The sequence below is a fragment of the Hibiscus syriacus genome, unplaced genomic scaffold, assembly GCF_006381635.1.
Source record: "Hibiscus syriacus cultivar Baekdansim isolate YM2019G1 unplaced genomic scaffold, ASM638163v2 tig00112159_pilon, whole genome shotgun sequence".
In the NCBI taxonomy this organism is placed as follows: Eukaryota; Viridiplantae; Streptophyta; class Magnoliopsida; order Malvales; family Malvaceae; genus Hibiscus; species Hibiscus syriacus.
Genome location: NW_024063263.1, coordinates 2,619,202 through 2,763,380, shown reverse-complemented (window position 1 = coordinate 2,763,380; position 144,179 = coordinate 2,619,202). Strand labels below are relative to the sequence as shown.

General features: G+C 35.0%; 12 protein-coding genes and 8 pseudogenes across 14 annotated transcripts; 8 read left to right on the top strand and 12 right to left on the bottom strand.

Moving 5' to 3' along the window:
• Positions 1-2,115: 2,115 nt before the first annotated feature.
• On the bottom strand, positions 2,116-3,453 carry LOC120175225 (auxin-responsive protein IAA13-like; the record flags this gene model as incomplete). The annotated part of the gene is made up of 5 exons (XM_039181893.1): positions 2,116-2,311; positions 2,389-2,450; positions 2,554-2,663; positions 2,728-3,034; positions 3,329-3,453. Coding segments are annotated over 5 exons (654 nt in total), but the record flags the coding sequence as incomplete, so codon positions are not given.
• A 719-nt stretch (positions 3,454-4,172) lies between these two features.
• LOC120175224 lies at positions 4,173-5,747 on the bottom strand. The gene has a single exon (XM_039181892.1). The coding sequence runs from the start codon at positions 5,745-5,747 to the stop codon at positions 4,173-4,175; it is 1,575 nt and encodes a 524-aa protein (XP_039037823.1).
• Positions 5,748-6,991: 1,244 nt separating this feature from the next.
• LOC120175099 (plasmodesmata-located protein 2-like) lies at positions 6,992-8,164 on the bottom strand. The gene has a single exon (XM_039181803.1). The coding sequence runs from the start codon at positions 8,162-8,164 to the stop codon at positions 7,163-7,165; it is 1,002 nt and encodes a 333-aa protein (XP_039037734.1). The 3' UTR covers positions 6,992-7,162.
• A 207-nt stretch (positions 8,165-8,371) lies between these two features.
• Positions 8,372-10,866, top strand: LOC120175223 (annotated as a pseudogene).
• Positions 10,867-13,169: 2,303 nt separating this feature from the next.
• On the top strand, positions 13,170-16,429 carry LOC120175233. 2 transcript variants are annotated; one of them, XM_039181903.1, is made up of 4 exons: positions 13,170-13,270; positions 13,448-13,558; positions 14,147-15,991; positions 16,097-16,429. In XM_039181903.1, exons 3-4 carry the CDS (start codon positions 14,273-14,275, stop codon positions 16,244-16,246), a joined length of 1,869 nt encoding a protein of 622 aa, XP_039037834.1. In that variant the 5' UTR covers positions 13,170-13,270; positions 13,448-13,558; positions 14,147-14,272; the 3' UTR covers positions 16,247-16,429. The 2 variants fall into 2 exon arrangements, with proteins under 2 accessions (XP_039037834.1, XP_039037832.1); XM_039181901.1 differs by lacking the exons at positions 13,170-13,270; positions 13,448-13,558 and having other exon boundaries at positions 14,022-15,991.
• Positions 16,430-17,946: 1,517 nt separating this feature from the next.
• Positions 17,947-19,060, top strand: LOC120175237 (annotated as a pseudogene).
• Positions 19,061-19,134: 74 nt separating this feature from the next.
• Positions 19,135-19,884, bottom strand: LOC120175235 (protein PROTON GRADIENT REGULATION 5, chloroplastic-like). Its single transcript, XM_039181905.1, has 2 exons — positions 19,486-19,884; positions 19,135-19,332 (listed from the first exon to the last, which is right to left on the bottom strand). The coding sequence occupies exons 1-2, from the start codon at positions 19,858-19,860 to the stop codon at positions 19,228-19,230; spliced, it is 480 nt and encodes a 159-aa protein (XP_039037836.1). The 5' UTR covers positions 19,861-19,884; the 3' UTR covers positions 19,135-19,227.
• Positions 19,885-21,925: 2,041 nt separating this feature from the next.
• Positions 21,926-31,979, bottom strand: LOC120175236 (peroxisomal membrane protein PMP22-like). Its single transcript, XM_039181906.1, has 8 exons — positions 31,964-31,979; positions 23,586-23,664; positions 23,342-23,440; positions 23,115-23,216; positions 22,933-23,008; positions 22,588-22,658; positions 22,331-22,416; positions 21,926-22,143 (listed from the first exon to the last, which is right to left on the bottom strand). The coding sequence occupies exons 2-8, from the start codon at positions 23,655-23,657 to the stop codon at positions 22,092-22,094; spliced, it is 558 nt and encodes a 185-aa protein (XP_039037837.1). The 5' UTR covers positions 23,658-23,664; positions 31,964-31,979; the 3' UTR covers positions 21,926-22,091.
• Positions 26,291-27,467, bottom strand: LOC120175234 (probable LRR receptor-like serine/threonine-protein kinase At3g47570). The gene is made up of 2 exons (XM_039181904.1): positions 26,753-27,467; positions 26,291-26,663 (listed from the first exon to the last, which is right to left on the bottom strand). The coding sequence occupies exons 1-2, from the start codon at positions 27,387-27,389 to the stop codon at positions 26,311-26,313; spliced, it is 990 nt and encodes a 329-aa protein (XP_039037835.1). The 5' UTR covers positions 27,390-27,467; the 3' UTR covers positions 26,291-26,310.
• Positions 27,542-28,928, bottom strand: LOC120175222 (putative receptor-like protein kinase At3g47110). The gene is made up of 2 exons (XM_039181890.1): positions 27,666-28,928; positions 27,542-27,619 (listed from the first exon to the last, which is right to left on the bottom strand). Exons 1-2 carry the CDS (start codon positions 28,926-28,928, stop codon positions 27,542-27,544), a joined length of 1,341 nt encoding a protein of 446 aa, XP_039037821.1.
• Positions 31,980-39,520: 7,541 nt separating the features above from the next.
• On the bottom strand, positions 39,521-42,914 carry LOC120175226 (putative receptor-like protein kinase At3g47110). 2 transcript variants are annotated; one of them, XM_039181895.1, is made up of 3 exons: positions 40,359-42,914; positions 40,095-40,160; positions 39,521-40,006 (listed from the first exon to the last, which is right to left on the bottom strand). In XM_039181895.1, the coding sequence occupies exons 1-3, from the start codon at positions 42,793-42,795 to the stop codon at positions 39,654-39,656; spliced, it is 2,856 nt and encodes a 951-aa protein (XP_039037826.1). In that variant the 5' UTR covers positions 42,796-42,914; the 3' UTR covers positions 39,521-39,653. The 2 variants fall into 2 exon arrangements, with proteins under 2 accessions (XP_039037826.1, XP_039037825.1); XM_039181894.1 differs by having other exon boundaries at positions 40,095-42,914.
• A 29,345-nt stretch (positions 42,915-72,259) lies between these two features.
• On the top strand, positions 72,260-76,791 carry LOC120175050 (plastid-lipid-associated protein 6, chloroplastic-like). The gene is made up of 4 exons (XM_039181760.1): positions 72,260-72,595; positions 75,775-76,011; positions 76,147-76,273; positions 76,421-76,791. The coding sequence occupies exons 1-4, from the start codon at positions 72,347-72,349 to the stop codon at positions 76,633-76,635; spliced, it is 828 nt and encodes a 275-aa protein (XP_039037691.1). The 5' UTR covers positions 72,260-72,346; the 3' UTR covers positions 76,636-76,791.
• Positions 76,792-82,390: 5,599 nt separating this feature from the next.
• On the bottom strand, positions 82,391-83,307 carry LOC120175158 (protein LIGHT-DEPENDENT SHORT HYPOCOTYLS 4-like). The gene has a single exon (XM_039181851.1). It carries the CDS (start codon positions 83,037-83,039, stop codon positions 82,416-82,418), a length of 624 nt encoding a protein of 207 aa, XP_039037782.1. The 5' UTR covers positions 83,040-83,307; the 3' UTR covers positions 82,391-82,415.
• Positions 83,308-89,914: 6,607 nt separating this feature from the next.
• Positions 89,915-96,734, top strand: LOC120175126 (annotated as a pseudogene).
• A 6,530-nt stretch (positions 96,735-103,264) lies between these two features.
• On the top strand, positions 103,265-104,726 carry LOC120175093 (annotated as a pseudogene).
• A 2,268-nt stretch (positions 104,727-106,994) lies between these two features.
• On the bottom strand, positions 106,995-108,521 carry LOC120175262 (40S ribosomal protein S15-4-like). Its single transcript, XM_039181930.1, has 4 exons — positions 108,457-108,521; positions 108,204-108,352; positions 108,035-108,092; positions 106,995-107,346 (listed from the first exon to the last, which is right to left on the bottom strand). Exons 1-4 carry the CDS (start codon positions 108,457-108,459, stop codon positions 107,107-107,109), a joined length of 450 nt encoding a protein of 149 aa, XP_039037861.1. The 5' UTR covers positions 108,460-108,521; the 3' UTR covers positions 106,995-107,106.
• Positions 108,522-109,238: 717 nt separating this feature from the next.
• LOC120175157 lies at positions 109,239-115,574 on the bottom strand (annotated as a pseudogene).
• A 4,741-nt stretch (positions 115,575-120,315) lies between these two features.
• LOC120175156 lies at positions 120,316-128,402 on the bottom strand (annotated as a pseudogene).
• A 1,225-nt stretch (positions 128,403-129,627) lies between these two features.
• On the top strand, positions 129,628-132,514 carry LOC120175220 (annotated as a pseudogene).
• Positions 132,515-136,802: 4,288 nt separating this feature from the next.
• On the top strand, positions 136,803-141,763 carry LOC120175249 (annotated as a pseudogene).
• Positions 141,764-144,179: the final 2,416 nt, after the last annotated feature.

The following is a 144,179-nucleotide window of genomic DNA, read 5'->3' as shown; positions in this document are numbered from 1 at the left end:
AAAATTTAACATTAAATTTTTAACAGAGGTACTAAAATGAAAAAAAATTTAGGTATGCTTTTGAAAAAAAATAAAAGTTTAGGTATTAAAATAAATTAAAAATGATAGTTTATGTATTAAACCCGTAATGCACTATTTTTTATTAATATGGGTAAAAATTATGAGGGTGATAAACATGAATTTAAATAATTATCTGTTATCAGAATAATGACCATTAAATAACGATAAAAATATCAAATGAAATCGTTATTGTGCAATGTGATATCCGCAACGGTATAAGTTATTGTCGTAATCACGATAAACGTAATATAATTAAAAAGAGTATAATAACCGTAATTGCCACACCTGAAAACATATGAACCCTACAGCACGACAGACTCTTTTGGCTCTTTGAAATGTGTGACTAGTCAATTGAACATGCATAATTGCCAAACCTATCTTGTTCCCTATTACAGCCCATCAACAGCTGTTGGGGTTTCGAAATTGTATCATTCCTTGTTTTGCATGAGCCTACCTGAATGAGAGGCATAGTATAGAACAGATGGACCTAAATGAATTAAAAAAGAAATTAATAATGATAAATGGGGAGACCCACCATTGTCCATCAATGGCTTGTAATCTGCACTGTCTAAATCAAAATGATTGCATATTACCTTTATGTCTTCCGTTCTTCATCACTATCTCTCATGCCTCACATTACATTTGATTGATTTAAGCAACCCCAATATATATATATATATATATAATTAAAAAAATGACACTTAAAAAATTGACACAGTATATATTAAGGGTCTTCATTCTATTAATTCAGTCACCAATCGAATCAAATTTTTATTAATCGAATTAATTGATTTTTTTTCTTTAACCATTAACCGAATCGAATTGAATAAAGTTTGATTAATTCTATCGATGACCGAGTTATCAAAATTTTTAATATATTTCTTAGTTATATTCATTTAAATTTAAGATAGATATTTTTTTTTATTTGGGTCAAAATTTAATTAGTTCTTGATAATTTAATGGATCTAGTGTGATTAAAAAAAAGTGGGTCTTAATTCAGTTAATTAATTGATTTTAAATAGAATTAACCGTTAAATATTGAAAAAAATAATTGTTTCCCACCGAACTAATTTAGTGGTCGGGCGTTTTCACCGAGTTAATTTAATTCGGTCGATAAATTCGATTAAAATAAAAAAATGAACACCCCTAGTATGTATGTATATTTTTCAATTATTATTTTAATAGCTTTGTAATAGTCTTAACTCTTAGATTAGTTTAACTATATTTTACATTAATTTATCGAATTTAAATGTATGTATTAATTTATATGACTTGTTTAAATACCATAATTTAAAAATATGACACCATATTATAAAATTCCTAGCTCCGTCCCTGGACTATTTTTTCACAATCCCGATAGATTTAATGATAATTTTATAATTTTAAAAATTTTAATAACTAAAAAACATTTTAATATGATTAATGATATTTTAACTGGATAGGGTTGACGGTAGAGAAATGGAAAACATTACCCAGATGTGATCAGAGTTGAGGTTCAAGTCCGACTCAAATTATAAAATGTAATCCATTGCTGCTGTTGGTTCAAACTGCGGCACTTGTAGAGAATGATGCTTCTAAAGAATAAGCCAACATGATCATATATCCACCCATCCAAGTTCTGATCAAGATTTAATCTGACTATGATGCATTTTGATTTGACCTAATTCTATATTTCTTTTTAAAAAATCGAATTCAGATCCAGATTCGGAGTGAAAAATAATCGGTCTAACTCGAAAATAATAGTACAATTGATTTTTATATATTTAACGATATATATATATTGTGTAAAGTCAGGCAAAAGTCTTTTACAATAAAATTCAAGTGGAATTTTAGGTCATTTAGAACTTCCCTATCGGATGATAGATAGAGGAGTACCATATTCGCATTAAACATAGACTACAAATCTTATCCAACTCGACTCATGATGGATGATTCGACTCATTCAGATTTTATAACGTTTTTCTTTTATCCGTATGAACACACATCAACATCATCAAAAGCAAAACACCCTGAACCTTGGATTAAAATTAAAGCATAAAACAGAAGAGAAGGGGAACACTTTGAATGTCAGAATCACACACGAAGGAAAAACATTTCAAACAGAAGAGAAGAGAAGAGAAGGGAAACACCTTGGATTACAATGTTGCCTTTTTCATGTTGTTTATATGGAATTTAAATGATGGATCGTGTTGCCAATGACGCTATATTGGCTTGCTTCTTTGCCGTTCTGTCCTGTCTTCAAATCTCGGAGCTGCAACGGATGAATGACTGGAACCATAAATCGAGAAACCGAACAAAAAAACCGGAGACGGAATAGTAAAATTTCACCGAGTCCATTGGCATCGGAGGTCTTCATGATTCGGAGCCTCCGGACCGAGGTGAGAAGCATCCTGTAATACGAAAAACATATCAAAAACATGGAAAGATCAAACAGTACTTTTGATTTTTTTTTCCTGATTAGGTTGATTTCGGATTAAAAACATAGAAGCATACACCCATGGTACATCTCCTACAAGCATCCAATCTCCCTCTTTGTCTGCATAAGTCAAAACAAATTCAGACGATCCATCCAAAAGCTTAGAGGCCATTGTTTGTTGTTCCTTCTTAGCACTCACGAAAGGGTAATGTTCAATAAATCGAACCTTAAAGTTACTGAATAAACCTAGCCTCTGTTTCGACACTACCTCCGGAGTTAGCGGATCGGAGGAACATGTCTTCGAGTGCTCGAGCCAAACTCTCATAAGAAGAATCAGCATTCAAATCAACTTTTCTTCCTATACGAATACCATCCATGTTGACCTTGATGTACCCAATATGCACTAATTTTTCGTCACTTTTTTTCCAGTTTAGAACCATCTTCTTTTGGGTTATTTCTTCATTAGTCCCTTTGTTTTCTTCAGCTCTCGGTACTTTAGCTTGGTTAACCAAGCTGTTCATCCTATAAGACCTTATGGGTGACCATCCCACAACTTGACTGATTCAAAACAACATGGAACATCAAAAGAGGTTAAATTATTGAACTTAAAAATCTAAGGGTTTATTAAGTATTTAAACTCGAAATTTGAGGGGATAAGGCCTAATTTATCTAAATACTTAAACTTATAAGGACTTAAATTGTTATTAGACCAACACTCTCAGAGCCACAGTGTTTTAGGGTATTGGTGGCGTTTTCAGATGTCCCAATAACCTAGAGGCACTAACAAAACGTCGGGAAAAGAAACGTCGCTAAAAGTAGTTAGCGTTTTTGGAAAAACAATCCCATTTATACCTGATAGCAGTAGGAGAGCCACCGTCGGCGGCGGCTCTTTTAGTCCCGGAAACGGAAACCGAAGGAGTAGGGCCGACGTTGATGGAAGGTCGATGGGGAAAAACCACTGAAGGGAAGTAGTTTAAGAAAAAAAATAGTTTAGGATAGCAGTCGGGATTTATTTTGATAAAAAGTAGTTTAGGTACTAAAAAATATAGTTTAAGAAACAAAAATTAGTTTAAGCCTAAAATTATTAATAATTATCATCAATTTTTTTTATTTTTTAGATCAAATTAAAAAACTAAAAAATAAAAATGCATAGATCAAAATGAACTATATAATAAAATAAAATGAATACTAATTTTAATAACATAAGACAAAAGCAACGTGGACAAACAGGCAAGAGCACGTGCTTTTCAGTCGCAGTTGAAACGCCACGTCATCCGACAGGGTACGCGGCTCAAAGGAATTTCCAAACCTCCTTTTATTACAGAACCGATAACCTTAAAGTTGTCTTTCGTGTCTTGGTACAGCTTGGCACCTTTTGCGAACTAAAGTACTAAACTAAATGAAAGAAAAAGGCATATTGGTAATCCTAGTCCTCTTATTTTTAACTAAATTGAACTTTCAACTTCCTGATATTATTTAATAAATATTTTAAAAAATAATTATAATAATATATTGTTTAGTAAATTTAATAAATAAATATTACGAATAATTAAACTTAAATCAGGAAAAGAGCTCACGGACTGGATAAAAAGTTTGTTAATATATCCAAACCTTTATAGTTCCAGGTATTTGCATCAATGGCCACTCAAAATTTACTTCCTTTTCAATTAAGTCCCTGACTATCTTTTTGTCTATTTCAAAGGTAACTCATGTCATCTGCAATGGAGCTATCGGGTGCTCGATGCCTTCTATTACCGGTGGGTTCCTCACCGCCTCCGCCGCAAGTAATGTAAATCTGGCACCCACAAATGTTACCAAAGCATGCAAACGATCCGCCACCGTCGGAGTGTCTTCTAGCATGTCTTCTCCGTTCGGAGGACGGAATGCTAGACCCCGACCAGGTACTAGAACCGTCGCTGCTCCAGTCGCGATCCGGCGTTAGTTCATTTTTCCACCGTTCCAGCTTGGATCGAAGCCCTTCGATGCTGTCGTCGTCTTCTATACTCCACCCTAATATGGAACTCTCGCAGTCATCGAATCTGTTATGCTGCATGTTTTTCGCCATATTCGCCGCCACTTCCGACGGCGACGGACCTATTTCTGAATCGGTCCAAGCTTTCTCCCCACCCGCTTTTCTTGGAGCCCCGACGTATGAACCGCTCGGTGACTTTCTTTGCGGTGTTTTCAAACCCGATCTTGATTTTCCCTTTCTCCCTCCTTTTTCCGGATCCTCCGACCCGTTAACAACCGAACTTGAATTTGAGTTTCCCTTTCTTGATTTTCTTTCCGGATCCTCCACCCCGTCAACAACTGAACCTGATTTTCCCTTTCTTCGATTAAGTTTCCTGACGGTGTAATTTACCATTGAGCTCCCCCTGGATGCTACCCTTTTATAAGTAATCTTTGAAACCGGGAAATTTACCATGGAACTTCCCTTTTGATTAACCTCCTCCGATGATCCGTTAACAACAGAACCCGATTTACCCTTCCCCGGATTAACATTCCCGACGGAGTAATTTACCATGGAGCCTCCCCTCTTTACGGGTTCAAAGCCGTCAACCATGGAGCCTCCCTTCTTTATGGGTTCAAACCCGTTAACCATGGAACCGCCGCCGCCACCGGGTATCTTAGGCTGCAAATCGCAAGGGAAAACTGAACTCGAATCGCTCTTGGTTCGTCGGAGCTTCGGTTTAGGCAAAGGACTTGGGTTTTCATCGTCGTTGCTTTTCGAAGCGGTGGAAACCGGGTACTCTTCTTCGCCCATTAAATGCTTGTACCCAATCGCCGATGACCCCATTTGAAGATACAATGGCATGCTCCTCTTCGAGCTATCGATTAACGTCACCCCGATGTTCAATATCCCTTGCGGCCGTCCCGATGGCCTCCAAACCTGAAGCGCGACGAACGTAGTCCCTAATTGAACTTCGTCGCGCCTATTCGGCCTGGAAGTGATGAGAGGAATGAGATTTCCGACGATGGCTCGAACGGTTCCCACGTGGACGTCACGGAACCAATGGACGGCGTAGATCTCGATCATGATCGCAGATGTTTCGCGGTAAAGGAACTCTTCGTCCACCTTGAAAATAAACTTGTCGTTCCACGTCGGGTTGACGTGACCTCGGTTGTCGATTCGGGTGGAGAGTTTTCGCTCCGAATGGACCCAAGCCACCGCGTAGGTTCGCATCTTGCGACGGCGACATATCGGCTCCAAATCTTGTGCCGAGATCACGTTGAGTTCCAAGAGCTGGAATGGCGTTTTCAAATCGCTCATAATTTAGCTTTTAAAAGGAAAAGACAAAAGAAAATTTTGTTTCCTTTTAGTTTAGGTATATTAATGTTCTTCTTGTTATAACGACGGAAATGGACCCGATTCTCGTCGTCGAAATTATCTCCGACGACGATCAGGGTGAGAGATTATTATCAAAAGGAAGATACAGAAAGGAAGTTAGTATTTCTTCCGTGAAATTAAGGAGTTTTGACCCGTAGAAGCCCTTGTTTTAATTGATTAATTATTTTATTTTATTTCTTGATAATTTTTAATTAAAATTATTATTCTAAATTTAGTTCATATATTTTCAATCCTTATATTTTTTATATTTTAAAATTTCATTGACAAATCAAACAATAGTAGTTGAATATGTTTAGTTAAATTTTTTTATTAGTTCATATACTATGATTAAGTTGTAAATTTAGTCGCTCTTCCTCAATTTGATCATTTTTAGTATTAAATTTTAATAATTATTATTTGAGTTAAAAAATGAAATTTTAAAATTTGAAGGGTAAACTACACATTTAGTACATAAACTATCAGTTTTAATCCATTTTAGTAGTTAAACTTTCAATTTTTCAAAACCATATATAATAGTTAGTTTTTATTTCATTTTAGTACTCACCATTAAAAACTTAACGCGTTTAATATCTAAACTATCAACTTTGGTTTGTTTTATTACCTAAACTTTATTTTCTTTTCAAACTTAATGTTAATTTTTTGAACAGAATACTAAAACGAAACAAAAACTAAATTTTAGTATGATTTAAAAAATTAAAAATTTAGATACTAAGACGGACCAAATATAATACACACGAAATGAAAGATACATGGACGATAAATGAATATAGAGTTTATATTAGATAAGAAGGGCTAAATTTGCATGTGGTTGGTACATGGACTAATCAATAAAACTCGGAGTTCTCTATCTCCATGTATAGCCTTTCCACGATAACTTTTATTACTATATTTTATTTTTATTTAACATCAAAATTAAAATAAGTTTTGATCTCTTCGAAAAATATAAGATCAAAATTTATTAAGTTTGAAGAGTTTAACTCGCTCTTTAATCTTTAATATATCAATTGATATTAATTTTTAATACTTAATAATGATATTAAATTTTGATTATATTTACAATCGAATGATATTATTAAGATGAGTTAGTTCAAGTGTTAAACAATTTAATGTCACTCAAGTAATATCTAAAATTCGAGTCTATGTATATAAATAAAATCCCTATTAAAAGACTCACCAATTATCAAAGGTGAAGTCTTGGAATAAAAACACCTAAATGAAAGAAACTTTTTTTGGCATTGTGTTACGATTTCATTGCTTCCCCCTAATGCCTAAGTCTTTGTTAAAAAATTCAACACAAAAGGGAAGTCATATCAAATCAACAAAGAGAAGAAAAGTCTCTACACTCTACACCAAGGAATGGGCTCTGAAAACCCTTCAAGAATCTGCAACCAAAAAAAAGAAAATTCAAAAACATTAATGGAGAAATCTTGCAGATCACTAAAAAGAAATGGCATACCATCGTGTTGTTTCATCGCATTTCTGACAAACATCAACAAAATAACAACAAATCCAACTCCAGCTGCCCCTCCCAGTATTATCGCCACTGTTTCCCCTGTATCTTGGCCTGACGAAGAAGACGAAAGATGCGAAGACGACGGTTGTTTAGGGGCACCATTGGCGTAGTATGCGTACATAATGAAACATTTGTGCAGATAAATTTGACCCGAACTCGATTCTCCGCATTCGACTTGAGCTCTTTGAGCTGCAATTCGAACGCAATCACCGCAATCCGAATCCCCCACGTCACTTTCACACTCTCCCAAAGCGTAAACAGATTGGTAATTCGTGGTAAAGAATCCATGGTTGCTGATAACACCATTCTCCAGAAACGAAAAGGCAGTGTCCCTTTTCTCTTGAAATCCAATTCCGCCGCCGCCGCCGCCACAAGCTTTGAACAGCATTTGCATGCCAGATATTTGGGGGAATCCGGCAACCTCGTACAAGATGTAGCAGCCGTGAAGTTGGATCCTTGAAGCAATGGATTTGCCACAGAGTTTGTCGGATAAAGTTGGGAGCTGACTCACGCAGTTGTAGCAGTCGTTGTTCGTTAGGTCCCCCCTACATTGGAAAAGACCGTTAATGGTGGTTTGAGCTGTCCCTGTCGTTGTCTTGTAAAACCTTAGTTTCATGGATTGTGAAACCAATGTTTGGAACAAAGCCAAAAGAGCCTGGGAGAATAACCCTGCTGGATCTGTGAACGCCTGCTTTGCACATCCTTTGTAGACCAGAGCTGTGATGTCTGAACCGGATTCCACCATCGGATAAAGCTTAGGATCTGGAAACAAAACAAGGAATGAAATGAAAAGGAACAAGGGTCTTGAAGATAAACAAAAACCCATTTTTTCTGGGTGGATTTTTTGGATCAAATCATTTGTTTTTGTAGGAAAGATTAGTGGGTTTTAGCTAAAACAAGATATAATATTTTAATGCACTTGGATAAGTGTGCAAAGCAGAGAGAGTTTTGATAACGGAGAAACATAATTCATGGGAATGATGAAACTTTATTAAAGTAAGCTTTTTGATTTTTCAAGAGAATAAGAAGAAAAATGGGGTTTGTTCGAAGTAAAAGAATACAGATATTTTATGTAAATATATATATATTTAATCATCTAAATCCTCCTCCTCATCCCAACAGGGGCAGCTGAATTTTGTGTTTTTTCTTTGTTTATTAAATATTCTTTCTTTATTTCAAGTTGTTTTTTCTTCTTTGTTTTGATTATTTTATGTTTCATTTGATTTGTATGTGTTTGAAGTTATAATTTATTTGTGAATTGTAGTTTTCAGCGATCTGATGATGCGAAGTTTTTGAATATTTAGGCCAGATTTTATTCCCAAGGATCAAGCACTTGGTCTTCGATTCATTCTTACATTACCCCTGCTGTAAGCTTAGGTGGGTCTAAATCGAATGATCATGGAAGTCATCCTGTTAGATGGAAATGTAGGACATTTGAGTTGCAAGATGAATCCTTGGAAAACTTACAAAAGGCTCATGAGGTTAAGAAGAAAATTTCAAAACATAATGACAACAAGTGGACTCTTAATCCTCGGTGCAAGAATAAGGATCGTACCTCTGAAAGGTGTAGCAGTGATTCCGATGAATATCAAGACGCACAAGTTCAGCGGAGTCCAGTAAAGCCTCCACTGAACCTTTCAGATGAATCAGTGTTTATTACACCTGATTTGTATGCATTCTTGGTGTCTTCCCTTCCCAATATTGTTAAAGGGTGTCGATGGATGGATGTTGTTGTATAGGTAAGTTTTGCAATAAGCTTTTAAGTTCTTTTGGCGAAAGCTTCATTTGTATTTTTGATTTGGTATTGACTCTTTGAAATGAGGGGCAGTACGTTGAAACACGGTATATCATTTATTCGAAGGAGTGCTGAGCTCCCTGGCCCTTGTTTGCTGGTATGTTCATGGTTATATGTTAATAGATATATTCTCTTTAGAGGCTTTCTATCTGAACCTTGAATTTTTTTTCATGGAATCGTACGGATTCTAGATTTCTGGAGATAGGAAAGGAGCGGTCTTCGGTGCAATGCTAGAATGCACCTTGAAGCCTACTCCAAAAAGAAAACATCAAGTATGATGACATGCCTCTTTAATTTAGGAATATGGTTTTCAGCATGACGTCCCTTGGCTTTTAGCTTTATTTCTCTTGTTCTATGACAGGGAACACATCAGACATTTGTATTCACAACCATACATGGTGAACCTATGCTATTTAGACCAACTGGTAAGCAATTTTGTCAAATAAAGATTAGTATTTTTGAACAGATTATTTGTTTCTTTCCTGCAATGATTGACCTTGATGGATGGCATAAGCAATCCATGTTTCTTGGGCTCGGGTTTGTTGGGTACAGGTATGTGTCTGGCGCATGTATGTTCAATTTGTTTGAGTTTTTCCGCGGAGGCTCCATTGAGGGTCATATCTCCATACTTGTGTCCATACATGCATTGGACCGATGTTGAATGTATTTCTGTGCTATTATAGGCTTTGATCTTGTGTCGTACCGATCTAAACAGGTGCCAATCGTTATTATTATATATGTTTGAATGACTTGTTAGCACTTGGTGGCGGCAACAACTTTGCTCTGTGCTTGGATGCAGATCTGTAAGTTGCAGTTTTGGGGTTTTCTCTTTTACAATTCTTCCAACTAATACTTTTATTAACAATGTTGTCTCTTTTTCATGTTCTGTGATTTCCTTAGTTTGAGTGGAAGTAGCGGACCTTGTGAAACATTCGGGAGCTTGTGTTTGGCTCACGACCGGGACTTTGAGCTTAACAATGTTGAGGTAATATTTGGTTGTGTTCCTCGACGTCGAGTGCAAAATAAGAACTTTAGTGATCATCTGATAGGGCTGGTGGTGAATCTCAAATATGGTAAAGGATCGGTGCATTTTCAACTCGATAGCTAAAAATTGGAGGGTAATTTACTCGTAGCATACCAACGAGCCCTGAAATGCCACCTACAAGTAATTGATATGTGAGAACTCGGCATGATCATTCTCTGTTACATGTACAATTTGCTAACCAGGAACATAGCCTCTTGTTCCGCCTCCCCTGCAGCAGCCCTTTGCTGCAACAGTAGGTGATGAATATTGGGATGTATCCACTGAGTTTAGCTCAGTTGGTTCATATAATCTTCCATGAGAGGTGACGATTGGAATTCGAGGTCCGGCATCTCTAGACCTTCCCCTTACTGTCTACATTTTACAACAAAAGGAAAACTCCGAGAAATCTCATGATTTTGGTCAGGGACGTAACTAGGATCAAAATTGGAAGGATTAAGGATCTATTAAGTATTTAAATCTAAAAAGTGGGAGGGACAAATACCTGAGTAACAAGGGCTTAATGTTGTTCTACCAAAAACTTAGGGGGCCCTTTGGTCCTTCACTTAAGAGGAACTGACGTGCATTGCTCATGCATGATATTTGTCCTTTGATTTTGAGCCCATCATGTGTCTACTTGAAACTTTTGCAGCTATGGGGTTTCACACATGCATCACCATACGTCAATCGAAAGCAACCAAAAGAGTTCTGACATACTAATACCTCATTCGCATAAGGTGTTTTCAAAGATCGACTTGAAGACGACATTCAAGACTCCTAAGGATTTATATGAGTGGTTAGTTATGCCGTTCGAATACATGAATAAGATTGTGTTGTACTCGTAATATGTTTTAATGAAAGATATATAAAATTTCATATTAATTACATAATAATTTAATTGGGAAAATTATTAAAATATCTTTGGAAAAATAAGGAAATGAGGGTACCCACTTTGACCATTGCCCACAAATCTTCCATTATTCTCTCTCCTTCACATGTCTTAATTCATATATTGTAATTTTTTTTTTAAATTTACTATAGTTTAAATTGATATGATTCATATATATATATATATATATATATATATATATAAAGGTAAATATAAGTTTAATGCTATATTTTTAATTTACAACGTATGGTTTGTACTTCGTAATGAACATTTTATATTTTCAAATCCATTTTTGTATAACACTTTTAAAAATTCGTTTCTACAATACTTTTAAAAGTTATTTTTCAAAAACTATACTGATCTGGTCTTAAAACTCATGAATTAAAAAAATACTAGAAAATAAAAATGAATAAATTCGTCAACCCACCAACTATACTTACTTATCAAATGTTACTGACAGAAGACGATAAAATAATCTATTCTCTTGTCGATAGATACTTGTAATCATTTTAGATATATCGAGTTTAAGTTAGAATAAAATGAATTATTTATATATCATTGTTGATTTATTTTAGATTAATTTCAATGATATTTGGCTTGTCTATTAAATCCATAGATATACTTCCTTATTAGCAAGTCTACGCACTGCGTTTCCAGCTCATTCTATGTTCTTTTTCTTAATGCAATCCTTAATGGTTTCTTTATCAAGATTTCCCCTTTCCTTATGTGTCCTTTTCCATTTCTAATTATTATCCTCAAATTTGACTAAAATAAAATAAAAATATAAAAGGTAATTTACATTCAACGTCACTTAATTATGGGTTTAATAACAGAGATATCATTTTTCTTTTAAAAGTTATAACCTTGTCTCTAAATTAAAATATTATTACAAACATGTCACTCGACTAAAATTGAAGTAAATATCTAATGTGACATAATATAATAACAATTTGTCTCGAAAACTTATATATCTTATCAATTTTATCGTAATTTGAAATAACTTAATAAATTTAAAGTTTTATATTTAAAATTTTTATTTATTTAATATTTTTATAATATTATCAGATCAAGTGTCCATCAAAGCAAAGTAGCAATTGAATAATTATAGCACATTATAAAATAATAACAAATTACTGTTAAACTGTTATTATACAAAAATAATAAAAAGGTAATGTAACATTTCTAAGAGAAGAACGGGTAAATTAATTGAAGAATAAATATAAAAAAATATTTGTTTAATATGAAGGATTAAATTTATTAATTTATCTCAAATGATGACTCATGCTATATAAATTTCAGGTAAAAGGGTAAGTTTTACCCCTGTAGCGGACTCAATTTATCACTTTCGTATTAATTTGACCCTCGAAGTTATTCAATTGCATCATTCTATACCCTATAATCTAAACCCTAAATTATAAACCTAAACCCTAAACCCTATAACTTCTAAACCCTAAACCATAACACCATAATATCTAAACCCTAAACTCTATCCCTATAACATATAAACCCTAAACCTTAACTTAGGGTTTAAGTTAGAGCTAAGGTATAGAATGATACAATTAAACAACTTTGAGGGATAAATTTATATGAAAATATGATAGAGACGAAAATCATAAATTGGATCTACTACAGAGGCAAATGTGACCCTTAAGCCTAAAATTTAAGAACTAAACCTGATATTATATCATATCAATATTCATGTCTGATATGAATGGCCTATTTGTAACTTTTAGAAGAAAATTAACTTATATATTTATCAAACATAATTAAGTGACTTTGAGTGTAATATTTCCATATAGCAAAGTGGGGTCTACTCCTAGAGAGTTGAAAACCATGGAGGAGACATGAACATGGAAACCAAAAATTCAACAACAAAACGTGCCTCACAACACCATTTCTTTCTCCCGTCTTAATCCGCATTCATATATTTATGTCGTCTTTACATTATTAATTTTGGTATTTATATTAATATCATAACGGTTAACAGCAAATCAAACCAAAACAGTGTTTTTTGGAACCTAGTACAACACTTGGCTTCTTCTGACAAAAAAACAAACTCGTCTCTGTTCATTCTTTCATTATATTAGTCAATGCTCGTTTCTTCACTCGGATTAAACACGGGGTTAACAGGTGATGACTGTGTTTTCCCCCTTTACTGGAAATCTTATTTCTTGTGTAGTGGAATTGGGGTGGTTGATATTTTTTTCTTGGATCCTTTTCTCTGGAGGTAAGAGAAAAAAAGTGAATCTTTTCACATATTCTATTCATAAAAGTCTGCAACTTTCCTCTTTATTTTCTATTTTTGATGTTGGTTTTCTCTAGTTCTTTAACTTTGTGTTCGATACTGAAATTTTCTGGGGTTCAGTGTTTGATTTTCTTTGATTCAACGTGTTTTTATGTGCAGCTGAGTTACTGGTCTAAAGGCTCCAACCTTTTCTGCAAATCAAGGTAATCGAGTTCATAAGAATTCTTCTCATCAATCTGGTTTGGGATTCATCTCCTTGCTGCTTTGAGGGTAAGGTCTTTTCGTGGCTTGAATTTCCAGCCAACTTTCTGGGGTCTTTTATGGTGAAACTGATGAGATGTGATCTTCAATTTGATTTCTTTGTGTTTGTACTGTGAGATTCATGGACATGAGAATTAAAAATCAAGCCTTTTGATTTTGGTTATGTATGTTGATTAATTGTTCTGTGTGTGTTCTATGCGAGTATGTTTCGTTTTTCGTGTATATTCGAATGTTAGAGTGTGTAGGGTGCGGATGGTTTAGGAATAAGGAAGAGTCGGAGTAACATAGATTATTTTGGAGCAAAAATGTTCTGTATGCCACTGATTTTGATTGCTAACTAACTTACCTTTGATTGGCATTTGCTTGGAACGTAGGATATTTGTTATTGTATCTCTTGTTCATTATTTCATACAGTTTATGTACATATACAAACACGATTCGTGTTCGATACGCTATGTTTCGATCTGTAGGATATTTGTTCTTGTACTTCTAGTTGCAGTAAGAATTGGTCATGCATGAGTCATGACTTTGTTTACGTTTGTATTTTCTTCCTGTTTTCGGTTCTGTATCGATGTAATCATTTGTGTTTTTCTTCAGATTTCTTGTGAGTTACGAATCCGAATAGTTGGAGCCTCATATAGCACGGAATCACCCACATCGAGACAGAAAAATGGTGATCAGTCATGCCCGTCGCTAGGCACCGTATTTGATTGGAGGAAGAAGATGGAGAAAGCCTTTGTTACCGGCCTGAAAGATAACAAGGGGAACGAGGATTCATCACGAAACAAGGATATCTCGGGAGATAATGGAATGGGATATTCCGAACTGAAGTTGAAGAAGCTGGTGAGAAAGGTAAATCCATGGCATGCTTCGATATCGAGTGTTAAAAGCTTACAAGGTGGAAAGAGTCTTATAAAGGATTCATTCCGACGGAGTATTTCCGGCATAAGTAGTAAGATTCCGAGGCATGTCGTCACTCTAGACGAGAAATATCTTTGTCGTTGCCTGGATTTGATTCAGATCAATGCAGCAAAAGCAGCTCAATGCAACATCTCTGTGAATTTGAGCTCTCTAAACACTGGTATTTTAGCCGATGGACTGAATCCAACTAAAATCCCAGATGAAGATGCAAGCGATTTTGGCAGGTTTGTTTTCGACTGTCCACTCGATGCTGAGACCAGTAATGTCGTCATTGGTCCGGTGGATCCATGGGTCGTAGGTTCTATAATGGGCAGCAGGAGTATGGCAACTATATTGAAGAGCCCGTTGTTAAAGAAGTTTGGTGCATTGGATGTTGATCCGAGTTCGAATGATGTTAAAGGATCAACAATAAGTTACGATTTCACAAGCTCTCCTGGTGTTTTCATGAATTATTCCTCCAATAAGCTCGGAAGTGAAGCACCGGTATCAAATACTCGTAAATATGGATCTGAAACTGTGCAGAAAAGGCTTGTTTCGGTGTCAAGTTCGAACTCGACATGCTCCGATCAGTCCTTTTCTTCTACTTCTTCAACGATTTCGCAGGGAATGCTTCAATGCACATGGAAGGGTGGGATTCCGTATTTTGTTTTCTCCTTGGATAATCAGGGAGAGGTATATGTAGCTAACCTCTCGAAGGAGGGGTCAGTTCGGAATAAAGGTCCGGGCTATACGTACTTGTTCCGTTCCAGCAAGGGTAGCCGTATGGAACATGGGACTAGTGATAACGAGCTACATCTTGTTGGTAAGATGAAGGTATCTACTTCTTTCTCCATCGGCCCCCAAGATTCTAACATCATGGAGACGGAGTTTGTTTTGTTCGGTGGCAACAGAACTTTTAGTCCGGATCTGCAAACTTCGAGCCATAACCACAGGAAGAATAAGGGTCTAACGAGAAAGGTGTCACAAATATTCAAGAGTGGTCCTTTGTCCAAGCAGGGAACAATGTCTAGATTTCGTCGATCAGTTTCCTTGATCGAAGGCTCTTCTTCGGATCCATGCCATGATACGCTCAACAATTCTGATGCACTAGATGACACAGATCTTTTAGAGGAACAACTTCCATCGAATTCTGAATTGCTTGCTATTGTCTCGAACCATCATTTCCCCGAAAATCCTCATTCGGAACTCGGAGGTTGGGGCTTAAACTTTCTCAGGAAAACAGGGATTAAGCAAAAGGTTGACCCTACGGAAACCCTTGTTCGTTCTGCTTGTTCTCGTGATACCGGTGGTTGCTCAACAAGTATGGGCATTATAGTTCCAGCAGGTATTCATGGTGGTCCAAGAATCCGAAACTGCGGCCCCTCGAGCCTTATCGAAAGATGGAGGTCTGGTGGACATTGCGACTGTGGTGGCTGGGACTTGGGATGTCCGCTGACGGTACTTAAAGGCAGATCAAATAAAGGAGTCTCGTCTCCAAGTGAAACATCCGTGGCCTGCAAGTCATTCGATTTTTTCATTCAGGTACAAACCAGTGTCCCTGCTTCCCCTTAGATCATGGTATTGTAAACACAAACTATATGGTATCATAATCACAGCGATGACCGTTTCCGGACTTCCATGTTTCAGGGTTCCCAGCAAAGTTGGCCGACATTGAGCATATCAAATGTTCATGATGGCCTGTATTTCATTCATTTTCAACCTACACTCTCAGCTCTACAGTCCTTGTCGATAGCAGTGGCATACATCCATACGAAAAATGTACAGCAGTCGAGGTAGCGCGATTGTAGTCGTAACCGGCCCCTTACAATATTGAGATTTAGGTAGAACTCGAGATTGTTATTTTTTCATGTTTTGTTGACTGTTGTTGAAGATTGTTACGTTACCTAGGCTTTGATTCCTCATAAACAATGGTACAATGTATTTTGCACATTTTGATCCAATGCATAAATTTTGGATGGAGTGATTGTATATTTGTATACCGTATACATTGTTCGTATTAATTTGTATATTTTTATCATATCGTATCGTGTCAGACTAAAATTACAGGGTCTTTATGCTCGAATCAAATTACTGTAGGTATGAATATTTTGCCTCTATCCTGTCATTTTTCTTCAAAGGTTTAATGTATACAAACTATATCTTTTGTGTCAAAAAAGTGTTTATATTTTTTGGATCATCCAGGCGCTTAACATTATAAACGTTAGTATTTTATGTGACTAAGCCATCAACATCATTAGTTTTTCCAATTAAGTGACATGTATCGTAACTTCATAATTTTAAAATTATTCTTTTAAAAAATATTAAAAATATTATTATACACCCTAACTTTTCTTATATTGCCAAACTCTAACCTTAATTCGCTGTCGCCGTCCTCTTTGACCATGACCGCCTCCACCGCCATAGTCATTGTCATCATCCTAGTTATATGTCGTCGATTCACTGTCGGAATCACGATTTTCATCCTAGGGTTCGCGGGATTTAAAACGTCGATTTATCGTCAATCGGTAGTCAATCAATCCGGATTTCATAGGATTTTGGTTGCCGAGGGGAGGGGAGGTCGAGTGGAACTTCTTCGACGGCAAATGACAGCGGTTGACGTGGGTTTAGGAGTTAAAATGAAGGTTTTCAAAGTGTAGGGTTATTTCAAAATTTATGTGTTCTCTTTTTTAAAAATATATAATTTTATTTTTTAAAATTTTATATAAAATTTTTATTATTAGGTTGTGATAAAGGTCACTTAACAAAAAAAACTAACATCATTGATGGATCAAACAACTAAAATGCTACGTTTATAACGTTATACACATTAAACACTTGGATGACTTAAAAAAATATAGACACTTAGGGGATGTTTGTTTACCTCTTAATGGAACCATTCAGTACTGAATGCTGAACCATTCAGTATTCAACGCGTTTGTTTTGTACCTCTGAATGATTCAGTGCTGATTGATTCAGCAAAACAGTGCTGAATGGTTCAGCACAGAAGTACATTCTGAATGATTTAGAGCAAGTAAACAAACATCATGTCACATTAAATGCTAATTCATCCAGACTTTGAATCATTCAACATTTAAATCATCCAGCACTTAATCATTCTGAAGTAAATAAACAACTTCTTACTCGATAAAAAAACATTGTTTAGCACTTGGCCATTAAGCTTCTTGAAATAATCGTCAAATTCATTCTGGAAGCTCAATTCCCAGGCCCCAACTAGCAAAGTAGGGGAAGGTCTAGAGCTTGAAGCTCATCATCATCATCTTCAACAATTACGTAGAAAAGCCGTATATATTCCTCGGAAAACCCTACCTTTCACTCATTGTTTCTCTTCGGCCGTCGAAAATGTAGAAGCGAGGTGAGTTTAGACCATTCTCGGAACCCATGCGTTTGTTTCCCGAGAAAAATGGGTTGTTTTTTATTTTTCATAAGCTGTTTGATACCTGAAAAAGTTTTGATCTTTACTTCTCTTTCCATTTTCCGACTAGGACGCGGAAGATCAGCTGGAAACAAGTTTAGGATGTCACTGGGTTTACCGGTGGCAGCCACCGTGAACTGTGCCGATAATACCGGTGCTAAATACATCTACATCATATCGGTGAAAGGAATCAAGGGCCGCCTTAACCGCTTGCCATCGGCTTGTGTTGGAGACACGGTGATGGCTACTGTCAAGAAAGTGAAGCCTGATCTGAGGAAGAAGGTTTTGCCTGCCGTCATCTTGAGGCAGCGCAAGCCCTGGCGCCGAAAGGATGGTATGGAATTGACGAGTGGTATTTAGACTGTTTGCTGAAGATAGATGTTTGTCATTAAAGGGTGTCACGATGTATATGTTTCTCTCGTTTGATGGAGCAGCATAACTATCAATTTATGTTGGTCGAGATCGGTCTTAAGCATCTGAAATTTGAATGTTCATAGCTAGTCTAGGACTGAGGTCTAGTAAAATTGTAGACGCTATAGGTATGGAATTGATGAGTGACGTTTGGACTGTTTGCTGAAGATAAGAGGTTTTTCGTTAAAGGGTGTTGAGATGTAGATGTTAATCTCGTCTCGTGTGATGCTTCCTATGAGCAGCATAACTATATTATTCCGGGAATTTCCCGTCTATCTTATTCCAGACAATAGTTGTGTATCGACTGCAATCTCCAATAGTTGATACAGTTACTAGTCTGGAAAATCAAGTGTGTTCATCGTTGCAGATGCATTGAGCTTTTGACGCTTGCATCTGCTCCATTTGAGCCCTACCTACATACTAGTTTGGAAAACCGAGTGCCACTGTTATCGTATATGCATTGCGTTCTTGGAGCATTCAGCTGTTCCATTCGAGCCCTGTGTTTGCTTTCAAGTATATGTTCAATAGATGCAGCTTTTCTGATGCTCTGCCGTTCTAAGTTTGTGTTTCGAATCTTGTTTCAATTGCAGATAATGCCGATGTCATTGTGAATCCAAAGGGAGAAATGAAAGGCTCTGCCATAACCGGTCTGATCCGATCGGAAAGGAGTGCGCTGATCTATGGCCAAGGATTGCAAGTGCAGCCAATGCCATTGTTTAGAGATTTTGCTTCTCTGAATCATAGTTTGAAATCTAAAAATTCCTTAACTGAACCGAATTCGGATAACTTGTTACCTTCATCGATGAATTTGTTCGATTGTCTGGAATACTATAATACAAACTAGAGTGAAGGATGTTCTTGACATAAAACTACATGAACTTGAAACATCTGTAATAATAATCAAAGACAAAAGTACACGTGTACGGTCATATAATCATGCGAGGAATCCAAGCCTTTCTCCATTCTTCTTAGCCAGACGAATCAAGCCTTGCCTTTGTTTACCGTCAGCTCCTATTGCTTTGCAGAACTCATTAATTACCTGAAAATCATTAAAAAAAATGAATAATTTAATAAAATTATCACAATTCTTAAGTCGAATCTCACAGTTCATGCATGCGTTTCAATGTTAAAATTTAATTTTTCTATTTTATCCAAAAATTTCATGTAACAGGAACGTAAGTGTAAACCGTACCTGAGAATGCAAGGCAATGGCTTTTCCTCTAAGCTGATTGAACCTCTTCTTGCCAACAATCTGGCGGGTAACCACCACGAGCGGCGCGAACAACCCTTTCCCTTCGTTAACGTTCTTCATCACCGGCTGAGCTCTAACCGCCTTTCCCACGCGAACAACGTTGGGAACCGATTTAGCCAACATGGCGTGGTCTTTACCTCCATTAAACGAACTCCCCAAACCTCCCTTAAACCCGACTGTGGAGACCGCCATAGACGACATAGTCGAAGCTCTCTTGTAGCTCTGATATGAAACACTGGTTTTCTTCTTTTCTTTGTTGCTCAGCAGCTTGTGAGTGGTATTTTCTTGTTTATTCGAAGCGATAGATATATTCATTTTTAGGGTTTGGCGGTGTGTGGAGGAAAGAGAGCCATTGAAGCATTTGGTGGCCACACATATACTAGTGGCTTTGGAAGGTGAGATTGGCGTATGTGTTTTGGTTACTGCTTTTGTGATTAACCGTCCACCATTTTCCGGGAAAATCCGGATCTCGAATTCTAGTGGTTCTTCTTTGGATGACATAATGGTATCCGTTGGATTGTTCATACGACGATCCTCACCGTCAAACTTAGATTCCACTCCACCATATTTATTTTAAGGTAAAATAATTTTTAGGAGATTTGATTATTAATTGGGTTACAAATGAATCACTATTTTTCTCTTAAAAAATTATAATTTAATTACTCAATTAAATATTATAACATCTAATATTCAAGTATTTTTCTATTTTTTGTATATTTAGAGGATCATGTAGGGTGTGTGTTAACATATATCGATATGTACTATGAACCCTAATTATAGATCGACATTTTTTAAAAGTGTTCATGTCCGGATATGTAGGTGTCTGATGGTTATACGTATGCAGTATGATCATGAACCGAGCTCAATACCTGAACCAAACTGTCCATTCGCCTTCTCGTCCTTCTTTGAATGAAGCCTCTGGTGCACTGTGGAACAAAATTGCCAGGAGGAGGACATTTAAAGCTCCAGTTCTTAAAATTCCAAATATGAAAACAATAATTTAAGAAAGTTGTTTACCTTTACATGGTGTGAGTGTCGCATGTAATTTAAGATTATGCCATGTTACTCAGACCAGCATGTTAATATGCAATACCGAGTGTTTCAACAAAGAAAAACGAAGATACCAAAAGAGACAAATCCTCCATTAGTGCTGAAATCTTCAAAAGGTTTCCCTTATCATTTGCAGGGTATATGGCGATAGCCCATGTGATAGAAACACTCCTTGGGACAGCAGAGGAGTCGATATTGACAGGTAGGTAAACGGTTTGGATGCTGACGACTGTTGAAACAAAAACCAGAAAGATGAATTGTTCAAACATTTTGTTCAGGTATAGCATACATTGTGAAATGACCTCAAATTCTTTCATACGCATAAACACATACATAAACCTATACATATATGATATATTCAAATTTAGGATGGCAGCAGAGTCGGTTTAGGATTGGTCATAGTTGATCTCGAAATAAGGTAATAGCAGACAATGTTGGAAGATTACCTTAATGTAGTATTCAACAGAGCCGAATTCATACAAGTGATGATCAACCTTGAACATGATAATATGAGTTTATCCTACCGGCAATCTCAACTGTCTATTTTCACTCATCCAACGATTTGCATATTCTATATATATATATAGATAGATATATAACACGGGCACTTATACGAACACATGGATTGCAGTGGAGTGATTCATAATTCTTTCGACATAAAAGAAACAATGGCTTACTTGTATATTCTGAGAAGTATCTCCTACAAATCTGGTGAAGCTCTCTCGAAACTCGACAGTTTGGATCAAAACGAAAACCACCCAATTCTTCTCCCTCGATTATATCCTCAAAACTCAAGCATCCAGAGTGTTTAAAGCTTCAACAATGGCGGTTCTGAACTGAAATACAAAATGTATTTGAAAAGAGAGAGAGAGAGAATGATTTGTTTGTTTTTGGAGTGAAATGCAAGTTCAATGTTGAAATCATGGTTAGCAACCTCTTAAGCAATCACCCACTATCCTCTCTTTCTCTCTGTTTTTATAAGATTTGCTTTACAAATTATCACATTTGTAGAGTAAGCCAAATTGATGATTTGTCAGATATTCCTATCATCATGTTCCTCCTCCATTGATCAGTGTCCACCATGAAAAGATGAGTCCTCACATGATGTTTCGCAATCATTGATTTTAAATTTTGATTTGTTTTCTTTAATTTGGTGCTAAAACCACACATTGGATTCAATTGAATTTTTTTAAACAAACTAATTAAATCAAGGTGGGATTTCACTTTAGAATCTCATTACAGATTTGTTGGAAGATTGCAATTTTTTCGTATACCGAACGATGATCTTGTTTATATAAAAACCCGAAATCATCCTTCTAATCAAATAGACTAAAACAACCACAACATCAAACCTAGTTTAGAATTGGACAATGTCGAAAACCTCGACAGAAAAGTGTTGCAAGCCAAATCTTTAACAATGGGAGAATTTTCCCTCCAAACAAACAAGAAAGTTCTTGAGATGGGTAGGAGAGATTTGCATAAGGAGAAGCCTTTCGCTACGCCGCCTTAATTGCACTGGATCTTGCTTTCAGGTTGAGGAAGATGGCCCTGAAAGTTAGCATACAACAAAAGCATTAGCAACATGTCTATGTATGCTATACGAACATCGATACGAGGACAAATCCCTTAATCATACAGAAATATACATATGTCGAACACAAATCTGTCTCCGAAATTCACTTCAACGCAACAAACGAAAGGAATAGAATACGGGAACGACGGATGAAGGGCTCACCAGCAGGAGGCTACAAAACTGTGGAACAGAACTCGGAACTGCAGAGGCATGTACTGGTAGTTTATCCAGCCAACTATAGGCCAAAACTGCAAGTTGTAGACATATAGCTATGTTACCGGACTCTATTTTAACATGGGGTACAACAGTATGATCTTTCAAACCTATGGAAAACATCGGGAAAAATCGAATATACTCGTCCCGAGTTTGAGTACAATAGCTACATAACCGTATATCGTGCATCGTTTCTGTTGACATACCTTCCATGCAGTCAATTGAATATTCGGGTAATCCTTTCTAACTTTACTTCTGACTAAACCCAATGGCCTTCCTGAAAAACAACAGCACAATGTTATTTACAAAAACAGAATTGCATTCATTCAGCATTCCACTTATGTAGTATGTTTATATCTATGAATGTTAATCTGATTCGGATTACTGCAATTCAATATTAAACTTGGATCAAAGGCCAAACCCGAAGCATTTCGACATTGCTGATACAACAAGAACAACAACGGAAATCATAATACCAATAATATCACAACTCTATGTTACTTGGAGATCAGCGTCGAATACAAGTACTTCAAGAAGACGAACATGCATACCTTCAACCACTAGTCCATAATACATCATGAAGAAGAAGTTGTTCCAAGGAGAAGAAGTCAATTGTTCCAACAACACCTTGAACAATCAAAAATCAAAATTCAAATTTTCCAAGAACTAAACAGTGAAAGAAAACCTGGGAATTGGAAGTGAAAGCCAATATGAAAATCATGTGTTTTCTTACCTTCTTTGCAACAGTTTTATTGCCTTTCTTTCCCCTGAAGATGATATCCATCACTTTATGAAGGAAGTGCCCAAATGGTCCTGAATATGCAAACCCATAAAGCTGCAAAGGGAATCCAATTTTTCTTTCAATTTTCTTGGCATCCAAACAGGAAACTTGAGAGTATGATCCAAAGTTCAAACACAGAGAGAGCAATAAATGCAAAAAAAAAAATAGTCAACCCATACCATGATCAGAAGCAATCTTCTCAACTGAAGCCTTTTGACCCCAGAAATCTTTTGAGCTATCAAATCACTGCAACCAGCTAAACACCCGGCTGTGATTGCCTGCACAATCAATGAACAAATCAAACAAGATCCCATTGATGGGAAGCACAAATCGAAGCGAGAATTCAATAAAGTAATCATTTTGAAAACATGGGTATTGATCAAAATGAGAGAATATAAAAAAAAAACATGTTGATTTTATTACCTTGGTTCTGAGAGGGTGAGCTTGAAGTTGAATAAGATATTTTCTCCATGCTTCTTGGACAATATCAGACATGGTGAATTCCAGAGGGTGACAAGAAAGTTGACGAGTGACTGTTTGATCTTTTAGTGTTAATGGAGTTTCTGGGATTATAGGAAAGGACAGACGATGTACGAGGATGGAAGGGGATCTGTTCTAAAAACGACCGCTTGGGTGTTTTTGGTTGTTAAGAGTATTTGGAGTCTGGTTTTCACTTGCCGATGTCTACCAATCCTCTTTGGTCAAAGTCCCTGATGTACACGTTCCTCCCTCCCTCATTGTTTTCTTAGGATATAATGCAACACATGCCACTCAATTATTAGTAAGTTTATAAATAGATCATAAAAATTTAAAACGTTTCAAATAGATCATTCAATTGATCAATTGTAACAAATAAATCCCCATGTTGTTAAAATTGAAACGGATTACTATTGAGTAATATGATTATTATAATCGATTAGGGATGAACACGAGACGAGTTTTTAGTCGACCTAACCTGAACATCATATTCTTTTCATCTGTCACTCGACTCAACTCGGGTTTTAGAAGACTCTACTCGACCTAAAGCGAATTCAACTTTTAAGGTACAAACCTGCACATACACCCGCACTAGACTCAACACACTAATTTATATAAAAATTCTCATTTCATTAGATAAAATAAGGATCTAATTGGAAAAAATATATAGAAAGAAGAGTATTATTACAATTATCCCTAATTATATAAAAAATATTCCCGAATCAAATCAGGTCGAGATTTTTCTTCCTAAACTCAAACTAGACCCGATTTAAACTTACATTTTATAAGAAAACTCTGATCAAATAGAATCAAATCAGAATAAAACTCGTTTTAAGTCTAAATCTCATATTCATCTACATGTAAAATGACTCAACTGTTACAAAATACAAATAAAATAACATAATCGTAATTAAAAAATTAACGTTTATTTCAATTTTTCTTTTGCAACAAAATGACATGGCTACCAGTTCTCTTTGGTCAAAGTCTTTCAAGTACACGTTTTTCTTACTTTTAGGAAAAAGTACATAGTAGGTCACTCAATTATTAGTAAGATTATAATCGAATCATTAAATTTCAAGAAATTACAAACAAACTGTTTAATTAAACATGTCAATATTTACTGTTATGGGCAAAGGAGAATGGTAATGGGTCAGACAGAGCCCTGGTCCCTAAAACTTCAGAAAAGTAGCATTTGATCCCATTAACCTATTTTTAAAATTTTAATTTGATCCCTTTAAAAGTTTAAAAATTCTTATTAAGTTTTAATTTCTTCAAATATTTTTAAAAGTCTCCTTTTTCTTGAAAGATCTCATTAAATCTCAATATTTTTAAAAAATTTAATTTCAACTTTTAATTGTTTTTTGAAAATTTAAGTAGACCCCTAAATTATTTTACCAAGATCCTCCACTGGTAACGGGTTTCTTGTCTTGGAGATGATCTCAATAAATAGGACGACAGATGATTTGTTGGATGATGCGATAAGGCTTCACAGTTCATGTAAGATGGCATTGTCAGAGCAAATGGAGGAGATTTTTAGATTCTGGATTGCTTGAACAAATCAATGAGCAAAGTCAGAACATGTTGGGCTGTTTGGTTTGGTTCACTAATGTGGGTGTTGCATGCATGTTCTGTTGAAGTTCCTGTCGAGAGAATTGAAGATTGATGATGTTGTCACTGTTGCATACAATTAAGGCAAAGACTGCATCAAATTTATATATATGCACAACAATGGATAAACGAACTCGAGCATCAACTCAATGAAGTCAACCCAGTCTACTAGTCCAAGTGAAGTAAAGCATGAATATGTTGCTAAACCTTCAAACAAAAATCCCCAGCTAATAATGGAGAAATCTATGTTGAAAATCAATTGTATTGTTCACATTAGCTTTGCTTGCTTTGAAGGATCAGCTTGTTGGTGGATCTCATGGCGATCTACTTTCATGGAAGGATTCGTGTTCCATGTGGTTGGGAGCATCAAAGGGTCATCAGTTTGAGACTGCCTGCAGGAAGATTTTATGTTACAACAGCTTTCTAAGGGAGGCTAACCTATTCACTAACAGTTTGAAAGGCAATATCCCGAGTGAATTCGGACAATTGAGACGGCTTCGTTCACTAAATTTAAGCCAGAATAATCTCGAAGGTAACATCTCCATGCGAGGTTTTAAGAAATGTTCAACATCGAAATCTAGTCAAGCTGATAACTTACCTTTGTATTAACTTACCAAAATAGGAGCAAATCAAAAGTTCAATGAGTAAATTAAAAAATTTTAAACTTTAGTAACCAAAATAGGAGTGATGAAATTCATACTTTATTCTATTTTTAAAGGGGTCATTCTGAAATATTACCATTTTTGAAGAGGGCAAGACCTTGAGTAAGTCCTGAACATAAAATTTAGAGAAATTGAGTGGTAAGTTGGTGCTCTCTCGTGTTAGTGGTCTTAAATAATATATGTTGAAGGTTGCTTATTAAACTTAGTTTGATGGATCATATTTGAATTAAATGTTAAAGATTCTCAATGAAAAAAGATAATAACAAATATTGGTAGTGAATTTGTAATTATAGATGTTAATTATGGTAAAACGATATTGCACCATACGTAAGATTAGTCTAATAATTGAGTTTTACAAACACAGACATATTGGTGCTTTATTTCACTCGGACAACTCTAAATTAAACATGGATTCCATGCAGTCTTGCCTTGATTGCAACCAATTCAGCGACAACATCCTCAATCTTCATTCTCTTGTCAGGAACTTCGACAGAGCATGCAACTCCCACATTGGTGAACCAAACCAAACAGTCCAACATGTTCTGATCTCCTCGCTCATTGATTTCTTCAAGCAATCGAGAATCTAAGATCTCCTCCACTTGTTCCGGTAATGCCATCTTACATAAACTATGAAGGCTTATCCCATCCTCGAACATATCATCTGTCGGCCTCTTTCCGGTGATCATCTCCAAGATGATAATTCCATAGCTGTAAATGTCCCCTTCAGGGGATGTTGGATCACCCATGCCGCATTCTGAAACGATACGGTTACATAATACGAATACATCACAAGAAAAAGTATATCTAAGGCAAAAATAAGAGCACAAAAGATATGAAATTGACCTGGGGCGAGATACCCGATCGTTCCTTTGATGATCGAGGAAGTTGTTTGCTCGTTGTCCAGATCACTTGCAGTACAAAAAAGGAGCTTAGCCATGCCGAAGTCACTGACATGTGCAACCATGTCATCATCGAGAAGGACATTGGATGGCTTTAGATCCCGATGAACAATCGGTGTTCGGCAATGGCGGTGAAGGTAATCTATTGCATTTGCCATATCTATAGCAATGTTTAACATTTCAGCAAAGTCGAGTTGACGTGAGTGACCTTCACCGTGATCATGATGAAGCCAACTCTCTAAACTTCCATTTGCCATGAATTCCAAAACTATAGCCTTGAAATCATTGCCTTGGAAGTTTATGCTTGAACAACAAGTTATCAGCTTGACTAAATTCCGATGTCGAATATTTCTTAAAACCTCGCATTCAGCTATGAAACTCTTGACAGCCCCGAGGTTTTCAAGGTTCAGTATTTTGACCGCGACAGGGTTTTCTTGTTGATTAAGAAACCCTTTATAGACAGACCCAAAACTTCCCTTACCAAGGAAGTTCAAGGCTGAGAACCCGTTAGTGGCTTCAACAAGTTCCTTGTACGAAACTTGAAAGAGGCTAACTTGCTGCCGCAAAGACAGAGGAATCATTTCTTTTTGCGATTGTTTTCGCCAGCAAAGGATGACAATGAATGCAACCGAAACCAAGGCAAGCGAAAGGCTAATGATAATAACGACAATCGATTTCTTCGAGAAACCATTTCGTTTTTCGGTTTCCTTCTTACTGAAGCATTTCGAAAGCTCTATTTCAGGAATTCCCCCACAAAGATCCTTATTCCCAATAATAGAGAATCCACTGATATTCTTGAAAACCCCTTCTTCTGGAACTTCACTCTCCAATTGATTGAAAGAAAGGTTTAAATTCACCAAAAATGGAAGCTTTTGAAGTTCAAGCGGTATTGGTCCAGACAAGTTATTACCAGAGAGATCTAAGATTTCGAGACCTCGTAAAGAGCCGAGAGATCGAGGAATGCTACCTTGAAAGTAGTTTCCCTGCATGTGCAAGATTTTTAGTTCCGAAATCTCACCAAACTGCTCTGGAATTTCTCCTGAGAAACTGTTGTTATCAACATATAACTCTACGAGATTCTTTGAATTCCTAATATCTGATGGAAAGGTACCATTGAAAGAGTTGTAAGACAAATTCAGAGTAATCAAACTTTGAAAAGCAGCAACCAGCTGATCCGGTATCGTACCACCGAGTTTATTTAGCGAAAGATCCATCTTCTCCATATCTTTGCATCCCCTGAGAGTCGATGGAATCCTTCCCCCAAAATCGTTACCGTTTAAGTAAAGGTACAACAATCGAGAAAGATTGCCAATGGAGGATGGAATTTCACCTGATAAATGATTCAAAGAGATGTCTAACTGGCCAAGATTCTGAAGCTGTCCAATGGAAACAGGAAGTTTCCCTGTAAGCAAGCTTTCCCCGAAATAAAAAACCTCAAGCCCGTAAAGATTACCAATTCCTTGAGGAATGCTTCCAGAAATCGGATTCCCTCCCATTTTAAGAGCTTCAAGCTGTGCTGATAAATTTGCCACGGTGTCTGGCAACCTCCCTCCTAATCTATTCCCATGGATGAACAAATACTGCAATCCACTGCAATTTCTTAGAGAAGCAAGAAAATCCAAGTCTCCTGCTGTCCCGAGTCCAAGGTCGTTATCGTGAACATCGAACAGCAGAAGATTTCGAAGCTTTCCAAGATCATCAGGAACTAATCCACTGAAGCCATTTGAGCTGATGTCAAGCTGGTTTAGACCAGAGACATTAGAGACTGATCTCGGAAGTCTTCCATTGAATTGGTTTTCTGCAAGATACAGTGTTACAAGGTTCGGAAAAACGAAACCGAGCTGAGGTGCAAGACCACCAGATAAGTTATTTCGACCCATACTAACATGTGTCAAAGAGGAAAGATTGTAGATGGAACTAGGCATGATACCGGACAGGTTATTTTCAGCAATGGAAAATATTTTCAAGCTCGATAATCTGCCTAAAGCATAGGGTATACCTCCTTCCAAATGGTTATGTTGAAGTCTGAGATAGTCCAATGATGACAAGTTTCCCAAAGAAGATGGAATTCCCCCAACTAAATCATTTCTAGCAACGGAGAGTTTGATCAGATTCTTCATATTATCCCCCAAACCAAAGGGAATTTCTCCAGAAAGGCTGTTGTAACTTAAATTAAGAAAACAAGGCTTGAGCAGTTGCCAAGTTCCATAGGGATGTTACCATGGAGATTATTCTGGCTTAAATTCAGAGAACGAAGCCGTCTCAATTGTCCGAATTCACTCGGGATATTGCCTTTCAAACTGTTATTGAATAGGTTAACCTCCCTTAGGAAGCTCAAATTCCCAACGGATGGAGATATGGAGCCGCCAAGGTTCATAGCAGGCAGGCTCATGCTGATGACCCTTTGATGCCGCCGACCACATCGAACGCCTTGCCACTCGCAAAAATGGAGCGAAGCATTCCATGAAAGTAGACCACCAACAAGCTGATCCTTCAAAGCAAGCAAAGCTAGTCTGTCAGTTTCGTTCCCCATGGCCGCCATGCCAAGTTTGAAGGAAGTAGATACCAAGGTGATCACTGCAACAATGCAAAGCAAGAAGCTGAAGTGAACAATACAAATGATTTTCAAGCTTGATTTCTCCATTATATGCTGTGATTTTTTTTCTTGAAGGTTTAGCAACAAGTCTGATTACAAGCAAGATTCTGAGGGACAGGGAAAAGAAAGAGCAGAGCGGAGGAAAAATTTCGTCAGAGGTTCACATATATTCAACGTCAGATTACTCGAAAGCAAATAATCAACGCTCATCTTATATAAATTTATAACCGTTGATGGAACAAGATTACATCGACCATTAGCAGTTCATTTTTTCTTATTTTTTTATCAATATTTGAAATCTATGTTGAAAATCAATTGTATTGTTCACATCAGCTTTGCTAGATTTGAAGGATCACCTTGTTGGTGGATCCAATGGCGATCTACTTTCATGGAAGGCTTCGCATTCCATGTGGTTGGGAGCATCAAAGGGTCATCAGTTTGAGACTGCCTGCAGGAAGATTTTATGTTACAACAGCTTTCTAAGGGAGGCTAACCTATTCAATGACAGTTTGAAAGGCAATATCCCAAGTGAATTCGGACAATTGAGACGGCTTCGTTCACGAAATTTAAGCCAGAATAATCTCCAAGGTAACATCTACATGCGTGGTTTTAAGAAATGTTCAACATCGAAATCTAGTCAAGCTGCTAACTTGCCTTTGTATTAACTTATACCAAAATAGGAGCAAATCAAAAGTTCAATTAGTAAATTAAATTTTTTTAAACTTTAGTAACCAAAATAGGAGTGATGAAATTCATACTTTATTCTAATTTTTAAAGGGATCATTCTGAAATATTACCATTTTTGAAGAGGGCAAGACCTTGACTAAGTCCTGAATATAAAATTTAGAGAAATTGAGTGGTAAGTTGGTGATCCAACAGCTTGGAAATTTGTATATAAACGAATGCCAATTTCTTCAATCATCGTCGCCAATTCCTCTCATTAGAACTCTCCGACAATGAAAACCGCTATGTTCCTTATTGCCAAACCAGTTGCTGTGGCTTTGATCCTAACTTTTATGATGATCATGTTCATGCCTCTTGAAGCTCATCGGAAACTAGGGGATGGATGTCATCCTGGTCGCTTGGTTCCTGGGTCTCGATGCCCTTTTCCTCCAGCAGGAGATGGTAGACCCTGACTTGCGCCGCCATACTTCGCTGCCGAGGTTCTTACTCTATATGTATCGTGTCGATTTCTATTAGTATCTATATTCTAGGTATGGTATCGGTACCAACCAAATGTATCAACATAGTTTTGGATTTCCAAGTTTATGAAAAACCATTGAGCCCTTAAGTTCCTTGAATGCACTTTTACAACTTTAAGACTAGGTTTCAAAAATACAATTATAATGGGACGAGGCACCCCTTAAGCGAGGTCAAAGATTCGAACTCTGATGATTACGAATGAGCAAATTGAGTTGGGAGGGTCGTCATTGGCTCTACTGTACTCGATCTAAATTAGTCAATTAATAGATTAGACACCAATGATTAATTTAAAAAAATTACAATTCTAATCACTTGAATACAATTCAATTTACCTTTTTAAGAACCATTAATCTAACATTCTATTGTTTTCAAAAATAAATTTTGAGTCATTGATATTATTATAAGTTGATATAATACGAATTCAAATAAATATAATTATGGAGTTTAAATTTTACATATGCATGAAACAATTTTCTTAATAGATAATACAATTGTTATAAATTTTATCGTTAAAATGTTAAAATTTATGTAAGTTGTTAATAAGTATTTATACATTTATAAATAACATTATTTCATCATCAATTTAGATATAATTTTATATCAACTTTACAAGTTAAATAATTAAATTTAAGTTTCTAAAATTATTGGGTTAATTGGATTGTTTTAGTTGTAGTAGTTCTCTGCTTTCTTTGTTATAACGAAATTCAATATTCATCCAAAAAAAACAAGAGAATGTTGTTATTTTCAAAGGATCCCGTTAGATAAAAATCTATAATTGTGGGAATACATGTATAGTGTACAATGTTATTATCATAAAGTATGATACAAAATTAAGTGACCAATTATGTTACATGTGTCATATATAGATATTAAAATATAATGAAATTATAAGTATATATACCTTAAGTTGTATTTATAATTTAATGAGGGACATAATTATAAATGCTTAGTAAATTGACCTAATTTTATTCTATATGAAGAGATAGTAGTCCCCAATAAATGGGATGGTATGGTTTCAAGGGCTTCTTCTTCATGGAAAGGGAAGTCTCTCCTTATCACCATTTTGAAAATTTCTTGGACTGCTTGCATCTATTTTCTATGGCAGGAAAGAAATCAGAGGGTCTTCCTAGGACGTCATAGAACGGTTGAAGGTTTGCTCAAAGATGTCAAAGAAGTCGTTGGAATTAGACTAAGGGGAACTAACATAAATAGACTTGATAGTACTAATCTAAAGCTTTGTAATGCTTGGGATATTGTCTAACCAATCTCTTTTGTATTGATTTTCCTTTTGTCGTTTCCCTTGATTGGTTGATTGGTTGTATCTTTTTGACATTGGGTAATAAAATCTGAATTATCCAAAAAATAAATAAATAAATAAATAAGTCAACTTGTATTACTCTTATCTCATCATAGAGTTTTCACAGCAAGAGAAAACTTATCTTCTTAGAAGATCACAACAACAACAAAAATGCAAGAACTTCAACCTATCAATTAATTATTTAGATAAGCTTTCGCATCTAGTATTTTATTCTTAATAATTTGACATACATATCCTGCCTAGGTTTTATGTTTATTATGATTTGGTTATGACATATCCAAGTTTGAGCGGTTATTTCTCTAGAATGTGAGTGCGTGGTCATTAAGTTAAGGTATTAGTTATATAAAAAAAAAAGAACAAAAATAACTTTTAGTTAATGAATTTAACAACTTTCTATCACAGTTCTTTTGATCTCAGACTACATGTCATTGGAAAAACTAGAATGGAAAATCTGTCAAGTTTAGGTATGAAAAGATATAAGAAAAAAAAACTCGATTAAAACCTTGCCAGCTTAGTCAAGCTGATATATAAAGCTTGAGACTCGGGACTTAGTCTTAGAGGAATCGACCCCGTCAAAAAGGGTAAAATTGCAATAAGATCCCTATAAAAGAATACTATATACAAATTAATAAAATGGTAAATATTTAATTTGACCTTTAAAAAGCGTATAATTAAAATCTGTATTAAAGTACCATTTTGGTTTGGTTACCAATCCTTACCGATCATACTAATCCATGTGCCTATATAAAGGACGAAGTCAAGCCCGTTGGTGGGATGGGATAAAACTAAATTTTGGAGGAGCCAAAACTATAAAATTATTTTTAAATGGCTTAAATTAAATACTATAATTTTAGGAGGGACTAGAAGTGTAATGTTTTCACTTGATTAAAGACTTAAGAGACTTGATATGACATTTAAAATTAAAGAGGAACTAAAATGCAAAATCCCATTATTCAAAGGGGAAGTTAAGATTTCTTTTTCATTTATGAGCCATTTTCTTGGGTGGGGACTTAGAATTAATGCTTGTGTTTTTGGCAATGACAACATGTTAAAAGGAAGACTTATCCCATTAACTATAATTTGATCTAACGGGATAATATGTTAGGCTTCTTAAATAATATTTAGAATTTGAATTCTAGGGATGTGAATGTACATGATTTTAATTAATTAATTAATTAATTAAATACGAATGATTAAATATATATATATATATATATATATATATAATTTTTGTTTCAATCAATTTTAATATCCAATATAAATCAGTTTTATCCATATATAAACATATTTTTGGGGGGGGGGGGGAATCACGTAACGGATTAAGTCGTCTGTGAGTCTAGAGACGAGTCAGCCCGACCCACTCCATTGATACAAAACACATTTTTTTCTTTGTTTCATCTTTTCTCAAACTAAAAAAAAAAATTGACTCCTTTTTTAGGCAAACCAAAATGTTACCGGTCATTGTCGCATTAGGCGTTGTTCATCAATGTCAACCATCACCATTAATGATGATTGAAATTCTAAAAAAAAAAATCCTAAATTCACACCTAACCATACACGAGTAGATCTAAATAAGTTTTCAAATTTTTTTAAGGGAACAACAATCGAAATATAATTTTTTTAAAGGGTCAAATTGAAAATTTACCTTAACATTAATTTATGATCTTATACTTTTGAAGGGAATCTTTATGTAATTTTACCATTTTGAAGAGACCAATACCTTGACTAAGTCCTGAATATCAAATTTAGAGAAATTGTGGTGGTAAGTTCGTGTCAACACCTTCTTCTTCTTTTTTTAAAAAATGGGTACTTTGTATTAGATATCACAAAGTATTCCATCCCAATGACCTCATTAAAAAACTTCCCTATACGTAAATGGAGGAAAAAGAATGAACCTTGGTAATGAGAAGTAGAGAGAATAGGTGATTACACAGGAAAAGCATTTCTCTTATTATCAACATGAGCAGCAATTTATAAGTGTACAATGGCTCAATAACGGCTCAACAAACTCTCTCTAACTGCTTAACAGCCTTAGCTAACTTTTAACAAACTAACCACCTGTTTAAAGCACATACACGTGAATGCACAGCACATGCATAGACCAGAACCATACGCATATCAACAGTCTAACATTCCCCCTACTATTTCCTTCTTCTCTTTCTGCAACTAGACTAAAGACACCACACACACGTTTTTGCGAAATTCTTCGAAGGCAGTCTTAGACAAAGCTTTGGTGAACCCGTCTGCAACCTGATGTGCGGCTGGAACGTAGTTTACTTTCAGCAGGCCAGCAGCAACTTTTTCCCGAACGAAATGGACATCCATGTCGATGTGTTTGGACTAAGCGTGATAAACAGGGTTTGCACTCATTGCTACTGCCCCTGTGTTATCACACCATATTACTGGTTCTTGTCGCTGTGGAAGACCAAGTTCAACAAGTAGAGCATTTATCCAAGTCACTTCTGCTGCAGTGTCTGCTATGCATTTGTACTCAGCCTCCATGATTGATCTTGACACAGTTTTTTGCTTTTTAGAACACCAGGTAACCAGACATTTGCCTGCAAACACTCCAAAACCAGATATGGACCTTCGATCATCAACATTCGCGCCCCAATCTGCGTAAGCAAATGCGGCAATCATCAAGGAGTCATCCACTGGTCGAAACAACAACCCATAGTTAACAGTACCAGCCAAGTATCTCAATATTCGTTTGATTGCAATCGTGTGCGCTTCACGTGGCGCCTGCATGTATTGAGCTACTTTTCCAACACTATAAGCTAGGTCAGGTCGTGTATGGAATGCATACAACAACGAGCCTACTATACTGCGATACTCTGTAGCATCCGTCAATAACTCTCCCTCGTTTGCTGACAACTTCGAAGCCAAGATCATCGGCGTACCACAACCAGCAGCTCCCTTCATTCATGCCTTCTCTAGAAGTTCAAGTATAAATTTTTTTTTGACTTAGCATAACAGTGCCATTTGAACGATGTACTTCTATTCCCAAGAAGTAACTAAGCATTCCTAAATCTTTGAGAGAGAACCGTTCTCCAAGCAAGTGCACTACCTCTTGAATTTTGCATGGTGACTGCCCAGTAATAACGATGTCATCAACATACACTAATATATAAATGTCACTGCCATGCCCCTTGCTGATGAACAATGAATGATCTGCTCGGGATGCAGTAAATCCCATTTCAACAAGGTTGTCTCTAAGTTTGGTATGCCAGTTCCTGGGCGCTTGGCGAAGACCATAGAGGGCCTTGTGCAGCTTGCAGACAAGAGGAGTTCCATCCTCAGCCATTTGCTCAAACCCCGGTGGTTGTTTCATGAAAACATCTTCCTCTAAGTCCCCATTAAGAAACGCATTATTGATGTCCACATGTCTCAATTCCCACCCATTTGTTACAGCTAGAGCTAGCACAATATTGAAGGTGGAAAACTTCACAACCGGGCTAAAGGTATCAGTGAAGTCATAACCAGGCACTTGTGAAAAGCCCTTCGCAACTAACCGTGCTTTATACCTATGAACAGATCCATCAGGGTTTCGCTTGATTTTGAATAACCACTTGCAGCCCACTGGAACTCGCCCTGCTGGAAGTTTTACAACTGACCATGTATTATTTTTTATAAGAGCATCCAGTTCAGCTTGAATTGCTGCTCTCCAGTTATCAGATTGCAATGCATCATGAACTGAGGCGGGAATTTCATCTTCAAAGTAGGTGGCGTACGACTTGGGTTTGAATACCCCACGCTTGCTGCGAGTCACCATGGGGTGACAGTTTTGCCTTAGCAAGCCTACAACATTGTTTCCAGACCCACTGGGCAGATTATCACATGCATTTATTCCAGTGCCAGTATGTTCATCAGCATCAGTCATATTAATATCGGAACTGGTAGTCGTGGTAATTTCTAAAACCGGCACAACCTCTTCAACGGTGTCTAAGACAGGTACGATTTCAGCCACAACTTCAGGCGGCGCTTGTTGTTGAACTTGATCTGCAGTAGTTACAACTGTATGTTTTTGCATTTGATCTGCAGCAGTTTCAACTGTGTGTTGTTGCATTTGATTTGCAGCAGTTTCAACCTCCTCCTCATTCACACTATCTTCAGCATCGACTGGAACAGCTACTTGATGCCATCTTTTGATATTAGAAACAACTGGAATTTTTGGAGCCTGCCACGTTGGTGTCCTGTGAAGCACCTTTCCAGTGTCTTTACCTGCAAATGGAAACACTAACTCATTAAATATGACATGGCGTGATATATAAACCCGTCCATTGCTTGCAAGGCACTGATAACCCTTATGCTTAGGGCTGAAGCCAAGACATGTGTAAGCCTGCGAACGAAACTCCAACTTATGATTTTGAAATGGCCTTAAGTGAGGGAAACATTGACACCCAAACACTTTCAGCTGAGAATAATCAGGTTTCTTGTTGTATAACTTCTCAAAAGGTGACATTCCATCAAGAACCTTAGTAGGCAATCGGTTAATAAGGTGGGCAGAAGCTACCATGGCATATGACCAATACCTTGACTAAGTCCTGAATATCAAATTTAGAGAAATTGTGGTGGTAAGTTCGTGTCAACACCTTCTTCTTCTTTTTTTAAAAATGGGTACTTTGTATTAGATATCACAAAGTATTCTATCCCAATGGCCTCATTAAAAAACCTCCCTATACGTAAATGGAGGAAAAAGAATGAACCTTGGGATGGAAAATAAGATATAAACATGATCCCTATTACAACATAGCCAAAGCCGAAAACTTCGTTGCTAACCCAGTCCATAACTAGCTACAAAGATTAGATACATACAGTATCCTATATGAAATACAAACATTAACTACACACCTCCAAACGAGCAGAAATCCCTGCTTCATCCATCAACCCAAAAGAGCTTTAACATAAACCTATCGATGAACACTGGACACAAGATCACTGCACCCAAGAAACTAGGCACCAGCATGGACACTAGAATAGCAGGAGAGAAGAATGAGCCAAGAAAGGAACGAAAAGCATAAAAATAACGGTGATATCATGTAATAGTTTAGGTTTTAGGTCAGATCTTATCATGTCAGGTTAAATTGCATACAAATAATGTCAGGTTAAATTGGATACAAATAATGTCAGGTTAATGTAACAGTTCGACTCAGATCAAGTTAGGTTCAAGTCGAATCAGATCAGGTCATTTTTAAGTTGATCTGAAATTGGATTCAGTTCGAATCGATATCAGTTCAAGTCAAAATGGTTCGGATCCTAACCAACGAAATATCAGGTTAATTCCAGATGGAGTTCAGGCCGGATCTTGTTCAGATCAGGTCACATCATTAATAAATAAAATTCAGGTTAGATCTTACTAGGTACAATTGAGTGACAACATCCTCAATCTTCATTCTCTTGCCCTAATTCCATGCTGAGTGTTTTGTTTTTTTTATTGTAGATTAGGTTGTTTGGGGGGTCTCTCTGCTTTTGGAGATCTCCACTGATTAGTGCTCAAATTATGCATTATTTTGTGATTAATTACTCCTTGATTAGTTATTTTAAGTTGCTAACTTGGTCTTTTTCGTTCATTTTCAATGCAAGAGAGTATATTCCAGAAATGTTAATAAAACTGATGAAATGTGTAATTTTTGATTTTCTGGAATCATGACTGGATTAACGGGCATGATTTCGTTGATGTGACATCCAGTCAATAGCTTCTAGAAGGTCCAGTCAGTAGATTACGTGGAACAGGAGACTTAGCAACATTTTTCAAATTTAAATTAGGATTTATTTTTAATTTTAGGAATTATCTTTCATAATTATCTTTTAGTTTTAATGTAATCTTTTAGGAATTTTGAGGACTATAAATACCCTATTGTGGTAAGCCTCAATTCATCATTAGGATCATTGAGATCATTCACTCTTGAATTCTCTTGTTTCTTTCTTTAGTTTTATAAAGTTTTACTTTTTCTTTTATTTTTCTTTAAAAGTTTTCTTTTTAAAAATGCTAAGTATGATTTCTATCATACTTAGCTAAGTTTTCCATAGCCAAAGGCTAAAGCGATGACTCGATTCTGAATTGAGAGAATCCAAAAGCACTCAAACCAATGGACAATCGCACGATCCAAAAATTAGTCGCGACACCTGCCATACAACAACCCTTTTGTATCGTCTTTCCTCAAGGCTAAACTCTGTTTCAACTAAAGACAATGCTTATTCATCTTCTTCTTACCTTCAACGGGCTTCCTGATGAAAGTCCACAAAAACATTTGGCCGAATTCCACTTGGTTTATTAAAGCATGAAACCACAGAGAGTTTTCGATAACTAAATAAAATTACGAGCTTTCCTTTTTTCTTCATCTGGTTTAGCTAAAGAGTGGTTATTTTACTTACAGCCAAATTTTATCCATACATGGGTTGGTTTAAATCGAATCGTTCTTGACAGGTTTTTCCCAGCGGTAAAGGCAAGCGAATTGAGTAGAAACATATTGGGAATTAAACAAAAAGAAGGAGAGCCGCTTTACGACTATTGGGAGATATTCAAGAAGCTTTGCGCAAGTTGTCTGCAACACGGATTAACCGAGCAAATGCTTCTCCAGTATTTCTATGAAGGAATGATTCCCTTAGAGATGAAAATGGTCGATGTTTCTAGCATGTTGGGCTGTTTGGTTTGGTTCACTAATGTGGGTGTTGCATGCATGTTCTGTTGAAGTTCCTGTCGAGAGATTTGAAGATTGACGATGTTGTCACTGTTGCATACAATTAAGGCAAAGACTGCATCAAATTTATATATATGCACAACAATGGACAAACGAACTCGAGCATCAACTCAATGAAGTCAACTCAGTCTACTAGTCCAAGTGAAGTAAAGCATGAATATGTTGCTAAACCTTCAAACAAAAATCCCCAGCTAATAATGGAGAAATCTATGTTGAAAATCAATTGTATTGTTCACATTAGCTTTGCTTTCTTTGAAGGATCAGCTTGTTGGTGGATCTCATGGCGATCTACTTTCATGGAAGGATTCGTGTTCCATGTGGTTGGGAGCATCAAAGGGTCATCAGTTCCAGACTGCCTGCAGGAAGATTTTATGTTACAACAGCTTTATAAGGGAGGCTAACCTATTCAATCACAGTTTGAAAGGCAATATCCCTAGTGAATTTGGACAATTGAGACGGCTTCGTACTAAATTTAAGCCAGAATAATCTCCAAGGTAACATCTCCATGCGAGGTTTTAAGAAATGTTCAACATCGAAATCTAGTCAAGCTGATAACTTACCTTTGTATTAACTTATACCAAAATAGGGGCATATCAAAAGTTCAATGAGTAAATTAAAAAAATTTAAACTTTAGTAACCAAAATAGGAGTGATGAAATTTATAATTTATTCTATTTTTTAAAGGTCATTCTGAAATATTACCATTTTTGAAGAGGGCAATACCTTGACTAAGTCCTGAATATAAAATTTAGAGAAATTGAGTGGTAAGTTGGTGCTCTCTCGTGTTAGTTGTCTTAAATAATATATGTTGAAGGTTGCTTATTAAAGTTAGTTTGATGGATCATATTTGAATTAAATGTTAAAGATTCCCAATGAAAAAAGACAATAACAAAGATTGGTAGTGAATCTGTAATTATGGATGTTAATTATGGTAAAACGATATTGCACCAAACGTAAGATTAGTCTAAATAATCGAGTTTTACAAACACAGACATATTGCTGGTTTATTTCACTCGGACAACTCTAAATTAAACATGGATTCCATGCAGCCTTGCCTTGATTGCAACCAATTCAGCGACAACATCCTCAATCTTCATTCTCTTGTCAGGAACTTCGACAGAGCATGCAACTCCCACATTGGTGAACCAAACCAAACAGTCCAACATGTTCTGATCTCCTCGCTCATTGATTTCTCCAAGCAATCGAGAATCTAAGATCTCCTCCACTTGTTCCGGCAATGCCATCTTACATAAACTATGAAGACTTATCCCATCCTTGAACATATCATCCGTCGGCCTTTTTCCGGTGATCATCTCCAAGATGATAATTCCATAGCTGTAAATGTCCCCTTCGGGGGATGTCGGATCACCCATGCCGCATTCTGAAACGATACGGTTACATAATACGAATACATCACAAGAAAAGTATATCTAAGGCAAAAATAAGATCACAAAAGATATGAAATTGACCTGGGGCGAGATACCCGATCGTTCCTTTGATGACCAAGGAAGTTGTTTGCTCGTTGTCCAGATCACCTGCAGTACAAAAAAGGAGCTTAGCCATGCCGAAGTCACTGACATGTGCAACCATGTCATCATCAAGAAGGACATTGGATGGCTTTAGATCCCGATGAACAATCGGTGTTCGGCAATGGCGATGAAGGTAATCTATTGCATTTGCCATATCTATTGCAATGTTTAACATTTCAGCAAAGTCGAGTTGACGTGAGTGACCTTCACCGTGATCATGATGAAGCCAACTCTCTAAACTTCCATTTGCCATGAATTCCAAAACTATAGCCTTGAAATCATTGCCTTGGAAGTTTATGCTTGAACAACAAGTTATCAGCTTGACTAGATTCCGATGTCGAATATTTCTTAAAACCTCGCATTCAGCTATGAAACTCTTGACAGCCCCGAGGTTTTCAAGGTTCAGTACTTTGACCGCGACAGGGTTTTCTTGTTGATTAAGAAACCCTTTATAGACAGACCCAAAACTTCCCTTACCAAGGAAGTTCAAGGCTGAGAACCCGTTAGTGGCTTCAACAAGTTCCTTGTACGAAACTTGAAAGAGGCTAACTTGCTGCCGCAAAGACAGAGGAATCATTTCTTTTTGCGATTGTTTTCGCCAGCAAAGGATGACAATGAATGCAACCGAAATCAAGGCAAGCGAAAGGCTAATGATGATAACGACAATCGATTTCTTCGAGAAACCATTTCGTTTTTCAGTTGCCTTCTTACCGAAGCATTTCGGAAGCTCTATTTCAGGGATTCCCCCACAAAGATCCTTATTCCCAATAATAGCGAATCCACTGATATTCTTGAAAACCCCTTCTTCTGGAACTTCACCCTCCAATTGATTGAAAGAAAGGTTTAAACTCACCAAAAATGGAAGCTTTTGAAGTTCAAGTGGTATCGGTCCAGACAAGTTATTACCAGAGAGATCTAAGATTTCGAGACCTCGTAAAGAGCCGAGAGATCGAGGAATACTACCTTGAAAGTAGTTTCCCTGCATGTGCAAGATTTTTAGTTCTGAAATCTCACCAAACTGCTCTGAAATTTCTCCTGAGAAATTGTTGTTATCAACATATAACTCTACGAGATTCTTTGAATTCCTAATATCTGATGGAAAGGTACCATTGAAAGAGTTGTGAGACAAATTCAGAGTAATCAAACTTTGAAAAGCAGCAACCAGCTGATCCGGTATCGTACCACCGAGTTTATTTAGCGAAAGATCCATCTCCTCCATATCTTTGCATCCCCTGAGAGTCGATGGAATCGTTCCCCGAAAATCGTTACCGTTTAAGTAAAGGTACAACAATCGAGAAAGATTGCCAATGGAGGATGGAATTTCACCAGATAAATGATTCAAAGAGATGTCTAACTGGCCAAGATTCTGGAGCTGTCCAATGGAAACAGGAAGTTTCCCTGTAAGCAAGCTTTCCCCAAAATAAACATTCGTAAGCCCGTAAAGATTACCAATTCCTTGAGGAATGCTTCCAGAAATCGGATTCCCTCCCATATAAAGATCTTCAAGCTGCGCTGATAAATTTGCCGCGGTGTCTGGCAACATCCCTCCTAATCTATTCGCATGGATGTACAAATACTGCAATCGACTGCAATTTCTTAGAGAAGAAAGAAAATCCAAGTCTCCTTCTGTCCCGAGTCCAAGGTCGTTATCGTGAACATCGAACAGCAGAAGATTTCGAAGCTTTCCAAGATCATCAGGAACTAATCCACTGAAGCCATTTGAGCTGATGTCAAGCTGGTTTAGACCAGAGACATTAGAGACTGATCTCGGAATTCTTCCATTGAATTGGTTTTCTGTAAGATACAGTGTTACAAGGTTCGGAAAAGCGAAACCGAGCTGAGGTGCAAGACCACCAGATAAGTTATTTCGACCCATACTAACATGTGTCAAAGAGGAAAGATTGTAGATGGAACTAGGTATGATACCGGACAGGTTATTTTCCTGGATGGAAAATATTTTCAAGTTCGGTAATCTACCTAAAGAATCGGGTACAACTCCTTCAAAATGGTTATGTTCAAGTCTGAGATTCTCCAATGATGACAAGTTTCCCAAAGAAGATGGAATTCCCCCAACTAAATCATTTCCAGCAACAGAGAGTGTTATCAGATTCTTCATATCATCCCCCAATCCAGAAGGAAGTTCCCCAGAAAGGCTGTTGTAACTTAAATTAAGAAATACAAAGCTTGAGCAATTGCCAAGTTCCATAGGGATGTTGCCATAGAGATTATTGCGATTTAAATTTAGAGAACGAAGCCGTCTCAGTTGTCCGAATTCACTCGGGATGTTGCCTTTCAAACTGTTATTGAATAGATTAGCCTCCCTTAGGAAGCTCAAATTACCGACGGATGGAGATATGGAGCCGCCAAGGTTCATAGCAGGCAGGCTCAAGCTGATGACCCTTTGATGCCGCCTACCACATCGAACGCCTTGCCACTCGCAAAAATGGAGCGAAGCATTCCATGAAAGTAGACCACCAACAAGCTGATCCTTGAAAGCAAGCAAAGCTAGTCTGTCAGTTTCGTTCCCCATGGCCGCCATGCCAAGTTTGAAGGAAGTAGATACCAAGGTGATCACTGCAACAATGCAAAGCAAGAAGCTGAAGTGAACAATACAATCGATTTTCAAGCTTGATTTCTCCATTATTAGCTGTAATTTGTTTTTCTTGAAGGTTTAGCAACAAGTCTGATTACAAGCAAGATTGTGAGGGGCAGGGAAAAGAAAGAGTTGAGCGGAGGAAAATTTCGTCAGAGGTTCACATATATTCAACGTCAGATAATCAACGCTTATCTTATTTAAATTTATAACCGTTGATGGAACAAGATTACATCGACCATTAGCAGTTCATTTTTTTTCTTATTTTTTTTTATCAATATTTGAATGATAAGAAAAAGGGATAAGAAGGATTGTAAGATGGAAAGTCCCAATCCAAAGAAGAAGAAACCTCCTCCTCTCGCTTAGTATAGTGTTTACATACTGACTTCTTAAACGTTTTTTTTTTTGCTCAGCAAGGATTGATTTTATTGATAATTCACTATGAAAGAATGCCTCGTTAAAAACCTCCCTAGACCTAAATGGAAGAAAAAATATATTCGAAACAAAAACACAACCGTTAAAAACCTCCCTAGACCTAAATGGAAGAAAAAAATATATTCGAAACAAAAACACAACAGAAGCAACTAACAGAAACAAACAACAAACTCCTAGAACCTACTGAAACCACTAAACAAGCCCCGACCTTAAAAGACTAGAACGCCCAGACAACCATATCAAGACATCAAATTCCTTACACAAAATCTTGCACAAAAGTAAAGAAACATTAGGACTGCGGCCAACGCCCAACTCCTTTTCAATTGCAAATAATCAAACTCTTTAATTCAGCGATGAAGATCCACCAACGCCAAGGATTTCTTATAAGTATTTATATCAAACTTAGACTCATTATTATTATTATTAGATTAATAAAACATATAGATGTAGCCATTAGTTAGTAAGTAGCTAGACAGAAGAGTTGTATATCCAAAGGTATAATGATAAGTTTGTATTAAGATACCTCTTTCTGGTAAGAAGCATTGCGGGATACAGGTATAACGATAAAAAGAGCCAAAACTGTAAAATATGGACTGCAACGGACGGTGTCAAGATACTATTTCAAGGGGACAAAATATAATGAACCATAAAAAATGAGGTAACATCTCCATGCGAGATTTAAGCCAGAATAATCTCCAAGGTAACATCTCCATCAAAGGGTCATCGGTTTGAGCCTGCCTGGGCTGCAACTTGGCGGCTCCATATCTCCATCAGCGGGAATTTGAGCTTCCTAAGGGAGGCTAACCTATTCAATAACAGTTTGAAAGGCAATATCCCGAGTGAATTCGGACAATTGAGATGGCTTCGTTCACTAAATTTAAGCCAGAATAATCTCCAAGGTAACATCTCCATGCGAGGTTTTAAGAAATGTTCAACATCGAAATCTAGTCAAGCTGATAACTTACCTTTGTATTAACTTATACCAAAATAGGAGCAAATCAAAAGTTCAATGAGTAAATTAAAAATTTTTAAACTTTAGTAACTAAAATAGGAGTGATGAAATTCATACTTTATTCTATTTTTTAAAATGATCATTCTGAAATATTACCATTTTTGAAGAGGTCAAGACCTTGACTAAGTCCTGAATATAAAATTTAGAGAAATTGAGTGGTAAGTTGGTGATCCAACAGCTTGGAAATTTGTATATAAACGGATGCCAATTTTTTCAATCATCGTCGCCAATTCCTCTCATTAGAACTCTCCGACAATGAAAACCGATATGTTCCTTATTGCCAAACCAGTTGGTGTGGCTTTGATCCTAACTTTTATGATGATCAAGTTCATGCCTCTTGAAGCTTATCGGGGACGAGGAGGTGGATGTGCTCCTACCTATGGTCAATGCCCTTTTCCTCCAGCAGGAGGACATGGTAGACCCTGACTTGCGCCGCTCATACTTCGCTGCCGAGGTTCTTACTCTATATGTATCGTGTCGATTTCTATTAGTATCTATATTCTAGGTATGGTATCGGTACCAACCGAATGTATCAACATAGTTTTGAGTTTCCAAGTTTATTAAAAACCATTGAGCCCTTAAGTTCCTTGAATGCACTTTTACAACTTTAAGACTAGGTTTCAAAAATACAATTATAATGAGATGAGACACTAGATCCCTTAAGCAAGATCAATGGTTCGAACTCTGATGTTTAAGAATGGAGCAAATTGGGTTGGAAGAGTCGTCATTGTCTCTATTGTACTCGTTCTAGATTAGTCAATCCCATTATTTAAAGGGGACGTTAAGATTTATTTTTCATATATGAGCCATTTTCTTGGGTGGGGACTTATAATTAATGCATGTATTTTTGGCAATGACAACATGTTAAAAGGAAGACTTATCCCATTAACTATAATTTGATCTAACGGGATAAAATGTTAGGCTTCTTAAATAATATTTAGAATTTGAATTCTAGGGATATGAATGTAGATGATTTTAATTAATTACTTAATAAACCAAATACGAATGATTAACTATATATATATATATATAATATTTGTTTCAATGAATTTTAGTATCCAATATAAATCAGTTTTTTATCCATACATATTGATTTACATCTTTTTAAGATCGTTAGATGAGTAAAAATTAACCAAAGTCAGAAGTTTTCTTAACATAAGATAACAAATGATAGGCTGCCATGAGATGAGGTTGCCGTGGAGCTGAAACGAATTGACTTAAAATATGAACTCAATAAGTGATATCAGGCCTAGTGTGTGTAAGATACAGCAATCGACCAACCAATCTTCTGTGCAGTTGAAGTTCTTGTAAGAGATCACCTTCATGTATGCTTAATTTGTGATAAGATGGAGTGGTGGTAGCAGGGTTTTTGACTTGAAACTAATCGCGGAGTTTTGTACGACGATATGCGTAGTTTCACGGTGGGAGACTGGGTTTTGGTTGCAACAGTGAGACGATTCTGTTAATAGATTGGGTTTATGTTTAATGTCGTATGTATTTGCATTTTTAGAGTTAAACATATAAGAATAAATTGGTCGAACTCATCGACCGGCCTCAATGATAAAAGAGAATGTTTTTCTTTTTAGAGGATTCGAGTATTTGTCACTATAGGGTGTGGATCCAAATAAAAGAGGTAAGATCCCCTATTTTCTTTTCCAGATCGATTCAACCAATTAAAAAGGAGAATAGAAAATTCAACAGAGTAAAGGTACCTGGATCCAAATACAAACGACTTAAGCACCTTCTTTTTCTATAGGAAGAACTTTCCTCCTTTCTACTACCTCCAAGAGTCGTTGAAGCGTTCAATACTAGCGACTAATAGCCTCCACCATTCATTCTACATCGAGGTCGATGTCTAGGAGATGAAGCAAAGATATTTAACTGATGAGACATTATTTCGGGTCCTAATTTTTTAAGGAATATTTTGACATCTAATATTTTATATTGGAGTAAAAAGTTTCTCCATATTGAAAACCGTTGGTCAACAAACGATCAATACTCTAAAATAGAGATTTTTTAATCCTAAAATGAAATATTAAGACCGAAATACTCTAGAAAAAGAATACGAGCCAAAGAGACTAATTAATAGAGTGTTAGAGACGTATTTTGATATTAGTCATGTTATTGTAGATGCTCATTTTGTCCGGGACGTCTTATGTGTATCCTTATGATTAATTTCTGGTTATTACTAAGTTCGTAGGACACGTTAGTTAGGGTTATCATTAATGATATGTTGGATTTCATAGTGGTTACGTGTTCTATATTAGTGATGCATACGAGTATATACATTGGGTACTTATAAATATTATAGTATTTATATATATAAATAAGTAAGTAACTAAATACTGATTAATGTTTTATTTTGGTCTTTTACAAATTCTAATTAAACTAAGATTACAACAGGTTGGACCAAACGAGCCCAGTTCCCAACAACCCAGTTCTTCAGCCCAACTGAAGAAACCCTAACCCATTAGGGTTTCCTTGTCACCAGCCTCTAGCGCCGCAGCAGGAAGGCCGTTGGATCTGGCTCCACGATCCAACGGTTCCCAGCCCTCTGTGATTCCCGAGCCGACTGCAGACTCACGTGAAGCCACCACTGCATTTCCAGATCGCGCACGACCAACCGAGCAATGGCTCAGCTACCCACAGCTGCCGCCCGTGATCTGCTCTCGCCAGTGCCCTGCAAACACACGAAACAAGAAGCAGAACAGAAGGCACAAAAAACAGAAAAAAAATCAACTAGAAATAGCAGTGAAAACGAAACCAGAAGGGAGATTTTGGGTTCTGGGAGTTATCAGTCATCATCCAAGCAAAAAAAAACGCTCAACCCATCAGCTATCATCGAAGGAAAAAAGCACAAAACCAAAAAAACACAATCACCAAACCAGTGATCATCGAGGGAACCAGTCATCACGAAGCAGAGAACCAACCATCAAAAGGACCACGAAACAGAAGAAATCCATAACCAGAGTCCAAAAACCCATTAGCATATCAGTCAACAAAAAACAAAGCAAACAAAAAAACCCTTCACCTTCCTTAGTCGAAGAGCAGAACGTCGCCATCGCCCAAGACCGAGCCACGTTGGGTCATCAAGGGTAAGATTCGCGTGACTCTTGGTTCCTGTTTCGAGTGGTGGGTATGTAGGGTTTTGTTTTCGTGTTTATTCGTGGGTCGTAGGTCTCTAAAAGGCTAGATCTAGTTGGGGTTTCTGAGTCAGGACATGGGGGTTCTCGTCGGAGTGTTTAAGTGGTGGAGGCCTGGGTTTTGAGTAAACAGACGAGTGAGAAAGGGGGAACCCATGGTGGTCGTGTGGTGTGGCAGTGAGGTTAGGGTTGTTTTAGCCCTTTGGTTTTGGGTTTGGTCGGCAAAGGGTCAGGTGACGTCTAGGCTCCTCATCGGAGCCCTTAGGCGGCGGAGGCCACGGCGGTTGGGGGCTTCGGTGAGGGTTGAAGAAGAAGAGGAAAGAGGTTGAGAGAAAACGGTTGGTGGGGGTGAGGTTTCAGCTGTTTAGAGATAGGATGAGAATGAGGATTAGGGTTAAAACTTACCCTTTGTTTCCATATATCCAAAACGCCAAAACGGTGTCGTTTGTGTAGTTTCAAAACGGCAGCGCATTGAGTCTGGGAGTGGTACGTCGCGTTTTGGGATAGTTGGGTTAATCTGGTACGAGATCCTTCAGTTTTGAAACTGTTTTGTTTTGGTCCTTGAATGTAATCTGTTTATTAGTAACTTGGTCTTCTTATTTTCCGAGCATTCTGTTTTAGTCCTAAATTTCTGTGTTTGTATTTTGGTCTGTGTATTGTAAACATGTTATGTTTTAGTCCTCAGCCTATGTTATTTTCCCTTTTTATTTGTTTTCACATTTAGCTTGTAATTTCTGTTATTTGGTAATTTAATCCTAGTTGTTTTGATTAATTTACTGATCAGTTTGTATTTTGGTTGCCTAGCTTTAGTGTTTGTCATTTTAGTCCTATATGGTAGCATTAAATTTAGAATTGGGTTTTTAGCAGTAGATTTAATTTTTGTCCATAAGTAATGACATTCATATTACTATTTTATGTATGGTATGTACATTTTTATGTATGTATGTTATGCAATTTTTATTTTATTTTCAACCTTAAGTAAATGAGATAAATATTATTTGCAGTTATTAAATGATTAGACATAAGAAATATTTGTTGCATATTAACATAGTAGGTTTATTTGTTTAATATATAATTATATGTGCATTTTTAGATTTAAATATTTATTCGAATGAGTTGTATTATTTAACTAGTTTATGTATGATATCCTCATAAGCATGACTCGACATTATTACATAATTTGATTAAGGGTAATATCCTTTTAATTTAAAATTGTTTTAAGTGGGTTGTCTTAACTGATTAGATATCCACTTTCGACGATTTTAAATTAAAAGTGTATCCCATCAGTGACACCTAGAAATTGATTTATCACCTTAAAATTTGGGAACGGAAGAAAAAGAAATATTCGGTTATTTAAATTTATCGAGAAAAGATAGTTAGAACTTATCTAAGATCTGGTCTCGATACTTGTAAATGATCGAATATTCTTTATCTTTCTAAAGGCCTGGTAATTTTAATTTAATCTATTTTGGTGCTTTTGATTGTTGTAAAATTAATGTGTTGTTTTATTGGGGATCATAAACCAAACTAAAATCGAATTTGTAAATTTCATTGCAAAGACATTAATTAATCGACGAGGTACCGATTTAGGGCGTTGTGGGGGTGCTTATCCTTCCCACGCGTAACCGACTCCCGAACTCATTTCTGGTAACGCAAACCTAAATTTGTTGTTTTAATTAAAATTAATTTTTTAAAATGACAAAACATTTTTGGGTGTCCAATCACACCCTAATCAAAGATTGGTGGCGACTCTTCAAACCTGTGCTTTTATCGTGAATGAATTCCCAAATTTTCGGAACGAGAGGTTTTCTAAAATCACATTGTTTTTAATTAAAAATCAACCATAAATAGAATAATTAAAAATGACGTGGCTTTTCAAAATCTCGCTCCCCCCACTCGTTTAAAAATCGTTTCGACAGCTGGCGACTCCGCTGGGGACTTTTTTTAGAGAGTCAGGCCTATAGTCGATTAATTAATTGTCTTTGCAAATGAAAGTTATAAATTCGTTTTAATTTGGTTTTTGATCCCGTGTTTGGTTTCAGTACCTTTCTGTTCATATTTTGTCTAACGAATAAATAGTTGTACTGATATGTTTGTTGTTGGTTTCAGATTATTTATGTGTTTAAAGAGGATTGATTTTGGAATGTTTTGTGATTCTGTGTTGTTTTTGCTTTTCCTCACACACGGCACAGTTGCATTTGCATAACATGAGCTAAAACCCCGCTCTGTCCTATTTAAGTAGGAGTGAGAGACTACTCCCTCGTGTGGTTTTCACCTCCGCATGGGATAGTGGATCACTTCTGGAGCTCACGCCTTATGGTCCTCGTGATGGTATTCACCTCCGCATGGACATAAGGAGGTGTGTTCTCTCGAAATTGAACTCGATCCACTAAAGCCTGTGATGGGCCAGGATTGAGGGTTCGGCAGCCCAAGGGGGCACCGACAAAGACAATTCGAGAACCTATTACTTTACAACCTAACCCGTCATGTAGTGAATATAGAGCCCGAACTTAGGTTGAGCCTAACCCGAACCTTAAGAATCCCGTGAGGAGTGTACACAAGGAAAAGCTTTTTGGGTCATTTATTTTCTTTCTGTGAATAAATGCATGCGAACTAGAGATCATGTGGTTAGGTTAAATTAGATATCATGCGGCTAGGGTTGTGATGTTCAGGTAAAGCATGGGGGTAGATATCATGTTGGGTAGGAAATGATAAAGAATGATTGGGTAGCCAGCATGTGAGGGTAGGATTCTTTAACAAATTATCCCTGATTAATTGACTAATGTTTACTAACTGATTTTCTTTTGTCTTTGTTTTATTCCTTTTGCTTTGCATTGCATTATCCATTTCATGGTGTTGATTTGGGGATCGATGTCCATTAGAAGGCCAGAATATGGAACGAAAGGTTCACAAAGAGGTTGAAGACAATGCAGAGGTTTTGAGATGGTCGGAGCAATCCCAGTTGACTAACGGAGATAGTTTGAAGCCTGGTTACGTGTCGGAGTTGTTTAGCTACACTCACGTCAATGTGCGTCAGAATGATTTGAATGAGCTCCAGGAGATTTGGGAGAGATGTGAAGCAGCCGATCAAGAGATGTTCTATCAGTTGTATGGCGACATATCTTACCTTCTGGATGTTCCAATCGATCGAAATCTGTTTAGGGCCCTGGCGTAGTTCTGGAATCCCGGTTACAGCTGTTTTACGTTTGGAAGAGTGGATGTGACGCTAACAATAGAAGAGTATCAAGCTTTGCTCCGGTGTCCGAGAGCTCAAGCGGATAGGGTCTATACCAAGCCCCCGGTCACTCATTCGTTCAAGAAGAAATTGCTATCGATCACTGGAATGAGTGAGGATTGGGTTGTAAAAAATATTAAAAAGAAAGGGGACAGTGAATGCTTTCCTTGGTCCGCTCTGATGGAAATAATCAATCGTCATCCTGATCAAAGAAAGAAGCTTGACCTACTTGCTTTAGGGATTTATGGGCTTGTTATCTTCCCAAAGGTGTTAGGATACATAGACGTATCAGTGGTCGACCTGTTCGAAAGATTGGACAAGCATGTGGATCATGTTCCCGCTATCCTAGCAGAGACATTTCGTTCTTTGAGTTCTTGCAGACGAGAGGGAGAAGGACGTTTTATAGGATATGCACCCCTACTGCTAGTGTGGATCCTCAATCATTTCAAGCACGTCGAGAGGGCGCCAGGTCGAGTGTTTCTAGACGGGTTTTCACCTTTGAAAGATTTCCTTTCAAAAGATTGGCCTGGAGGTTTTACCGAAGAAAAATGGATGGTAATCTTCAAAGATATCAGAGACGGTGATGTTCTATGGCGAGCTTTTTGGAATGTTACTTCGGACATACTTTATCGGTGTGGAGAGCGGGATTGGGTCCCTTTTCCAGGTATATGGGTTCTGTTGGATATGCACCTCTGTTGGTTTCCAGACAATATGGGTCAAGGCAGTTCATTCCAGCTACGAGGGACTTGTTAGGGTCAGATTTTGCATTCAAGGGAGATCAATACAAGAACAAAGTTAGAGGGGTTGCTGAAGCTTGGAAGCAGACTCGTCGTGTGAATTTGTTCACCTACGATCTCGAGCCATCACAAGATTACGAGCAGTGGAGAAGCAATCGAGTAAACGACAACATCCCCGTGGTGAATCCTGAAAACATTCAACCTGTGGAAGAACATTTGAGGATAGTACCATCTCCATTAGAGCTAGCTAAGCGCGATTTTGAGGCAGAGAGAAGGCAGTGGAGAATTACTATGCAAAAACTAGAATATGAGGTGTATCAAAAAGGGTTAGAGATCGATATTCAAAAAAGTAGAGCGGATCGAGTTGAAAAAGCAGAGAAGAAACTTCGGTTATTTTTGACGATCTTCAATCAACTTACCAGCGAATGATGAAAGATCAGACAGCTTCCAGTTCAAGCAATCATCTGTTGAGTGGAGACGGGAAGTGGCAAGCTTGAAGAGGGCAGCCGAGGAGAGTCAGGAAGAGCTCAAGCAAAGCAGACATCAGGTAAGGATTTTGTCGAAGGAAAAAAGTTGTTTAGAGCAGCGATTGCAAGAAAGTCAAGCCCAGAGTGAGAATTTGAAAGGGAAGATCTCAAGTTTAGAGGCTGCATTACAACGGTACCGGAACCAGGAGGGTAGCTCGAGTCGTGGAGAAGTCGAAAGTTTGAAGAAGCAAGTAAGTGAGCTCGAAGTCATGGTTCAGGAGTTCCAGAGGCAATCAAGTGAGCTATCGATAGTTCCTTATGAGCGGGGTACTCAGTGGCGTTTTCGATGGGAGCGAGCGCAGGCGAGAGCCAAGCGAGGAGAAGACCTTATCGCTTGTTACCTGGGGCATGCTAGGGGAATCGCACAGTATTTGGTCGACATGTCTCAAGAAGCTGCCGCTATAGGCGAAGAGCTGGATCCTGAGGCTGAAGAGAACCAGAAGATCTTGGAACTGCTAGCACATATACTACAAATAGGCGAAACAGTGCAGATTTATCTGTGATATGTTTCAACTTTGTAATTGAACGTCGTTTCTAATATAAAAAGTTGTTCTAGGGAATCGCCCCGGGATCAACACCTTGCATTTTACATATGTATCATTTTTCGCAATGCATCTTCATTTTTCCTACATCGCACTTTGTTCATTCATAATCATATACTTCATATTCATTAAATAAGATACAAACATTAACAAAAGGAACTGTGTGACAGAGAAATACTGGGAAATTCCAAGCATCACTATAACACAAGGAAGGCCATGGATGATAAGATTGCTCAAATTGAAAGAACACAACTGCAGTTACAAGATGATATAAGGAAAATGCAAGAAGATATGCTTAAGGCTCAAGAGGATATGCTGTCTAAGTTGGCAAGTATGCTGGGAGGGAGAAATCCAGAGCACGGAAAGGCCCATGAGCAAACAAGTGAAGAACCACTTTACCCTCCAGGGTTTACCCCGGTACAGTCTACGAATATCCAAGGAACATCTATCCATACCAAAGTACACATAAATCCTGACGGCATTGCAGTTAATCCGCAACCTGGATCTTGTTCGCATCCCAAAGAAAGCCCATATCACCAGGTCCCGGACCTTGATGAAGAAGCAAAGAAGAGCGAAAACAAGTTGTTGCAGGAGCAATATAAGCAGCTAGCAAATGAAGTACAAGCTATGAAAGAAGATACCAGCTTGTATGGTCTCGACGCTAAGGAACTGAGTTTAGTTCCTGATCTGGTCCTACCTCCCAAGTTCAAAACCCCTGACTTCGAGAAATACGACGGTACCCAATGCCCTTCTGCCCATATCACAATGTTCTGCAGGAAAATGACTGGTTACGTAGGGGACGACCAGCTGTTGATCCACTGTTTCCAGGAAAGCTTAGTAGGCTCAGCATTGCGATGGTATAGTCAACTAAGGAGAGTTGATGTCAGGACATGGAAAGACCTGGCCAAATCTTTTCTCGACCAGTATAAGCATGTGAAGGACGTCAGGCCTAACAGAATGGTGCTACAAACAATGGAGAAGAAGCATAATGAAAGTTTCAGACAATATGCTCGGAGGTGGAGAGAGGTAGCAGTACAAGTCCACCCACCGTTGGTAGAGGAGGAAACGAACCTACTTTTTTTTAATACCTTGAAGGCTCTATTTTTCTCACATTTTTTTGGTAATCCTTCTCGAAGTTTTGCTGATATAGTTACGGCGGGAGAAATGATTGAAATGGCGATTAAAAGCGGGAAGCTTGAGGGAGGAGATTCCAGCAAGAAACAGTCGATGAGGAAGAAGGAAAACGAAGTCAGCAACATAAGGCAGTATGATTCCCATAATATCACAGTGTCCCGACCACAGGGAACGGTAGCATCACCCCAAATTGACAATAGGCAAGGGGCAAGAGATCTAAGGAGAGAGAGGCCTCAATTTGATCCGATTCCTATGACTTATAAGGAGTTATTCCACGAATTATATGATCGACATGTAGTCTCACCTTATCATGTGGACCCTATACAACCCCCGTATCCCAAGTGGTATGATGCTAGTGCTAAGTGTGAATACCATGCAGGGGTTTCCGGACATTCTATTGAAAATTGTCCCGCTTTCAAAAAGGTCGTCCAAGCTCTGAGAATAAGAAACATCATCAATTTTGGTGACAGTGAACAGCCAAACATAGCCCAGAATCCATTGCCAAACCATGCAGGAGCCGGGATTAATGCAGTCGCTGAAGAGAAAGGAAGAACGACTGTAAAAAATGTTAGGGAGGTGATGTCACCCATGTCTTGGGTGTGGTGCCAAATGGTCAAGGTAGGACTATTAAAGACTAATCTGCCATTTGAACAGTTCAACAATGAAGAGATGTGCCACTACCATAACTGCACAAGACACAGTATACAACAGTGTTCTGATTTCTTAGGGCTGGTGCAAGAGATGATGGATAGTAAGGAAATCGAGTTCTTCAAAAAAGTGGCTGAGAAAGAAGAAGCGGAAGTTTACGCCTCTGAGGGATCATCCAAAGGGGTCTATAGTGCTAGTTGTCCCCTTGTCATTACTCCCAAGAATCGAGTGGCTGAGAAGGTAGCTCCAAAGGTGATTATTACACCTCCCTCTCCGTTCCTGTACAAAGACAATAAACAGGTACCCTGGAGATATACTTGTCAAATAGGAGTGGTGGCAAAGCAACAGGAAGAAGTAGATGAAGTGGGACACATGACCAGGAGTGGTAGATGTTATCACAAAGAGCCTGAAAAGAAGATTGTTGTCGAGAAAGAAAAAAGTATTGACGTGCAGATAAAAGAAGATGAGCCCATCGTCAATGAGCCAGTAACGGAGAATGAAGCGGTGGAATTTTTAAAATTTTTGAAACATAGTGAATACAGTATTGTTGAGCAACTGCACAAGCTGCCTGCCCGTATTTCTGTCCTATCACTTCTTCTAAGTTCAGAGGCTCATCGCAATGCCCTGTTAAAAGTTTTAAACCAAACCTTTGTCCCGAAGGAGATACCCATAGAAAAGCTGGACCGACTGGTTGCCAACATCCAGGCCGATAATTTTTTATCTTTTTCTGAGGACGAGATCCCTTCTGGGATGATTGGCAATTATAAGGCTCTGCACATCACAGTTAGGTGCAAAGGGCATGTTTTATCCAGAGTACTAATAGATAACGGTTCGGCATTAAATGTGATGCCCTTGGTGACCCTGAAAAAACTGCCAGTGGACAGTACCCTGATGAGAAGCTGTCAGAGTGTGGTTCGAGCTTTTGATGGAACGAAGAGAGAAGTTCTAGGCAAGATTGATATCCCTTTGACTATTGGCCCGACGATATACGAAGTGGAGTTTCTTGTGATGGACATCATGCCTACATACAACTGCTTATTGGGAAGACCCTGGATTCATCAGGCCGGTGCGGTTCCGTCAACGTTGCACCAAAGGATAAAATTTGCAATTGATGGGAGGCTTATATGCATTCATGCTGAAGAAGACATTATTGCTTCGGTTTCTACTACTGCTCCATACGTTGAAGTGGAAGAGCAAGCTGTTGAATGTTCTTTCAGATCATTGGAATATGTCAATGCCATGTTTGTGGCAGAAGGAAAGAAGATCTCGAAGCCTAGATTGTCAAACTGCACCAAAATGGGGCTTAAGCTGACTCTTGGAAGATGAGCAAAAACTGGCAAAGGGTTTGGAATTCGGTTGCAAGGACTGGTGGGCCCAATCTACCCTGTAACTAAAAGAGACAGATTCGGTTTAGGGTATCAGCCGACTTTAAAAGAAAAACTGAGAAGCATCAAGAAGATTCAGGAATTGAGAAAGGTAAGATTGACTGGTGAGAACCCGAGCTGGGAGCCCATGACATTCCCGCCATTGAGCAGCATTTTCGTATCAGGAGGATATATGTTTCAAGGGACTTTGGAAAGCAGTAAAGTGATAGTTGAGAATGCCTTGGAGGACTTGGGCATTAATGTCCTAACCGATGAGGAGTTCAAAGAAATGAGAGCTACAGGCATTTACCCTGCGCCACCGGGCTTTTTGTGTTGAACAACTGGACTGCGGAGGAATTGCTTGTAGTTTACAAATCTTTTGCAGAGTAATACACTAGAACTCTTCCCTATTGTTCATACCCTGGGACAATAGGTGATTTGGTGTAAAGGGTTAAGTTGTGTGTTTTTACTTGTTTTCAATAAAAGATGTGTTTTGTTAATTCCCAAACGGCAAACATTTTCTCATGCATTTTTGTTTGAATGTATGTATGTATTATTCCTTTATATTTGTTTATATGGGAAAAGATTCTCCCATATGTATATATGTATATATATCTTCTTTTTCGTTATCCTTTCAGGAACTCAGATATCAATAATACGAATGCTAATGACTCTGACCCGGAGATTGATTTCGAGATGCCCCATATGTCAAGGGGAAATAGAAGGTTGTGATGATGACGAGGGATGTGAACTACCTTCAGAATTACTAAAGATGGTGGAACAGGAAGATGAGCAGATTCTGCCTCACGAAGAGCTTACAGAGACCTTGAATTTGGGTACGAATGGGGATAGAAAAGAAGTTAAGATTGGTACCACCCTATCCGCTGAAGGAAGGCAGAGCTTGATAGAATTACTTCAAGAATTCAAGGATGTATTTGCTTGGTCGTACGAAGATATGTCAGGTCTGGATACAGAATTGGTTGTCCATAAACTACCGATAAAGCCTGATTGTAAGCCCGTACAACAGAAACTGAGAAGAATGAGACCCGAGATGCTGCTCAAGATTAAAGAAGAAGTGAAGAAACAATTTGATGCTGGGTTTCTCACAGTGGCCAATATCCTGAGTGGGTAGCAAATATTGTCCCAGTACCAAAGAAGGATGGGAAAGTACGAATGTGTGTCGACTATAGAGATCTTAATAGAGCTAGTCCAAAGGATAACTTTCCTTTGCCACATATAGATACGTTAGTGGACAATACTGCTGGAAATTCCTTATTCTCATTTATGGATGGTTTCTCCGGCTATAATCAAATTAAAATGTACCCTGAAGATATGGAGAAAACAACGTTTGTCACTATGTGGGGGACGTTCTGTTATAAAGTCATGCCGTTGGATTAAAGAATGCAGGGGCACCTATCAGAGGGCCATGGTGACGTTGTTTCATGACATGATGCATAAAGAAATTGAAGTCTATGTCGATATGATTGTCAAAGCCAAGATGGAGGAGGAACATATCAAGAATTTGAGGAAGCTCTTTCAAAGATTAAAGAAGTGCCAACTAAAACTTAACCCAAATAAGTGTACTTTTGGGGTGATATCGGGAAAACTGTTGGGATTCGTAGTAAGCCGAAAGGGAATTGAAATAGATCCCGATAAAGTAAAATCCATTCGAGATTTGCCAGCCCCAAGAACACAGAAGGAGGTTCGAGGATTTTTTGGGAGATTAAATTACATCGCTCGGTTTATCTCGCAGCTGACCGAAAAATGTGATCCCATATTCCGCCTTCTTCGTAAGAATGATTCAGGAGAATGGAGTGAGGATTGTCAAGAGGCTTTTGAGGCAGTAAAGAGATATCTTCGAATACTCCGACCCTAGCGCCACCTATCCCAGGAAAGCCTTTAATTCTTTACTTGTCCGTTTATGACAATTCAATGGGATGTGTGTTGGGGCAACATGATCAAACTGAGAAGAGGGAGAGGGCTATCTATTATCTCAGTAAGAAGTTCAATGAGTGTGAGGCCAGATACTCACCAATTGAAAAATTGTGTTGTGCTTTAGTGTGGGCTACCAGAAGACTTAGACAATATATGTTGTATCATACTACCTGGCTCATATCTAAGCTGGACCCTTTAAAGTATCTAATGGGGGTACCTGCATTGTTGATATAGCCCGTTGGAATCCTGTTGTCCGAATTTGTTAAGCCAGAAGGCAGTTTAGCAGAATTCATTGCGAGTAGGGCTTCAGAAGAATATGAACAGTTGAATTTCGATTTCCCGGATGAGGATTTAATGGCTATCTCGGAGGAAGAAACAATTGCTCTCACTGGTAAATACTAGAAGATGAACTTTGATGGTGCTTCAAACGCCTTGGGGCATGGGATTGGGGCAATCTTGGTCTCACCAAGTGAAGAGCATTATCCTTTTACCAGTCGGCTCAATTTTGATTGTACAAACAATATGGCTGAATATGAGGCTTGTGTTATGGGTCTTAGAGCAGCTATTGAACTCAAAGCAAAAATGCTGAGGGTATATGGGGATTCAGCTTTGGTAATTTACCAGCTCAGAGGTGAATGGGAAACCAAGGATCCCAAACTTGTGGAATATCGTAAATTAGTTCTGGGACTTATTGAAGAATTTGAAGAAGTGACTTTCAATTACCTCCCCAGAGAAGAAAATCAAATGGCAGACGCCTTGGCTACTTTGGCAGCGGCCTTTAAGATGAACGAGCATTCAAGTATGATGCCTATTGAGATGAAGGCTTACGAGTATCCAGCCCACTGCTTTAACATTGAAGAAGAAGATGATGGAGGACCTTGGTACTATGATATCTTTCAATATAGAAGATATCAAAGTTACCCCGAACAGGCAACTGAGAATGACAAAAGAACCATTAGAAGAATGGCAGCAGGGTATGTGCTTAATGATGAAACCTTATATAAGAAAAGCATGGATCAGGTCTTATTAAGGTGTGTGGACACTAAAGAAGCGAAAATGATTCTGGAAGAAGTACATGAAGGAATATGTGGCACCCATGCTAGTGGGCATGTAATGGCCAGACAGATTATGAGATTTGGGTATTATTGGTCAACCATGGAAACTGATTGCATCAATTATACCCGAAAGTGTCACAAGTGTCAGATTTATGGGGATAGAATGCACACCCTCCTCATCCGTTGCATGTGATGACAGCTCCGTGGCCGTTTTCTATGTGGGGCATGGACGTTATTGGGCAAATTTTTCCGAAAGCGTCAAATGGTCATCGCTTCATTCTGGTAGCAATAGATTACTTCACCAAGTGGGTAGAAGCAGCTTCCTATGCAAGTGTTACCCAGTCAACGATATGTAGGTTCTTGAAGAAAGAAATCATCTGCAGATATGGCTTACCAGAGAATTATCTCTGACAATGCGTTGAACTTAAACAACAAGATGATGAAATCTGTATGTGAGCAATTCAAAATAAAGCATCATAATTCCACGGTTTATCGCCCAAAGATGAATGGGGCAGTGGAGGCGGCTAATAAGAACATTAAGAGGCTTATAGAGAAGATGACTGAAACTTATAAAGATTGGCATGAGAAGTTGCCATTTGCTCTGTTTGCCTATCGGACTTCTGTACGGACGTCTACTAGGGTAACTCCGTTTTCTCTAGTTTATGGGATGGAAGCTGTCTTCCCTATTGAAGTGGAAATTCCCTCGCTCCGGGTTTTATCAGAGGTGAAGCTAAATGAGGCAGAATGGGTACAGGCCAGATATGACCAATTGAATTTGATTGAAGAAAAGAGATTGAAGGCCATTTGTCACGGTCAGATGTACCAGAAGCGGATGATACGAGCACATGATAAGAAAGTTCGCCCTCGAGAAATCCATGAAGGATATTTGGTGCTCAGGAGGATATTGCCCATTCAAAAAGATTTCCGAGGGAAATGGATGCCCAAGTGGGAAGGACCCTATGTTGTCAAGAAAGCCTTCTCTGGGGGAGCTCTAGTCTTAACTGAGATGGATGGGTCTGAATTACCTTATCCAGTAAATTCTGACGCAGTTAAGAGGTATTTTGCTTGAAGAAAAGAGAAAAAGGAAAAATGAATGGAAAAAAATGAAAAGAATAATAAAAAAAAGAAACAAAAAAGGAGGGTTCGGGATGAAAACTCGAAAAAGGCGTCTTGAAACCAAATGAGGTCTCGAGTCGAAAACCCGCAAAGGGCGACTTGAGTTTTAAATTCAGAGTTCGTGCATGGTGGAGGATCTGAATTGTTCTTAGAAGCAGGAAGGGCTCCTGACATGGGTAACGACAATGGCAGTTGGGGTTGAGACCAAAGATTAATAAGTCTCGGTGGAGACAACCAGAGGAGAAATTGAATGCACATGAGATTCAACACTGGTTTACGGCATCCAATAATGGGAGATTTTGAGGTTCAAAAAGAGCTTCGCACTCTTAGGTGTCATCATAATTTTGGAGATCTTTTTGACAAAAGCTACACTCGAGTCATTCTGACGGCGTGCCAGTTCAAAGGCATTTGTGTTATTGATATTTGAAGACGCCTATCCTTTTGTTCTTATTTTCCAATTAAAAGTTTGCCATGTAGTTGCCTAAAAATTCTCTGCATTTATATAAATAAAGAGACATTTTCCCTTTTCAATTGCCCTTTTACAAGCATCTAATTTTGAAAGAGTTAAAACGCATAGCTTAACTCGTGGTACATGAGATCATTTTGTATTATTACGCAAAAGGTTTTGGAAATACAGGTATTTTGAAGCTAAAAATTGGTTTTAGCATGTATGTTTGTATGGTTATGGGAAGCAGAAACCTTGGGATTCATAGAAAGTTCCAGTCATTAATTGATGACCCAAAGAGGCTGTTATTCATCAAGAAGTTGGTCATGGGTACTGGCGGGTTTGAAGAAAGAAAGAAGTCAAAGTCCTGTCAAACCAAGAGATATGGTATTGGGATTGTTAACTGGGGTGAACTGGTCAAATGTTCAGTGCCCAAGACAAAACCAAGATCCATCGAGAGATAGTGTTCCTTTGAAGAAGAAAGTGCATTAAATTGCATAATTGCATACATCGTAGGCATGAATAGGAGCATAGCATTGCATGATGATTTAAAACATCTACAGGTTCCCCACGTTTGATGGAGATTGTTCGAGTCTTATACTCTATGAAGAAATAGGGGGCATACGCGATTTATGAAGATTGTGGGTCTTATACTCTCTGAAGAAATAGGGGGCAGACGCGATCGTTGAAGATTGTTCGAGTCTTATACTCTCTGAAGAAATAGGGGTCAGACGCGATCGTTGAAGATTGTTCGAGTCTTATACTCTCTGAAGAAATAGGGGACAGACGCGATTGTTGAAGATTGTTCGAGTCTTATACTCTCTGAAGAAATAGGGGGCAGACACGATTGTTGAAGATTGCTCGAGTTTTATACTCTCTGAAGAAATAGGGGGCATACGCGATTTATGAAGATTGTGGGTCTTATACTCTCTGAAGAAATAGGGGGCAGACGCGATCGTTGAAGATTGTTCGAGTCTTATACTCTTTGAAGAAATAGGGGGCAGACGCGATCGTTGAAGATTGTTCGAGTCTTATACTCTCTGAAGAAATAGGGGGCAGACGCGATCGTTGAAGATTGTTCGAGTCTTATACTCTCTGAAGAAATAGGGGACAGACACGATTGTTGAAGATTGTTCGAGTCTTATACTCTCTGAAGAAATAGGGGGCAGACACGATTGTTGAAGATTGCTCGAGTCTTATACTCTCTGAAGAAATAGGGGGCATACGCGATTTATGAAGATTGTGGGTCTTATACTCTCTGAAGAAATAGGGGGCAGACGCGATCATTGAAGATTGTTCGAGTCTTATACTCTCTGAAGAAATAGGGGACAGACGCGATGGTTGAAGATTGTTCGAGTCTTATACTCTCTGAAGAAATAGGGGGCAGACACGATTGTTGAAGATTGCTCGAGTCTTATACTCTCTGAAGAAATAGGGGGCAGACGCGATTGATGAAGATTGTGGGTCTTATACTCTCTGAAGAAATAGGGAGCAGACACGATTATTGAAGATTGTCCGAGTTCTATACTCTCTAAAGAAAGAGGGAGCGAACCCGTGGGCAGAAGATTTTCCAAGTCTCACTCTACTCTGAAGGAAAAGTGGAGCGGATTAATGTGTCAAAGTTATTATGACCGGACAAATTTGACCATCTTTTGATCTTTGCTCTATTCTCGTTACACGACAATGAGCAAAGAGGGGCAGCTGTAGATGCTCATTTTGTCCGGGACGTCTTATGTGTATCCTTATGATTAATTTCTGGTTATTACTAAGTTCGTAGGACACGTTAGTTAGGGTTATCATTAATGATATGTTGGATTTCATAGTGGTTACGTGTTCTATATTAGTGATGCATACGAGTATATACATTGGGTACTTATAAATATTATAGTATTTATATATATAAATAAGTAAGTAACTAAATACTGATTAATGTTTATTTTGGTCTTTTACAAATTCTAATTAAACTAAGATTACAACAGGCTGGACCAAACGAGCCCAGTTCCCAACAACCCAGTTCTTCAGCCCAACTGAAGAAACCCTAACCCATTAGGGTTTCCTTGTCACCAGCCTCTAGCGCCGCAGCAGGAAGGCCGTTGGATCTGGCTCCACGATCCAACGGTTCCCAGCCCTCTGTGATTCCCGAGCCGACTGCAGACTCACGTGAAGCCACCACCGCATTTCCAGATCGCGCACGACCAATCGAGCAATGGCTCAGCTACCCACAGCTGCCGCCCGTGATCTGCTCTCGCCAGTGCCCTGCAAACACACGAAACAAGAAGCAGAACAGAAGGCACAAAAAACAGAAAAAAAAATCAACTAGAAATAGCAGTGAAAACGAAACCAGAAGGGAGATTTTGGGTTCTGGGAGTTATCAGTCATCATCCAAGCAAAAAAAAAACGCTCAACCCATCAGCTATCATCGAAGGAAAAAAGCACAAAACCAAAAAAACACAATCACCAAACCAGTGATCATCGAGGGAACCAGTCATCACGAAGCAGAGAACCAACCATCAAAAGGACCACGAAACAGAAGAAATCCATAACCAAAGTCCAAAAACCCATTAGCATATCAGTCAACAAAAAACGAAGCAAACAAAAAAACCATTCACCTTCCTTAGTCGAAGAGCAGAACGTCGCCATCGCCCAAGACCGAGCCACGTTGGGTCATCAAGGGTAAGATTCGCGTGACTCTTGGTTCCTGTTTCGAGTGGTGGGTATGTAGGGTTTTGTTTTCGTGTTTATTCGTGGGTCGTAGGTCTCTAAAAGGCTAGATCTAGTTGGGGTTTCTGAGTCAGGACATGGGGGTTCTCGTCGGAGTGTTTAAGTGGTGGAGGCCTGGGTTTTGAGTAAACAGACGAGTGAGAAAGGGGGAACCCACGGTGGTCGTGTGGTGTGGCAGTGAGGTTAGGGTTGTTTTTAGCCCTTTTGGTTTTGGGTTTGGTCGGCAAAGGGTCAAGTGACGTCTAGGCTCCTCATCGGAGCCCTTAGGCGGCGGAGGCCACGGCGGTTGGGGGCTTCGGTGAGGGTTGAAGAAGAAGAGGAAAGAGGTTGAGAGAAAACGGTTGGTGGGGGTGAGGTTTCAGCTGTTTAGAGATAGGATGAGAATGAGGATTAGGGTTAAAACTTACCCTTTGTTTCCATATATCCAAAACGCCAAAACGGCGTCGTTTGTGTAGTTCCAAAACGGCAGCGCATTGAGTCTGGGAGTGATACGTCGCGTTTTGGGATAGTTGGGTTAATCTGGTACGAGATCCTTCAGTTTTGAAACTGTTTTGTTTTGGTCCTTGAATGTAATCTGTTTATTAGTAACTTGGTCTTCTTATTTTCCGAGCATTCTGTTTTAGTCCTAAATTTCTGTGTTTGTATTTTGGTCTGTGTATTGTAAACATGTTATGTTTTAGTCCTCAGCCTATGTTATTTCCCTTTTTATTTGTTTTCACATTTAGCTTGTAATTTCTGTTATTTGGTAATTTAATCCTAGTTGTTTTGATTAATTTACTGATCAGTTTGTATTTTGGTTGCCTAGCTTTAGTGTTTGTCATTTTAGTCCTATATGGTAGCATTAAATTTAGAATTGGGTTTTTAGCAGTAGATTTAATTTTTGTCCATAAGTAATGACATTCATATTACTATTTTATGTATGGTATGTACATTTTTATGTATGTATGTTATGCAATTTTTATTTTATTTTCAACCTTAAGTAAATGAGATAAATATTATATTTGTAGTTATTAAATGATTAGACATAAGAAAATATTTGTTGCATATTAACATAGTAGGTTTATTTGTTTAATATATAATTATATGTGCATTTTTAGATTTAAATATTTATTCGAATGAGTTGTATTATTTAACTAGTTTATGTATGATATCCTCATAAGCATGACTCGACATTATTACATAATTTGATTAAGGGTAATATCCTTTCAATTAAAATTGTTTTAAGTGGGTTGTCTTAACTGATTAGATATCCACTTTCGACGATTTTAAATTAAAAGTGTATCCCATCAGTGACACCTAAGAAATTGATTTATCACCTTAAAATTTGGGAACGGAAGAAAAAGAAATATTCGGTTATTTAAATTTATCGAGAAAAGATAGTTAGAACTTATCTAAGATCTGGTCTCGATACTTGTAAATGATCGAATATTCTTTATCTTTCTAAAGGCCTGGTAATTTTAATTTAATCTATTTTGGTGCTTTTGATTGTTGTAAAATTCATGTGTTGTTTTATTGGGGATCATAAACCAAACTAAAATCGAATTTGTAAATTTCATTGCAAAGACATTAATTAATCGACGAGGTACCGATTTAGGGCGTTGTGGGGGTGTTAATCTTTCCCCACGCGTAACTGACTCCCGAACTCATTTTCTGGTAACGCAAACCTAAATTTGTTGTTTTAATTAAAATTAATTTTTTAAAATGACAAAACATTTTTGGGTGTTCAATCACACCCTAATCAAAGATTGGTGGCGACTCTTCAAACCTGTGCTTTTATCGTGAATGAATTCCCAAATTTTCGGAACGAGAGGTTTTCTAAAATCACATTGTTTTTAATTAAAAATCAACCATAAATAGAATAATTAAAAATGACGTGGCTTTTCAAAATCTCGCTCCCCCACTCGTTTAAAAATCGTTTCGACAGTTATACCTATAGGAGTGTTGCAGATATTAAACTGTTTCACACTACTTATCGCTTGGGTGAATTGGATCTTTCATACTTTTTTTATTTTTGTTATTAATATAATTTTTCCTTATTTTTTTTGTTTTTCCAGATCGAGTCAACCAATTAAAAAAGGAATCTAAAAGTCGACAGAGTAAGGCTACTTGGATACAATTACAAACGACTTATGCACCCTTTCTTTTTCTATAGGAAGAAGTTTCCTACTACCTCCAAGAGTCGTCGAAACGTTCAAGACTTCTATTTTTGGTAATTGAAAGAATGGGGAAACGACATGACTGCTTTTTCCCAGTAATTTCGTCTCTAAGATTTGAATCTAAATTCTCTTTGAATCTAATATATATATATGACTAGCAGTGAGCTTTGTTTGTACATTATGGCCATGTCCTGTGTACCTGATGCTTTCTTTTCTTTTCTTTTGCGTATTAAGAGAAAACTTGATTTGAATAATAATAATAATAATAATAATAATAATAATAAATTTTAATACAAAAATAAATATCTAAATTATATCTAAAGTTGATATTTGATGTTTATTTTTTTGTTAAAAATAAGTGTTTAACGTCATTTCCATTATATTTTTAAGTGTCTAAGTTAAAAAAAACTATTAAGTAACACGTTTCATGTATATATATATATATATATATATATATATATATTAATTTTTTAATATTTTCAAAAATCTAAATATGATATATGTTACTTAATGGGTTTTTTTAACGGTGGACTCTTAAAAGTACGTTAGACATATATTTTTTAATGAAAATTATTTAAATAATAAATTTTAATTATAATTTGGACATTTATTTTTATATTAACTTTAATAATAATAAAAAAGACAAAGGGTTTGTCTTTATCTAATTGTTATTAAAATTTCTCTCATGTTCATCATCCTTTGAATACAATTCAATTTACTTTTTTAAAAACCATTAATATAACATTCTATTGTTTTCAAAAATAATTTTTGAGTCATTGATATTATAAATTTATATAATACGAATTCAAATAAATATAATTATGGAGTTTAAATTTTACATATGTATGAAACAATTTTCTTAATAGATAATACAATTGTTATAAATTTTATCGTTAAAATGTTAAGATTTATGTAAGTTGTTAAAAAAGTATTTATATATTTAAAAATACTTAATAGATTGACCTAATATTTATTCTATATGAAGAGATAGTGGTCTCCAAGAAATAGGTCCACTTGTATTACTCTTATCTCGTCATAGAGTTTTCACGGCAAGAGAAAACTTATCTTCTTAGAAGATCACAACAATAAAGAAATTCAAAGACTTCAACTTATCAATTAATTATTCAGGTAAGCTTTCACATCTAGTATTTTGTTCTTAATGACTTGACATATAGATCCCGATTAGGTTTTATGTTTAATGACTAATCCATATGTGTCTATATAAGGGACGAAGTCAAACCCGTGGGTGGGATGGGATAAAACTAAATTTTGGAGGAGCCAAAACTATAAAATTATTTTTAAATGGTTTAAATTAAATACTAAAATTTTAGGAAGGAAGACTTATCCCATTAACTATAATTTGATCTAACGGGATAATATGTTAGGCTTCTTAAATAATATTTAGAATTTGAATTCTAGGGATGTGAATGTACACGATTTTAATTAATTACTTAATAAATCAAATAGGAATGATTAAATATATATATATATAATATTTGTGTCAATGAATTTTAGTATCAAATATAAGTCAGTTTTTTATCCATACATATTGATTTACATCTTTTTAAGATCGTTAGATGAGTAAAACTTAACCAAAGTCAAAAGTTTTCTTAACATAAGATAAAAAATTAACGAATTGAATTAAAATATGAACTCAATAAGTGATATCAGGCCTAGTGTGTGTAAGTACAACAATCGACCAACCAATCTTCTGTGCAGTTAAAGTTCTTGTAAGATATCACCTTCATGTATGCTTAAATTGTGACAAGATGGAGGAGTGGTGGCAGGTTTTTTGACTTGAAACTAATCGCGGAGTTTTTTACGACGATCGGCGTAGTTTCACGGTGGGAGGACTGGGTTTTGGTTGCAAGGGTGAGACGATTCTGTTAATAGATTGGGTTTATGTTTAATGTTGTATGTATTTGCATTTTTAGAGTTAACATATAAGAATAAATTGGTCAAACTCATCGACCGGCCTCAATGATAAAAGAGAATGTTTTTCTTTTTTAGAGGACTCGAGTCCGAATATTTGTCACTATAGGGTGTGGATCCAAATATAAGAGGTAGGATCCCCTATTTTCTTTTCCAGATCGATTCAACCAATTGAAAAGGAGAATAGAAAATTCAACAGAGTAAAGGTACCTGGATCCAAATACAAACGACTTAAGCACCTTCTTTTTCTATAGGAAGAACTTTCCTCCTTTCTACTACCTCCAAGAGTCGTTGAAGCGTTCAATACTAGTGACTAATAGCCTCCACCATTCATTCTACATCGAGGTCGATGTCTAGGAGATGAAGCAAAGATATTTAACTGATGAGACATTATTTCGGGTCCTAATTTTTTAAGGAATATTTTGACATCTAATATTTTATATTGGAGTAAAAAGTTTCTCCATATTGAAAACCGTTGGTCAACAAACGATCAATACTCTAAAATAGAGATTTTTTTATCCTAAAATGAAATATTAAGACCGAAATACTCTAGAAAAAGAATACGAGCCAAAGAGACTAATTAATAGAGTGTTAGAGACGTATTTTGATATTAGTCATGTTATACCTATAGGAGTGTTGCAGATATTAAACTGATTCACGCTACTTCTCGCTTGGGTGAATTGGATCTTTCATACTTTTTTTTATTTTTGTTATTAATATAATTTTTCCTTTTTTTTTTTTTGTTTTTCCAGATCGAGTCAACCAATTAAAAAAGGAATCTAAAAGTCGACAGAGTAAGGCTACTTGGATACAATTACAAACGACTTATGCACCCTTTCTTTTTCTATAGGAAGAAGTTTCCTACTACCTCCACGAGTCGTCGAAACGTTCAAGACTTCTATTTTTTGTAATTGAAAGAAAGGGAAAACGATATGACTGTTTTTTCCCAGTAATTTCGTCTCTAAGATTTGAATCTAAATTCTCTTTGATTGTGACTTCAAGTATTTATACATTTATAATTACCATTATTTCATCATCAATTTAGATATAATTTTATATCAACTTTACAAGTTAAATAATTAAATTTAAGTTTCTAAAATTATTAGTTCAATTTTTTATTACGAGAAATTAATGAAAAAAATATAATAACAAAAATTGATAGCGAATTTGTAATCATAGACGTTAATAATGGTAAAACGCAATAAGTAAGATTAGTCTAAATAATTGAGTTTTACAGACACAAACAGACATATTGGTGTTTTATTTCACTCGGACAACACTAAATTAAACATAGATTCCATGTAGTTTTGTCCTGATTGCAAGCAATTGAGTGACAACATCCTCAATCTTCATTCTCTTGCCCTAATTCCATGCTGGGTGGTTTTTTTGTTTGATTGTAGATTGGGTTGTTTGGGTGGGGGTCTCTCTGCTTTTGAAGATCTCCCCTCTTCTTCTTGGCCTAGTAAATGTGTTGTAGGTTAATTGGATTGTTTTAGTTGTAGTAGTTCTCTGCTTTATTTCGATAACAAAAATTAATATTCATCCAAAAAAAAAACAAGAGAATGTTGTTCTTTCCGAAGGATCCCGTTGGATTAAAATCTATAATTGTGGGAATACATGTATAGTGTATAATGTTATTATCATAAAATATGATACAAAATTAAGTTAGCCTCTTTCAGGTTTCGTACAACGGTACAAGGAACTTGTTGAAGCCACTAACGGGTTCTCAACCTTGAACTTCCTTGGTGAGGGAAGTTTCGGGTCGGTTTATAAAGGGTTTCTTAATCGACAAGAAAAACCCGTTGCGATCAAAGTAATGATCCATCAAAACCTTGGGGCTGTCAAGAGTTTCATAGCTGAATGTGAGGTTTTAAGAAGTATTCGACATCGGAATCTAGTCAAGCTGATAACTTCTTGTTCAAGCATAAACTTCCAAGGCAATGATTTCAAGGCCATAGTTTTGGAATTCATGGCAAATGGAAGTTTAGAGAGTTGGCTTCATCTTGATCACGGTTTAGGTGTCTCACGTCGTCTAAACTTTGCTCAATTGTTAGACATTGCTATAGATGTGGCAAATGCAATAGATTACCTTCATCGCCATTGTCGAACACCGATTGTTCATCGGGGTCTAAAGCCATCCAATGTCCTTGATGATGACATGATGCTTACCACTTAAACCAACCTTATTGGTTATTAATGTCGTCTTAACTTTGCTCAAATGTTAAATATTAATATAGATGTAGCAAATGCCAAAAATTACCTAGATCAATTGATAATTAATAAAATCAAACGAGTTGAATTGCATATATTCTTTAAACATAAATAATGTAGATTATGAAATTGATTTAATCTCATTTGACCAATTGATACTAATCATCTCTTCATGGTAGGAGGCATCCTTGGTGGTGCAGTATGAGTTCCATGTTTCCAACCTGTAAGTGTATATTTACATGATAAATCTGAGCAATTATTTTTATTTCAAGATGATATAAAAAAACAAATAGATATGATATATAAATGAAAGATAATGAAGGAGAAATAGTTGTACCTTTGGATGGATCAAAGCCTCTATTCTTGAGCTCAGCATGTTCTTGACACAGAGCACATGCATCAAAGCAAAAGTGAACGCAGCAATCGTTGCATGGCTCGGCCGGCAACCCGAATTTCGCTCTCAATTTCTCTCTATAAACACACGACAGCAGGCAGTGACATGAACACAGCATCAGCATCCCATATATGCAACCTTGTTGTACACAAGCTGCTTGAAGAATTCGAATTCGGATTATATATATGTCAGACACATTATTAATGTCTGGCTGTCGAAGAATTCGAAGAAATTAAGAGACGATTGTGTTCTTACAGCTCTTTCCTTCGTCCACTATTTCCGCTATTTGGCCGAAGGTGATGCATGGGAGACGGCATGTTATGCAGCCTGCATTACGGGTTCAGATCATATGAAAAAAATTTGAAATTTGAACCTCGAGTTTAGTCTAAGTGATTCATGTAGCTATGTCGGGACATACTGTGTCAAGGTATGAAACGAGAGACTTACAAGTTCCGACGTCGTCGCCACAACCGCAAAGAGATGCAGACCATTGAGGTGGTGGTTGAGGGCGGCGAAAAATGTTCATAGTTTCTCGATGCAAGGATTAATGGGTCCATCCATTGTGATTTATAGCATCGATTAGCATTGGCATTTGCCGATGTAATAATAATAATGATGTTTCACAAAAGCCAATATTATCTGCCGTCTCAAGCCTGCAACATATGGCATATGGACCGTCTATAATTTCTTTGTTTAAGACCTGAGATGCTACCAAGGAGATTGTTTTATTCATCGTCCCCTTAATGAATTTTCAACATATGGCATTTGCATGCAATGTCTCTATTATTCCCTTTTGAAGAGGTCTCTCCTTTGGAACATTCTCAACTTTGTCTACAGTATACCCAATCGCTTCCCATAATGGATTTTCACCATTTGTATCCACATGAAAGATCAAAATGTAAACAACAAATAGATTTTTGAAATTCGAGAGAGCAGTGAGTGAGTAATTAATAAATTACCCGAGTGAAGATATTGTAAAGGATGACCATTTTGAAGTAGAGCAAAATACTTCTAATAGGAGTGAAGATCCGATGCTTAAACCAGGCTTGCAGAACTTGTCCTCTCTTGGGCAATGGCATGGTGGAGAAACGATGAATAGAAGGCCATTTCCCAGTCAAACAATGCTTTCCACAAAGCAACAAGGTCCCCATCCTGCTCGACAACAACTACAACACCATCCTCACCGGCATCAACAATGCCATGAATGCTCTTTTCCATATAATCTCCGCAGCCTTACAAACCACAAATGAATACATTTAATCCAATATTTCATCCTGATTGTGTTCCTAGGAATAATAATGGTAATTAAGATTTACCTTGTCCGGAATCTGTGATTGGGAGCCGGAAGCTTCCATGAAAGACTGAACAGCATTACTGCGTGTATTCCCTTTCCTCTCCCATTTTTCTCATCTTTTGCCTTCCCAAAGTACTGCGTGTTATTTTATTCCCTTCTGATTCCGCCCTTTTATACACTGCAAAATGCAAACTTTATTAGCAGTGGAGGTTGAGGCAACATTTTTGGAAATACTCAATTAAACCCTTTTATTTTTACAAATTTTAATTATATCCCTTAAATATTTTTCAAAATTTTCATTAATATATATTTTTATATGAGTTAAGATTCACTCATACTTGACAAATCATTTAGATCATCGGTAACGACAGATATATATATATATATTATTCTCAATTTGAATTCAATTCTCTATATATTAGTTACTCATTTTATTGATTGTATTCACCTTAAAATTTTATTTGTATTCATTTCGCATGAAAAATATATGTAATTAATATATATGTGTTCAATTTAAAACATATTTCTAAATTATCATTAATAATTAAATTAGTTCTTGAATGTAAAAAATTTAATCTTTTATGAAAGTCTCTTACCATTAATCGTAGTAATTCATATAATTATTCAATAATTTAAAATATATATATATATATTATACTAGAGATTCATTTATTGGCATGTCATCTCATATACTATTAAAATTATATGGAAAAATCATTATATTTATTAGTTTCATGATAATAGTTCTTTTATTAACATATAGTGCATACAAAGTAATATTATATATTTCAAAAAATATATTAATCATTTAGAAATAAATGTTTAAATATTATTTATATTTGATATTTGAACTTAAAATTTTTAAAAATAATTAATATTTTTAATCACAAAAATAGCTGGATTTAATATAGTAATAGTTTGATACACTAAAAGTATAATATTTTAACTCGATAAGCAGGATAAAACCATCTAATAGTATTTTAACACCATTTATAGAATTAAAAAAAATTATAGTATCGACATACTAAATATTAATCTTTAATTTTAATGCATTTTAATTAAAAATATATTAAAGTTATTTCTTTTTCCTTTGATGTACAAATAATTCCGTTGATTTCTATATTTGTGAGGGTAGATATCATTTGTGTGTTCGATAAAGATAATTTTGAAGTATATTATTTATCTTTTTAAAATAATGTTTCTCGATTTAATAAATCGTCGTTTTTTTACATATCGAACGAAAATTCGTTGACTCTCTTAAATGGGGTGTTCGACCCAACAAAGTTACGGATATGGGAGCTAAAATGGGCCGTTTAAGTCGAGGCTCAGGACATGTTTTCTACAACAAATGACAATAAATAATGGATATTGTCTGATATTTGTAATCTTCTTCAAGTACGCATGAAAAGATTAATCAATTAAAAATTATTTTATATATTTTTTTTGTCTGCAGACTTCGATTTTGCTATACAAACCATAGATTTTGATTCTCTAACGTCAGAGAAGATTCTACAATACACCACACTCACAGAAGCCGAGGGGCAAGCAAAACCACCCATAGCCATGGCTACTTCGAGTTCTATTCTAGAAGCTCCCGCATCCATCTTCTCTTCTTGCTCCATCAGATCTCCTCTCACTCTCAGAAAACCATACCCTTTTCTCGTTAACATCAAGCGGCGCCGTCCTCAAAGGAAAAGAAACTTCGTGTTGAAATCAGCTGTTGAAGATGTCTCTGTTCTTGACTCCCCGCCGCCGCCGCCGCCTGCAGATGCTAAATCTCAACTCATTCCTTCCTTGAAGCTTAAATTACTGGTAATTTTCGTTTTCAGTTTTCTGGGTTTTTACTGGATTTTGCTCAATCATGTGTTCTTTTTGCTTTTGCTTAGAGTTTATCCAAGTTTTTTTCCCTTTTTCTTTGTTCAATTAGGCTTAAAGATATGTTAATTTATTGAATTTGTGAATTATTTAGTTTCAACTAGGAGGGAGAACTTGGATATGTTTGGTGTTTATATGTGGCTTTGATTCATTGAAATTGATATATTAAGGCTTGCTTAATATACGATTTGGTATCGAATTTTTTTACACAATGCCTGTATTACAACTTACCAGATTCAGAACACCTAATTCGAAGGATAATTCAAGATCTCATGAGCTCAAACTCACTTGTTAACTTGTAAATTTCAGGTACCAAATTAGGAAAATTATGAAATTCAGATACTATTAAAGATATATATATATATATATATATATATATATATATATATATATATATATATATATATATATATATAGATAAGTACTGCATTAGAGAAAAAAAATGTCAAATTTAGATGCTAAATTGGATCAAAAACATATCTCCAGAAAGAAATTGACAATTCAGGTATGAAATTGTATATCAAGCAATATATTGAAGAACTTTCGATCTAATACGACATATGTGTATATATATCAAGTAATTAACCATTCCTTTTATCTATGTTGTCTGTCGTGAAATTCTGTTTATTTGATGTGGTCCGGCGAAATTTTCTTGTGATTTTACTGTTGACTATAGTGAATACTGAATTCTTCTCTCCTGCCTTTGATTTTTCTCGTAAATATGTGTGTTCTTGTTTGTGATCTCGTTCGTTTACTTGTCATTAATGTAACCCCTAGACTCAGCCTATGCGTTACGACCAGATCTAGCGGATTACGATATAAAATCATTTCTCAAAACATTTTCAACACTTTAACAAAAAAAAAACAATGCCACTTTTTAAAACATCCTTATAATAGTAAAAACCCCAACCGGAATATATAAAACACAAAACGTCAAATATTTAATTACAATTTAATCCGTATAGGAAACGGCCCAGAAAACCAGTATATCAAAATAATAAGCACATGTCACCAACATGAAGGCGGTTCGGAAGAAGAAAACATTATAACAAAATCTACTGTACGGAATGTGTCGATCCTCCAAGTGCCGATCTAGGAGCCTATTCAAAATATCTGAAAAGGGGAAAGATAGGAGAGTGAGCTAGGAAGATCAGTGTGTCCCAACAGTGCAAAGAGAATTTCCCTCCAACCGAACACCAGATGTAGTTTCCCAAACTGTATCTATAAGGACTTACCCTAGGCCCATAGAACTTAGGCGGCAACCTAAGGGAGCACCTTGGGTCTATAAGGACTTACCACAATGCACAAAGCAAAGGAGTCATCCTTATGGGAGTGTCATAGAGTTCATAAGGTCTTACCACTAGGCCCATTGAGCTCAGGAGCCCACCCAAGGGTCGTCTTAGATCCATAAGGAATTATCAACTTGATCGGAGTTGAACAAGCAGAGCTTCCAGAGTACATCCCAGAACCCTAGTGAAACAGTTTTAGACAGTACTAGTAAATCAGGAAATCAGAGGCCATACATTTTTCAGTAAACAATAACCAGAGAACATGTATGAGTCAAATCGGAATTTAAAATCGGTAAAACATATATTTTAGAAGTTCTTAATATCAATAAATCAGAATTAGGCTTTTCAGTCATTTAAAACGGTCATGTTTCAAATCAGATAAAACCTTCATGTGCACATGGTAATTCAGAAAGAAATTTAAAAACAAGTATATAGTACATAAAGAACACACCTCGCAAAATGGGGCCGGTCTCGCTACGATCAACAGCCTTACACGAACCTAATTCAGATCAAAGCAGGGTTACTATTGGAATAATATATTGAACAATGTATTTAACAGAGTTACGGAATTACTCGAGTAATCATGGCTCACTCGGTCGGGCAGGTCGAGAGGAGTTTGGTCGATCAGTCGACAGTTCGGGAAAATCACAGGCACCTATCATAACCAAAGTCGTAAACCAGTCATTGCTTTTTCCTTACTTTTCCAAGATAATTCAATAAAAGTAACTATGCAGATTCGAGTTCAGAGGTCAATTTGGAGGCTTTTGTATTAGAATTTGATAACATTGATTTCGGATTTAGACCCAAGACGTCGAAAAACATAAAATAAGAGTTTTTTGAAATTTTGACTTTTTGGTCAAAGTCAACAGGTTGACTCGGTCAAAGTTGACTCGACTGACATAGCCGAGTTGACTCAGTTTTCCAGAAACCTCAACAAGATGACTCTAAAGCGCGGCAACGGTGCATGCCGGCGCGTGCGACGAGTCACAGGGACGGGGACGATGACCGAACACTCGAAAAACAACTACACACTAAAATAACTCGATACAACTATAAAAATTCAGCCAAAACACGATTAAACCACCGGAAAAGCGATCGAGAGTCACCCTTCACTGTGGTCGACGGAAACGGCGACAGGAGGGAACAAAACCGATTGAGTTTTGGTTTGAACAGGCCGGGGAACACGATGGTTGTGGCGGTGAGGCGAACCGATGACGAAAACGGCGGCGGGGAGAAGTTTTCTGACGAACCTTCTGCTCATTCTCTACGACAAACGACGAGGAGTCATGATTATCGGCCACCGGGGTTTTGGTCACGACGGCCTGACGTTCACATTAGTACTGGCGGTGACGATCGCCGCCCAACGGTGAGGGATATCGGAGGCAGGCCTTCAAACGGGTTCTCACGGTTCCGCAACAACAGTGGCCGATTTGGGTGATTTAAGGGTCGATGTTCTACCACGGAGCAATGGTGTTGGGGGATATGAGTTTTGTGGGAGATTTCACACACAAAATACAATCTGCTTCGGGGGAAAGAGAAATAAATTGGGAAATATAAGAAAAGGGTAATTCACACTTTCAGTCCTTGAATTTCATTGAAATTTCGATTTGGCTCTGAAAGTTTTTAAAAAGGGCCGAAATAGTCCTCAAAATTAACCGAGATAATTATTAAAATAAAAACCAAAAAATTTCGGGCGTCACAACTAACATGTCAGACTATAGTAACATATTAAGGGGGGAAAACAATGGGAGAATTGTTTCTTTGGTTCCTTTCAAGTTCTATGTTATTTTCAGTTGTTAACTCGAACGGAGGGTGGTTTGGATTCAGAGTATTGTTTCTGGGCTGAATAGAGGTCTTTCTGCGAATGAAGATGATCTCCAGAAAGCCGATGCTGCTGCCAAGGAACTTGAAACGGTTGCCGGACCGGTGGACTTAACGACCGATCTCGATAAGCTTCAAGGGAAATGGAAACTGATATACAGCAGTGCATTCTCGTCTCGGACACTCGGTGGAAGCCGTCCCGGACTTCCCACTGGAAGGTTGCTCCCTGTAACTCTTGGCCAGGTTTGCAGCAATCCTAATGTTTTTATGATTGCTTTATTTGTGGACTATATGCACTACTGTATAAATTGAAATTACTTGCGGCATACACATATCCGTATTCGAGTCAAAAGATTTAAAGACTTGTTTCATATTCAGGTGTTTCAGAGAATCGATGTTGTGAGCAAAGATTTCGATAATATAGCAGAAGTTGAATTGGGAGCTCCATGGCCTTTGCCTCCTCTTGAAGTGACTGCCACCTTAGCCCACAAATTTGAACTCCTAGGTTGGTACTTGGCTTTCCTTTCAGATTATTTCATTGAATGAAAAATCAGACCGGAATCCGGATCGATCAGTAAATCCGGAATCCAAATACTATTCAAAATGGTAAAGATGAACCGATGTAAAAACCATTTTTTTTTTGTTTGCTTAGGAACTTCAACGGTCAAGATAACATTTGAGAAAACAACTGTGAAAACAAAAGGGAACTTATCTCAGCTTCCGCCATTTGAAGTACCGCGGATTCCAGATGCTTTGCGGCCTCCGTCTAATCCAGGAAGCGGCGAGTTCGATGTTACCTTTATCGATTCCGATACCCGCATCACCAGAGGAGATAGAGGTGAGCTCAGGGTTTTTGTCATCACATAAACTAGTAAGCCCCCTTCTCTTGTGTATTCATGTTGGCCCCTACGTCCGGCAAATTCGTGAATGCATGTCGGATTGTTTCTTTTTCAATATCCATGTAAACATGAACATAAACATAACACAGATTATTACTTCGGTGGCATACTGTTATATGCGGCATCGTTGGGAATGTTTGTATATGTAACATCTTTGGCCCGTTTTTCGAAAAACCTTTTAAAAGAAAATTTATACAAGTTAAATTTAATTAAGTTGATTCGTATAATATTTTTCATCTGAACCTTAATTATAAAAACAAGTGATCAGATTATATCATTTTTTATAAATAGGTGTTCAAATTTGTTTAAATGATTCAAGTGTCTAATGTCACAAACGTTACTATTTTAGGTGTTCGAGTCATAACAGTCGTTAATCTTTTCCATGACAAGAGTCACATTCTTATAATTTTGATTTGTTTTAAATATTAAAAATATTATAATATTTATAAAAAAAAAACTCTAGTTTCTCTTTAATTTAAAAAATCTTAAACCCCTAACCTTAATTAGCCACCATCACCCTTGTCAAACGCGACGATCGTCGTTGTCGTAGTTCATTTCATCTTCCTAGTCATGCATCGTCATATTTGTCGCGGATTGCATCGAAATCGCTTGGGGTTGCGATTTTCAGCCTAGGGTTCGTCGGTCCAAAACGTCGATTGGTTGTAATTTTATAGGGATATTGATCGTTGGGGAGGTGAGATCGGGTGGAGTTTTGTTGACGGAAAAGGACGATAGTCGAAGTGGATTTAGGGGTTAAAATAAGGGTTTTCAAAGTTTTAGGACTATTTGAATTTTTTGTGGTTTCTAATGTATTTTTTTATTTTTAAAAAATTACCTAAATGTATAACAGTAATTGAGTAATAACCTATCAGTACTTAATATGCTCACGTGGCTGGGCCTCAGGAGCACCTTTAAATTTATTAATTAATCATTATATGAAGCTTAAATATTATGAGTGCAACGCTTTGAAATAACCCTTTAAATTTTGATTTGACCATGACGTGGATGCTTCACCAAAACTTTAATAATTAATTCTAATCAACCAATAAGGTAATATGGAAATAAAAAAATATTTAAAGATTGTCAGTCCTATTAAGTTTGTAAGGGTGATAAAAATGAAACAAAAAACGTAATGTTAGACATGAATTTGAAAATAATAATAGTCGGGATACTAAATGTATAATTTATCCTAAATATAATTAAATCATATATTATATTTAACAACAACAAAAGAAAACTTATTTCACCAACTTCAATTTGTAATGATGGAAGTTCTTTCCTTTCTTTTTGTTAATACTGTGTGTTGGTGGATCACTAGGTATGTTAAAATTGATGATCGATTTAGCTGAGGATTGTTGCAGTTGTATTTGATGTTATTCTTTGATGCATTTCTGTGTTTCATTCGGATACCTGGTATTTAATATCATCGATCTTCTGTCGGGGTCGTAGGCTACTTCATGAGTTGATTTGTATACATAAGCTACTATGGAGGTGGTAGATTTAATGTTTGTAGAACTACTTCGTGAAAGGAGATCCAGTGGCATCAGTGAATGTTTAAGCCCAAACAAGTTTTTTTCTTTATGCCTGTTGAAATCGAAGAACAGTGGAAGCCAAGGCTAAAACCAGCCTGGCTCCTCCTCGAGAAATGATAGTGCTTCAAAGAGGCCTGTCGTATCAAGCATCCAGCCTGACTCCTCTAGTGAGCCTAGTGAGAACCGTTCTAGCAGGTTACTCTTGAGCAGTGGTCGCCCGTCAACAGCTCACGGAGTTCAACCTGGCTTTGAATCCAAATCATCATCTTTCAATCGTACTGCAGCCACAAGAGGTGGCCATGATGACACCCTCCGGAACTTCGATCTCTTGACAATCGGAAGCGGGAAAAGGAAGTAAACACACACACACACACACACATGCGACCGGTAAGAAGAATTTGCCTATTATAGTCTCTTCTGATGGAGAGAGAGTGGTACTATAATTGGTATTCACAAACCGTTAATCCGTATATTCGACTGTTATCGGGTTCCATCCACAACAATCTCTATCCCCGGAAAAGGAAACTTTTCGATCCCGTCCTCTCAGGCCATTGTCAAGTACTCTTGCTTGCTGTAAGGATGCCTCTAGACTCGCCAAAAGAATGCGATAAATGATGTCATCGTAAAGGAAATATTCCGACATTTCCAACATTTTAGCTGTAATAAATAAACCCAGAAGTATGGCTAAAACCCCTTTCTGGCGTTTATGCCGATCTGTTAATATGTTAAAATCTTGTGTTACCATTATCTGTAAGATGAATGATGTTTTCTCATTTTAGTATTACTACAATCTTGTGTTACGGTTGGGTGTTGTAAAGGGTGAGGTCGAATCATTGTCGAGCCTAGGGTGAAAAATCTTTAACCCGAACTGATCTTATATGATAATGTATTTTTTTTTTATATTTAGGGATATTTGTTATAATACTGCTCTCTATAATTTTTTCAATTAGGTTCATATTCTATCTTTTATAAGATATTAGTAAGTTTTTTAAAATCGTCGCAAGTACAATTCTCAAAACTTTTAAAAATAAATTGATTTTTTTACAGGTCAAGGGTCTAATTCATGACCAAAAAACTCAAAAGAATTAATGCAACGTTAACAAAATGAAATGAAAATAATAGTTTAAGGATTGATATAGAATGCTTTAAAAACCCAGAGATCAATTTATAAGGGTTTAATTTTTGTTATCATAAAAAAACTAGTAGAGTTAACGTCACATGATGATCAAAATGAAATGATAATAATAGTTTGAGGACTGATGTTAAAATTAGGGATCAATTTATAATGGGTCATAGTTTGAAGACTAATATAGAATGTTTAAAAATTAATGAAGTAAATTTAGAATGAGATCATAATCTGAGGACATTCTTTACAATTAACTCGATATTAAATTAAACATGATTATTTTTTAAGATTTAATTCAAATATAAATAATTTTAATTTTAATCAATAAAAACATGATATGTAACTTATATTAACTACCTTGTTGTTGGGTGATATCATCAACTTTGTGGAATAAACTTGTAAAAAACAATAATTTAAGAACCATTTTGAAGAAAAAGTTAGTTTAAGGACCAATTCGTAAATAAAACCTTTACCACCACTAATAGTAGAAAACTGTTTCAAAAGAGTGCTGCATCATAAAGTTATCGACTAAGACATTGACAACTTTAACAAAGCTTCTTTTACCTCGTTTTTTTACCCTACGAGGTCCCACATCATGAAGAAGTGGGGTTAAAAAGTAAATGCATCAAGGGTAAGAAAGCATCCACGTGGCAGAATCTAATAGGAGAGATGAAGGGTGATGGATGTGAGTGTGTTACAGGCATGAATGACAAGAGAGAAAAGAAGGACCATGGGCTCAGGTGTCTGTCAGCTTTCAGCATGCATCAGCAGTATCATACATATTTTACTTTTTACAGTCACAACTGCTTGTCAACCGGAAGTCTTGAAAAGATTTTACCGATTCTCGTACCCTTTTCATTTCTCGGATAATCTTTAGGATTAAATCACAGGTTTATCATTTTAGAAGGACCAAATACAACTTTTCTACATTGTTTATTCTACTTTAATTGAGGAAACAATCTTTTAATAACATTAAATGAGGAATTGTTTTTCCTCATATAACTATTCCCACATTTTTACCATTTATCATGAGGGTTTGGTGGGCCAAAATGAAATACACGTACATATAAAAATTGCAAATGCATCCCTAATAGTTGTTTTTTCTTTAAATATATGCTTTTATTTTTCCCAAGTCAAATATACACTAATTAAGCGAAACCTTGAAAAGCATGGTAGAAGGTGCAACAAAGAACGAAGTTTTAGTGAGCATTAAATTTGGGCCGACGAAACACGTTTAAATAAAAGGGGTTAATTATGAGGTGTACACGAGATTTTTGAAGGACTAAAATATAATTTTATTATTGTTTATCATCAACCCTAAAGTAAACAATCTATGAACAACTTAAATTATACTATATTCAAAAGACTGGTCATATAACTATGTAATATAATTTATATACCTAGTTTAATTTTAGTAGAAATATATGCACTAGAAAATACAAAGGGCAGGTCCATTAGTATCAACTTTGGTCCCAGCAGAATCTTAAACATATCATATATGATGGCCAGCTTTAGTCAAAACAACAGTCCATCGTAATAAAGTTGGATCAACTTAACATTATTGATATATATAACCAAATCAATAGAATTCAAGTGTATTTGATTCGGTTCGGTTAAGTTTTTTTAATAGTGATGATAAGAAGATAGTATATGTTAAAAAAAATTAATCTATTAACGACGCGCACATACCTTTCTAGCACAACTGTTAGAACCCAAAACCTACTTTCTTTTTTTACTACTGAGATTATTTGATGATTATTCAATTATATTTTTTTTAATAAAAGGAATCAAATTATATTGTACGATTTGTCAAAAAAGAAAATGAAACTTAATTATATGAAAATTGATTTATTTATTTGGTTTTAGGGTTTTTAACTGTTTACCATTTTTCAAACTCAACACTCGAAGAAACCAAGCTTCAAGTTTAAATCGAGTACAAACAAATAAGTTTAAATTCACAAAAATCATATTATTAATTTTGAATTTTATTTATTTTTACTTGTCTTATAACAAATTTAAAAATAATGATTCAAAACAAATTTCATATATAATATCAAACCAAACCGAATTATGAAGTTAAATGTTTAAACTAAATCGAATTAAACCATAATATATATATATATTATATAAATAAACTAAACTACATAGTTCAATATGATTAAATTTTTTTAATTTTCTTAATTTCATTATTCAACCCTAAATAGAGCTGATATGAAATTCCTATGCATCACAATATATATATATATATATATATTTCATCGACCATACCTGAATGTACTTCAATAAAAAAAAACCTAGCTATATGTAGACAAAACTAGGGATTTATCTTGGAGAACAGATACATATATATATAATGATTATGATGCATAGATAAAACCCAAAGAAAAACATGTATTTTTTCCTTCGGGTTCATGGAAACCAAACACCCAAGAGAAAGCTTAGTAACACAATAGTTCATTGCACTAGTTAGAACTTAGCCAGGTCTTTATATTGATTAGCCATTTAGCCTGTCACCTATCATATCAATATATATATATATACTAATCCAAGTTGTGGTGGCTGCTTATCGAACATTTGTGTGATTCCAGATACTATCTACAATTGGACAACTTCTGGTCTCCTGCTCAAACACCAATCAAATCATTTTTTTTTTCAATTTCTCTTTCTGTGAAACTAACAACATTTCACTGTGGAAATTAGGGTTCACGTAAAGATCCCACAAAAATCGATAATAAAAAAGTAGAATATCTCCAGAAATGGAGAAATGGGAGATGGATTTGCCCAATCCCACATTATTACAAACCCCTTATGATAATCTGTGAAAGATTCATCTTTAAACAAAATGTTGATAAAAAAACATGGAACTACCAAAAGAAGAACAGACACTCAACTTGATCTGCAAATCTAGACTTGTCATAAATGGATTATCGGAAGTACAATCAGAAGACATATCAGAAGTTAAAATCAGATAGATCTTAGGTTACTACAAATAGTAAAGACATGTATATATGGTCCGATATTGCAGATTATAACATAAATGAAAGAAAAACCATGTTTTGTTTTTCCATGCAGCTGTTTTTTTTAGTTTGCTTACTGATTTTGATCGATGTTTGATGGTGGAAGAGATGGAGGAGGTTGAAGGGGTCGTTTCCTTTTCTTCTTCTCATAGCTTATGCCTCTGGCTTTAGCCTGTGAATCACGAACCTCACGTAGATAAAGCCTAACAGCTCTGGCACCGAAAGGGTTTGCTTCGGGTTTGCCGCCGTGTTCCTCAAAGGCAGCACGGAGGCGACCGATGAGAGCGTCGAGGCTTCCCCAAGCTTGACGGAGAGGGCAGGGGCATGGAGCCGGAGGGTTAGGGTGACCGAAGAAAGGGCAAAGTGGTGTGTGGACTTTGGTTTTCCCGAACTGGTCGAGGTACCGGAGGAACTCCAGGACGTGTGCGCCGCTGCAGCGGGAGAGGGAGAGAGGCGGGCGGTGGTTGCAGAGGTATTGGCCGAAAGTATTCCAGTCACGGCGCTTTTGGTTCTCGTAGCGGCTGAGAGTAGTCGGAGAAGTGGAGGAAGAAGATGATGACAGGGCGGATGAGGACGGCATCACCGACAACGGTTTTCCGTTGGCGGTGGTGATCGAGAGACTTGCAGGGAAATTCGAGGTCAAAGCAGTGGAAGAAGGGTTAGCATTCGAGGTTTCAAAACCCTGAAGAGAATCCATATCGAAAAATCAACAAAAAAAGGAAAACAAAGGAGAAGATGAACAGTAGTTTGTTGATCTCAAAGTGGTATGAAAAACAGCATGATCTGTAAGAAAAAGAACAGGTGGGTTGTCTTTGCACCTAGGAAAACTCAAAAGAAAGCCGCCATGGGAGGAGAACTTGAAGAAGATGATTGATTCAAAGGCAAAAATTATAACCTAGCTAGGGCAGCAAGCAGCTATGTCTAGCAAGAGACCCTTTGTTTGAACCTTTCTATTTCATCAATCCTAGAAAACTTCATATGATCATGTCTTATTTAATTTCTGAAAAAAAGAAGAAGAAAATAATTAAATTAGAACTCTCAGTGAAACTCTGAGTTTCACTGCATAAATGTTTTAATTACACCGAGTGAGACAGACACTGGTGAAATGGGTAAAAGTTGAAAATGAACATTGTCTAGGGGTTTTATGGGAAACGGAAGAGTACATAATTGATTTTTTTAAATTAAATTTAAGTTCTTAATAATCAATTGATAGATTACTTCGAATAAGATACTTCAGAGATAAGAACGATTTACAACTTAATTTACTCTATTCATAAATATTAAGATTTGAATTTTTAATATTACTTAAGAGATATAGTGTTTGGTCACACTAAACTAATTAGTTATTAGTAAATTAAATTTGAGTTTAACATAAAAATATATTATTTAAAAATACTAATATAATTAATATTTATACATTTATGAATTATTGTTATAATAATTTATTTTATATTTTCAACGCATCATTCTAAAAATTATTTATAGTATCAAATACTTTTTTAAAAGATTTTAATCTTAATATTTTATTTTGAGATAAAATATCTATTAGTTTAATAAAAACATCAATTAATTAAAATTCTATAAGTTTAAAGTAATAATGTGTCATGTTTTATGCAACACTTTATACACACAACAAATTTCACATAATTACTTAAAAAACGTGACATGTATCACGCTATTACTTTAAACACGTAACATATGTTATGTTATCACTTTAGACACACAATATGTGTCATGTTATCATTTTAGACATATATCATGTCTTCATTTAAGACGTATAACACATTAGCATTTTAAATACATGGCAATAATCATGTCATATAGTGTTTTAATTAACTAATGATTTCTATCTAAGTATAAGATATTTTGTTTCAAAATTAAATATTAGAGTTAAAGAGCTCTAAAAAATAAGAATAAATGGTTATTTAGTTAAATATTATAATTTCTTTTTGTTAATATATTTTTTAAGTAGATCCTTATTTATCGAATAAAAAGATTTTTTTAGATATATAATTATATCGGATTAAATTAAGTATATAATTTTATTTAAATTTGATGAGTTTTAATTAAATTTAGTTTTATAATTTTTTAATTAGAATAGAGAGGAGATAAGAAAAAGAGGGAAGATAGATGATTGATGGAGACAACATAAAGTTATTGGGATAAAAAAAAAGGGAATAATATGATTTTTTTCTAGTTTATTTTTTTCATTGATTGACAACACCTTTTGATGGGATTGACCAAAACAGCCTTCACTGACTTACTTGCAATTTGCATCACCCTAAAAGCATCAGTCCATCAACCACAGTTCCTGCAATAGTTGCAGCCCTAATTGTGTTCGATAGTTATAAATATACAGCTGGGATTCATTTATATAAAGTAATTTTTTTAGTTTTATTCCGGGTTTAATTATAAAATAAATGTTTAAATTACACCATCTTTTTTAGATAGATATTTAAACTCTTTTAAATCATTTCGGTGTTTAATTTTATAAATATTATATTTTTAGATGTTAAGTTCTAACGGTAATTAGATTTCACTGTTAAATGATACGTGTTACGTTTTTTTTTGATAATTTTAAACTTTTTTATTTATATTAAAAAAATAAAAACCAAAAAAAATGAAAAACTTTAAAAAACCTCAAAACTCTTAGAACTTAATTTTTAATCCCTAAATCCGCATCGACTATTATCGATTGACTTCGATCAAACATCCACCCTACGAAAAGCCAAAGTCGACCATAAATGTCGCGTCTTTGACGAATAAAACGACAAAGTCTTGACCCAAAACCTCATTTCTAGTGAACTTAAACCCTCAAATTTAAGACATCCATGTGATTTGATAACGTGCACAAGGACAAAGGAGACGATGACCGACCAGAGAAATGGTAAGGGCAACTTAGACGATGGATATAGTATGCAAAGGAGGTTATAGTTAAGGTTAGGAATTTGAGATATTTAAGAATTTGTGATTTTTTTATAATTTTAGAAAAATAGGGTTTCTTTTATAAATATAATATATAATTTTTATTTTGTTTAAAAAAATCAAAATTCTCATAGCATGACATGTGTCACTTTGCGAGATTTATTAATGGTCGTTACGTCTCGAACACCTAAAATGATAACGTTTGTATCGTTAGACACCTGAATAATTCAAAAACAAAATTAGAGACTTTTTTTTGGGAAAACGATATATTTTAGGCCATTATTTTATAATTAAGCCTTTATACTGATTTAGTATTATTGAATGACTTGAAATAAAAAAATTAGAGATTAATTTATTGTTTATTAATGAATATCTTTTGATTTCTTATGATTAATCTTAACTTTCTATTTCGACTCATCTAACAATCTTAAATTTATACAAAACAAAAATATTTTGCATAGTCCTATCTTATATATATAATTTTGTCTTTTTATAGTTTTTTATAGTTAAATTACAATGATAAATCAATCAACATCTTCCAATAAATTGTGCTCTCAATATCAACTTGATTATTTTTCTATAATTCAGTTAAGATATTTAAAAGGAATTAGCCAAACATAATCTAACATATAAATAGATATTAGGTTAAGATATTTAAATATATACATAATAGAATTTAGATAAAAAAATTCAATATTTTATATTATCTTAGTTAAAATTAAAACACGTTCAAATACAAATATACAAAACTTCAAAGTAATATATGTTCTAAATACTCCAAATTATTTAACATTGAACGCTCAATCATCCTACTACAATTGTTAGTGTTTGAACCTATGACCTATAAGAATAACAATGATTTCTTTAACCGAAAAAAATAAATTAAATAATATGGACTATCTAAATTTACCATTCCCTCCCTATAGGGCTGCATTTTGGTGGTGGAGGGATTGGTGGGTGGATATAATTCCAAATAAAGTGAAAATGGATGGCTGTTAATAATCCAAAATATCATCTTTTTCCTTGTGGAAGTTCTTAATCAGAATAAATTAGATATATTTTTCCTGGGAAAATGTTATTTTCTTAAGAAACTTAAACATTAACCCTAAAAATAAAGTATATTTAATATCTCGTTTAGTTTTGTTATCATGTTTAAAACATCGAATTAAATCAAAGCATAGTGTAATTTCTCGTTTTAAAAATTTTAACTATAAATTTCGAATTCAACTCGATTCAATTATATATTTGATGCTTGTAGGAGAGACTACAAGTAGGTCACCGTCTATGAATACAATTTGTTTCACTACGAACAAGAGATGAACAGCAAAAAGATATGAAGAAAAGATGGGGATAAAGTGTATTTGACTGTTGATGAACCCATATTGGCATCAAATCCCAATAGGGTAGGCCCTTTCAAAAGGAGGGTCACACGAGGCAAGGAATTAGGGTTAGCTTAATGATTAAGGATTTAGGGTTTACACGATGATAAGCCAAACAACGAATATAGTGCATCCGACTGGAAAATGGTGGTTTTCTTACTTGCTTCAATAATATGAGTATGAGTGGATGATAACTATGCATGATGCTCGGTCATTAAAGGAAACATTACAGTCCACTTCGTGGATTTATATATAAAAAGAAAGGGAAAAATGACAAGGATGTGTTCCAAAGGAGCTTTGTTGCCATTGTGGCGTTCATGCAAAGTATGGCAGCCGACAGAGTGTGTATCAAGGGCTCTGCAAAATCCTTTCACGGTTATATGCCACTGGGGGAATTAGGTCAACTTCACATCAATTTACAGTGTGCATCAAGGGCTCTGCAAAGCCCTTTCACGGTTATGGTTGATGAAAACAAAACGATTAAGGTGGCTGTAGGCTGATTCATTTTTTCCTCTTTCAATTTGAACGAAGAGCAGCAATCAATAGTTCAATGATCACTTGTCAGTGTTGAAGTCCACTATTTCCATTGCGAGGAAGAGGGGGAATGAGTAGGGAGAAGGATATTAGCCTCTTTCAGTCTTAGTCAAATAATTTTATAATAAGCTTTAGTGTTGGTAATAGAGGTATGATCATTATAGTTATTCGTAGGTTGATAGACTCAATAGATATGATTGACTCACAATGAATTTAATTCTGATGAGTCATATGGATCTATCAGAGAGGTTGTATCATGAAATCTCGACTTCTCTAGAGGTATCAGACGTTTGAGATCTTTTTTCTATATCTCTTCCATGACTTCTATCATAGAGAAGTTCTTGACATGCCTTGTTATGTGAAAGAGATTCTAAAAGGATACAATTCATATATTGATATTATAATCGGTATCTAAGTCATTAGTTGACTATTTTGAATTGAATATTAAGAAAATTTGTTATTGGACGATTTTCTCAATCCAATTTTCTCCATTTACATTATTAAATTTTGAATTTTTTAATTATACTTAAAAGTTTTAACGTATTGACCCATTAAATTAATTTTCCATTAAGTTAACTGATAATGAAATTTTTAAATTTAAGATTATATGAATATGTTAATGATATGCATATCAATTCTTGTATGTTTATACTTAATGGATACTAAATTTGCATGTTAACGGTGTTTATTATATATATGTATATTAATTTTTGTTACGTATGTTTTCTTATTAATTTAATATGTTTTAAGTGATGCTAATTAGATTGTAACTGAAGTCTTGAGTGGTTTCGATGGCTAAAGATAGTACTATTTTTTTAAATTCTTAAATAAAAGTAATTGCGTCTGCATGATGTTCGTAATATTAAATTATACAGCTCGATTTTTGAAATGGTGGTATAAAATTTAAACTCCTTTTAATTTTTATTTCAATTTTATACTTTAATTTATAATTTTTGAATCTTAAATACTAAATAGAATAGAAACATTTGAATAAATAAGATTGTAGAATTTGAATTTTATGCACAATATATATCTTTTTTATTTACGAGAAGTTATACTATACACAAATTATTTGTATAAATATATATATATATATATATATATATATTTAATGTTAAATGTACTATTTTAAATTCAAATAAGTAAAATTATATAAACTTTAGTTTATACGACATGAGTATAAAAATATTATTTTTATATATTTTGTTCTAATAAATCAAGGCATGTAGATAAGAATTTTCTTTATTAAGCTAAGGTGATTATAAAGTAGTATTTGTTCTAAATAATTTTAATTATTTGACAATTAACGCTCAATCATCCTGCTGCAGTTGTTAGTACTCAAACTTGTAAGATCTTAACGATAGAGCTGATGTGGCACAACGTGATAATTATTATTAATTAACTAATAGGATGGTGACGTATGTCACACCACTCTACTGAAATAAAATCAAAAAATCTTTGCACAACCTAGGATTTGAACCAACTCTCACTTGGGGGAATGGCTAAGGCTAAGCAAGTCCATAGTTATAAATTTAATATATTTATTTTTCACCAATACTTTTAAAAATTAGTCCTCTAATTGAACGGTGACACGTGACATCATTCGATTGGAGATTAAATTTATTTTAATTTATTAAAAGTGAGACTAAATTGAAAGAACATATAAATAATAGAGACCAAATATGTAATTATATCAAAATATTTAAAAATAGTTAACTGGTGGTGACCCCATCTTAATTAAATAAAAATGAAACCAACGAGAAAAAATGAACAAAATACAAACATAAACCATCAATCATGTAGTTAACCCTAAAATTTTCTTCTATGATCATCATGGCATAAACACCCCTAAATCACTCTTCTAATTTTAAATTAATGTCTTAATTAATTTTTTGTAACCTAGACATTAATTTGAGATATAAATGTTACCTTGAATTTGACTTAACGTATATTTAGAAAGCATGAATTAAATTATAAATATATTTTATTTATTACATGAGAAAATTAGATTTTATGTATCAAAAAGTAAATAATATTCTTAAATATTAATGATATTAATTTTTAATATATTAGATCCAAATCATTCCTCTATGTAATATAAATAGATACATACATGTTTAAAATTCGATCACTACATATGTTTTAAAAATATCATCAATATTTTAAATATGCTATATATTATATTACATTATATCTATATTATATATAATTTAAAATATTTTAAAATTTGAAGGTCAATTTAGATTTTAAGTCATAATTTTAGATTTTTTTGAATTAATCACTGGTATATGATCTATTGACCTACTAATCTAGATCGGATATTACAGAGGCGAGGGCAACCATTCCAACCCAGTTTGCTCCATTCGAAAATGTCAGGATTCGAACCTCTGACATTGCTTAAAAGGCCTAGTGTCTCATCCCACTTAATTACCTAATTATTCTTGCAATCTCATTTTGATCACTTAATTACATTTTTTAAAACCATACATAATGTTACGTTTTGAAAATTTGTCGTTAAAAAATTAATTAAACTGTTGACATAATATTTTTTTTATTTTTTTCAATAATAACATGACATTATCTTATGATAATATATAATAAAATCAAAACTTAAAATTAATAACATTTAAAAAATAATTAATCAATTAAAATAGAATTAAAATGATTATTGGATTTACCTTATTTTCTTTTATCTTCTTTAATTCCTTCCCCATAGAACATAAAAAAACCCGGGCAGCCAGAAAAGTCCAGAAGGATAGCTCACAAGTGTTCAGATTAAAAGGGGAAAAAAGAGAGAAAAACATGTCAAAACCGAGATCTTAACATAGAAAGAGAGATCGAAATCTAATAAAACAATGAAAGCTTTGAACTTTGTTGTTCGGTTTCTATCATTTCTTTTGTTGTTTTCTTTACACAGGGCCGTCGCTAATAGCGTCACTCCCGAGGAAGCCAGGCAGCTCAGAGATGAGGTAAAAGCATATGTTTTTCTCTTAAAATTTATGTTTTGGATTCGGGGTTTTCGCTCGTATTTGTAGATAGAATGATATATCAATAGGATTCTTCGAATTGGCCTTTTAACTTTACTCGCTTTGTCTTTACTGATCTTGCATTTATGGGATTTTTACAGTGCTTGGATTGTTTTGTTGACTGATAATTGATTGTTTAAGACTTCTTTGGCATGTTTTGAAAACCCATTTGGGCAAAAGCATTGAAAAGAATGGGAAACAGGTGTATATATATATATTTATATATTTGAAATTAACAGTTGTATAAATAGTTCATATAATTTGTAAATACTTGATTCTTATAGGATGTTAAATGAAAGATGGAATTCAAAGTTTAAATCTAATTGGGTGTGGATTGGTATATATTAACAATTCGTTTGTTTCGGAGCTGTAGGTGCGTGAAATGTTCTATCATGCTTTTGATGGTTATATGGAGCATGCATTTCCACTTGATGAGTTGAGACCTCTATCTTGTGAAGGAGAAGATACGCTTGGTGGTTATGCTTTGACACTGGTATGATCCTAATCTTATTTTTTTTTCAGAAAAATTTGACATACTGAGATTGTGTATTGAAATTTTCAATGTCGCTGCTGTGATTTTGAATGGAGCAGATTGATTCTTTAGATACACTGGCTTTATTTGGAGATCGAGAACACTTTACTGCCTCTGTTGAATGGATTGGTAAAAATCTTCGGTTTGACATAGTGAGTGAAATACTTTTGCATCAACCTTTTGTGCTTATTCGAATGGGCTTGTTTAGATAAGGAAACCTTAGCATGGATGATAGGATTGAAGGTTGATCTTCTGTATAGTGATAAAAGCAATCACACTTACCTTTCTTTTTTATACCAAATGACTTAATGCGACATACAATGTAGTTTGTTTACATTCTACTATGATAATAAATTATGGTTGCCAGTTTCCAAATCACTGGTATCACCCTATCAATTAATAACTATTTCTATTGGTGATGTATAATGCTATTGATTCCTGGGAATATTGCTATCAATCTAAACTTTGGAGTTTGCTTTATTCTGCAGAATAAAACAGTTTCCATTTTCGAGACCACCATCAGGATCCTTGGAGGTTTACTTTCTGCTCATCTTATTGCGAGTGACTATGCGACGGTAATATCAATTTTTTGTTCACCACCCTCCGTTAATCTTTCGTGATCATATTCATTATTGTAGAATAAATATCAAGGTCGTTTCAATTTCAGGGCATGAGAGTTCCTTCCTATGACAATCAATTACTCGACTTAGCAGAAGATCTGGCTAGGAGGTTATTACCTGCATTTGACACTCCTACAGGTATCGATCCTGGATCTTTTTCCCATTAAGATGCAGTTACATGAACGTTGCACTTGCACTGCAATAGATGTAGTATCTTATTATGACTATATACAGCAATGTTGTATTGCAGGAATCCCGTTTGGATCTGTTAATTTAAAGTATGGAGTTGATGAACATGAAAGCAAGGCAATGCCTCTATTATCTCCTTAGTGATAATTTCTTTAGTTAGTTTTTGTAAACTGCTTGTTCTTGTTTGACCCTGTACATAGCTTGTCTAATTCCCCTTGTCCCACATCCTAATATCAGTACTTTGTGATGTGCATAGTTGCTGTTTGTAATTTTAAATGGAAGATGATGAAGGTATTCAAGTGAAGTGAATTGATTTTTTTCCTTTAGCATATTAATCTGTAGTGAAGACTAGTTACTTACGGGTGCTGTATGTGTGCAGTTTTAATATATATTGTATTATTATGTAATTTGGTACCAATTCTGGTCTGTTTAGATAACATCTACAGCTGGTGGTGGGACTTGACTATTGAATTTGGAGTGCTAAGCCGTTTGACCAATGATCCTAGTAAGTGTTACCGCCCCTATTTGATGGTTTTGCATTTTAAGTTTGTATGGATCAAAAAGTATGATAGCAAATTTTGGATCTCCTGCTTGCTTATTCCTTGGACAATTGATGACCAGCCTGATTTTTCTAGGGAAAACGGGTTCTATTGTTCATAACTGCAACGATCGAATTTGTGACGTGAAAACTGGAAATCCTAATAGACAAGAAAACTGAAGGGAAATTGGGGATTGTTTTGCTTGAATTTATAGTATAACAAATTGCAGGACTGCCAGTTTGACTAGGAAATGCTTAAGTCAATACTTGTTAGCTTAACAGGGACGGACGCAATATTATTGTTGGGGGGCGAACTTATAAAATTTTAGGGGGGGTGAAAACAAATTATCAATATAAAATAAAAAATATCTAAAATATGAGAATTTGAAATTTTCAAAAGGGGGAGGGGGTTACTGCTCCCACCTGCCCCCCTTCGGTCCATCCCTGGTTAGCTAGACATTTAGACTTCTATCAGAAGACCAATGTTGAGATTTTCACATACCAAGGACTGTTAACTTTTGTATTCATTGCTTAAATATTTCTATTTCTTAAAATTGATGCAGTTTTTGAGCAAGTTACAAAGAATGCTGTTCGGGGCCTGTGGGCTCGACGTTCAAAGCTTAACTTAGTTGGTGCTCACATCAATGTGTTTACTGGTGAATGGACACAGAAGGTAACTTCTGTTTTACCTTGATCACATGATCAGTGGACTCGTGGTTTTCTGTTTATGTAACAGTTATGTCAACGTTCTTCAATTGTTTAGTCGTTAACTGGATAGTAAAGGATTAAATCTTCTGCTCCTACTGAGTCATTCTTTTCCATAATGTTGAAGTAAGTCTTTTCTATAAGAAAGATTTGAACTTTCTTTGATGTGATCATTATCTATTCTTTGAAAATTTATTGTTATATCTTCTCATTCTATTGTGAATCCTTTTTTCCCTTCCCTTTTAGTACTTTCAATGAACACTTAAGGAGTTAATATTTTTGTTATATCTTCTTATTCTATTGTGAATCCTTTTTCCCTTCCCTTTTAGTACTTTCAATGAACACTTAAGGAGTTAATTTTCATAGGATTAATGTGGCTCGCTAATTGCCTTCTCGATATGCAGACATTGAACAGAAAAACTCATAATTATGAACTTGCACCAGTAGAGACTCAACTTCAGCTTTATTACTCCATCAACCTCCCACTGGACCCATCTTTGTTTTTCCTTTGGTTGCTTTCATTAATCCATACTGATCAGCTGCGAATTGCGATTGATTCTATGTTGCTTTGCATGATGGAATAGGACAAGCATTGACTCCTTCTACGAGTATCTTCTGAAGGTCCGTCATATGGCTCGAAATTAATGTACATTGTAATCTTGTAATCACAATTTAAAAAGAGAAATACATATAAAATATATTTCTTTCAGGCATATTTACTATTTGGAGATGAAGAGTATTGTTCTATTCCAAGAAGCATACAGCGCAGTTATGCACTATATTTACAATGACCCTGGTAAAAACTTGTGCTCTTTTGTCCCACTTTAATTAAATTTTCCTTTCCCTTATTTATTATACATGGTATCATTTCGGCATTTCCGTGCATCATATATGATATATTGGACTTTCTCGCGCTTCTCTCTCTTTTTCCTTTAATTTTGATTTACTTCCATAGGTATGTAGAGGTCAATATGGATTCGCTGCTATTGTCTGGCCACTATTTAACAGTTTACAGGCATTTTGGCCCGGGCTTCAGGTTATTATTTATTAATATTTCTGATGTAAACTTCAAGATATTTCTGTGTAACAATAAATTATGATTGACTATTGGATAATCGTTGGTTACCATTTTTGAAGGTTTTAGCAGGAGATATCGATCCTGCTATTCGAACACATACTGCCTTCTTCAGTGTCTGGAAAAGATACGGTTTTACTCCAGAGGGTTTTAATCTTGCTACACTTAGTGTTCAGGTATCTGATTCATGATAGTGTACTATTCTTATCATTCCCTTTACCATATCCTTTGCATTAGATCTATCTATCTATCTATCTAATCATACCGTATTTCGTTGGCTGTTTGGCAGCATGGCCAAAAGAGTTATCCTTTGCGTCCAGAATTAATAGAAAGCACATATTGGCTCTACAAAGCTACAAGAGATCCCAGGTCAATCTGATTGACATTTATTTAAGCTCCTTTCCAACTTCTTTTAACTTCACTTTGAACATCTTTTCACACGGTTATTTGTAGGTGGTAATATTGCAACATCTTCGCTTATCACTATCTTTCTTAATTGGGAGTATTCTAAATGATTATTTATGTTTATCAAAGGAATCTGTTATCCAGTCAGTTGGGGTATTGTTTGTTCCAAGAGGCTCACTCTTTCAGGATTAGAAAAATTCTAGTCTAGCTTCCCTTTCTTTCTATCCTATTTTTTGAAGCGATTCATGTCAGCGTTTAATGCCTATATCTAGAGATGAATTTTATTATAAGATAAAATTTCTCAAACATAATACAACAGAACGGGAAACGTGAAAGAATAAAGCTGATGCCTATAATCATAACATTTAAGAGCAATGATTTGAGGCCTGCCATTCCTATCAAAAAAGAGCAATAAGATATTACATGAAAAATGCGAGGAAATAAAGCAGACTTGCAATGATTTGAGGCCTGCCATTCCTATCAAAAAAGAGCAATGATTTAAGATATTACATGAAAAGAATGCGAGGAAATAAAGCAGACTTGCTACATAAGGTATTTTCCTAACAAACAATCATTGCTGAGAGTGCAAATCTATCCCTGCTGCTGCTAGATGTTTTCTAGTTTACCTGTTCAGCTTTTCTTTGCAGAACTTCTGTGCTATTTCCCCATTCCTGCATACTAAAAAAGTTGAACATTTTTTTGCTTTAGATATCTGGATGTTGGACGAGACATAATTGCTAGCTTGCAATACGGGGCTAGGTGCCCATGTGGTTATTGTCATATATCAGATGTCGAGAATCACAAGAGGGAGGATCACATGGAAAGCTTTTTCCTTGCAGAAACAGTAAGAGACAATTTGCACGTATATCTGTATTCCTCGTTTCCCTAGTTACAATTTAGGATTTTGATTGGCTTGAACTGAGTCCAATTTGATCTTTCGTCGGCTGCCCCCTGGATAATTTTTGGTATTAGCATAACATGGTCTTTTCATTCCAATACATATTTGTGTAACCTCTGAACATGCTCAGGTGAAATATTTGTGGCTCCTTTTTGACTTGTGTGGGTCCCGACAACCTTGTTGAAAGTGGACCGTACAAGTAAGATTTATGTTTTCTTGGGCCTTGTTAAAAAAAAAAAAAAAAATTGTATACCACGAAACAAGCTACATTTTCTTAATGGAAATATTCCATTATAGGTACATTTTAGCACCGAGGGCCACTTGTTGCCTGCGACTCCTCAAATATCCTTATTACAAGAGCATTGTTCATATTTTGGGGCTTATTGTAACCGTGGCTACTTAAAAGAAGAGTCTCGTGCATCAGACAAGTCTGCTGATTTTCAAGAAACTAATGGTAGTAGAGCTTCTGAGGGTTGGGTTCGCACTGCATTTCCATTGGACTCTTCTTCTTTCGAGGCATCTCCTTTATCAGGTTTATTAAGGTTAGTAATGAGATAATTCAGAATTAAATTTATGTATACTGTAATGAGTTTGTTCCCTCTACTTTGTTTTTTGTTTGTTTTCCACTGGATTAATGTTTGTTCTCTCGGTGGTATGGATTTCTATATCCGCTGTCTCCGATATGAGTTCGGTTATTTCTAGTTATAGTGGGACGGGATCACTTTTACAAACTTTTTCTTATGGCTAAAAATTGTGAATAAACGAGCGGCTATGGAAGCTTTAGCCCCTTTTATTTGAATAACTATTTCTTGTGTAAGGTAAATTAATGTTTTCGTCTCATTCTTGGAAGTTTTCTTCTTTTACACAGGGCCTTTGTCCGGGACTAACTCATGCGCAGAAGTATGGCATTTCGTATTTAGCTTTGGTTGATACACTTAATGAAGATAATTCTGCTAAACAAAAAGATACCGTGGTTCAGAGTCATGCCATAGTCGTCGTTTCCGACCAAATTGCTAATCAATCATTATCTGGCGACAGTTACAATGTTAAAGAATCAACTGGGAAGGAACCCGAGAGTGATCCATCTCAATCGTGAAAAGGCTTCCCGAGCTTGTATAACTAACCAGAGGTAGTTTTGTGCCCTCAACAATATTATGGCAAAACCAGAACTCAGCTCTTTCCGTCGTGCTATTTTCTTTGAATGATCATAGACTGATGAACGTTGACTGCTCGGGAATTTTATTTGACATCACACATACTATTATACTCAACAGGCTTGAACAATCCGGCAACAATTGTCGATACGATGAGTATATTTTTGAGGTTAGAGTTGTCAGATATCTGTGCTGTTATGCCGTTCGGGGTATTGTCGAGAAAAACGAAGGTAGGCGATTCGTTTACTAATGTGGGCACTTGTAAACTTTCTAAACTTGGCAAAAATTTAACAGAACTTGTGTATATTTTATATATGGTTGATTACAGTGGGTGAGCCCTTGTCATCCTGGACTGCCTACTCGGGTGAGACGGCTGGTTTAGTCAATCAATATTTACTCTTGTATGTTTATAATGGGTATTTACAATATTTGATCGTGATTAATCGATCAATAAATTAGATTTATATACTATTATGGCCCAATAGAAAATTCAGAGATCGAATTGAAAAAGTTACCAGAGTAAGATTTCCAAGGTGTAGAAATGGTGAAAGGACAACATAGACGAGAATCAATGGTCTCAAAACAAGGCCAAAAATGCCAAAACAGAACCCGGAAGGAGCCCCATACCCTTAATATGAAGGGGCACTGACCTAGACAAAATTCTGGGGCACCTTCCCCTTACATTAAATGGTTGGGGATTCATTTACCGACTCTTGTTTAGGACCAAGTTTCAAAGGGACAAATAAGGGTCCATCAATTCTTTGATATCTTTCAATTATTACATATATATGTTTGGTTTAGTTGGCTGTCACACGTACGGTTGTGATGGACAGTCTGAATCGTCCACGGACATGATTTGTAAGGTTGTAAGGTGAATCTGAAAGAAGTGAAGCCACGTCGAAGCATCGATGACCATTCATGGTTGAATCAAAAGGGTCCTCCCTCCATGGAACATGATCCATCATCATCGGACCCATTTGTCTTAGGCTACTGCCGTTTGGTCTTTGCTTCCAACTGTAACTTGTCTCTTTACAACTTTTGTAACATGATCCATTAAAGGATTCCTTTTATAAAATGAGCAAGTGTTGTGAACAAGTGAAATAAGATGCGTTGAGATACTTTCTAGGATAATTTATTATTGGCTGATTTTTTATATAATCTTCCAACCAACAAAAATGAAATAAACCGTAACAACGGAGGTTAGTTCAAGTGGTAAGCAGCTTGATATTATTTAATTAAGATTTCATGTTCGAATCATTGTATATGGAGAAAATTCTTATTGAAAGATTCAATTACCAAAGTCAAATGTACCCATTGAGGACCCAATGAGGATATTTGATTTCATGTTCGAATCAATATATATATATATATAAATAAATAAGCAAAAGGTAATAAAATAAAAAAGAATAAACAGTGATAACAAAGGATATTTGATTCACGTAATCTCTAAAAAGCATAATGATCTTTCTGCCAGCCACTAAACTGATTTGGTCATCCTCATTGGTTTTAGGTGAAGATTAAGCAAATCACTCTTAGATTTTCAACATTTTTTTATTAACTATTTGTATTCGATCTATTAAATAATTAATTTAGATCGAATTTTAGAGATGTTCATTACGGGAACGATCCTCTCAATTCAATGTGATCTATTCACAATCGTCAAGATTCAGACGTTTGAATTTACTTAAAAGTTTTAGCGTCTCATCTTACTAAACCAATCGGTTGTCGGTAGATTTTCAAAACTTTGTCACAACAATGATAATAATTTAAGGATATTCTATCAAAAAATAAAAGGCGTTATTACAAAATGAGCTCTTGAACTATATCGTGATTTTCAGATTGGTCCTTATTTTATATTCAACTAAAATATTTTTTTCTCATTTTACCCAAAAAAGTGTACATCATCCAATAACGAGTCATGTGTCATGTTTTTATCCAAGGTCTAAATCTGTGACTAAGAAATTACTACATTCTTAAGTGTGTTCAAGCCCAGAGCCCCCAGAATGTTATAATAGGGTAAGACTCAATCGAATTGATTTCATTTTTACGGTAAATTGGAAGCATATTGATAGTCTAGGTATTGCATCTGACCCCGAAAACCTTTAAGGACCTGTATGAGAATGAGTATAATTTAGGGTAAATACACCCCTTTAGACGTCGTGTTCAGACTCAAATCTCAAAAGATAACAACAATCTCTTAACCACTTAAGTCACTTAATTCATGCGAATATAACAGGCATGTTTTTTAGGAAGATGATATTTTCTAGACCTAATAAAAGTAATTAGTTTAATTGAATAAATAAAGAAATTAATTTATGAGAATAATATTTATCTTATATTTTTTTATCAAAATATATTAAAACAATATTATTTATGAAAATAATATTTTGATAAAAACGCGTCGTGTGAGAACGCTTTTCAAAAGATATATTTGTAGTAAGTTTTTTCGAGTGACATTTCCTACATCGACGCATGAGCACAAGCTAGTCGAATAAAATGGTGCACATGTAGATGTATTGTCTCCAATCACTCAATACATGTATGTTTAGAAGACTATATTTAAACAATTTACAAAACTCGTATATAAACAACATTATTTTGAGAATATCATGATAAAAACTTATTGATTTTGAGTTGCCAGATATAGTTCTTAAATTGACGAGACTCGTATCAATAAAATTAAAAATAATTGTTGTCTTATGGAATAACCGGGATCTCAATATTCATATTTTAAATAAATCTAAATTTATCACTGAACCCATTTTTAACTATAATTTTATTCTAATCCTTTAAAATTGCAAACAAAACTCTAGAATTGGACATATTTGTCCCTAAATGAAGGCATACAAAGAAGCAAACAAATGGAGAGAGGCATACATAATATATAGGACAAATATATGGTAACATCACTAGAGGAGGCACCCACAGTTCACAGGGGAGGTTTCAGATAAGCATGGAAGCCACTTTTGAGAGCCAAAAATATTGATATTTGTACTCTCTCCCCCATTTGTGGTCTTCCATGGCATTATTGTGGCAATAAAACCAACCACATGACAAATATAAATCTCACTTTTTACATTTGGACAACTTCCCCAAAACCCTCTAAAAAGGCTACTTTATTGTATATATATAGTTGGGGTCACTTTCTTGAGGATAATTAAGGAAGTATTGTGTTTTGATTTGTTTTTCTTTGACTTAACCAATATTTAAGTCAGGTGTGTGAAGCAAGTCGGTCTAGATTAGTCAAGGTGAAGTAGGAGACTTAAGTTTGAATAGCTACTTATATAGGATATATATATTTATGTAGACATTATCGATGACTAAAAAAGATATTGAACATATATTATTTTTTTAATCATTTTAGACTAATTAAAAAATAATACAAATTATTATTTTAGAATTGTATGCCATCTCATTAATCCTAAACTCTAAATGGATAATGATGATATCATATCTATATGTGATATGACAATGACATTGAATTAAGTTAGGTAGAAAGAATACAAAATGAATGGGGGAAGGGAAGTGGACAAGGCAAGGGCACACCTTAGGTTAGGGGTGTTTCCTCTTCCTAGGGATGTGACCTGTCTCTAATGCACCACCATGCCCTTCATTTACATATACCTATTTCTATATACACGTACACATATGTTGCTAAGAAAGAGCACATATCTACATGTATGGAAAATGTGTACCAATGCCCACCAAAAGAAAATAATAATGTGATGTTGAAATAAATTTATATTCAATGTAAAGATGGTGGATCGACCCGGGTCGCACATATGATTTTGATGGATAAGTTTTTTAGTTGGGATTTTTTGTATACATAAAAACTCGATTCCGAGATAATATTTAAGTAATATCAAGATGCTTACCACTTGAATCTACTCATTAATGAAACGTGTGTAATTCTAAGTCATGTATAATCATTCTAATATATGTAAGTCATAAGGAATTATTTTCAAAAATGAAATAAATAATATTGAAGGGTGTGATATAATGCATTAATGGTAAAGTTATTTTAATTTTATAAGTGAAAAAAATAATTTCATGTCTCGTTTATTTTGTTTTATCTAAAATTTACCAACAATATATTCAATAATTAATATGGTACTTTTAAATTCAAATTGCATTAAATTCTCTGATATCTAAGAGTATGACTGATTGTTATTTTAAAAAATATATTTATTTTATTTTTAAAAACAAAATATCAATTTAAGCTAAATATCAATTTGGTTATAATTATAACAATTATATAACATAGTTTAATGGTTAAGTGGTGGACACTTTTTATAGAGGTCGCATAATTTCTTTTTGTATAATCATCAATATTCGATCTATTAATCGACTAATTCAGATTAAATACTGTAGAGGTAAGGGCGACTCTTCCAACCCAGTTTATTCTATTCGCAATTTACAGTAGCATTTATATAGTTTTGAGGTGAAGATCAATTCAACTTGAATATTTGCAGTAATCGATCTATATTTTTCGTCATGTAAGAAAATTTACTAACTATTTATTTAATATAATAATGTCTATTTTAAAATTTTATTTGTGTTCATTTTATTAAAAAATTATGTTATTAACATATGTGTACATACTTTAAAAAATATTTCTAAAGTTACCACCTAATATTTGTTTTGGTATAACTTTATCAATTTCTTGGCCTAATTCATTAAGGGATCCTATGTTCAAGCCTCTCGAAAGCCAAAATTTAATTTTCATTTTAATTGAATAAGACGATGATATGGGTTATAATTTTAGGTAAATTACGTGTTTAATATTTATATTATCTGTTTTAGTATTTAAACTTTAATTTTTTTTAAAATTATACCTAAAGTTTATATTTTATTTCAATTTAGTACCCTGTTCAAATTTAACGTTTAGTTTTGGGGGAAGGAAAAATTAAAAACGGACCAAAACTAGTAGTTTAGGTACTAAACGCGTTAAAGTTTTAACATCACAGCAGATACTAAAATAAAAACCAAATTTTAAGTATAGTTTTGAAAACATTGAAAGTTTAAGTACAAAAATGGATTAAAATTTGATAGTTTAGTTATTAAATACGCAATTTACCCTAATTTTTTTTGTTCAAATAAAATCATTTTAAATTGGCATGTAATAGGCTGATGACTACTGATGTCATTAACCCTTATTGTGAGCAATATGCATGGCATTAATTGTAGGGGTAGGCAAGTGTCGGTTCAATTAAGTTGTCTTGCAAATGCAGCTCATCATAACATTATTTATTTATTTCTCTATTTCATTTTCAATCCTCTAAGTCAATAAAAAATTTAAAAAATATAAATATTTATTTATATCTGTAGACACATTTCCGCTTTATATGATACACAAGTATATATTATTTTTATAATAAATAAATATATTTTATTTCCAAAAGTGTATATATTATGTGTTGAATTGCATTGCATGGGATGAATTATTGGTTCATGTGAGAATGTGCACAGTTATAAAGGTTCTTGGAACTATCTTAGCTCTATAATAATATGTATAATCATTTTAATTTCATACGATTAATATATAATATGATATTGGATGGTCCATTATCATATGCTTCTCCCAACACCCAACTAATGCCATTATCATATGCATTGGATTTTTTAAACTTTCTCTACTTCTCATTATGCCTACAAAACTTTATCTTTTTTCTTCTTAAGGATCAATTTTATCCTGTAATATATCTAATTTATCATTTTCGTTCATATTGTATTTTCGCATCAATTTAACCCTCGAAATTGCTCGATTCATCATTCTATACCTTACCCTAACTTAAAACCCTAAATTAAGATTTATGATTTAGGGGTTATATATTTATGTGTTAGGGTTTAGGGTTTATAATTTAGGGTTTTAAATTAGGGGTAAGATATAGAATGATGCAATAGAGTAACTTCGAGAGTTAAATTGATGTGAAAATACTATAAAAGCAAAATGATAAATTAAGTTTACTACAGGGACAAAAATTACCCTTTTGTTATTTTTTAATAATGGGTACTTAGAATTAATGAGAGAATATTTTATAAAGTTTGTTTTCACACACAAATGAGTAAAGATGAGTTAATTTACTTGATCGAGTATTTATTAACACTTTTTTTTTTTATAAAAATTAATATTCAAATTTCACTAACATCTACTTTTGACCTTATCGAACAAATACATATATGCTACTTAAATTTTAATATATGTAACACTTTTCTCGTGGTCCGAATTTACAACTTATTTTGTACAAAAGACATAGGAGAAAGTGTCAACATACACCATGCATCCCTCATATCATTCTGTGAACTTGTTTAGCTTATGTTGTAATTTTAAAAGTTCAGTGTCCAAAAAAATATTTTAACATAATTTAAATTTTTTTAAAAGTAGTCCGAGTTATTGTAAGGTAATATATGTTCGTATTTTTTCTTAGTCTATCGATAGCATAGATATCCTACAAATACAACTATTTAAATTCGAATCTTCTAAAAAGAATAACATCATGTTTTACTAGATTCAACCTACCTAGAATCATTTATATACTTAACCGTCAGTAGCGTATGTACATTGATGTTAGGATAGACACGTATGCACCTGAAAGTTTTTAGAAATTAATTTTTTTTTCTTCTTAAAACTTGAAGTTTTTTCTCTTGATATATACACATGAAATATGCCTTAAAAGTTACATAATACAATCAAAATATAATAAATATATACATATAATTTTGCATGTGATACATAGGACCAATGATATATGAGAAGGGGGACGGTTTTGAAAAATGTTGGGAGAAGTGGTTTGAGGAGTTTAAAGATCCAACGTCCCATCTCCCTTCACGTGTTGAGAAACCATGAAATCACGAACCTTGATGTGACATACACATGCAGCCATACAAACTTAGCCCCCACAGTTTATATTATTGAGGGTTTCGCTCTTCTATTTGTCTCCCCCACTCTCTCATTTTCTAAGAAACCAAACAGATTGGATCAGGAAAAATTTGAAGCTGTATATCGAAGAAGATAGAGAAAAGAAAAGGGTTAGATAGAGGTGTTTGTTTCAATGGCTAACGTGCTTGAAGCTGAGCATGATTTGAACTTCAAAGAGACGGAGCTGTGCCTTGGATTGCCCGGTGGCGCTGGTGGAAATGAAGTCGATAATTCTCAGAAAACCACCGCCAAAAGAGGCTTCTCCGAGACTGTAGATTTGAAGCTTAATCTTCAGGCTAAGGAAACCGGCATGGATCTAAACAAAAACCTGGACAATGGTCCCCACGAGAAACCAGTTTCAGCCAAAGATCCTGCAAAACCACCAGCTAAGTATGTCATAATAACGGACATAGGATTTTATGTTAGTGATCGAACTTATAAAATTTTTGTAGTAATAACACCGGTCCGGTTTTTGTTTCTTTAATGTTCTTTTTATGTCTTTAAACAAGGTTGGGAGTTTGCTCCTTGTAGATGAATCAGGGTCTGTCCGACTCAACTTGAACTCGAATCAACTTAATCGGGGTCATTGTGGCTTTTTCAGGGCGCAGGTGGTGGGTTGGCCTCCGGTTCGATCTTACCGGAAGAACGTTATGGCCAACAACAAGTGCACCGGCGAGGAGAGTGAGAAAGCTAGCAGTGCAGCGTTTGTGAAGGTGAGCATGGACGGTGCACCATATCTTCGCAAAGTCGACTTGAAGATGTACAAGAGCTACCAAGAGACCTGTCTGATGCTTTGGCCAAGATGTTCAGTTCATTCACCATGGGTAAGCACATTCGTTCGGTTTAAGTTAAATGATATCCATATAAATGTCGTATGCTATGTTGCAATCGTAATTTAATACTATGATATAATACGAATCAAAGGTAATTATGGATCTCAAGGAATGATAGACTTCATGAACGAGAGCAAGTTAATGGATCTTCTCAACAGTTCTGATTATGTGCCAACCTATGAAGATAAAGATGGTGACTGGATGCTCGTGGGTGATGTCCCATGGCAGTAAGTGCCTCACTCTAGATATAGACTTCTAAATAGGAGCATCAGGCTCAATAACAAAATCTACTCATTTTATTCGGCAGGATGTTTGTTGATTCATGCAAACGCTTGCGTATAATGAAAGGATCGGAAGCAATCGGCCTTGGTATGTCCAAACTTTTATTTACATTTCATCTAGTACCATATGTTCAACAACAATGAAAAATCATGCAAAAAACTGCATAATTGTGCAGCTCCAAGAGCAATGGAGAAATGCAAGAGCAGAGGCTGAAACAACAAGATCATGGAACTGAGCCTTGCGTTGGGGCTGTGTTTATGTATAATATGTATGGTATTTATAGATATGATTGAAGAAGTGATCATTGGGACATTTGTAATGTACAAGGAATAATGAACTTGAAACCTCATTTTGCTGTCTTGTTTGTTTTGCTTTGGTGTTGGTTGTCATTTATGTGTTTTGTTCTATGTTTCTTTCTTCTTCCCCAGTCGATTTTAATGGTAATGGTATTGTTTTTCTTATCCCAAATCAAAAAGATTCTTCATATCATGTATAATTCAATACACATTTTTTTATTTTTTTATTTAACTATTATATTTAATATGGGGTTTTCATATATAATTAAAATAAAAGTTGTTGAATTGAAAATATTAGAATTTTGAGGACCCCAGTGAAGGAGGGGGAACATGACCATGTGAAGGGTGTAGGGGCATTCATTCATGGCACAATAGTTTATATATAACTTTATATAAGTGAACTTTTATGGGTCACTAACCTGTAGGTCATTTTTTTATAATTGTTTTTATTCTTATCTACATTCATGTATACATGTAAATTTAAAATTCATTCATTTACACGAAATATAATTATTAAATAGATGGTTGTAAAATTTTTTAATTTAGTTTGTGGAAATTATATATATATATATATATATATATATATATATATATATATATATATATATATAAATTTTCTTGGATCTGGCATAGTGAATTTGGTCATATTATGTACAACGATTCATGCATGGCAGAAGGTAGCAAAAATCCACGTTTAATGTAGTTAATGGTGTGAGATCTGTACCTGCATCCATGAGGATTCCTGCAAAAGCTTTCTCAAGTTCAAACTCATGATGCATGTTGCTCAACAAGAGCAACTGTACCTGCATCTATGAGGATTCCTGCAGAAGCTTTCTCAAGTTCGAACATGCTTCGTTTGCACAACTCGAAAGCTTGCAATCATAACACCAACGGTATTTGAAGTCCTTCGACTATAGGACACTACTTTTGTTGAGTCATTCGACTATTAAAAGTTATAAAATAATTACCCAACGATTCATATGTTCTAAACTCGTCATTCTTCGTTAAAAAAAGATAACAGTCTAAATAGAACTTAACTTGTTGATTGAGATATAATAATCGTTTGAGATTTTAGAATCATATTTTATCATATTATTGTTAATATACTAACGTCCAACTAAGACTATCATTTTTTTTTATAGAAAATAACCTCAGTGACTGAAAATGCCTTATAATATACGATTTTAACCAAAATTTTTTTGGATTTGCTAAAATAATCAACAAATTTGCAACACGATAGTCAACAAATTTGCAACACGATAGTCAACAAATTTCGCAACCCAGTTTCCAATTTCGCAACGCGAATATGTAAATCACATTGCGATTTTCCAAATTCGTGTTGCGATTTTCCAAATTCGCTACGCGAATTTGTAAATCGCAACACAGAAGTCAAATTCGCAACGCGATAGTTAAATTCGCAACACGATAGTCAAATTCGCAACACATAAGTTAAATTCGAAACGCGATAGTCAAATTCGTAACACAAAATTCAAATTCGCAACGCGAACTCCAATTTCACAACGTGAATAGTAAAATCGCAACAAATCTATATGTAAATTATCTCTTATCATCCATTTATAATAATTTGTTGAAAAGTACATAAATAATTTTTATAAAAAATATTCGTACAAGTTAAAAAAATTATATGTAAATGAACAACAAATCTATTTCATTTGTCAACCTTCATTACAAATTGTTCTAAATTCAATTAATTAAAGTTTGAAATTTAAAAGAATCTTTAACTCAGACTAATGAAATACATTTAAAAAATTAAATTTTGAATTATATTAAGAAAAAGCTAATTCTTGTACACATGTACATAAATTTTATTTTCCACTTAAAATCCCAATCTAGAAACAGAGAGTTACCATTTGAAATTCGCAACGCGATTTTACGATTTTCTAAATTCGCGTTGCGATTTTCCAATTCGCGTTACAATTTTTACTATTCACGCTGCGATTTTGGAAAATGAATTGCGAAATTAGAGTTCACGTTACAATTTTGTTAGTCATTTTGGCAAAATCTAAAAAAAAAATCATTAAAATCGTATATTATAAGACATTTTCGGTCACTGAGATTATTTTCTTTTTTTTTAAATGATGAATTTTAACTATATAAGTACTCAAATGACCATTGTTACAGGTTGTCATTTATAATCTTGGCTATACGACCATGAAATCATTTGAATTAATTAATTTCTAAATTATTCATGTGAGTCATAAAAATTCTGAAATAACATGGAGAAATCAAGATTTCGCTATACGACCATTCATTGGGACCCCGGCATTGAAACCAGGCCAAGTGAATTACCATCTCCAAGTTCCGAATCAACATATTATCCGAAAGCAAAATAAATCCGTCATTAATTAAAATAACCGAGTTGCTTTGATCAACATAAATATCTCTTCATACAACACAAGATTTAAAGAAGAAGCTGCAAGCAAACGATTTCATTTAAGAGGAATGGGAAGAGTGGGTAGCACCGATACCGGGTCTACCGTGCTTAACCGGCTTGTATGAAATAGAGAACTCGGCCAGATAATGGCTGATCATTTCAGGCTTGATTTCGACTTGATTGAATGTCTTGCCATTGTACACACCAATAATGCTTCCGATCATTTCAGGTACAATGATCATATTACGCAGGTGGGTTCTAACAGGTTCTGGCTTCTCACCGGGTGGAGCCTCCCTTTTCTAAATAAATGAATCAAAATAGAACAATCAACTTTCACAGAATAATCGAACAAATGTAGTTTGATCGAAGATAATATTAGCTTAAAACTAAGAACTACAATTACAATTCAATAACATATGAGGATAGCCTCAAATATGAAAAAGAAGCTGAGACAGCTATCAAGCATTCTGGAACGTGAATGCATTAGGCTTTGAGATGAGCATGAATGGAAAATGAAACACAAAGGTACAAAGATGGAGAAGCTGAGACGGCTATATCGCATGCAAAATAGGTATTACTTACAATTACAATATCTGAACCTGTATTCAATGAATCAAGACTAAATAAGGTTATGTGCATTCGAATGCGTAATTTGGAAAATAATCGACCAAGCGAATACAATTTGCCTTGAATGAACATTAAAATAAACAATGGTATGCTACATTCTTCGAATAAAAAAAAATAAATCAACTTCAGCTAGTAAGTCTATAATAACATAAGATTCCCAATCGAAAATTTCAAGACATTCACAAATAACCGTAAGAAATTCTCTAATTCTATCTACCTATTAGCATAAACATACATTAGCTTCAACTTCAACAAAATCAAATGAGTACTCCACAGCAACTCACGTCAACATTAGTCTAAACATAAATTTCATAAACATAATTCATAAAAAAAGCAAGAAACAAATAAGGATCAGCTCACCGCCTTGCGAAGCTTCTTGATTAAAGCCATGGGCTTTCTCTTGAGACCCCTCTGGAACCTAAAATCACATAATACTAACAATTATTAAAACAATCTCCCTTCTTATTTTTAATATATATATATATATATATATATAAATGTAAGAAAAAATGAATATTATGTTATTTACCTTCTGCGAGCACGGGCAGGGAAGAGCTTGACAAGCTCATCGGTGGACATATCAAGGAGAGCATCCAAATCAACTCCTCGGAAGCTAAACTTCTTGAATGTTCTCTTCTTTGGGACTCCGGCCGCCGCAACCTCCGTCTCCACATCCGCCTGTTATTTTTCACATACATACATTACACGTAAGGCAAAAGGAAGGAAGAAAAGCTATACAGTGGAGGAAAGATTAAGAAGGAGAAAGGGACATATGTAAGCACCATGGTTGAAAGTTTTTGTTTACTGAAGCTAGGGCAGTCGCCGCTAAGGGTTTTATCCGGGAGGTGGAAGATGTGGAAATGCTTTTCATAAAATTGCATATATATACTCTGAAAACCCTAAAATCGGATCTTTGGATTCCAAAGTTGGGCTTCCAATTGGGTTTGAATTTAGATTTGTGTTGGGGGCAAACTCGACCCAGTAAATTTCCAGATTCGTAACGCGATTTCCGGTATCGCAAATCAGTTTCCAGATTCGCAACGCGAACTTCGACTATCGCATTGCGATTTATTCCAAATTCGCAATGACGGAATTGCATTTGTTTCTTAAAAATTTTCTCTAAAAAAATAGTATTCACGCGGACGTGTCGAAGACACGTATTACCACGACCACGACCACGACCCGACCCGAGACGAGACGAGACGGACGGCGGCTGTGGCGGCGCGCGAGAGTCCCCCTTATTCTTTATCACTCAACAAGGAAGTGGGAAAGCCAAGCCTTACAAAAATACCTAGCCTAATTCAAAAGAGAAAATAATCTCATTGACCAAAAATGCCTTATAATATACGATTTTAACCAACTTTTTTGGATTTGCCAAAATGACCAACTAAATCGCAATGCGATCGATAATTCGCAACGCGATCTCCGGTATCGCAAAATAGATATAATTTTACCCTAAAATGAAACGTTGAGAGACAAAATTCTCCCCTAAGAAGAACATGAGTTAAAATGATTATTTAATCAAACATTATGGACAATTTTATTTAAAATTCTCCCCTAGAATGTTTGTGGACTGTCGCATGAAGATATACATTGAAAGCATACATTCATTCTTGAAGGCTTTGCTTCTTCAACTTTTCCCGTATTTGATAAAGATACAATCTTCTAAAAATCGAACATTCCAGTGTTCTTATACCGATGCCGATGCCGATGCCGATGCCGGATTACATATATGTGCTCGTGTCACAATTGTGGTTGTTTTTCGATTCTTTGAATAGAAGCTTTGAGCTCCAATTGAATAGATGATCTTGCAGGGGACAAAACGACGTCTTTCCAGACCGAACCAGGCATGACTACTGGACTTTGGTCTTGTTCGTAAAGCTCGTACACACAATTTGCTTCTGGGTTCAGCATGCTCACGTTTGACAACCATTTGATGTCATCTGGATCTATCAGCAGCTTGTTATCCCCATCTTTCCAACCTATCAACTGCATATGCACACACACGTTGATGAATAAACCGACTCGTAAATGTTCGAGATTCGAATCTCGGATCGGATCATGCATAAACCGAGTTGATCTTCGGGTTTCTGTACCTTTGGAGGGCCTCTAAGAGCATTAGTGCAATAGAGCCTGGCATTGTCGACAAATTGGCAATATTTTGGAAATGCACTTGCAAACCTCTTGTGGGATCTTAACTGTGAATTTACTCTCACTGCTCGTTTCACCGTGATAGCTCTCCTGCACATTTTTTAGAAATCGATTGATGTAACGGGTTCGTAGAGTCGGGATATTGACGGCGATGGATATAAATCGAACTACAGAACTGTTGTTACCTTATACCTCTGACGACAGCTAGATATCCGTCGCATACAACTCCGACAAGTTCGATTCTGTAAGGTTTCCTATGTGTTTGATGATCATTGTCTTCGTCGATCTGTTCCCAATAGTTCTCGTTGATGTTGCCATCTTCATCGACCTTGTATCCGACCCCCATCCGGTAGCGGTGCTTGTGGACATTCCGAGCCATGTCGATTGTCTGCTCGACAAAGGGCTCCCACGATAGAGTCCCGTCCATTATCACATCTCGGCCTTCGTTCAATGCCGTCACTAGCAGTGACGATGCGGCCTCGATGGAGGATTGATGGACGAGCTCGGATGTGGGGAGCATGTCATGGTGGTGACCCCTTGAGCTTAGAGCTCTGAATATTACATCTGTTTCTTTGAATGCATCAGCCTCGACAACCACCGCATTCGCCACCGCGTCTGCCCAAAATGATCTGCCGATACAATTGAATTATCTTCTCAATTTTCATAAAATACGATCACATAAATGGGTAATGATGGAGACAGGCATACTCTTTGAAAACATCTTTGAGGACAGTGCTTTTGCCGGCCCCATACCACCGCCCATAAGCAACAGCACGGGGCTCCGCTGGCTGTGGGCCACCGGCACCATCACGTCCGTACACTTCGCCTCGCCGTCGACACGTCTCATCGCTTTCATCTCCTCCACCAACGTCGAGAACACCCTTGCCACCTTCAAGTCCTTCATCACCCTCTCAAATCTCGTTTGCCTATCAACCAAAAAAAAAATCAAAATTCAACACAAATTAACAAAAAATCAATTATTAAATCTTTATTTAATCCATACATTATTTATTTACTTAAATATATATTGTCAATATATTTATACTAGCAAGTTGCGTAATTGATTTACAATAAAATTCAAAGCTACCGGTAATAGGGATGGACATGGATCGGGTTTTTTGTCCACCCGACTCGACCCGAGAACAAGAAATCCTCCACCTGAGATCCGACCCGACCCGATATATAACTTAAAAACTGAAACTGACCTTACCCGAAATAATAATAAAAATATTATTTTTATTCAATAAAAACAATTACTTAATTGAAAAAAATAATATATAGGATATTATTGTAATTATCCCTAAATATATAAGGTAAAATTATATATTTATTCGGATCGGGTCGGGTTGGGTATTTTTCACCTTAAACTCGACCCGACCTGAACCCGTTTTTTTTAAAAAAAACTCGACTCGACTCGACCCGACCCGATCGGGTCGGGTCCCGTGCCCATCCATAACTAGTAAAATAATGGAAATTTTAAGACTTAGACTTCAATAATTAATTCTTCTCTATTTATTAAATATTTTTTTGAAAAAAAACTGTAACACCCTTAGACTGATACGGGTGACCTGATTCGATCCGGGGTGTCACATTAGGGCTACCGGAGCGACTCACAGTAAAAAATCCAGGAGAAATTAAAATTTTTGTTAAAATATGTAAAACTATAAAATAATTTATAATTAAAATAAAAGTTCAGAAAACCATTCATATATTATAAACATAATTAAAATCATACAAATTCCACACTCAGTATAAAAAAAATCAAATATGACCTACATGCCCCATAATTACACTTGTACCATTATCTATAAGCAAAGTTGAAGGAACTCCCATTACTGAAGTCGATAGATGCACTGAATCGATCTTTTAACATGGAATGGTGAATAACAGAGTGAGCTTTGGGAAGCTTAGTAATACAGAACTACCAAAAAGATGCCGAAAGACATGCATATAAATAGCAAGCATTTAAAATTTTCTCATTGGTTCAGGCATCTACAAGTTTCAGTGATGAGCTGAGGTTCCACTGATATTTCTTCAGATAATAGACATGTAGCTTATAACTCAGAGGAAACGTTCAGAAGACTAGGTTCAGGATATTGAAACAATGTCTAGTGTGTTCCTTCAAAACCATAATAAAATGTAATCCTAGTTTAAAAGCAATAGTAGTTATTTCAGTAAAACATGTTTTTAAAATCACTGTAGTACCCTCCATCCGAATACTCCATGTGAAATTCCCCAGGACATCATCCATAAGGACTTACTCTAGACCTCTAGGATCTAGGAGTCCAATATGAATGATCAAAACATAAAGGATTTACCAGCTATCTGAACCTCAGAGTCTCCAGACACCTACCCAGACAGTACCCCAATAAAACAGATCAGATAACAGACAATAATGTCATAAATCAGGAGCTAATTGTACCTTGTGTCAGAAATCAAAAACCAGAAACCAAAAATCAGAAACCGTACTTTATATAAAATAAGAGAAAACATTTTTGTCAATAGGGAACACACTAGAAGATCCATATATTTTTCGAAAGCGCTTGGAAATTATAAGGAATAGAAAGTATTAACTTACGTAAAATTGATCAGATTTGAGGATCGAGGTCCCTATTAAAAGGGTTTAATTGCTATTGGATCTAAATAGACATTCAGAGATTGATCATTCAGGACCATTTATGATCTCAGGTGTTAGGAACCTTTACATCATAATAAATTAAGATTTTCATATATAACCAAGCCGATTCCTTTATTTAGGACATCAAGGGTATTTCAGACACTTTGATTTCTAGTGGATTCTTAGCAACTTAATCTAATAAGGGTGAAACGATGATTTATGGTATTCAATATTCATGTCGATTTATCAAGATATCGGGTCAACTCAAGCTGAACAAATCCTAGCAGTGCGATACCTGTCAACCACTCGAATCGAAACACTTCAAGAATATTCACACTTTAATACTGACAACAATAGTAGAATTGATCATCTTCAAAACCATCGTTAAACAAATCTTGAGGAATTGTACGTATTCTGACGGTATTTGTTTTATTTATGTATTGTAATAGTCTCCACGACGACCGACATACTTTGGTCGCCTCCATAACCTTTAGGGGTTGTTAAAATATTTAATGCTTCACTGGTACTTTCAAAACTTGTCTACAAACATTTCCTTAAACCAGATCACTAGGGTATTTGGGTCATTTCAGTACTCGGGTTATTCTAGTCATTCTCTTTCGATTCAATCTTATCATATAATTCAACCATTTCGATACATTCAGACATAAATGATACATTGGTTGGTTTAGTCTTTAGGCGTTTGCTTAGGAACATAACTCTAAGTATGTTTTTCCATTTCGGAGGTAAAAATTGATTATCATTGATTATTTTAGTTATTACAGATCTTGAGGTCAATTGATTTACAAGTTCCTCGAGTGTTATACAAGTTACTAAACTTTTACTTAATTTAGTTCGAGTCCAACAATAATTAACTATACAAAACTATCCAATAAAATTCATTCATGTAATAACCAATATCAACATGTTCCGTAAATCATGCAAATAGTAGTACTATATTGCCTCGATTTCTGAGCCACACCAATCGACCAATTAAACTCCATTTGGTCTCCCTTGAACTTAATTCGACGTCCCAACAAGTCTCGAATACATAGCAAATCAGATTACGTCAGAAACAAAACTTAAAAGGAAAACTATTCGAATTAGAAGATAAAATGCTGAAAACAACTTACCGTGTTTGAATTTGGCAAAACATACTACAGATTCGGACTCAGGATGTCGAAAAACATAAAATATGTGTTTTTATAATTTTTGACTTTTTGTGTCAAAGTCAACGGGTTGACCGGTCTGAGTTAAATTAGTTTACACAAACTTGACGGAAAACAACACCCACACGTGACAGTGGCACGTGGTGGCGTGTGTGACGGGCGACGGGGACAGTGACGGCAATCGAACACCCAATGGAGGATGAAGAAAACAACGACGGGAAGGAAAGGTACTGGTTGGGTTATGGTCAAAAGTGGGGACCCTGACGGCGATGACGGTGAGGCCAACCGACGACGGAATCAGCATGAAAATTGTGAAAACCACGACGGTGGGTGAAGCTTTCCAATGAGGCTTTCTCGGTTGATTCACGACAAACGATGGGCTTAGACGGAGAGGGGTCGCACGGGTTTTGCTCGGCGTGGGATGACAAGTCGAACAGTGGTGGTGTTGGGGCATACAGTCGCCTGTGGTGGCCAGAATCGTTAGGAGAAAAAAATGATAATTTTGGGTTTTTGAATAGCAAACAATTACCGATTCACAACGAACAATAGTGACATTCGACAAATTGACAGAGGACTTTTGATTGGAGGACGACGGGGCGCAAATGGTGGTGGCAGTGCACTCCACCGCCGGTCGGAGATCAGTGAACGGAGGGGCGACGGGTTTGGGAAACCTTTCCTATTTTTTTTTAAAGTTTGGTCCAATCCAATGAGAAAGAAATGATTTGGAATTTAAAATCTAGACTAAGTAACTATAAAATATATTTTTCAAAGTTAAAGACCGATGAGATAATTCCAACTTAGGTCCCTGAGCTTCCTATAATTGTCGAAAATTGACATCAAGTTTTCAAAGTTTTCTTACGATTTGGTCCTCATAATTAATTAAAATTCAATTTAAATTAAAACCAATGAAAATCGGGATGTGACCAAAACTATCATAAATATTTATTCTATCAATTTGTTAATATTTAAAATACCCATTTGCATGGCTAATATTTAATAAACACGTAATTCTAGATCGTGAAACATAATGTAAATAAAAAATATATGTAATAAATACTCATAGTAATTTAAAAAAATTTAAACTAAGAATGCTAATAATAATCAAAATCACCTTGTAGCTGCCATGACCAAGTCCTTTAGCTTTGTTTTCTTCTCAGATTCAACCGCCAAAACCTGACAATTAATTCATAAACAACTTCACTAAACCATTCACTAATCGTATGTATGTATGTATGTACAATGTGTGTATGTACCTGAGAAATCATATTGGGAGCTTGGTTCCAATGGAAAGCAAAATAACCGAGTATGCATCTCTCAAATTCCTCCATCAACTTCACATACAAAACCTCAGCTTCTGGTTCTTCAGCAAAGTATTCAAACATCTTAACCTCGAAATCTTTGGGTTTCTTCACATAGTTTTCAGCCAATTTGCAGAGCTCCGGGCATTCATTTGCATCTTCAAATCCCAGTTGCCTAGCTGCCGATAAAAGAAAAAGGAAACCCAGATTAAAAAAATCAAATTCAAAAAATGGGTTCCGATTCGTTTGTTGAATTTGGACTAGATCTCGTGGGAAATCATACCAACATAGTGCGAGAATCTTTCCAGGTTTCCAAGCCGACCTGAATCCGTCCTCTGCTGCAGTGGGACGAGACCCCGATGATCTTCAACGGATTTTCTCTTCCGCCTGCAGTAACTTATGGCGGTGATCGCGGCGGCTCCGATGACGGAGGCGGCGAGGATGCGGATGATGATGGCTTGAATATGATTCATGTCTGTTGAAATTTCCGGAAATTTTGAAGATTTCTGGGTTCGGATTTTGATTGGCTGATGGGAATTGGGGATGGGTCTTTGTATACACGTTGAGGACAAATGCAAGTCAACCTCTACGGCATTAAACGATACAAAATTGGAAATGAAATTTTCCATTCAGCCGTAAGAGTGTTGATCATTCTGCAGACTTTTGGTCAAAATCCTGGTTCCTGTATTATTTGGAAATTTTTAAAGAAGGTTCTTATATTATGAATTTTTCGTCGATTCAGTCCATCATCTATAATTTCATCGTTTGTGGCATCTCTACTTTCTTAAAAAGTTTATGTTACAAATAAGTACATTAAATATAACCTTTTTCATTTAAGTACTCAAAATATTTTTTGCTTATGTTTAAGATATGTAATTACTTTCCGTCAAATACTCTAGATTCTTTATCTTTTGGATTCAGTCCAAAGTACTTTTTTTTAATGTTAATCCGGTCAAATAATTTAGGATAAATTACATGTTTAGTACTTAAACTATAAGTTTTATTGTGTTTTAGTATTTAAACTTTTATTTGTTTCAAAATTATACCTAATATTTTCTTTTGTTTCATTTTAGTACCCATAAACTTAACAACACTACATTTTTATGGGTAAATTTAGACCTGGCAAACTTGACCCGAACTCGATTATCCGAATCGATTTACCCGACCCGAACAATACACTATCCAAAATTTAGCGAAACCAGAAGCAACCCGAACCAAAATTAACACGAACCGAAAAGTAACCCGAACTGAAATCAACCCAAACCAAAAGAAATCCAAACCGAATTTTAACAGGATCCGAAAGCAACTCGAACCGAATTTAACCCGACTTGAAAGTAATCCGAACGGAAATTAACCCGAATCGAAAGGAAGAATCTTATTGTAAGATTGAAAACAATAACAAATAAAGTTTACTTATCTTACTTGTAATAAAAATATTAGATTTATAATAAAAATAATAGAAAGTTTACTTATGTTACCTAAGAGGGATATAAAAATAAGAATCTTATTGTAAGATTTAAAACATTAACAATTAAAGTTTACTTATCTTACTTGTAATAAAAATATTATATTTATAATAATAATAATAATAGAAAGTTTACTTAGGTTATCTAAGAGGAATATAAAAATAAGAATCTTATTGAAAGATTGAAAACAATAACAAATAAAGTTTATTTATGTTACTTGTAATAAAAATATTATATTTATAATAATAATAATAAACAACATATTATATTTATAATAATAATAATAAACAAATAAAATAAAAGAAATAATATTAAATTTATAATAAAAATAATATAAAATTTACTTATGTTACGATTAAAACTTAACAAATAAAGTTATATATTATTTTTTAAAATTTAATAAAAATATTAAATTTATAATTAAAAATTTAATAAAAAAACATTTCTTTATCAAATAGATAAACTTTTCATACAAGATCAATATAAAAATTTTGATTACAAGCTCTAACACGCATTATACGATCATATTTGTGTTAAATTATCGATTTATCAACTATAAATGATGGTTTAATTCAAAATATTTAATGATTAAGAATTGAAATTAGGTTCTAACTAATAAGATTAACAAACAATAAGACATATTATTTACAAGAATATATCAATAATTATATATATATTTGATTAGACTCATAACCAATTCAACCCGAATTGACCTGATCTAAACGTTGACCTAAACCGAAAATCAACTGATCTGATATTGGCCCGACCCCAAATCTAAACGATCCGATGTTAACCCAACCCAAAAATCAACTGATCCAATAATAATCTGAACCGAAAAACAAATGATATGATAATTACCCGACCTGAAAATTGACCCAACCTAATACCTAACTCGATTTACCATACACCCTAAATAGATCTGAACCAAATCTGATCGGGCCCGAACAAAATTAAACCGAATATAATCTAAACTCGAAATGACCCGACCCAAACCCGATTTGAATGACCCGTTTGCCACCTCTAGGTAAATTACATCATTCATCACTCAACTATCGTTTCACTCCTATTTTGGTTGCTAAAATTTAAAAAATTTCAATTTAACTATTCAACTTTCAAATTGCTACTATTTTAATCACTCTAACTTAATTTATTAATATTTTTTTGTGATATGACATTTTTTATCATACTAACTTTTAAAGTAAGAAAATAATTGAATTAAACTCTCAAATTGAGAAGTTAAATTAATTAGATCTTCTGATGAATTTTAGCCATTAAATTTTAACATTTTTAGGAGATATTATTATCACCTTACACACTATAATTATATCACGTGATAATTTACATTTTTTAAAAATAAAATATATGAAGAAATTATTCAACTTGTGAAATAATTTTAAAATTTTTCAACTTTTATTTAAAATCAGTAAATTAAGAAATATCATTCGATAATATTATGATATGGTATATGATACTAATCAATCGAAAAAAAATTAGATTTAACAATAAATACCGATCATAATAATAAATTAATACAATTCCAAAATATAAAATCTAATTAGATAAATAAAATTCAAAATTTTTGAAGCCATTGAGTCTTGTTTATATTATATAGTGCACTTGACTATTAATTGGACCAATGCTTTAATAAAGTGAAAGTATTAATTTTATAATACCAAGTTGTAAATCATGACAATTTATGTGTCCATGGTATAGTGAAAAGTTGCTATCCATAAAGTAAAGTCATGATACTTTAAGCACTAATTAAGGACTTGATTTCTATATTGTTTTTGAATTGCCCGTCCAGCTCAGTGGTAGAGCACAAGGCTCTTAACTTTATGGTTGTTGGATCGAGTCCTACGGTGGACAATTTATAATTCTAGAGGTCTTTCACAGAAGCTGCTCTCAATCTGACGTTGGGGGCAACCTACTATCCTACCTCCCTTATCTCATTATATAAATGAGAATAGGGTCAACTAAAATTTTTATATTGTTTTTGGTAAAATATTGAATGATCATTGGACTTTTAAAATAATTGATTATTTAAATATTTGTTTACAATGAATCACCCAAAGTGTTATCAGGAATGGGACTGAGCAATCGTAATTGAAATTTTAAAAGTATAATATATTTTAAATCTTTTATATGTATTTTTTTTATTGAAATCTATTTTCGTCTCTCTGAAATTTAAATTCGACTCCTGAGATTTTAAAAGTTTAAATTCGTCCCCTAACTTAGAATTCTATTTCCGTCCATTGAACCTCCTATCAAATCAGTTGGTCGTACTATTGGTACCACTTCTTTGTGTCTCTTTTAAGGTAACTTTGGAAATGCAGAAATGCGTTTGTCTTTACTCAGGGATGTTCGTCTGTAAATGCTGCTTTGTCTATTGATGTTGTTTGAGTAAAACACTTCCTTGATAGCACAACTCTAAAACTGGAATCAGTTCGATACAGTGCACAGATTATTCAATGGATGAAACCAACGTTGAGATGAGTTTGTTTACATTTAGATGAAGCCGTTTCAGATGACCAGAGAGAGAGCTCTGCAGGAAGAGTTATCCGACAATGTAATGTGGCATGGATCTTTGACTACAAGGTTATTATTCTGCCCTTCAAGCCGTGCTCTGGGACATAGTTGTCGGTCTGAGACTTGCATGGGATAATGGCTTTAGACATGTTCCTCTCCAATCTGATTGTCTCGAGGTGGTTCGACTCGTCTACAAATATCAGTTTGGCACCTGCTCCTTGATCCGGTTCATTAGCAGGTCAAGCAACCGTCAATGGACAACACGAATTGAATGGGTTCCGTACGAAGCCAATAAGGTTGTGAATGTCCTCGCTCGACTCTGACCTACAAATATCTCTTCCTCGACTGTTGTGGAACAGATTCTCAAGGTCCTCCTTACATAAAGACTTGATGTAATTTGTTCCTCTTTTAATTAAAAAAAAGGTTAAAACTCATGTATTACGCTGAAATATAAAATTGATCTTTATATCTTAGTTTTATGAGGTTTTGAATTTTTATATTATTTTTGGGATAAAGTATTTAAAGGATCTCCTTATTTTAGGGTACTTCTTTATTAAGTCTTTGATTATTAAAAGTTATAAAATAATCGTGAACTACATAATGTTATTTTATTAAATCCCTCAACTATTAAAAAATTATAAAATGGACATTTGATTATTCATTATGTTTTAGACTCGTTATTTTTGCTTAAATTTAACGATTTTCTAAGCTAAACATTAACCTGATGACTGAGATATGATAGTCGTTTGAGACTTTACGATCACACTTTATCATATTATAACCATTAGGTTAATGTTTAGTTCAAAATACAATAAACTTTTTAACGAAAAAAATAAGTCTGAAACATAATGAATAGTCTATTAACTATTTTATAACTTATAATTGTCTAGGGACTCAACAAAACAACACTTTATAGCTGAAAGACCATTTTATAACTTTTAATAGTCTAGAAATTTAATAAAACAGAACCATATAATCAAAGGCCATTAGTGTACTTTACACTTTTTTATCTGAAAATTTGATCTTTAACTTTAAACCATGTTTCTATATTGTCAACTTTATTATTGGAAGTTATTTATCCTACTTTCATAGTCTTTGCAGCTCCTTGTTTAGACAAGCAACCATCGCTTGATGCAGTCAATAGAGGAGTGGAAGGACAAACAAAATGATAACAATTGCTTCAATGAAACACAATCTCACATCTGGAGATGAGGAAGACGTGCTTCATTATATAGGGCAGTTAAAGGGTTTAGGGTTTTATAATTTAATCATATCATCGGTTTAGAATTCTAAAATATAAAAAATATAAGACTAAAATTAACTAAATTAAAATATAGACTAAATCCATGAATTGTGTATAGTATAAGGACCAATAACAGATTTTAACCAAAAACTGGCCTCAGATTTCAATATAAATTCTAGGGAAGAGAAACCTAAAAGCTGAAAAGAAATAGAACAAAGCTACAATATGACTGTAAATACTTTATGCCAAGAAGCAAATAACACTCTTTACTGATATGTTTTTCCCTACAATCTCACTCCAAATCTAAGACCCAACGAATTTTCCTTAAATACATTATCAGATCAAATAAGTAAAAATCGAAAGTGTACGCTATTCGGTCCTTGGTTACCTTTTTTAGTATCCATTGGAAGGTCGAACTACCGCATAGCCATTGATGCCGCATGCCTCGTTAGAATACTCTTGGCTGTAGTATGGATAACTATCACCGTATGCATTCCTCACACCGAGTAAAGATAGATTGGAAGAAGACTTTGGCCACTGGGTTGGGACCAAACCATCCATTTGTCCATTGGGGTAAGGTATGGGGCTAGCATGCGGAATAAATTCCCTAGATGTATCGAAATGGTTGCCCGAGGAACTTCTGTAACCTTGTTGGAACCCATCACGGAAACTCCGTGCTCGGTCAAACCTGCATTCACCACCCGAGGATCCCATCTCACCCGACATGCGCAAATTGGATGGAAAAGAAAGCTGCCGATTTAATAAATGTGATCCATTACCAAAAGAATGGAACCCTGATCCCGCCCTAACTGATTTCCCAACATTGTGCTTCTCATCAAGCAAGTCGTTGATAATATCAAGATGTGGAAACTCATCTCCCAATACGCCTTGAAAATGATGTCCGGATGTAGATGCTGGAAGCTCAGCAAAGAAGTCTTCCCGGGTTCCATTACACTCAGACTTGTACAAGTCACGATTTTGGATCTCACTCAGCAATGAAGGATTAGTTCTACTGCCATCCCTTCGAGAACTCTCCAACCATTGGGGTGCATTTGGCAAAGTATCCCTAGTTGCCATGCCAAACGGAAAGCAAGGCTGGGCAGATTTTGGCTCCATTTGGTCATAGCTCTGGGGTATATAAATCGGTGCAGATACCAAAGCAGATGGTTGTGAGTATGCCTGTAGTGGGTTGACTCCTGATATAGGAGAGTTGGGATGAGTGAAACCAGCTGAACTAGAAGCAATATGGTTACCCATTATGGCATTTCTGTAAGATTGAGGCACATAACCAGTAGCAGGTGATGGGTCAGGACCTAAACGGCCAGCTGCACTAACTGAACGAGCAAGAAAAGGGGTTGGTTGAACCATAGAAACAACAAGACCTGTTGACCTAGGACCAGGAATTAGAGGAGCACTCGATGGCCTTGACACCACAGCCACTTGTGGGGTCATAGGTTTCTCAGTTGGTCCGGAAGCTTCAGCTCTCTGAATCTCTGATTTCGATATACCAGCCATTTGGAATGATGTACTTGATGCGGGTTGATCACGCTGCTGCAAGCTGTTCAACGTTGCTCTGCTAACTTGCACAGGATCCGAACTGGCAGCACTCTCTGACCTAAACTGAGCAGTTGGTTGCAGCTTTCTCAGAAGGCCTCTTGGAGAGGATGGTATAGTAGCTGTCTTCTCTTTTGGTCTTTCTAAATCAACTTCTTCCTATTACATTGAAAAGATAACTGACAATTATATACAACTGTAACAGCAACCCAAAGAAAAATTAAGAACTAAGAGATCAATTAGAAATATATCAATATATTACCTTTTTAACCAACTCCTGCTCAGCCCACTTCGTCTGATCTGTCAAGGAGGAAACAGAAACCTCATACTCGGATTCAGCAGCCTTGCTACTTTCAGGAACATGATTACAGTCCCTTGCATCTGGTGTAGGACAAGAAGTCTGACTATTAGTTTCTGCAGTCCAACTACTGCCATCATTTGATATTTGGCTTTGCTCGTCCTTTCCTCTACAAATTTGAAAGGCCGGATTAGATTAATACATTTTCTTCGCATACAGACATGGAAAGTCCTAAGAAACACGTTACCTGCTTTGTGATTTTTTGTTTTGGTTGCTTGAAAATGAGTTCCATTTATAATGCCCATTCATTATCACTGATGGTACTGAGTCTGTTGAACACGTTGATGAACTATCATCAATTAAATATGCTCCTTTTATCGGTTACTCCATTCTGTACACATGATAGTCTGGTTGTGCCACTACTACTGGCATCTGTGGGAGGATGAACTTCCGATGTATCAGTATCCCAGTTAACAGGATTAGCATCTCTGTCTTCTGAATCGGGCTGAAGAACTTCAGCGGCACAATCAACCAAGTCAGAAACATCAGAAACATCACATGGTAAATCGGACTTTTCAGGCACTGGCTGCACCTCCACCATTATAGAGGCTTCCTTATCATCATCTGAGTGGTTTTCTGGGTGCTTCTCCTCTGTTGCCACATTAGCCTTTTCCCTCCCTTTATCTTTGCCTTTACGATTATTCCGTTTTTGCTTGGCCTAACATAAGCAGGAGAAAATGTGTTGCATTCAGAAGAAAAGGTGTGTTATCTACGCTACGTTCTTTCAAAATGGAGGTAAAACAAATACACCTCAAACTGCTTCCAAAACTAAATTAGGGATCTTTATGACAATCACCAGAAAACAAAATTGGGAAAATGTAAACCTTATTTCACTTCATTTCTTGCACTAAGGTGGTCCAAGGAGAGCATAAATTCTAATATTTACAAACGAGCCCACCGTGCCAAAGAAAAAAAAAGATATATACCTGTTTTTTCTTTGCTTTTTTCTCCTTTTCAGATGCACCTCGTTTGGTCTTCTGCTCAGCCAGCCATTCAGCTTCTTCACGAATAAGTTCTTCTTGCCTCTGAAAAGCAACAGCTTCCTGGTAGGCAACTTCTATCTTGTTGCTGAATGTAAGGGAAGAATTAGTGCATAAATATGGGTATGAACAAGTAAATATCATTCTTAATATCCTACAGAGATTGCAGCATTGAAGTTTGGGTTTGGGATACTACTGAAATTAGGAACCTCTCTCTCTAGTATGCTGACCAAAACAATATATTTAAAATAATCCAAAGCCATGATGAACTGCATTACCAGCTGAACGTGTCCACAAAATCTACCCGAAATTAAGACAATAGAGAACTTAAGTTTACTAAGACATTGACCTTTCAGACAGAAGGAGAAGACAATGCATGCTTGTGCAATCACGACTCCAGATAAGTGGATATAGACATGTCTACTGTAAAAAATGCACAATCCCAAGTCCGTTTTTTGGTTCAGAAGAGGTAAATTGATTTATTAAAGGAACTGCAAGCCAAACTATACTGTGAAGGGAGAGCAAATGCATTTTAGTCAGCAAAAGGAAAGCTCTAAAGACAAATTCTGTGACTGCTCAAAACTAAAACAATGTCTTTGCCATCACAAATGTTATAAAAAAAATCAGTTAAAATTTGCATTTTTAAAATCAGAAGAAAATGTTTAGGAAACTACAGGAGTCAACGAAGCATTTAAGTTATATAGCAGCTCTTGTCGAATATTTACCCTCATTAGTGAAGTGTCAGTCTATTACTTGATTGGCCAAACAAGGAAATAAACCGTTCATGAATCATCTGTTTATACATGCACATAAATAAGCGGCCAATCTTAGTTATAATTAGGACACATAATGGGTTTCCACAAGGAATAGAAAATGTATGGAACCTGAATATATATGAGCAAGAACAAATATTTCCACTGTCCTGCGACCCAGTTCTGTAAGATGCCTTTCATCACGCTCAATTGAATCTTTGTTGAAATCCTCTCCAGAATTCCCATCCTACAATAAATGAAAAGGTTTGCTGAGCAAGCAAAAAGACAACACGATTTTCTTATATAAAAACAAATACAAATTCACGTCAAGAGTCAAATTTCTGTTATTTGTTGCTGTAAAATACAATAACAATATGGCAGGCCAGGGGCTTGAGCAATCTTTCTAAGAAAATCATATCGGAACAGAGCAGTAGCTTCCAGAGAGTAGAAAGTATCCATTTTTATAGACCGAAATCATGCATTTGGAAACTTTGTTAAAAATTCCACTAAATATGTTTTCAATAGTTAAGAAATTTCAAAAGTGGAACATTCACAAACTACTCTATTAGCTTAAACCAAATGTCCTTACTCGTCATAACCTACCATCAATATTTAGAAACATACCTTTGTTCGGTTCTGAGGACCTTTCTCATCTTTCGGAGGTAATGGTTCCAAAGCTGCCCTTTCTAATAGTAGCAGCACATCATCCACTAATACAAACATATCTTTTTCCACACGAACAATTGGAGCTGGCATTTCTTCAGCATCCAATAATTTTGACTTCACTTTCTTGCTCTTACTCTGTCTTTCAAGGGCCTTCAACCCACTATAGAGTGAATCCATTACCAAAGTAGATGCCACATCCTTCTCTATAAAAAAGTGCTTCACAACTACTTTCAAAATAATATCTTTTTTCTCCCTGGACATTCGACCCCTGGAATTTTGGTCAATCCCCAACCAGAAAGCACTAAAGCTGCAACAGTTTCAAAAGGCAGCAAAAGGATAAATGCAATGACCCAACGAGAAACAAAATCATCAAATAAATGTCATCCAAATTCCGAAACATTCATAAGAAAAGAAAATATTGATATTAACTAAATAAAAAATAATTGGGGCCAACTTTAAATCATATGGTCAAGGCAAGGAATATGACGCTACAACAAAGAGGAAAAATGTAGGTAGAAAATCAGGTATAATAATAGGTACCGCAGAAACCAATTCCTGGGAAAACTTTCAAACATGACATATCATTCAAGTAAAATGCTGTACACACTAACTGATATTAATTGATCTACGTGAATAATAAGTCATTAAATGTATTGATTATAATATCATTTACCTTGACCACTTAGCTTTGTCCTCTATCAACTTCCCTAGATTTTTTCGTCTGTCATCCAAGAAACGGCGACAAATTTGCTCTACATTTGTCAAATATACCCTAACAAGTTCTCTCCTATACTGACGATCAAGGCAACGAAAAGGTCGGTCTTCTTTCTCCCTACAGATTCAAAACGAAATATTCAATTTGCTTATCAAGATGGAAAATATTAAAAATAAATAAATAAAACAGACTACACAAATTAAAACCACAAATCAACTTGGCTGTAACATACCAAGGCCATAATTTCAGAATGAGGAAACAACTCCATGCAAGGAACCTTGTTATACTATACTGACCGATTACTAATCCAGCTTCTTCGTCAAAGATATAATACAATGGCAGAGTAAAACAATTATCAACCAAAAGTTTCACCCGAGTCTTATATTTTCTGAAAACTGGGATTGCAAAAAAGTCGTATTGATAAGCATGATGAACGGGAATTCAAACTCTATATTTAATCTACTACTCATAAACAGCATGAAGAAATGAAGATCAGCATGAAGGAACACTTGCCTAAGCATGGAATGAAACACTGCATGCAGAGGCTTGTTTATAAAAATTTACTGAATACCTGATAACTTGAACCTGAGCTTTTATTATTAGTGTGTCAGATTCAATAAATCCATCATAAACTTTTGAGAGCTCCATAAACTTTTTCCACCCCCAGTCATGCTCTTTCTTCCAGAAGCGATGTAAAGTATCTGCAATCCACAGCAAGTTATTTAGAGTTCATGATCTTAGTTGGCCCTACTTAAACTATATATGGACCAGCCAACCTGAATATTTTGATTTCTTAGGATCTTTATTTACAACAGCTATTGTAAACTGTGCAAAATGACTCCAACCTGTCTCAGAATAAAGCAATGGACCACATAAGTTCAACAACATTTCGCAGGAGATGATAATAAATCCGATATCAAGATTCACTGATGCCTGAAAATACCAAACCTGGAAGAAGCTTGTCATGATTAGCAACACAGAGGAACAATGAGAGATGATTGCAGACATCGCAACCTTGTGGATAAATTAAAATGTACCTATCAAGTATCAACAATGGGAAGCAGCTGAAGTCAAAACTAAGGAATTTTCCCTGATACAAAGCCATATGTTTCTTTTCAACCAACAATATAAACTATAAAGTTTAGAATGTTAATCTTTCCGTGTACAAGCAAATTTACTCCACCTACAACTCCAAAATGATGTGAAAGAACAGGAATTCCATAATAAAAAATTGTGAACTATGAATTTGACAAAGCAAAGTAAAAACATAACAGCCAATGATATATAAACCCATACCACTTGTAGCCACCAACTTCAAACGCATTACTGCGAAGTTCTCTTTTGTTTATCTGCAAAAATTTCTCAATCTTCCACGTATACTTTCCATATAATTCAGAGGGATTTGGCCCTACAAATAAGCGAATTCAGCTTAATAAGTTTTAATCATAAAAATAGGAAGAACAGCAATAACTTATTCCAAACTATTAATACATAACATATATGGAAATATAAAAAAAATGTGGTTGAGGTGTCTTCTTAACAATTATTCCCTAGCCAGCTTAATTTGTGCACCCATTAAAAGAAATAAACTCTTTAATAAGTTTCAATTATATATAAAAAAGAACAAAAGCATATTCCAAACATTTCAGACTTTAAAATGGAATGTAAAAAAGTACTGGTGGAGAAAACTTATTGATAAGTATACCTTAGCCAGATTAATTTCCACTTTTAGTGCACTCAAATAGTTCAGAACAAAAACCATCTTTGGCAAGTTAGCCTATTCACTGCTTGTGTTGTTTAATCCACCATTCAACAATGAGTTGGAGCTTGAAAAATATTAATTTATAGGAAAACAACAATAAACCAGTTAAAACCATCTGTGCTAATACTAATCTCTACAAAACTGTGGCTGCATTTAACAAGTTTCACTAACCTAATTCATCAATTGTAAGTAGTTTCTAGACATCTTTGGACCCTCAGCTGCATTCCAAAATACAGAGAGCAACAACACAATAGACTACATAAAACTGACAAGCTGATTTTCTTATCATGCCACATGTTTTTTATCACTTGTTTTAGACATTACAATGGAACATTTCATCATAAAGCTAGAATTGGCATTGTAATCATTGAAGATAAACAGGAAGTATAGAAACACATATTTAAAAGAACAAAGAGCATTCAACCGAACATAAATGAAATCCAAAAGCATACCATCATCGCCATCGTCAGAGTCCCAGTAAAGCGGCGAGGTTGAAGGTGTTTCATTTTCTACCTGCTCAGAAGACCGCCATTCTGCCAACGCTTCCTCTGATAGGTAATGCTGCCTGCTTGAAATCCCCTCAGAATACCTTCCCACTCCACAGCCCTCATTTGCAATCCCAGCCATTTCGAACCTAAAGCTCCTCACTTGTCTTCAGCTCCACCTGGCTACCCAATTAAAGACCCAGATAAGAAACCACTCAAAATTACTTGATTCATAAACCTCCCTTTGAAATGCAAAATAATTAAAAACATCATTTCCATATAGGCATATACCCTATACCCATTTTTTCACCAAAATATCCAATACCCAATACTGTGAGTCCGTGACTGCAATTGCATAAAAATTTCCCACCGTCTTTCATTAAATTTATCAAAATTACTCCCTAAAGCCAACTGATACGGCTAAGACTTTTATGTTATTGATATCAAAGTTCTACAAAAATTCAAATAATTAGCACAAATTCATAGAAAGCTTTCGAAGATGATCATTAACTCAATTAGACGAATTCAACCACTACAATCACTGAAAACGGATTAAATAAAACCCACCACTGACATACCAAAAAACGAAATAAAACGCTCACTAGAAATCACAGATAAAACCGATACTCTAGCTTCACAATGAACCCAATAGAATCTTATTATACAACCCATAATACCCATATATATATATATAACCCAATAACATGAATCGCAAGCCCAGTTAAGCCGCGATAGATAATAACGATCACTAGATTGGAAATCCAGATTATAATCAAACCCTAAAAAATTCTTTAAAAAAAATAAAAAAAAGGCGTAACTAATTAAAGAAAAATCAATAAGACTCCGACTACATAGCATAGATCGAATGGTGAAAACGGACCTGAGTCAACAGAGGTTTTTTCTTTCCTTTCTTTGCTGGTTTTGAATGGGGGCTTTGGCAGCTCTCTTGAGATTCTAGGAGAAAATGATAGACAAAGTATAAAAAAAGGAAGCAGCAAAAGAGAAGAAGCAAACCAAACAAAATTATAGTTTTATATATTAGGGTAATTATGGGTAGTAAACTAATAGTTTTGATTTTTAGCATCTAAACTTTAAATATTTAATTTTAATATTTCACGTTACTTTTGTTTTTGTTTCATTTTAACATTACATTCAAAATTTAACGTTAAGATTTGAACAGATTGAAAGTTTATGTACTAAAATGAATCAAAACTGATAATTTAGGTATCAAACGCGTTAAGTTTTTAACTGTAGGTACTAAAATTAAATGAAAACTAAATATTAGATATAATTTTAAAAAAATTAAAAAAATTTATATACTAAAATAAACTAAAACTGATAATTTAAATACTAAATACGTAATTTACCTCATCTATTTTAGTGACTTTTAAATACTGTAAATTCAGCTTTCTTGAATTACTGTTTATATTACTTTTATAGTTTCCTTTCACTTTTCTTATTTTTATAATACTTTCCTTATTTACTTTTATAGTATATTCTTTATTTTTAAATATTTTCGGTTATAATATTAGTTTACTATTATTGATATATATTTGTATTAATGGTGTTTATCCTTCGTTGTTAATAATAATATGATTAGTTTATATCTATCATTTATTCAAATCGTTTAATTAAATTTTTAATTTTTATCTTTTTATTTTTATATATTCATCAATGTTTGATCTATTAACTAATTAATGTATATGTTCATTATGAGAACGACTCTCCCAATTCAATCTCTTCATTCACGACGTTAGAGCTCGAATTTATTATATTAAATTTAGGTTTTATCCCATTATAAAAATGAGTTGTTATAGTATTTTTTTAATTTGAATTGATTAATTTATATATTTAAATAATTTTAAGAGAATATCAAATCTATATAATTAATTTATTTATATTTTATGACCTCTTCTAATATGTACTCTTTAATTGGAAGTGTGAAAACTTGCCATAATACATATTATTTATGAAAACAAAATTCAAAAAATATATATTTATTTATTCAAAAGATAAATACTTTGAAAACATAACAACTCAGTGAATATATACACATTCTACAAATAAAATATATTCAAAAAAATTAACTAATTAACAATAAATATATATACACCCTATAAACATAATTATTCAAATTTAAAATATTTTAAAAAAATCCCTTTATCAAAATAACCTGTAAAACCATACTCAGAAAAGGATCTCATCATTAGGGAAATGGGGTAAATTTTATATTTAGTACATAAACTATTAGTTTTGATCCATTTTAGTATTTAAACTTTCAAATTTTCCAAAGACATACCTAAAATTTAGTTTTTGTTTCATTTTAGTACCCTCATTCGAAATTTAATGTTAAATTTTGATTTTTTTTAATGTTTAGGTAACTAAAACGGACCAAAACTTATAGTTTAGGTACTAAATGTGTTAAGTTTTAATGATGAGATACAAAAATGAAACAAAAACTAAACGTTAAGTATGGTTTTTAAAAAATTGAAAGTTTAGTATTAAATGAACCAAAATTGATAGTTTAGGTACTAAATGTGCAGTTTACCTAAGAAAAAACTACCCCTTTAAAACAAAATTTAAGGCATCATAGACATGGAAAAAATCAAATAATAATGGCATTATAAAGATCAGTGCTTTTTTCAGCATCAATGGTTAAAAGCTTCAAAAATATAAGCAAGGAATTAACATTTGTAGACAATCAAAATACTCAAAACAATCCCTTCAAAATCACAAATTTGAATTTGACCACAGTATTTTCATTATAATAAACAGTCCACAAATAAAAGGGAAACAAAGAACATGAAGGCATTGGAACAAAAAAAAAAAGTTTAAAATCTTACCTTAAACCCTAACTTATTGGGGTAAAAATTCGATCGAATCGAGTTGAGTCAAAAAATTTCGAGTTATTCACGTTGATGAGTCAAATTTTATGACTTGAACTTAAAAAAAATTTCGAATTGCTTTGAGTTTGAGAAATTTGAGTCAAGTTATTCGAGTCGAGTTATTCGAGTTTTTATACAAATTTTGTTATAATTATATATAATATTGTACAAAGGATGAGTTTTAATTTTTTGACTTTCTCTAACCATATAAGAAATATATTTCTTCACATTCTTTTAACATTATAATGTTATTTAATATATCAAATACAATCTAAAATTATAAAATATATTTACAATATTATATTTAAAGGAGATATTTTGAGGTTAAAATATTGATAAGAGTATAAATGAGTCAAAGAATTGATGAGAAGAAAGAATTTGCAAATAATTGCAATCAAAAGATTAAATTGAGTAAAATGTAAAGTTAAAGGACAAAATAAAAAGAGAGAGTACATTTTTAGTAAAAAATAGGAATTGAAGTTACATAAGTATTCTATAGTGGTATACAAGCACGTGGTTCAAATTTGATAAAAAAAATTAGCTGACCCTTATTCCCAGATGTAATAGGGTAAGGGGGACGTAGGATAGTATGTTGCCCCCAACGCCAGGTTGAGAGCAGCTTCCGTGAGAGACCTCCGAATTATGAATTGCCCTTCGTGGGACTCGATCCCACGACCACAAGGTTAAGAGCCTTGTACTCTACCAACTGAGCTGGACAGGCAATTCTCAAATTTGATAAAAATCGGGCTTAAAATGAAAAAATGGATTGAAGAAATAACGAAATCATGAAAAGTTGAGCGACTAAATTGAAAAATAGAAAACTTGTTATCAAAAGAGGAATTGAAAGTACATATGAATTCTATGATGGTTTAGAACCATGTGGTTCAAGTTCGATAAAAATGGACTTAAAATGAAGGAAATTATGGACTAAATAATAAAGCTATCAAAATTCTCAATCAATTTTTTTTTGTTTTTCGAGTAATTAGATTTTTTTTAAAATTCCAACTCGACTCAAACTCGAAAACCAAATCGATAATTTGAGTTTACTCGAATTACTTGAATTTTTTTTAAAAAATTCAAGTCAAATCAAGTTTTGCTCATCTTTATTGACCACTTCTCTCCAATATCTACAACTGTCACAAAAATTCATATTTTATTGATCATTTATGTGATTTACCTTACAATATGTACTTTTAAAATTAATTACTAGTGTCTAATTTATTAATCGACTAATCTAAATTGAATTTTGAATTTTGTAGAGATCCAATATTAAGATAACCTTCTAATCTAATTTGTTTGTATTTGTGGACACCAATTTTCATCCATATATAATATCATATATATATCACATATATATATTACTTAAATAATATATTTTTTCTTTATTTTACAGATTCCAGGACCCGAACCAGTCAACAACCGTTTCAGCCCTCCACCAGCACCGCTTCTCACGCATCCAACAACCCATGCACCGGATTTCTCGGCACCAATATTACCAACAAACTACCCACCTAATAACCTACCACTATCACCACTACCTTACCACTCTCTGCCACTTCGCGAACTCCTCCACCTCCACACATTTATATACCACTTTTCTATACAAGAAAATGGTGGTGGATTTCTGGGGACAGCCCCACTCTTTCCATTTCCCCAAAGTCTAATCTGGTGGGGGAATTAATTATTTCCCTCTGCAAACTGGAAAAGACGCTTATCTTTAAAAGAACCACTGGCGCCGACAACGAATCCAACACCTTTCTTTTTCAACTTTGTCAAAGTAGCTTTACCTCAAAACCCATCCTAAAATTTGGCTCTCACCGCTCTCATATCTTCTTCTTCATCACTGACCAAGAACACGCACGATTTCATGGGCAGTGGCAACTTGTTACCCTCGACAGGGCTTTACTCAAACATGCAAGAATAATCGTGCTCGATGAGGCAAAAGCATCGGTTGATACTGCCACCAATAATCTCACACAGAAGATCATCAGAACAGAGTTCATGAATTGCACTGTTTGCACTATTGCACATCGTATTCCACCGTAATCGACAATGATCTTGTTTTGGTGTTGAGTGATGGTCGAGTTGCAGAGTTTGATACTCCGGCACGTCTCTTGGAGGATAAGTCATCAATGTTCCTAAAGTTAGTAACCGAGTATTCCTCTAGATCAAGTGGTACACCAGATTTTTGAAATAGATTGCAAGTCCAAAATTCTTCTTCCACTCGGGCATAAGGAGATGAGGGACTGTCCAAGAATGAACTTGTGTCACTGCTTCTTTCTCGCAGCACTCAGCTAACACAACGACAAAGGGAAATGGAAAATGAGAAGACCAAGCCATTTAACCAAAAATCCAAGGAGCATTTGGGGCCACCATGCTGGCAAATGACGTGGAGGAGGGTGTCTGGGACTGTTAGCACAAAATTAAAGATGCTAGGACCTTGGCTTGGGGCTACTGCTCGCGTGGAAGGGAGCTTCTGGGGCTTGTTGGTAGCAGCTGCTGGCGTGGACGAGCGTTGGGGATCACTCGGCGTGTGACTCGACTGTTAGGGGGTGGCTTGGGTGCTGATGTGCCTTCATCGTGGATGGGGGACTACGGGTGGCTGCTGAAGAGCCGTGGGAGTGCGAATGAAACCTTAAAAGGGTTTGTAGGTTTGTGATAGTAATAGGGTTTATTTTCTCTTTTAGTATATGTATTGTTTGATATTTTCTTATTTTTTTTCTTAATATATTTATTGTTATTTTCTCAATTTATCTATTTATTTATTTTTCTCTCTTCGATTTATTTAGTATTTATTTTTCAATCTAACATTTTTGACCTTTTTAGGGGTAATTCCAACCGATCAAAGGTAAGTAATTCGAATCGAATTTTTAAATTTCAATTTAAATTCTTAATTTTTGCAATTAAAGAAAACCGACAAATTAATTGGTACCGAAAGGGCGGTTCAAGGGTGCTAATCCTTCCTTAACCATAACCGACTCCCGAACCCGACACATTTCTGGTAAAACGCAGATCAGGTAAGATGGTGTCCGATCAACCTAAATAATTTTTTTTTAAATGATCGGTGGCGACTCCAAATCATTTTTTCTAAGTCGAAACCCAATTCCGGGACCACCCGAAAGACGGTTCCGACAGTACTTTTTCTTTTTCCATTATTAAACCTTGTTCTCATTATAGGATATTTTTTAAAAATATATATATATATTATTTCAAAAAATATCTTTTGAAATATTATAGAAAATAATTTATTTTATTTTATACATAAATTAAATAATTTTAACATTTTAAGTGAAAAAGAATCAATGATATGTCTTTGTCCATTTGTGTAGCAGACATTTATTGATCATCGAGGACATGCGACCATTCCACAACATAATTTTAACTTTATATTAAATTTAAAAAAAAAACTCTCTGTAATACAAAATTAGGAATAGTTAAAATAATTTTGGAATTATTTAACGTATAAAATTGTAAATATAATGATAAATTGTATTTTATTTTTCCCTAAAATTTACGATTCGGGTATAATTATTTTAAAACATTTTTATGTCCATACTTTTTATATTAAAATTAATAAAATGAAATGCATAATCGATTAAATATTAGATTAAATTCGTTGTTATTGTAATATATAAGAGGGAAAACTATTAAAGTAGGTCCTGCCCTCATCTTAAAATGGTGAAACTATATTTAAGTCCTTTAAAAATTATAAAACGGCGAATTTGCATTTGCTCGCTCTATCCACAGTTCTAAGTTATGCTTAGTTGCACAAATCAAGTGGTCTCTTATTGTCAGGGTCGGTATAATGAGTTTTAACGTCCTGGGCGAAATAATAATTTTATGCCCATATACTTATACTGTATAATAGACAAAACATAAATAATTTTTTTTTTAAAAAAATATATAATAGAAATTATAGTCAAACAATATCAATACTAATACAAACCAAAACCTACAATGCTACAAATATCACCTAAAATGATGCATTCGTGCATTTTTTGAAGCAAAAAACCTCTATTATTTTACGATAAGCAAGACTTTGTAAAAATTGACTTTCGATGCTTAGAATTGCTAATCCGTTCAATCTATCTTGAATCATCATGCTTCGAAGATAGGATTTCAAGATATTCAATTTTGAAAAACTTCTTTCCGCTGAAATAACCGTAACCGGTACCGTCAACAAAATTTTATATGCTATCAACACATTAGGGAACATATACATTCTTCTTGCAAACTCCATTATTTGAATAGATGTCCATGGACTTTCACCTTTGTGTGCTTCATCCGACAACATTTTATGCAAAATTTGTAATTCCATAAATAAATCTTTTATATCAATATCAAATTCTTCACCATTTGTCAAATTAGACTCAAGATTTAAACAATATTTTTTTAGTTCGTCATCAAGTAATGAAATTAACTTTGAACCATCAAACAAAGAACCAAATATAGACTCTAAATATATATCAATAGTGAAGAATTAATTAAAATAAATATTTTAGTTTAATCAATCATTTAGTCTCTGTTATTTATATATTCTCTTAATCTAGTCATATTTTTAATAAATTAAAATAAATTTAATTCTCCAATTGAATGATAAAACCTGTCATTTTTGCAATATTTTTTTATATATTAACTTTAAAAAATATTTTTATATTAACTTATTAAATATATTTTTATTAACTTAATTTTATGATATTTTATTTTTAATTTTATTTAAAAAAATATATTTTATTTTAAAAGTATTTTGAATTTAATATAAGAATAAAATATATTTAATAAATGACATATGACATCCTTTGATTGAAATATTAAATTTATTTTAATATATCAAAGGTATGACTAAATTGAGATAATATGTAAATAACAATGATCAAATGTGTGTTTATACCAAAATACCACGTCACCCAATATGTTAGCTATTAACGACAGTTAACATGTGGTGATTATATCTTAATTAAATAAAGACGGAAGTGATCATAGCTTAATTAAATAAAAACGAAAGTGACCATATATTATTTTTTTGAAATAAGTGAGGAAAAATGGATAAAACACAAACATAAGTGATCAATCATGTAGTTAACCCAATATAATAACTAAATGTTTAAATTTAAAAAGTAGAGTTGTTGAATTTCAAATATTCAAAGAGTGTCGGGACTCAGAGTAGGGTTAAACCTTTTTCATTCGTTATTTAACGTACAAACAGAGTTTTATTTATTTATTTATTTATTTATTAGTTTGTCACTTTTCACGAAATGACCGTCCAGCTTAGTTGGTAGAGTGCAAAGCTCTTAATCTTGTGGTCTTGAGATCGAGTCCCACGGATGGCATTTCATAATTCGGATGTCTCCCACGGAAGCTGTTTTCAACCTAACGTTGGGGGAGCCTACTATCCTACTTCCCCCTTATCCCATTACATATGAGAATACAGATCAATTAATTTTTTCACGAAAATGAAGCATCTCTCTCTTTGTTAATTCTTTAATTTTTTTATTCATCCATTGACCAAAATTTTATACATTTTTCTATCTCGATTTTATGCAAGAAGAAGATATTTTAGTTGCGTATTTAATAGTGTTTAATTTAACCCTTTAATGATAGTTATGGATCATTTACTCTCAAAAATTAAAGATTAATAATTATAGTAATTTACTATTCTAAAAAAATATTCATTAATTTTTTTAATAAAAATTAATCTATTAACTTAGTTATTTTATGTATATATTTTATATTGATTTGAATTTAGATTACGATTAGAAAAATTAAAGAATATAAAAAATAAAAATAAAAACACAATTGGAAGTTAATAATGATGTCCAACTCAAACATGCTGTCCTGGGCTAAGGCTCATCTGACACATGTATTGGGTCGGGCTTGCTTATTGTTATTTTTTGAAGATCCGAGTTTGAGCATCATATATACTAAGTGTATGAGCGTTCAATGTCGAAAAATTAAGAGTTTATATTTGAGCATATATTACTTTGAATTTACCACATAATAATAAAAAAGAAAGTTATGCTTATTTAATAAAAATAAAGTTATACATATGAATGGCAACGGATTGGATTGAAGTTTTGGTCAACCCAACTTAACTCAAGAAGCATATACTCTTCACTTTTTTAGAAGCATATTTTTTCTAACCTAACTATACCAAATATATATATATAATTAAACAATAATAGTAAGGTCAAAAAAACTTTTTACCTTAATTCGAACTCGAATCGAACAATTTCAATCTCGCTCTTTATAAAATTTGAACCGAACCCGTTTTCTAAAATCCAACCCTATCAAATCATATCGAATTAAAATTTATCATATTCGAATTAAATTACAGCCGCAATATATGACACTATGCCTGAATTTCCATGTTTGTGTTAGCAAAATCATTGTCATTGGAATTTAAACGTCTCTTCTACTATGCTTGAATTTCCATGTTGTGTTAGCAAAATCATTGTCATTGGAATTTAAACGTCTCTTCTACATATATTTGAGGCTCTATACCAAACCAAGCAATCATCATTTATCCATGGAGAAATCTCTTCCTCTCCATCTACTCCATGCAAACAGCTTGACCATAATCATCAACCGATCACACTTAATCCTCCATTTTATAGCCATACTTCTTCTGATTCACTACAGGCTTTCCTTCTTTTTCCAACACCCCACGCTTCCATGGCTTCTAATCTTCGTCTCCGAGTTGCTTCTCTCTCTATCATGGCTCCTTTGGCAATCCACTCGATGGCGCCCAGTTTACCGGACCGTCTTCCCCGAGAGATTGCCGCCCAACGACGAGCTTCCTGCTATTGACGTCTTTATTTGCACCGCCGATCCCAACAAGGAACCCACCGTGGAGGTTATGAACACTGTGATATCCGCCGTTGCCATGGATTATCCACCGGAAAAACTTCATGTTTATGTTTCCGACGATGCCGGTTCTGATGCGACTTTGCGTTGTGTGAAGGAGGCTTGGAACTTCGCCACGTACTGGGTTCCGTTTTGTAGGAAATATGGTATCGACACCGGGTGCCCGGAAATATATTTTTTAAACTCGAGAGTTGAGGATTACGAGTTGAAAGATTCCGAGTTTAAGCAAGACGATGGAAAGATGAAGGTAACAATTTCGACTTGTATATAATCTTTTGATAAGGTGAGAATAGGGATGTACATGAGATTTGAACTCGACGGGTTTCGACTCGATCTGATCTGATCGAATCCGATTTTTTTAAAAAAATTGGGTTCAAGTCGAGCCGAGTCGAGTTTTTTTTAAGTTAAGTTTGGGTTTAGGATAAAAATACTTGATCTGACTCAAAACAAATTATAATTTTATTTTATATATCTAGAGATAATTACAACAATATCCTTTTATATATTATTTTCTTTCAATTAAATTTATATTTTTATTGAATAAAAATAATATTTTTAATAAATATATTATTTCGGATTGTGTCAGATGGAAGGGGTATATTTTCAGATCAGGTCGGGTGGACTGGAAATCCGACCCAACCCTGACCTAAACTTTTATGTAAAAAAAACATACTGACCATGAACATGAACTGAGAGTCATCATTGACCTAAACTTTTATGTAGAAAAAAACATACCGAGATTAACTTTTTGCATCCATTCATCTACTCTAAAAATATAAAAATATTTTCAACATTAATATTTATTTGAAAATTAAATTTAAATAAACACATATATTAATAACAAAATAAATTATTTTAAACAAACACTAAAGACAAATACATTTTTAACATGTAGCAAAAATATGAGGTCTTGAAGCAACGACTGAAGACAATTGTACAACATAGAGATGTAGCCCTCAGCACCAATGCTCGTGACCACCCTTCTATTATTGAGGTATTCTTTTTCATTGTAATTTATTTATTCATGTCTTATTATTAAAAATAGTAAAAAATAATTCTATTCAATGGATTTTTATTTTATTAAATTATTTTGTAGGTTATAAATGAGCATCCGAAAGAGGAAATGCCTCTACTTGTTTATGTGTCTCGTGAGAAGAGGCCTTCTCATCATCATAGTTTCAAAGCCGGAGCCCTCAATGTCCTTGTATGTCACTTTCGATCTCTTTAAGTCGTATACGCGTGTCTTTGTGTGACCGAAAATGTTGATCGTTCGTATCGTTTTCATGTTGTGTTTCGTTCGTTTTTAGCTTCGGGTCTCGGCGATGATGAGTAATTCTCCGTATATACTCGTGCTCGACTGCGACATGTACTGCAGTGACCCAACATCCGCTAGGCAAGCAATGTGTTTCTACTGTGACCCTCAGACATCTCCTTCTTTAGCATTCGTGCAATTCCCTCAAATGTTTCGGAATATCTGCGGCGACGACATCTACGACGGAGAAATTCGGGCTACATTCAAGGTTCGTGATTAAAATATCATGCAAAATGTATGTGCATGTATGTTGAGATTGATGTTTTAATTTGATGAAAATGAGTTCAGATATATTGGCCTGGATTAGATGGAGTCGGAGGACCGATCATAGCGGGAACGAACTTTTATATGAAGAGAGAGGCTTTATTGGGTAATTTCAGTAAGCAAGGTTAGTAAATCGCTATTGATGACCCAAACATTTTGATTTTAGTACCCGTTAAAAATTTAACGTTAACTTTTCAAGAAAATGAAAGTTTATGTACTAAAACAGAACAAAACTGATAGTTTAGATACTAATTGCGTTAAGTTTCTAACGACAGATACTAAAATGAAATAAAAACTAAACTTCATGTATGAATTTAAAAAATTGAAAATTTATGTACTAAAACGGATCAAAACTGATAGTTTATGTACTAAATGTGCAGTTTATCCTATTTTTTTAGTGCATGGTAACTTTAAAATGTCATAACCAGTGATTTGTTAAAATAGACCTGATGACACTGAAGAGAAGGTTTGGTCCGTCCACGGAGTTCATTGAAAACCCTACTCGAAGATCATAAACCTAATTCCATAATCGACGGGGAATCTTCAAGGATGTTGCTGGAAAAGGCCAACGTTTTAGCGTCTTGCTCTTATGAAAACCAAACAACATGGGGTACAAAGGCAAGTATACATGAACCCTAAACCAAATACACAAACGTTTCGGATTATATAATCATAGGCACGATGCAAAATTAGCCCTCAATATCTATTGGAATGGCCACTTTAGCCCCTATTTTCATGGAGATTTTAACTCTTGACGTTTCAACTTTTGGTTAAAATGTTTCAGGTTGAATTAAACCATTAATTGACTAATGATTAATGTATGTTGCCGATGTGATTTTTTATGTGTTTAATTGCTGACGAATCACATACGATGTTATTACCTTAGACATGGCATGTCAAGTGATATGACATATGACATATCATTATCTTGAGTGATGTGACAAATGTCACATACTATATTGAGTGATATGGTATATGACAGATTATCACATGACATGACATATACCACATCATTACATTGGATGATATGACATATAATACGTTAGCGATTTAATACATGTGAAAATGTCACGTCTGCATCATGTGATGTATGATAGTCAACTAATCGGTTTCCATCATACATTGAACATTTTGACTAAAAAATGAAGCGTTGGAGTTAAAGTGCTCCAAAAAAATAAGATCAAAATGTTCATTTGAAAAAAAAACATTGAGAGTTCATTTTGGTATTATGCCATAATCATATGAATGAATGTGATTGACCTTCATTTAATGTACATGCATATGCAGGTGGGTTTCTTGTACTTCTGTGTGTTGGAAGATTACTTCACAGGATTTACTTTACATCGGAAAGGCTGGAAATCTGTGTATCTTTACCCTAAAAGGCCACAATTCTTAGGAACAAGTACCACAAACCTGAATGAAATGTCAATTCAGTGGACGAGATGGATGTCTGGATTGGCTAGTGTTGGAATTTCTAGGTTTTGTCCTCTCATTTATGGACCCCTAAACATGTCATTGGTTCACCTTATGGGGTACTCAGCACTTGCATTGGAGCCTCTTCTGCAATGCATCTCGCTCTGGGGATTTGCTCTTATACCACAGCTTTGTCTTTTCAATGGCATTCCTTTGTACCCAAAGGTAAAGTATTGGCATTTGATCCAGTTCTTTAGGTCAAATTCTATAAAAAGTTAGGGTAAATCACACCATTCATTACTTGGTCACTTAAAAATTTTAATCGCTCAACTTTTGAATTATTTCTTTTTATCACTTCATTACGATATGGATTACTTGAATATTATTTTTAATATAATATTGTAACTTGGGGTGTGGCAGTCAAAGGTGAGAGTGGGTGGATGTTGTAATTTGAGATTTAGGATTTGGGTGTATAGTTTATGATAAGATTTTGAGATTTAGTGTTTGGGTTATTTGATGTTACAATTTAGAGGTGACAATGTCGATGAGCCACTGTTCGTCGGTGTGACGGAAAGGTCGTTGAGGGTAAGGATGGGGTGGAGTTTACAATTTAAGGTTTATGGTTTAAGTCTAGAGACATATGATTGAGGTTAGGGTTCTAATTCAAGGTTTAGGAATATAATTTAGAATTTAATTGTATTTTATTCTAATCTTATGTGGTAAAGATATATTAATAAAATATGTCACGTAATAAAAAAAAAGTCGAAATAATTAAAATATGAGCAATTCAAAAATCAAGTTATTAAATTAAAATTATTTAAACTTTAATGATAAGAATATGAGTGAGAAGATAGTTAAGTGAATAGTATAGTTTACTAAAAAATCTATTGTATATTTATTTTTTTAAAACATGTGATGATGTGACATATTTAGGTTTCGGATCCGAGTTTCTACATATTTTCAACGATATTTGTATCGTCCATTTCGAAAAGTTTATACGAAACAGTTGTCACAACCGGCGGAGAATTTCGGACATGGAGAAACGAATGGAGATTATGGATGATGAAATCAGTAACATGTGCTACCTATGGAAGCTTGGATGCTGTTCTAAATAAGCTGGGCATGAAAGACGCCAGCTTCTTGCCGACCAATAAGGTAACCGATGATGAACAAGTTAAGCTGTACGAGAAGGGCGTCTTCGATTTTCGAGCAGCCACCATGTTCGTTGCTCCGCTGGTTACGGTCATCCTCGTAAACACTGCAGCACTGGTCAGGGCTTTTGTCAAAGCTTTGGTGGTTGCTGATGGATACTGGGAACAGATGGTGGGACAAATGTTTCTTTCGTTCTACATATTGGTTTCGAATTATGCAGTCATCGAAGGGATGGTAATAAGGGGAGACAAGGCAAGTATTCCGCTGTCTGTTACTTTGTTATCTGCTGTGTTTTCAGTGTTCATCATGTTCATTGGATCTGCCATGTTGTGTTAAATTATGCATGTATTGTAAGAATTTAGTCAAGTACAATGAGTATTTCATCAAAATATGACATGTATCTTATGAAATATTTTGTAGGATTATTAAAATAAACTTTATATTTATATTAGATTACATTTATACTTTTAGATTGATTATTGTTGTAACGTTTTTTTCAAAACGAAAACGATTTTTATTTTTAAATTTAAAAAATTTCGTATATTTTGAAAGTCGAATAAATTTTAAATTGATTGAATTTGGAAAAGATTCGGAGTCACTATCGACCTTTGGGTTAGGTAGGTCGAGTACCTAGAAAACGTCTAAAAATAATTTATATAGAAAATTATTTTTAAAGACAACTTGGTATACGCTTACCAAAAATTTATTTTTTTAGGGATCGAAAGTCGGTTACGCGTGGGGAATGGTAAGCACCCCCACGTCGCCCAAAATTAGTACTTAATCGCCCATACTTCTTCTTGGTAGTGGAAATAAAATGTTACGATCAAAAATTATCTCACACCTTATTTTATCACCTATCAATTAATTTATTTGAACTTTAAAGAATATTCCATATTTTGAGAAGAGATCACGAGATTTGCACGTCCTCCAATGAAAAGATTATCTCATCGTCTTCCCTATACGAAAATATTCATTTTATTAATTATCGAGGTCACATAGCAAACATGAATAAAAATTAAATTCAACCTTATGATAAAGACATGCATACCACCGTTATTATTTAAAACAATTATTCATTATTTTATTAAAAATACTCGATTATTTTAAATTCGTTATCGTCCGAATGTCGTATTGGATTGTACTACCTCGATAGGTAGCACTTTCCATGCCTATTCTACAAAATTCATTCTTGAAAATTCATACGGGTACGAAGTAGCTTAGTGATGATTATTATCGAATTTTAAAGTACGAACTAACATATTTAATAATTCACATTCATATACTCTCATACGTTAAAACTTAACATGCGACTAAAAGCTATAGACACATTATTTACTATGAATTTATACTATACTATTAGTGTCATACAATATAATAGAAGAAATGCAGTGTAAATATAGAAAATAAAATATAATAATAAATAGGTAAATACTAGAGAAAATAATGTAAACAAACGAAGCAGAAAATCACAGATTTTTAAAAAATATATATATGGAAAGTGAATCAATTCTTTAATTAAAAAAATATTTGAATTAAAATTAAGAGAATAATGTTTAATGTAAACCTATCAAATAGCAGCCAGCGTTTGATCTCTAATAGCGATGTAGTCCTACGCCAGCCCAAGTTTGGTTCCATCAATCTAACGTCTTCAGAGAGTCCGAGTGTAGAATTGTCATCTTTTAGAGTAGTTGAAGAGGGTTTCTTGTCTAAGTTTCCTTAATCGGGTATTTCTGTGTTTTCAAGTGATGAGGTGATGACAAATAGAATTAAAAGGAAGCATAGGAAATTTTGCTCTTTATTGGATATTCATGAGAAAGTTTTGTCGAAAGCTGAGAAAAATAGAAGAGGTCGAGCATTGAAGAGATTAAATTTGCTAAAATTTAATCTTAATTCATCTGAATTATCTGGTAGTTCTCTATCAGATTCGGATTTGAAGAAAAGGTGGGCTGCTTACGTTGAAAAGTTTTTCGTTTGAAGCTTATCGCTTCTCATCAGACTTGATGTTTCTTGGTAGTCTGATTCAGGCAGTGTAGTTTCTTTATAGCATGGCGAGCATTATTCCGAGGGTCGGATTGGAGTGCTTTATTGTTTTATGTAATTGAGAGCTCTGGCTTTCGTTTTATTCCACCTCATGGTACATTCTTTTTCCTTCAATTAGGTTTAGAGAGGTTTTTTAATGAGGTTCATGGGGTGGTGAACCTTGTATATTTTCAATACAAAGTACTTATCTTTCAAAAAAAATAAACATGTTTCTTGCATAGTATGTATATTTAAATATTACCATTTAGAGGTAAAAATCTCTTCTTTTCTCGTTCTTTTTTGTTTGAAGGTTGAAGGCCATAAATTCCATCAATGGTGAAGGTTGAAGGCAACAAATTCCATCAACAACTTTTAAAAGCATGTGGGCTATTAGTATGAGTTGCTGTTAGGTTGAAGGCAACAAAGAGATGGGTGGCTGCCCATTTAATTGGTCCCCACTCACCCAAAGCCCTTCTGCCTACCCATCACTATAACTGCACAATAACTACTATATTTCATTTTTAAGTATCAATTTATTCGAGCGGTTAAAAATTATTATTTTTTTAGAGGTCATAAGTTATAGCACTAAAACTATAGTAGGATGATTGAGCGTTCGTTGTCAAATTAATACTTAAATTGTTATTGTTTTTAGAGGTCATAGGTTCAAACACTAAAAACTATAGCTTATGCAGTTGTTGAATAATGTGTGACATCTTATTCAACACATCTTATCCAATGGGTAAGATGTCTGATTCAATCAAATTTTTTGAATTATACATGATAATTCAATTCGGGTTAATATTTTTAAAGCATATAAACTTAATGCAACCTCTTAGGTTCGCCCCAGACGTTACGAC

Excerpts from the sequence above, each read along its gene's own strand:
- LOC120175099 (XM_039181803.1), bottom strand. The coding sequence starts at position 8,164 with ATGGGTTTTTGTTTATCTTCAAGACCCTTGTTCCTTTTCATTTCATTC.
- LOC120175234 (XM_039181904.1), bottom strand. The coding sequence starts at position 27,389 with ATGATTCCTCTGTCTTTGCGGCAGCAAGTTAGCCTCTTTCAAGTTTCG. Across the intron at positions 26,664-26,752 it reads GATCGGGTATCTCGCCCCAG|AATGCGGCATGGGTGATCCA; the intron begins GTCAATTTCATA and ends GTATCGTTTCAG.
- LOC120175224 (XM_039181892.1), bottom strand. The coding sequence starts at position 5,747 with ATGAGCGATTTGAAAACGCCATTCCAGCTCTTGGAACTCAACGTGATC.
- LOC120175236 (XM_039181906.1), bottom strand. The coding sequence starts at position 23,657 with ATGTCTGATATTGTCCAAGAAGCATGGAGAAAATATCTTATTCAACTT. Across the intron at positions 23,009-23,114 it reads ATAAAACTGTTGCAAAGAAG|GTGTTGTTGGAACAATTGAC; the intron begins GTAAGAAAACAC and ends TGATTGTTCAAG. Across the intron at positions 22,659-22,932 it reads TTATGGACTAGTGGTTGAAG|GAAGGCCATTGGGTTTAGTC; the intron begins GTATGCATGTTC and ends GTTGTTTTTCAG.
- LOC120175262 (XM_039181930.1), bottom strand. Across the intron at positions 108,093-108,203 it reads CCTGCCCGTGCTCGCAGAAG|GTTCCAGAGGGGTCTCAAGA; the intron begins GTAAATAACATA and ends ATGTGATTTTAG. Across the intron at positions 107,347-108,034 it reads TCAAGAAGCTTCGCAAGGCG|AAAAGGGAGGCTCCACCCGG; the intron begins GTGAGCTGATCC and ends TCATTTATTTAG.
- LOC120175233 (XM_039181901.1), top strand. The coding sequence starts at position 14,072 with ATGACTTTGTTTACGTTTGTATTTTCTTCCTGTTTTCGGTTCTGTATC. Across the intron at positions 15,992-16,096 it reads CATTCGATTTTTTCATTCAG|GGTTCCCAGCAAAGTTGGCC; the intron begins GTACAAACCAGT and ends TCCATGTTTCAG.
- LOC120175158 (XM_039181851.1), bottom strand. The coding sequence starts at position 83,039 with ATGGATTCTCTTCAGGGTTTTGAAACCTCGAATGCTAACCCTTCTTCC.
- LOC120175050 (XM_039181760.1), top strand. The coding sequence starts at position 72,347 with ATGGCTACTTCGAGTTCTATTCTAGAAGCTCCCGCATCCATCTTCTCT. Across the intron at positions 76,012-76,146 it reads TCCCTGTAACTCTTGGCCAG|GTGTTTCAGAGAATCGATGT; the intron begins GTTTGCAGCAAT and ends TTTCATATTCAG. Across the intron at positions 76,274-76,420 it reads CCACAAATTTGAACTCCTAG|GAACTTCAACGGTCAAGATA; the intron begins GTTGGTACTTGG and ends TTGTTTGCTTAG.
- LOC120175235 (XM_039181905.1), bottom strand. The coding sequence starts at position 19,860 with ATGAATATATCTATCGCTTCGAATAAACAAGAAAATACCACTCACAAG. Across the intron at positions 19,333-19,485 it reads CCATTGCCTTGCATTCTCAG|GTAATTAATGAGTTCTGCAA; the intron begins GTACGGTTTACA and ends AATGATTTTCAG.
- LOC120175222 (XM_039181890.1), bottom strand. The coding sequence starts at position 28,928 with ATGAAGAATCTGATCAAACTCTCCGTTGCTAGAAATGATTTAGTTGGG. Across the intron at positions 27,620-27,665 it reads TTCAAAAGCTTCCATTTTTG|AAGAAGGGGTTTTCAAGAAT; the intron begins GTGAATTTAAAC and ends GTGAAGTTCCAG.
- LOC120175226 (XM_039181894.1), bottom strand. The coding sequence starts at position 42,795 with ATGGAGAAATCAAGCTTGAAAATCGATTGTATTGTTCACTTCAGCTTC. Across the intron at positions 40,007-40,094 it reads GATCGGGTATCTCGCCCCAG|AATGCGGCATGGGTGATCCG; the intron begins GTCAATTTCATA and ends GTATCGTTTCAG.